The sequence below is a fragment of the Hippoglossus stenolepis genome, chromosome 16, assembly GCF_022539355.2.
Source record: "Hippoglossus stenolepis isolate QCI-W04-F060 chromosome 16, HSTE1.2, whole genome shotgun sequence".
NCBI classification, from domain to species: Eukaryota; Metazoa; Chordata; class Actinopteri; order Pleuronectiformes; family Pleuronectidae; genus Hippoglossus; species Hippoglossus stenolepis.
In genome coordinates, this window is record NC_061498.1 from 14,681,840 (window position 1) to 14,790,808 (window position 108,969).

At 43.5% G+C, this 108,969-nt stretch overlaps 6 protein-coding genes and 2 long non-coding RNA genes across 14 annotated transcripts; 4 read left to right on the plus strand and 4 right to left on the minus strand.

Moving 5' to 3' along the window:
* Window positions 1-26,776: 26,776 nt before the first annotated feature.
* On the minus strand, window positions 26,777-31,642 carry LOC118123561 (neurogenic differentiation factor 2). Of its 2 annotated transcripts, none has more exons than XM_035181029.2 (2): window positions 31,286-31,642; window positions 26,777-28,821 (listed from the first exon to the last, which is right to left on the minus strand). In XM_035181029.2, the coding sequence occupies exon 2, from the start codon at window positions 28,812-28,814 to the stop codon at window positions 27,732-27,734; it is 1,083 nt and encodes a 360-aa protein (XP_035036920.1). In that variant the 5' UTR covers window positions 28,815-28,821; window positions 31,286-31,642; the 3' UTR covers window positions 26,777-27,731. The 2 variants fall into 2 exon arrangements, with proteins under 2 accessions (XP_035036920.1, XP_035036922.1); XM_035181031.2 differs by lacking the exon at window positions 31,286-31,642 and adding an exon at window positions 29,809-29,925.
* A 4,852-nt stretch (window positions 31,643-36,494) lies between these two features.
* On the minus strand, window positions 36,495-56,459 carry ppp1r1b (protein phosphatase 1, regulatory (inhibitor) subunit 1B). Of its 3 annotated transcripts, none has more exons than XM_035181231.2 (5): window positions 56,022-56,459; window positions 43,225-43,308; window positions 42,651-42,726; window positions 40,820-40,948; window positions 36,495-38,708 (listed from the first exon to the last, which is right to left on the minus strand). In XM_035181231.2, the coding sequence occupies exons 1-5, from the start codon at window positions 56,124-56,126 to the stop codon at window positions 38,530-38,532; spliced, it is 573 nt and encodes a 190-aa protein (XP_035037122.1). In that variant the 5' UTR covers window positions 56,127-56,459; the 3' UTR covers window positions 36,495-38,529. The 3 variants fall into 3 exon arrangements, with proteins under 3 accessions (XP_035037122.1, XP_035037121.1, XP_035037123.1); XM_035181230.2 differs by having other exon boundaries at window positions 43,219-43,308; XM_035181232.2 differs by lacking the exon at window positions 40,820-40,948 and having other exon boundaries at window positions 56,022-56,458.
* Window positions 56,460-59,092: 2,633 nt separating this feature from the next.
* LOC118123666 lies at window positions 59,093-62,991 on the plus strand. Its single transcript, XR_004698617.2, has 3 exons — window positions 59,093-59,177; window positions 60,626-60,727; window positions 62,468-62,991. It is a non-coding gene; the product is annotated as an uncharacterized LOC118123666 (long non-coding RNA).
* A 690-nt stretch (window positions 62,992-63,681) lies between these two features.
* Window positions 63,682-75,540, plus strand: stard3 (StAR-related lipid transfer (START) domain containing 3). 3 transcript variants are annotated; one of them, XM_035180825.2, is made up of 15 exons: window positions 63,682-63,828; window positions 67,008-67,246; window positions 67,329-67,406; window positions 67,717-67,794; window positions 67,899-67,952; window positions 68,376-68,493; window positions 68,590-68,691; window positions 68,804-68,859; window positions 68,946-69,038; window positions 70,120-70,182; window positions 72,225-72,320; window positions 72,404-72,483; window positions 72,555-72,659; window positions 72,780-72,873; window positions 73,211-75,540. In XM_035180825.2, the coding sequence occupies exons 2-15, from the start codon at window positions 67,034-67,036 to the stop codon at window positions 73,331-73,333; spliced, it is 1,353 nt and encodes a 450-aa protein (XP_035036716.2). In that variant the 5' UTR covers window positions 63,682-63,828; window positions 67,008-67,033; the 3' UTR covers window positions 73,334-75,540. The 3 variants fall into 3 exon arrangements, with proteins under 3 accessions (XP_035036716.2, XP_035036717.2, XP_035036720.2); XM_035180826.2 differs by lacking the exon at window positions 63,682-63,828 and adding an exon at window positions 63,835-64,156; XM_035180829.2 differs by lacking the exon at window positions 63,682-63,828 and adding an exon at window positions 66,620-66,873.
* A 998-nt stretch (window positions 75,541-76,538) lies between these two features.
* LOC118123327 lies at window positions 76,539-81,001 on the minus strand. 2 transcript variants are annotated; one of them, XR_004698571.2, is made up of 5 exons: window positions 80,645-81,001; window positions 80,159-80,570; window positions 77,298-78,135; window positions 76,815-77,065; window positions 76,539-76,678 (listed from the first exon to the last, which is right to left on the minus strand). It is a non-coding gene; the product is annotated as an uncharacterized LOC118123327 (long non-coding RNA). The 2 variants fall into 2 exon arrangements; XR_004698569.2 differs by having other exon boundaries at window positions 76,815-78,135; window positions 80,645-81,000.
* Window positions 76,978-79,924, plus strand: mreg (melanoregulin). The gene is made up of 5 exons (XM_035180670.2): window positions 76,978-77,116; window positions 77,328-77,490; window positions 77,796-77,886; window positions 77,975-78,138; window positions 79,035-79,924. Exons 1-5 carry the CDS (start codon window positions 77,034-77,036, stop codon window positions 79,227-79,229), a joined length of 696 nt encoding a protein of 231 aa, XP_035036561.1. The 5' UTR covers window positions 76,978-77,033; the 3' UTR covers window positions 79,230-79,924.
* A 1,582-nt stretch (window positions 81,002-82,583) lies between the features above and the next one.
* On the plus strand, window positions 82,584-84,339 carry LOC118123326 (titin-cap (telethonin)). The gene is made up of 2 exons (XM_035180671.2): window positions 82,584-82,890; window positions 83,020-84,339. Exons 1-2 carry the CDS (start codon window positions 82,742-82,744, stop codon window positions 83,408-83,410), a joined length of 540 nt encoding a protein of 179 aa, XP_035036562.1. The 5' UTR covers window positions 82,584-82,741; the 3' UTR covers window positions 83,411-84,339.
* Window positions 84,340-105,303: 20,964 nt separating this feature from the next.
* rprml (reprimo-like) lies at window positions 105,304-106,652 on the minus strand. Its single transcript, XM_035181123.2, has one exon. It carries the CDS (start codon window positions 106,257-106,259, stop codon window positions 105,924-105,926), a length of 336 nt encoding a protein of 111 aa, XP_035037014.1. The 5' UTR covers window positions 106,260-106,652; the 3' UTR covers window positions 105,304-105,923.
* Window positions 106,653-108,969: the final 2,317 nt, after the last annotated feature.

Sequence of the window (108,969 nt, forward strand, 5' to 3'; positions counted from 1 at the left end):
TGCCTGGTATTTGAAGTATATTTCTGCAAGATGGATGGATGGATGGATAGATAGATAAACTGCTCCCGAAGGAAATTTAGTGATATAGCTTGAGCCAGACAGTAACACAAAGTGCTTCCTGTGCGTCTGTCTCATTTGTGTCCATTCCTCCACCAAGCAGGTTGATCTCTTTATGAAAAATCCTGACAGGCAGACAAGGATCATAAACTTCAGATTGGCAAAGGCAGACTGGCTGTGTGTGTATGTGTGTGCATGCTTTTGTGTGTGTCTGCACGCTTGCACATGTGCGTTTTGTGTGCTAGGATTGGCCACATGCACGCCCAGGCCCGTTCCTCACTTGGCAGCCTTACAGAGCCGCTTACCCCTCTGGCCCACCAAGCAGCTGAGCCCTCTGGGTGAGAGATCCTTTCAGAGTGGAGGCGGTGGGAGGCTCACCTGCCCTCTAGCACGGGCTCAGTGTGAATGAGATGAGATGCTGCAGTTTGTGCGTGTGTGTGCGTGTGTGTGTGTGTGTGTGTGTGTGTGTACATGTATGTTTCTGTCTGATGCTTGTGCCTGTCGGGACTCCAAATAATAGTGAATGTGCCCGGAGGGAATTTCCAAACGAGAAGTAGTGGGCAATGCCAGTGCCAAGTCACAGAGACTAGACGAATAAATCAGGACTGAGGAGTGAAGGGAGGGAGGTGCACGAGGCTGTGCCATCAATCAGAAAGGCACCTTATGGGGAATGCCCATAAATGTGCCACGCTGCCAGTGTGAAGCACGTCCTCGCCATGGCAGGGACTGCATGTCGACGGCGGCATTCAAAGACGGAGCCTCCATTTTGGATGCCGTCGCCTGACTGTCGGCTACAGCGATTTCTGGTAGACGTCCAGACAAAGAGGGAATTGATTGACAGTCGGTTTCAGTCAGTTTATGCCAAATTTTATTCATGAAAGTGTATTTTTATATCGCCGCTTGGTCCAATTATCTCAGTCTGTGTGCAAGCTGAAATTTTGGAATCTGCAATATACGTTACCATGATCTCAACAGTTGGATACCTTTTCTCTTCCGTGTGAAATCTGGCAGCCCTGGAACAAATAGCAGCTCCGTTTAAAGATTGTGTAAAATGACGAACCCAGCTCTCGCATCACACAAAGGGGCGAACAGGTTTGTGTATCCTTATGGTGAAAAACACAACCACCCACTTGACAAAAATGCTGATAAATTAAGAGCAAAGGAAATCTGTCTCAACTGTTGCCAGCAGTTGGTTATATTTCATTTTCTCCTCCGTCTAGGGACCTTAAGGATGCTCCTCTCAGGCTCAAACTTTCGAAGCTGCAGTTTTCATTGTCGTTTTAATGCGTCTGCGCCGGCGACCGACATAGCCGGAGGCATTTTGTTTTTCCCATACATCCATCTGTCCGTCCGTCATGAGGGAATCCCTTCAAATTTGGCGGGGACGTTGGCTCGGACTGAAGTGGTTAGATCTTGGCGGGTCAAGGGTGAAGGTCACTGCACAACACATGTTTTTGCCCATGACGTCACAAAACACAAAATACTCAGGCTTTGTCATCGGGGCGCCATGTTTCCATTTGCAAACTCACTCAGGATGGAGAGAGACAAAGACGATCACGTGCAGACTGGGCCGATGAGGGTGATGGACAAGCGGGCAAACACCGAGTGGCTGTGAGAGATGTGATCCTACACTTTTAATTTCCAGTGTGAGGAAACATTTGAGTCAGTCAAACATTTACACACAAACAGTATTTTTAGATAAAGATAGTGATTTAGATTTATTAACTCATCACAGCATTAACATTCCACAGTTTGAGTACGAGATGTGACTGATGCAGACTTCGGCAGACGAAAAACATTAACTACAGGTTCGGCAGCTGAGGCACTCCATAAATTCCATCATTCACTTTTATGGTTCTTACAAGTTGCTGCGATAAATTTCTTTATTTGATTTGAATGTAAAACAAAAACAGGATCCGTGCGAGTCTCTTAGTTAGTGAACTCTTTAAAACAAGTTGTATTTCTTGCTCTAAATGCCCAGGTAATGTATGTGTGTGTGTGCTTTGTGTGTGCTTTGTGTGTGTGTGTGGTAGCTCCTTTGTGCGGTGTAAATCTGGGCCGCTGCTGTCTCTCGGAGCCGTGCTACGGTTTGATGTTGAGTTTGATGACTGAGGCTGTTTGATCAGTGACTATGTGTAAACTCAGTGAAGGGAGACTGGGACTCCCACAGTCCCACATCTAAGACAGACACACACACAGTGATCATTTAAAGCATGATTTGATAAATGAACATGTCCAACATCACATTAACAGTTGAAAATGTGTGTTTTTGTCCTCATAGTTTCTGCATTTCACCCTTCTAGTTGAGCCACTTATCACAGGAAAAAAACGATTTAATTATGAATGCATCTTGGGTCGTGCGGCAAATTGTGCTGTCTTCATCAGATCCCTCCTTTGTCTTCTATCAAACAAAATTTAATGCCAGTCATTTCGTTTATGGCTACATCTTTATTTATGAAATATCTGAAAATTGATTGACTTTAGCCCAGCAGCTGATGTATGCTTTACTGCTGCAACAGCATGCTTTATTGATGCCATAACACCATCTCCATTTCTTCCCATTTTATAGTTTTGTGAGAAACTGCTGTCACACACACTCGTTATTTCTTGATTGCTCAACAGCAGTGAGACCAACCCAAGAGTTTTTTTTATTTATTTTTTAGGAGTCGGCCTGACGACACAGATGTGTGTTGGTTTTTATGTAAAGCCAGTGGTGTCAGGTCATGAAATGAGAATAATGAGTGTGTTGGTGCAAACTCCACCTGCGCTGAGGAGTTTGGTTTGATCTGCTCCGTCGATAATCAATAGTAGTGTAGAGAGAGCTCAAAACGAAGGATGTGCTGACTTCTAAAGAAAAATCTCTCTCTGACCTTTTCGCAGCCACAGACACGTCACCCTCTCTGCATGATGCTGCACTTGTGTGAACCCAAGCACTTTTGCGAGGTCTCATCTCATCGCTGATTCAATTCGACGAGCAAGGCAAGATTATTGTCTCTCTCTCTCCCTCTCTCTCTCTTTCTCTGTCTGTGTGTGTGTTGACGTTGCCGCTTTAAGGGCAGAGGGGCTGCTGGGAAAGCAGTCAGTGAGGGTGGTGGAAGAGGAGGAGGAGTGTGGGGATGGGGGGTTGGCGGGAGAGGGTGGGTGGTGAGGTTGTGGGGGTGGACGGGCCCTGCAGGACCATTTGTGCTGAAGCTCATTTGCGCAGCGACACTTAATTGGCTACAACAATTAATTAATGTGTTGGAAAGTTGGCACAAAAAGTTCATTTAAGAGGGTTTTAATAAGCAATTAGAGGAAAAGCAGCGAAGAGGGGGAATTGCTGGAGAGGAAAGAGAAAAGCAGGGAACGGAGCGAGCGTCTGGCCACTATGGGAGCACGTGCTCGTCCCGCGCCGCGGCCGCATTGGACGCGTCGCTTTGTCTCTCCCACTGACCCTTCACGTTTGAGGCGCTGATGAATGATTAGGCGTCATTACACCGCCATTACATCTCTTTCTGAGGCTCTTACTGCTGTTCATAAGTGGACTTGAAAGCCGTGATGCCCTTATATTGTATACGTATCAACCCCGGTGGCCCCCGCTGCCCCCCCCTCCTCTCCGCTCCTTCCTTCCCCTACCTCTTGTCCCAGCGCCCAGTGTAAAATATCGCATGACTAATGAGCGGAGCAGGTTGGAATCCTGGGGAAGATGTCCTTGGAAGACGAATGCATTTTCAGCAGAATAATTAACTTAATTAACAAATTCACATGCATATTCATCAGCCTATTAATGTCTGCTCCGCGCTGCTTGATGAGCAATGCAATAATAACCGTTTCATTTGCATATTTGCGTTCACACTCACACCCTTCTCCAAATAATTACAAAAAAGACAGTGTAGGAAACTTAGAAGACGAGCGAGTCACTCGGCCTCATGCTGCGTCTTTCAGCCACTTTGCACCTGCAGCACAAATTGTACAGAGATATGTGTCTGTGGAGTAGGGCTGCAACAATTCATCAATCAGTAATCGACTACTACTCTTAAATCTTATATTTCCTGTATTCTTTCCTCCTCTAATGAAAGTGAACATCTTTGGTTTGTGGACAAAACGAGACATTTGAGGAGGCCATCTTGGGTTTTGGGGAACACCAATCAACATTGTTTTGCCATTTTCTAACTTTAATTGACTGAACAGCTAATCGATTAATCAAGATAATAATCGACAGATTTATCGACCATGAAAATAATCATTGGAGTGTTTTTCCGTCTTTGCCGTTGAGCTCAGTTGAACTTAAACAAGACTGGAGATGTGTGTGACACACACACACTCTCTCTCTCCTGCACCTCCAGCCTCCTTCCAGAAATCACTTCCTCTCCGTCTCTCCTTCCTGTTTGCCTCTCTCTCTCTCTTGCTCTCTCTCTCTCCTCGTGTTATTTATTCATCCCTATCAGACTCGTCTTTAATTTATTTATTTCTTGCTTTTGAAGTCGGGCTCGCCTGCCTGTCAGTGTATGTGTGTTTTGCTGGGGAACTTGTATCCGTGCGGCTGCTTGTGTGAGCACTTGCTGACAGTTATGTTGTTATTATGGCGGGTTGGAAACTGGAGGAGCAGCTAGCAGGGCCTGAAATAAACAAATACGTGTGAGATGTTCATGTCCTTTTTACTTCCTTTATTTCTGTTTAGGGCTCATAGTTTGCATTTTCCTTTCACACCGGATTTGTATTCTGAGTAGAGGGGTTGCTGCCTCTGTGTCTCTCAGCTACTGTCACTGATGAAATGTGTGTGCGAGTGTGTGTGACTGTGGGAGTGAGGGTGTGTTTCCTGGGAGGCTGCGAGCATCTCAGTCTTTCATCACTGTGTGTATTTGTGTTTATCTCTTTGAATTCCACTTGTACTGTGTCACTGATGTCCCTTGTATATGTTTGTGAGCTCCCTTCCAATATTTCAGATGACAGTGACGTGAAAGAGGAACGTGTGTGTGTGTGTGTGTGTGTGTGTGTGTGTGTGTGTGTGTGTGTGTGTGTGTGTGTGTGTGTGTGTGTGTGTGTGTGTGTGTGTGTGTGTGTGTGTGTGTGTGTGTGTTGCATTTCAACCGGATGAGGGGCGACTGTGTGGGTGTCTTTCATTGCTTGTTTGGGCTGGGGTAGGAGGGGGGGCACTTGGTGCATTTGTGAAACCAAGAATGTGTGTGTGTGTGTGTGCGTGCGCGCCGCCAGCTTGTGTTCAGACAGCAGCAGTTTGCGGAGCGAGAATTAAAAGTAGGGAGAGATGCCAAGTGAGTCCCTGGAGACAGATACAGGGGACAGAGAGAGAAGAAAGAGGAAATAAAAAGGATTTTTACACACATGCACACACATACACACTTTCACACAAAGAAACCTAGCCTATTGTGGTTGTCCGATAAAAAGCAACACACACATTTAAAGAGGATTTTCATTGAGGTTTCGTGTAGTAAAATGATAGTGTCTGTTTTCTTATCACTTCTGATATCTCATTAAATTCATCTCCATCATGATAACATGTTTCCCTGATTTCATAAACCTAATCTTAATACTCCAACAGGTATACGAAGAAGTAAAGACAGACCGAAACATCCTCAAGGTCTAAAACTCAGATGTACACACACACACACACGCACGCACACATTGAGTTTGATCTCTCACCTTTTTTCTCTGACTCCCTGTCCACTTTCTCACCCGCTCCATCTCCCTCGCTCTCTCTCTCCCTCTCCCAGCCTGGTGAGGTGACACCCTGTGTGCTAGTGTGACACTGAGCTGTCACCTCCCACTCCCTGCATCACACCTCTGCCCCCTGCTGGGCCAACCCCATCACGGCACCCAGACACCCCGGACACCCATCCGGCCTCTCCTCCTCCTCCTCTTCCTCCTCCTCCTCTTCCTCCTCCTCCTCCTCCTCCTCCTCCTCTTTCGCTGGCATGAAAACCTGGCAGCACTTTAAATTCTCTCACTCACTCACTTGAACTTTTCTATATGTAACTGTGTTATTCTGTCTTTCCTGTCTCAGAAGAGGCTCTTGTGAGAGAGAGTTCCTCCTCTTCCCGTCTCTTTAGTTTAAAATACATCAATGTCACATTTTTGCTTAGATATACATATTTTCCCAAACAGTGATTTCCTCTTTCTACACCTTTTCATTTAAATATGCAAAGTTATATAATATTCTTAAAGGTTGAGGCTAAAATTATTGATTTAATAGGCTACCACAGCAGCATCACACTTACTAGATCGCTGTCCTGGCAACACACAGCATGGAGGGAATTGAACACATTATTTTGTCTTTCACATGCTCTGATGTAACATAAGTTTGACAGCTTCGTTGTGAACTTCTTGATCTCTTTATTTCAGCTTTTTCATTTTCATGGTTTTTAATCATTATCATAATTATGACCAAACACAAAAGATAAAGCTGAAACTGTCAGAAAGCAAAAAAAAAGAAAAAAGATTCATCCATCCATCCACCCATCCATTATCTGTACTGCTTATTCTGTTAGGGTCAGGGATGAGGGATGCAACCAATATAATATAATGATAAATACACTTTTAAACGGAATGAAAAGTGGAAATTTAAATAACAGTAATTAAAAGCAAAATATAAATAATCGGTTCATCAAACAGAGGAGAATAACTAAAATAGATACTAAGGACGTTGCCTGCATGTCTCATCCATGACTGTTCCACGGTTTGGCGGCTCTGACGGCAGAGACCTGGTCACCCTCAGTCACGAGACGGGATCTGGGAATAACTAGATATGAAAACACCACAAGAGGGGAAAAATAATCAACTCGTGTTTGAACTGTTCACAGCCTGTAGACATATGCAACATATGTGATGTGGCTCCTGTGCCGACGCAGCTTAATTCCAAGCCAAAAAGTGCGGCAACCACAGCTCTGAGGGAACATTTCCAGTCATGGGTTCGTTTTATGAGCCATTCAGGAGAAAAATCCAGTGGATGAATCAACTGTTCAGTGGCACATTGTTTTACATACCAGGACAAATTTGGTACCTCCAGGCTGCCGTCCACGAAGCAGCACACTTAGCTGAGTTACAGACTGAGTAGAAGAACAATCCAGTCTCACATCTGAATGTCTGAGCGTGATGTGTCGAGGTGACTCCAAATGAACGCCCCCTCATCTCTCTACTCACGCTCAGGTGCTTGATTTGTGTGCACCTATATGTGCGCTTTTCTTGCGTGTCTCTTGGCCCTCTGAGTCACTAGGGTGTGTGTGTGTGCGCTTGTCCGGCCAGGCAGGCCAGTGGCGAGCAGGGATGGAGCAATTGAGATATAGAGCATTAGTTGGTGTCAGGAGTAAATTAGAGGCCAGATCTGTTTTCTAATCAGAGCACAAGCACCGTGTTAGAGGAATTAGGGCGACAGCTGCTGGGAGCTTTTTATTCCTCTCTCTCTCTCAGCCAGAGACAGGCAGACCCCAGCTCAGGGACCACCTCTTTACCACAGCCACCTGTCAACACCGGAGTGTGTGTGTGTGTGTGTGTGTGTGTGTGTGTGTGTGTGTGTGTGTGTGTGGCCGCACGTGCATGTTTCCCTCCCCCCCATGACATGCACACTCACATACATACATGCATACATGTGAGCACATCTACTGCCATACGAGCCTGCACACATGCTTGCACACAGACACACAAACACCGTCTGCTACACTGACCTCCCTCCATCTTTGAAATTAATGACAGTGCAGGTTCTGTGTACACGCAGCCGCGTACGTGGTGTGTTTATGTTTTCCGGCAAGTGTGAAAGGCCCTTATGAGATATCAAATTTAGATAAGGTGGAGCGGTGGGCGGCCTTGCATATGTCTGTTTACTATGAATCCCACTGAGGGCCTTAACGCCACATCAACACACCAGATCTGCAAGTGAACACAATATTTTAAGACTTTGATCGAGAGATCGGTGGCAAAACAAATGAAGACGATCCCTATTTGTTGGCTACACTTTAGAGACGATCACAGAAGATAAACTTTAAAAGTGTAAAAGCAATATGAGCAAAGGATAAATATGACAAGGTCAAGGACGAGTAAATCCTAGTTCTCATTCTTTTGGGTTGCAAACCAAAAAATTGGCCTCAGGAAATGCACTTTTTTCTTCTTGATAATGTAAGTGATGTTTAAAAAAAGTATGACTGCTGATTCTGAGGAAGATTGATGACACCAGGGATGAATACATGACAAGACGTCGTGAGCTGCTGGCTCGCTGCTGGTTTTTACCCAGTAGAGATCTCTCTCTTGTGGGCAGGATGGTAGGAGGGTGAGAGGTGTGGGAGGTGACATCGAGATTCACACCGTGTCACACACTTGCTTCGGAAATGTCACCTCGTTTTCTTTTTTCAGATCTGCTGAATCCGGAGAGTGTAGAGTGAGTTCAGGTTAACGTAGAGAGAACAGATCTGGGGGATGAAGGAAGAACAAAGTCTTTCATATCATTCAACAAAAATCTTTAAACTGTTCTGCACTGTAAAAACCACCAACACCACCATCCTTTGTGTATAGAAATACTTGATTTTGCATGTTCATGGGGGAAGTTGGGGCACAAAGCTCCTTCTCTGCTCTTCTTAAAACGGGGCATTTTATTTCATTGAGGAGTCAGGAGAACGTCTCTTTGTTTTCCTTCCATGTCTCTGGAGTGTGGACTTTTGGACATTATAGTTACTGTAGCTTCAAATCTTAAGACTTGTCCTTCTCTCCTCCTCTTCCTCCTGATCCGACACGTCCTCATTTCATAGATTTATCCTTTACTTTTCCCGCTCTCTATCTCCCTCCTTGATCCTCGATAGCGGGTTTCTGTGTCATTCGTCTCTCTGGATGTCTTTTAAACAGGGGAGTGTAAAAATAAGAATATGATGAGCATCACGTTTTCGCATCACCACAGACTCATTTGGATTGTGAAACAACAACAGGTTTGTTAGCCGTATTATTTAAAGAAAAAGGTATTACATCATAAGTTAAACTAGCTATTAACACAATATCCTTTCTTGTGATTGGCTGTCATCGATGTGTCCCACACACTAACCACACTGTGTGAATAGTAACTTAAATAATCACGTCTTTGGAGGAAGAATTGGGCCTCGTCTTTCTTACTAACTTCAATCTAGGCGACAGTCTTGTGGCTTTGGAGGCTAATTTGCCATTGGCTGAAGACTAATAGGGAATCACATGCATGTCCTCACCCACACACACACATAGTCCTCCTCTCACTCTTGCACATCCCACACATGTGCGCCGCCACACAGTGTCATAAATAGACAGACAGTGCCAATCTGAGCTCTGGACGGGAGCCAGCTCTGCAGCAGCTCAGTAGTTAAATTATTAACATCAACTGGGAGAGAGACAAAGAGAGGAGCGGATCAGGCAGCTCAGTGGAGAGGAGATCTGGAGAGGGGAAAAAGAGGAGGTGAATTGAGACAAGCCCAGACATCAGAGGGGCTGAGGAGGTTAGATTCTGGGGTGGCGGAGGTATGGAGAGATGAGGGGAAACTCAGCGACCGTGCAAATGTTTAAAAATATCTTTGATTTCAACGGGGTCCTGTGTGTGAGAGAGAGAGAGAGAGAGGAAGGTAGAGAGGTGGATGTTGAGGTTTTTCATGGATGGCAGTGGAATACTAAGTGAGTGTGTTGGTGTGTGTATTTAGCAGAGCGAGGGGAGGGGAAGAGAGATGGAGAGAGATCTGGGGATGTTGGTTCTGATCCAGAGAGTTAATGTTGCGCTCATTGATGGATAGAGTGCCAGCCATGAGACTCCATACCCACACAAGATGGATGGAGCACCGCTCTCTCTCTCTCTCTCTCTCTCTCTCTCTCTCTCTCTCTCTCTCCCTGTCTCTCTCTCATGACATCCTGCAATAGTTTGATGTCCCTCTTCCTGTGTCTCTCTCTTTTTCAAAGCTAAACGGTGATCAGAGAACTCCGACACAAAGATGCCGTCTCATCCTGAACGGCATCGGCGTGTGCATTTGTATCTACGGAAGTTTTTTTTATGATTTCACCGTCATGTCAGCTGCTCCTTCGGCATGGCGCCTCATTTCTGTTCAGCAAAAATATAGCAAAGTGTCGTTTTAATTGTTTGTTCCAGGCACAATCTGTGATCTAAATATAGATGAAGATGTCACAGAAACATGAAAATTCAACATACAAGACAGGAACCTTGCGTCATTCCAAAATTCATGGGCCATGTCAATCCATGAAACCATGGCACATATTTGAAATTACAAAATAGATTCTAAATCATGTTACTGATGGTGCAGACGAAGCTCTTTCAAAATAGGCCATGGATATGCACAGGATTCAAACCAGATACTGGTTGCATGTAAATGATACGGTCCAAAACTAACAGATTGGCCCTTTAACTTTAACTAATGTGTGACCAAGAGCAAAAGGGATGTGTGTGAGCATATATGTTAACTAAAAACCTAGATAAAAGGATGTTTTACCCAGTGCTTGTGTGTGTGTCTGTGTGTGTGTGAGACAGAGAAAGCCACAGCCGATAACTTCTGAATGCAAATTCAGCAAGAAACCCAAAAAGGAATTTGAGCGCTTTTGAGTATGCGTATGTGTGTTGTTTTTTTATTTACACACAGAACCAAAAGCCTGACTACTTTGTCTATAAGGCCCCCCGTCGCCTCCACCATGCACACACACACACACACACACACACACACACACACACACACACACACACACACACACACACACACATATACACAAACACACACACAAACGCACCCTTTCCTCAGCTTCCTCCTTTCTGGCGGGGGCATCAGGGGATGAAGTGATCTGTGCGAAAGCCTCCTGTTCTGTGCGCCGCGCGGCCGAGGCAGAGGGGGATTGTGGGTAGCTGCTGTCTGCAGGGGTGGGGGTGGGCGAGGGTAGGCTAGAGTTAGCGAGGAGGGTGGGGTGGATGGGTTGCCGGGGCGGGCGGCAGCAGATGGCGTGCCACACTGTGAGGGCCGTCGGCTGGCATCCAGAGGAGGAGGAGGAGGGAGGGAGAGGAGAGGAGGATGGGAGGTGGTGGTGGGGGGTTAGAGTTAGGGAAGTGGAGTAGGGTGGTGGAGGGGGGTACAGGGATTGGAGGGGCACTGCTCCCAAAGTGCCAGCAGGCATCAGGAGAGAGAGATGGTGAGTGAGGGAGAGACAGAGGTGAGGGGCTTTGGTGCGGGGGACAGGCTGGTAGACAGGCAGACTGGAGGGAACCCACAGACTCTGAGATTAGAGCTTAAGCGGAGCTCGGGAGCAGGATTTTCGCTGCTAATTGCATCCACTGAAGAAGAAAACAAAACAACAGCTTTGCCTTTGAACCCGCAATTCACGAGCCACTTATGACCTCTTCCACTTCCAGTGGGCAGCGTCGCCGTCGTGGGATTCACAAGGCCGGGCCAAGCAGAGGTCCCTCTGTTTGGCATATTGTTGTCTGAGAATTGCCACCGATGTAGCGTGAGGCTGGCGTGCGGAGGGCATCGGGTTGGCATATGTACTGTGAGGAGTTGACACGGGGTCTGCTCCGATGTGACATAAGTTTGGCAGGCTTGGCGTCAAGGTGGCATAAGACTGGCACCAGGGTTACTGAGGGGTGCTGAATGGATGGTGTCTGTCAAAGAGGTCGTGGACGAGTGTGTGTGTGTGTGTGTGTGTGTGTGTGTGTGTGTGTGTGTGTGTGTGTGTGTGTGTGTGTGTGTGTGTGTGTGTGTGTGTGTGTGTGTGTGTGTGTGTGTGTGTGTGTGTGTGTGTGTGTGTGTGTGTGTATATAATATCAGTCCCCTAAATGTGCCTGATCTTTTTAACTGAGAAATAAACTAAAATGTTGAAAACGCCCTACTTTGCACTGTTATAGAAAGTGAAAAATATACCTGGACCTGCCCCCTGATCCAGATCTGCACCAAAATGTAATGTGTCCCATCCTTCCATCAAGATTTGTGTAAACCTGTTCAGTTGTTTTTGTGTATTCTTGCTTGACAAACTAACAAACAAACACATTTGTTTTATACACAAAATCCTACGAAATCTGAAAATAAATGATTTGGTGCAGTGTCAAATTAACGTGGTGTAATAAAAAGTTCAGTTTTTAGTGGAGTAGTAGTTTAAAGTGACATTAAATGGAAGTTATAAGCATCAGTAACATTCGACGGACTCCAGAACGATATAGCTTATGTACGTTTGGGCGTTGATACTGTTGTCGCTCTCGCTCGGGAGGTGCCGCACAGGACCTAAATATTTCATCTCAAAAATCTTTGTCATTCCACATTCATATGTACACATGGCATGCTAATGCTAACCCACATCTCTGAGTGACTTCTTCAAATCTGTGCTAGAAGACTGCTGAATGCGCTCGGGCGGACACACTCTTGGGCCATTCACTTTGACCTAGTTGGTTCATCTGTTGCCCGGCTTCAGCCACACTCCTCAAACGATTCCCAATTGAATGTGATGGAAGAGTACGCATTAGTTTCATTGTGTCACTGGCTTGCGAACTATGGTTTTGATCAGAGGTATTGAACTCGAGATGTAATTTGGGTCACGGCCCTGGGAGCAGAGGCGTCGCCGCCGCTTTCAGAGATGAATGGGTCCTCGTTTGTATTCGGTGCGAGCGCTCCACATTACCTGCAAGTGTTGTCGAAAATGAGTCTCTGTCTCCTTCTAATTAAGGTGCGGGTAACAACCAGCACCTTCAGCAGAGCATGTACATATGCAGACAGACACACACGCGTACACACGACACATATGCACCCATACAAACACACACAAACACGCATGCACGCGTAACGCACACACATCACAACCCGCTGCTGCTACCACAGAGAAGGGTTGAACAGATGTTGAGGAATTTAAGATGCAAAAGGGAACTGGGACTCCCCCGCCGCCCCCCCACTCACACACACCCTGTGCCCCACCTTTCTGTACCCCTCCCTTATACACACACACACACACACACACACACACACCAGTTTTTCACTCTAACACACACATCAATCTACATATTTTCCATCTAAAACTTGAAGACGCATCGTTCTTGTCTCTGCACCTTTTATATATTTAGGGATGGTCATGCATACACATGTACGCACACGTGCATGCACAAAAGCAGGCACACGCGCGCACATGCATTGTGGCCCATCACAACCCCCTCCAGGCTGGCCCTGCTCATAAGGGGCACCATGTGGCACTCTATTCCCTCTGGCACACGGCACCGGCTCTGCCAGCTCTGCATTGTCCTCTGCCCGCTGGAGAGCACGCGCCCAAACCGTGGCCCCTCTCTTCCTCCGTCTTTATCCCAGTCTGTTTCGTTCTCTCTCTCTTTCACCGCCGTTCCTCTTGTTTACCGTACACGAGCGGAGATGGATGCCATTTGCTTGCTTTAGGTCTCCAAAGTGCACGCAAACTTAAGATGAATGGGTGTGACGGAACACTGCAGGGAAACCATATTCCCGAGCCTCATTGTGTGCCTTTGTGTCCGGCCAATCCTCCAACCTTTGTTCCACCAAAGTAGTGAATATTGTAGGTGTTGTAGATGGTGGACAGGCTGGGGCTGGATCTCCTTCAAATAAAAGCCAAATAATTCTACCACCACTAGTAACCAGCAAACTCTCTTCATGGCCAAATACACGATGCTCCATTTATTGCTTTAGTCCTCTAGATAGTCCTTGCATGTGAGTTAGATGAAAAGAGATAGAAAACACAAGATCAGTCATTTTAAAAGATAAAATCATGAACTTCAATACAGTGCTTTGTCATTATAAAAAAGAAGTAGGAAAGTTCAGTTCCACTAATACACAGTCGTGAAGGTGGGGATAGTTTACCCTGACGCTATGATAGCAGTGGGACATAGCTGTGTTTGGCAAATCAGCGTGACCTGTCATTTGATGGATCCTAATCAGTGTAACTGCAAAGATCACATTATCACCAAGGACCCCGATTGAGTGGAGCCATTGTGGTGTGTTCTGTCTTGTTTCCTGGTTTGATTGTATTTGGTGCAATAAAACTTCATTTCCCTGAGATAATTATACTAATAAGCTTTATTTGTAAAGCCCTTTTTTTCACCAAGTTACAAAGTGCTTCACAAAAGGATAAAACAACAACACAATTAACTAAATAAACAATAAAATCAATGCAAAGACAAACAGGAATGCTATACAGATGCTATATTGGCTCCAGAGCTAAGGCTCCTGGTGGAAATTCAACAAAAACCAAGTTGTCTGTTGAGTTTTATTCATTTTATTTATTAAGATTTTGCAAATGGGTCAACCATTCAGCAGGTGTCTGAGCAGAAAAGACACAGAACCAGATCAAACTGGCCGAGGTGATTCAAGTTGTTCTCCCAGTTCCACTGTGCAGAGGTCAATCTGAGCTCAGTAGCTTCTTCTGTTTGATACAAAGCAGAAACAGTGGATGAGCAGATAAGTTTCAGATCACATGATCACAGAGGTTTCTCATTTAAATGAAGACATTATAGAACAAACATACATGACAATATGAAATTTTCCACAGTAACACGCACCATGGAATCATGTTTGTTGATGTCGTCTGGCCATTGACATTTGCCTTTTGTCTCTCACCTTATTCTGTCTCCCCTTATTTCCATCTCTCTACTGTCAGCTGTTGAATAAAGACAAACCACCAAAAATATATACATTTGTAATGCACTGAAACTTAAAGGATTAAGACAAAGATAAAAATCTGCATGATGCAAATGTTCTGACATACACAAACTCACTTTATGGACTAAAGAGCAAAACAAAAAAGAAAAGAAAAACACGAGATTGGCAGATTGGTCTACGCAGAGTGTAAAGAAGTTTGACTGTGTGTGTGAACTATAAGCAGTTTGTACTAATTAACAGAAAAATCATCAGCACCATGGAGAGAAAGCCGTTTGAGTGATGCTTTGATTTCTATCTCTTCTCCTCTTGGTTCCTCAGAGGGGGGGGGGCCTCCATCCCTCCCTCCACCACACAGCTGCTCTGAGGAGAGCGAGGCTCCGCGGGGCTCTGGGTAGCCTGAGCGCTCTGTGCTTGGGTGAGAATTAGCCAGCTTTAGTGCTCGCCTTGCCTGGTAATCCCTTAATCTGGCGAGGCTGAGGAGGAAGGCTTTGGAGGAGAGATGGTGTGTCAATCCATGTCTTCACATCTCTCTTGGCACACGCCGGGAAAGAGTTTTCGGGCCGAGGAGTTGTGGCGCGCCTCAGTGAATCGGACGTGTGATTCTGTGTGAGGCGCTTCATCTGCATTTTTTTAAAGCATCAATTTAATGATGCCAAATTCACGGTGACACCTCAGTGCAACTATAAAAGGAGGGGAGGATTCGTAGCCTGTGTTTCACACTGTGGTTCTTGTAGCATTTCTTGAATTTAACACATTTTCAATATGCCCTGTTGCTTCTTAAACCTGAAATTACTTCTTTGGCTATTTCTGCAGAAATGTGAGCACGGTATTTTGTCACTTTTTAATATGACAAACCTGTGAACAAACAATACGCGTCCAGCAGTCACAGATCATTCATTTGTTTCTGGCTTCAGAAAGTTTTTTGCACACTTTATTGTGATCTCATTTCAGACCCTTTATTCAGTGCTTTGTAGGAGATAGAAGATCTTTTGACTGCAACTACAGCTCTGACTCTTTTGCACAGCTAAATTCAAACAGTTTATCCCATTTATCCAGGACGATCCTGCCGAGCTCCGTCAGATTGGATGGGAAGCGTCTTCAGTGTCTCTCCACAGATGTTCTCTGAAGGTTTTATGTCTGGGCTTTGACTCGGTCACTCAAGGACGGACAGAGACTTGTCCCGAAGCCGCTCCAGAGTCGTCTTGGACATATGCTTAGGCATATGTTGGCAAAAATGTGAATTTCATCTATTTAAAAATACTACTACAGCAGAATTAAGGATGCAAAAGGTGAAGCAGTTATAGTGAGTCGTTTCGGAGGAAGATCTGTGGCTCTGGCTGGCCGGGCCGTGGTGGCACTGCGGGTGGTTGAAGTGATGGGGAAGGGGGTGAGTGCAGGGGGCCTGTTGATGTAAGGTTTGTCTGGAACGGAGGGTTTTGCCCTGAACACAATATCTGGCTCTTTAGCTGCTAAAGGCCTCGATGTGTTCGCCAGTCGCTGTGTGTGTTGAGCAGTATAGTGCACAGTGGATTTGTTTAACTTACTTAAACCATCTGCCTCCTGTACAGAGCGATGAGGATGAACCGAGCTGCAGATTCAGATGATGATTCTGCAGAGGGGTTCTTTAATCGGCATGACCCTTGATACACTGCCATTATGAAAATATTGATTGTGTTTTGCTTTTCCTTTTTCCTTTTCTTTTACCTCGGCTTCACAGGAGGGGAACTGTTTAAAGATTTGTTTTTGTTTAGTTTCAAAATGTCTGAGTCCCTCCAGGAGGAGCTCAGTGAAAACACACACATTACAGCGCTGTGAGCCTTTGCACATCCAATTCCTCACAGAGCCACTCTCTCATTTCCACTCCGCTCTTTTTTTTTGGCTTGCTGTATTTTTAATTGGCAACTTTAAATGGTGACTTGTTCCATTCCAGTGTCCGTGTGTGCGATGACAAATATTGGCCCAAACAAGCTTCAAACCACAATACAGACACCGAATTTTTTTTTATTGGCTCTGCTGTGTTGTCTCTGAGAAATTTCTACCTCGGAGAAATAACTTTTTGTAGCCGGCTAAAGGTTGCCCTCTCTCCTCCAGACACAACCTCACACTGACCGACCTGTTGTTTGGATTAGGATGCGTTAATTATCGCAGAGCAATCCTGTTTTCTGACATGCTGGCGAGGAGATTTCAGCGCAGTGGAGAGGCCAGCTGTGGCTCAGCAGCATTTTGGCTTCGACCGTGTTTGTTGTCAGCAGTTGAATACACTCACGTTTTATATGACGGTGCTGAACCAATAAAAAAAATCTCAATACAACATGTAGCATTCTTTATTTTAGTTCCTGGAAATATTTTAGAAATAAAAGACGTGCGACAAATGTCTGCTAATAAGTGATATTTAGCAAACAAAGCATCCTACCATGTTAACATTGTCATGAATGCAATAACACAGAGGGGAATAAGGGGCGGCCTGGTACTGATTGTGCAACCACACGGTAATGAATGGCTAATGTGCTGGTGCAGAGGAGCAGTTAATGCCATCCTAATTCCCTTTTGCTCAGAGCAGGGCACTGTGTCCTGAGCCTGTTAATCTGAACCCTTTAAATCTTTAATCTGGGAATCTGTCACTCACACACATACAAACGCACACACACATGCACGCACGCATGCACACATACACACCCACACACACACACACACACACACACACACACACACACACACACACCAATGTCTCTATGACTTTAAAGGACATTACATTGAATATCACTGATTTCCTGGTGACCTATCTAAATCTAAACATAAACTTTACCCTAATCTAAATCTAACCTTAACATAAACTTCAACTTCAACATAAACCCTAACCTATTCTTAATACATGTCGTCACCTTAAAATTTTATGATTTACATTATGGGAACTTGCTTTTTGTCCCCATAACGTGACTGTGTAAACAGATTTATGTCGACCATCCCAAATAAATGATTAACCCTAACCCAAGCTAAATTGTACTAAGTCTAAATTGACCTACGTCTTAACCCTCAAACAGGAAGCTGTGAGGCCCGAAATGTCCTTGCTTTCCCAAAATGTCCTTGATTCCTAACGTGTAACAGTCTGGTCCTCAGGATGATAGAAGTACACACACACACACACACACACACACACACACACACACCCAGGATAGATGCAGACGCAGACAACCTGTCACATCCTTGTATAAAGCACTACACTGTACCTGCCACACCTCTCTCAGTCTCCCCCGCTCTCCGTCTCTGGGACACATGTGACATATTGAGCGCCTGCAGCGAGATTCTTCCCCATGAGCGGCATTCCAGAGCAGGCTGTCCCAGGGGAGCGGAGGGAGTGGGGCCGGGCAGCGGTGGGTCTGGGGGCGGTGGAAGGGGAGGGAGCGGTGGGGGCGTTGGAGGGGGGCTTGTTGATGCAAAGGACTGGTTTGAATGATTGTAAGAGAAGTGCTGTGCTGCTTCTACTGTTCACCTTCTTGGTCAGGAGTTGTGGCTACTCTGGTTATCCATGCATAGGGGAACCGAAGCAGGATTAACTAGAAGGGCACCGCACCAAGGCCCAACAGTCCCAGTAGTTTCAATCAATTGGTTTGGTAGTTTTTGCAAAAACCTACAACTTGACTTTTTTGCAGGTCATTAGGAGCCACACAGGAAAGACAAAATAAACACTATAATAATTTATTGACAAACTGATGAACAGACAATTACACGTGATGCTGCAATAAAACAAGCAATGCACGTGAGACAAAACAGAAAAAAAAACATAGAAAATCAAAACAACTATTGTTGGGAGGTCTCACAGCTGTAGACGCAAAAGCATTAGAGCATTTTAACACTTTCAACACTCAATGCTGCGCTGGCCGAGATGTCAAACACAAGTGCATTAGCGGAAAAAGGCAACTGCAAAGACACGACACGAATGCAAAAGAAACAACATAGAAAAATGTTGCATTGGTGTTGTGGGTTGTGCGTTTGTGTTTTCCGGTAACGACTTGTGTGAGACGTCTCTGCCTCTGTACAACACTTTCTAAACACAGTAAATGCACCAAACAAGCACTGACCTTGGTACAGAAGTGTGGTTTTAAGCTCTGCTCTCTGTAACAAATTCTGAATGTTGTCTGCTGCTTGAAGTGTCCTCTCTAGCATGAACTGATTTTTTAATTTTCACCATATGTTGTACATTCGGAGTATGAGGCTCTGAATTCCGTTTGATGAGGACGAGCACGGAAACCTCCTTGTGTGCGTGGCAACCTGTTTCCACGAAGCATCACCTGTCCTGAACCATTTCCACGTCCCTATTCTTTCTCGCAGCGACTCATGCAGAGTGAAGTTTTCTAGGCCTCTGCGCTGGTTGTGTCTCTCTCTTTAATGAGATCAGAATGGAGACTTTGTGTGCGTGAGTGAAGACACTGTGCGCGTGCATTTTTTGTCACATATTATCTGATCATTTTCCCTCTTTCTCTGCCTTTGTCCTCGCTCCTCTCCTCATTCTCTCTGTCTGCCGGTTTAATATTTCATTTGCCTCCCCGTCGTAGCGGGCTGGTACATTAACCAGCGGTGCCAGTCGAGCTCTCTGCTTGTGGCTGGCTGTATAAAAATAAACACACTCTAGTTGTAATGAACAGATGTCACAGAATTTAAACGTGCACACACACACACACACCCCTCCTCCACACAAACACACACACACACACACACAAACACACTTCACCCTCCTCTCCCCCTCTTCCTCCTCCTCCACCTCCTCATTCTTGCTCACGCATAAAGGCGCACATGCATGCATGCACACACAGCATGCAGTTCAGACTCCTGCATTTGCATGTGTTCAGCACAGAGAGTGAAGGAGCTGCAGGAGCAAAACACTTGTCCACACGAGTGTATATTGAACACACACAGAAACTCTTATACATGTACTCCCATGTGAGCGTACCCTGGCAGAGGGGGCAGCCATGGCAGACATGGTGCTGCTCTGCCAACCTCTTCCTCTCTTTCTCCATCTCTATTTTCCTCTCTCCCCTCCCTGCTTCCCTCCCTCTCTCTGTCTGTCTGCTAGTCTGACAGCAGGCTAACACTGTGGTCATTTTTACAGACTATTTTCATGAGGTCCTCCCATCCACTTCGCAGAACCAGCCTGTCATCCCACAACCCCCGGCGGCATCCTCAGAACCCATTTTTTTCTGCTGCGAGGACGGGATGAGTGTGTGCGAGTGTATGTATGTGTGTGTTTCCACCCCCCCCACCACCCCACCTTGTCACTCCCGCTCTTTTCCCACTGAGCGTGTGCCAGCTCTCTGTGTTTGCTGGCTGACAGGACCGAAGGAGAGACGATTGTTCCCTACTTACCCAGAGACCCTCCCCTGCCAAGTCTGGGATGAAATCCTTTCTATAGCGCTAACTCCTCACAGTCGGGCATCTCGCAGCAAAACACACACCATTACTGCTCCGGGTGGGACGGTGATACCACGCTAGAAGTCAGTCAGATACTCAGAGGTCTGTTTTACACCATAACACTGTAAAAAAAAAAAGAGGAAAATATCTCATGAGTCTGAGTCCTGTGGTGGACTTAAAATATTTGTTTACCTTTAAATAAGTGTACCAGTCAGGTGAGCTAATTGAAAGCGAATTTTTGCAGAAGAATCATCCTGAAATGAATCCACAGTTTGTTGATAGACTTGCATGATCTGGTCAAATTTCCTAATGGTCAAGATGATTTTTGATAGTGTATCGTAGCCCACTGAATAAATCAAATGCTTCTATTTTCTGCCAGTTTGAGAATTGATTGAAATTGAGTATTTGCCTCCTTTTGGATGTATTTTATATACCATACCTGCCTGAATCCTTATTATAGTCTACATATGCATATATATGTATATGTGTATTTGAATATCTCCTTACACATAATGCACAAATACAGTTTACATCCTCGTGCAATCATCCTGTGCCACTGCACTTGACCCGTTACCCTACATTTCTCTACAAACAATGTTTCAGTCGTGAAAGGTGTATATATTATGTACATATTCTGTGTATTTTTTATTCTATTGCCTTTTTTTATTGTCTCACCTCATTCTTCCTTAAATATACCTTTCCATTAATGCCTGCATTATTGGTGAAATACATTTTGAATGTTGAATCTTACAATGTTCAGATTTGGTTCAAGGTTCAATATTCCATTTATTTGTTGGTAAACATTCCTGCGTTCCCATCTTAACCAACGCTGATTAAGAACAACAGAACAACAGGAAGATGTTTATCGGTTAATACTGTGAAGAGTTTTCCCTTTACGTTCGGACAAGCAGTGAAGAGAGGACGTGATGGACGGAGCGGGTCGTCCCTGTGATGGCTAGAGGAGGCGGGCAACATGAGATTAAAGGTGATGGAGAGGAGGCAAGATGAAGGGTTGAGGAAGAAGAAGGGCGAAGATGAAAGGGAAAATGGGGGAGAGGTGCGGAGGTCGTCCGGGGGGTGATCAGTGAGGTGGATGCGATGCCATCTGACAGGTCCAGCTGGGAGACTGCCCGCCCCCCAGCACTGCAAACTGGTCAATATGGAGGCCAATTACTGCTGCCCATGTGACCAGGGCATCATCCAACCCTATCATAACACACGCGCACGCATGCACGCATGCACACACGCCATCTGTGCAGACCAGCCATGACCCCCCACCACCCCATGCACGCCACCCACCCCCCAACTGCAAAGACCCCCCTCTGATCCAGTTGCGTCCCTGTGCACACTCCTACTTAACCTCCTAAACAGGGGCCAGCCACACCCCACTGCCGGACCCTCCGGAGCATGCAGCAACTGGGGGTGAGGATGATGAAGAGTTGTCGGGCAGGTCAAGAAGACTTTCTGCTCACACTCTGTAGTCTCTGAACAAATACCCCTCCACACACACACACACACACACCACGTCAACATCTGGCACCACCCAAACCCCCATGCAAAGCCTGAATCTGGCCACCCGCCAAAGGCCTGAAACCTACCTGGCGCTCAACCGGATCTCCACCTCTGTCTTCTCAGTCCACTCCTTTATCCGGTGCTCTCCTGCCCCTTTACCCCCTTCCAACCTCCTGCCCCTCCCCCCCCACTTCCTCCTCTTCCTCCTCCTCCTGGAGCCCCCTCGTTTCTCCCTTGGCAGGACCTCCAGCAGTATAGCACACTCTCAGTTTAGGCTCCTGCCTCGTCTTCTGCCCCACTGCCTGTGCTGCACCGTGCCCCATTGTGTGATAACAAACAGATGTTGTGGAATTTCCTCTGAACGGCCTGCCAGTGACAGGCCTGCTCCCTTGTCTGCCAGTGTGTGTGTGTGTGTGTGTGTGTGTGGGTGGGGTGCACTGGCATATACAGTCTGGCAGAGAGGTTGGCCGAAGTGTGCACGATTGTTTCCTCTGTGCACATGTGGAAAATGTGTGTTTTCAAGTTCACCAAGTATGTGACCTCTGTTTGTCGTGGTCTTTACTCAACTTAACTTATTCAAATGTGTGTTTTTTAAGTAAGAGTTGTGTCCATTTCAACGGCATCGCCTCATGGTTTGTTTTTTAATCACCGACAGATTGCAAATGCTCACAAGCTCCTGACCAGATTATTTTTCCCCCCCACTCTGCCTCGAATCCAAAAACACTTTAATTCCTAACATGTTTTTCATCCATACTTTCATCTGATAGCTGCGTTTTGCACACAAAAAAACCCAACAAAAAAAATATATAAACACTAGGTTATTATTTTAGCTAGACGTTAATTGGAATTCACACCATAGTGCTTGTGACATTTTGATAATCGCACTATTGACTGTTATGTCGGACAAACACTCTACCAAGTTGAGTGAGAAAAAGAGTGGGCATGAACATGATAATTTAAACAGCGAGATTCATTCACTCACTTTTCATCCTGAGCACAGAGTGTCACTGGAAGTTTTTTTTTCTCTCTCCCTTTCATAAGCAAGACTGGCAAAGACAGACTGCAAATGCAAGTTAAGACTCATTTGCAAAAATAACTGCAAAGTATTAAAGGATTAATTCGCATAAAAAGGGGTTGGGGGGGGTGTAGAAATGTATTAAAAAGATGATTATTTGATTGGGAATGATGTGATTTAAAGAAACAACTGAGAACTACTTTATATTTTTAAACACTATTTGAAATAAGTATAAGTCGTCTGAGTTACTTATGTGACACCTTTCAAAATTACAGTTTAATGACACACACACACACACACACACACACACACACACACACACACACACAGAGAACATAGAAAAACAGCTTATTCAGGAATGAGTTTGCCATTGATTCATTTGATAACATGTCACACACACACACACACACAGAGAGAGAGACTGAGCAAAACACACTGCTTTTGTTTAGTTTTTTAACAACAGAATCTGAATTGTTCTCAGGGAGCTGACTTTTTTTTCTTTTAAAATGGCGCATGTGTATCTGTGTGTGTGTATAACAAGGTTACTACATCCAATGCTTGTCAACAACCAGTTTAATTCTGATGGTGCAACACAGCCTCCTTCTTTCAATGCATGAGCTCGTGTACGACATAACGTTAAGCGGGGAAATATGCATATTCATTGGCCAACTCTCTCTCCTCACAGAAAAATGCCTGACTGCCGTGCGTGCGCATGTGTCTGTGGGTGTGCGTGTGAGGGGTTACTCGGGATGAGCGCTCTCGTTTTTAAACGTCCTGGATAATGAACAGATGCTGCAAAAATTAGGAAAGAAACATCGACTCCTCCCAGCAGTGCCACTTTGGCCCGGTGAACTGGCACACTGGCGCACGCACTGGGTTGTCCTCTCCGGAGCTCCTGGTGCTGCTGCTGGGGAACATTAAGGGACTTGGCACGGCTCTCCTCCGCCAGCCTGCCAGCCTCCATCTCCATCTTCCTCTCCCTGGACTGTGGAGGGAAGAGGAAGAGGAGGTGGTGTGGGAGGGTCGGGGAGTATTTTGATCGATGCCCTCTCCCACTGCTGCCTGGCTTCACTTTGGCAAATGCAATGCAACTTTCCTTTTTTTTCTACTTTGCTGACGAGGCCAAAAAGAAAATAGAGGCCTAAAAAAGATAAAAGTGTAACAGAGCAGCAGAGAGGGCCTCCGGGTTTCTATTCGGCGGTTTTCCACAACCCGAGCCAGCACTACAGGGCCGCAGGTTCGATTCCCACCAGGTGCTCAGACTTAACGAGTGCACTCACAGGTGTAGAAGTGTAGGCCCGCACCTGCCAAACGGAACATGTTGTGTAAGGTGGTATTTTTATATTGACCCTTTAAGACTGGACAGTGAAATGCATGAAACTAAAACATGCACCACATCAACGAAATACTGAAATTGAATCATAATTTATTGCCTGATTAAGAATTATTTTAAAATAATATTTCACGCACTAAACCGTCATCCGTTCCTCCATTACCTAAAATAATATATTTTGCACCATAGTCTTACAACGAGAAACTAATACAGCTACAAGTGATAAACTAAAATCAAATTTCTACATTTAAATTTAAGATGTTTTCGAAGATACAGCATCTTAATTCAGATTATTATTATTTTTCCTAATTTTCCAGCATATAAACGCATTTTTCCGTTGAAAAATCATATTTAAAGACTGTAATTAATTGTATAATTTAACAGTATTTCAAATATTACCAATATTTAATGCGTTATTGTTCTGCAAAATCACCCTGTTATAGTTTAATTTGCAGTTGTTTTTTATAAAAAGTTAAATTAATAGTTGAAAAACTCATGTTTTGTATTGAGTAAGGTCTTACGCACGAAAATGACTTGTTCCTCTATTAACCAAACTTTCAAAGCTGGTTTTATTGGGAAACTTGATTCTTATTAAACAAGCTGGAAGAATTATTACGGGGAAATTATAAGCAGTTTTGTCATTTGCTCCAAAAATGAAATGAATGATCCTCGTGTTTTTCCCCCTGTTGTTTAAAATAGCATTTTAATTGATAATCTCTGACGATCAATATTTAACCCACACACAGGCCGTAAATCCTAGCTGATTCCCACAAAAGTTTTTTTTTTTAATAAATACGTTGGAAAATAATCTTGAATTAATCTGTTACAAGTATTGGTATTGGTGTAATATATTGGTCACCATCGCTCGCCACCCAAAGTGTGTGTGTGTGTGTGTGTGTGTGTGTGTGTGTGTGTGTGTGTGTGTGTGTGTGTGTGTGTGTGTGTGTGTGTGTGTGTGTGCGCTGTGTGTGTGTGCGCGTGCCTGTCTGTCCGCATGCAGCAGAGAGCACCAGGGAATTTTTGGGGAACATATGGGTCCCGGGGCAGCGCTCCAAACCCAGCCGGGGTGGCAACGGCTGCCCCTTGCACTGTGTCACGTGTGTGTGTGTGTGTGTTTGTTTGTTTGTGTGTGTGCGTGCGTGTGTGTGTGTGCGCGCACGCGTGTGTATGTATCATTTGATCATTGTATGTTAAAGAAAGATTATTATGTAGACTAACCTTTCATATGTGGTCATTTAACGTGTGTGTGCGCGCACCACGCGTGCGTGCTGTTTACAATACATCAATAAACATACAGATTTAATTGATTTAAACAGATAAACCCATGTATTTATAATGCCATATAAATCCATTTTTAACTGTATGACATAAATATGAGATTCAAAGTTAAGAAGTGAAACTGTAAAAGGGGGGTCGACTCCATAATTTATATCTAATGTTTAATGCATTGTCAAAGCATGGAAATCAAAAATGCCATTTATACATATACATGTTTAAACCTTTTTGTTAGTGGTGTTGAAGATGTGTTGTTGTTTTATTCACAGGATTAGAAGAGAAATAAACTTACACTTGCAAACTTTTTCAACAAGTAGGGCTACAACTTAATCAGCACTCGTTCCAGGAATCTATTATGTATCTAAAAATACGTATTAAAAAACTGAAGGTGTGTTTCCTTTATTATGTCTTCGTGCCTTTTTCTTTAAGGGGTCAAGGCTCCAATGACGAATTCTGGCGTGAAACCAATAGATCTGCAGAACGTCTGTGTTCCAGAGATGTTGGTGTAAAATGTAAAATGTGTTTTCCGTCTTCTGAAGCATTGTGATAAAGTGAGTTATAAAGTATTGCAGTATTATCATGTTTACTACAGTATATGTCCGGATTATTGGGGTTTTTACCAAATGTTTTATCTCAGGACTGAGGAGCAGCTGCAGGAGCTCTCCGCGGTGCTGAAACACTTTTCTGCCTCACATCGTGTCTTAATGGTCAAGACAACATGAAGAGGACAATATATGTATTATAAATATGACCCTGATCACCTTGTGAGTACAGTGTTTGGTTTGATATTTTGTATTTCTTTACCAGCTCGTCCAGAGTCTGACCAGTCTGTACACTGGGTCAATATTTGCAGCAAATCTGTTTTTCCTCCTTTAAAACCTGTAGTGAAAATCTTTCCATATATTTTTAAACACTGTTTTGTAAGTTTGATGTGTCTGTCGAGCTTTAAAGAAATATGCATTGATACCATTTTAATTCATGGGGAGGAATGGCAGCACTGCCCTCTCCCTCCTGTCCCAGTTTATTAGAGGCCCCGAGGCTCTGGGAGGAACTCCTGCAGGTTGTGGCACCAGGCCCGGTCCGCCTTGGATTATCCAATAACAACAATGATGTAGGGTGCAGGGTTATTATGTGCAACAAAAAAAACCTGTTTATTTTTTAATAATTGTAATGTCCTACAAAGACACGTGACTGAAATATTCGCAGAAAATTCGATATAAAGAAGTGTTGTCGATTTCCAATTTATATTTGGAAATAGTAACAGGATGTGTTCGATAGGTGTAAAAAGAAAAATCAAGTTTCACAGTCTCATTTATTGTCATTTTTATTTTACCACACAGTTGGTTGAATACAAAGTTGAAAGACTTGAATTTCATGAAAAAAAAAAGATCAGCCACACATGGGATTCCTTCGTTTTCACAGACTATTAACATTAATTACAAAAACAACACAATAAATACGTGCAATAATAATAATAATAATAATAATAATAATAATAATGATAATAATAATAACTTACTCAACAGAAGATAAAATTCAAATAAAAATTTAAATATTGAATCAACTTTTTTAAATGATATACAGTGCAATGGCTCAAGTAGCAGAATACGAGTAAATAAGTAAAAAACGAAAATGAGAAAAAAAAATTGATTTCATTTCATGTATATGATTTTTTTTAGAAGTTAAAACATTTTGGCGAACACAGCCAGATTCGTTGGGTGTTAATTCAATTGTGCAAGCCTGTGTGTGTCCGTGTGTGTGTGTGTGCGTGTGTGCGTGTGTGCGTGCGCGCACCCGTGCGTGCAACAGCAGTGCTGATGAAACACATCCAGTGTCTTCCTGGGCCTTGCTGCCTCGCTCTCTGGTCTCGTTGGGTTTTGCATAGATGTAAAACAATTGGATTGATTCGCTGGAGAACAGATTCTTCTAAAACTACCCAACTAGCACATTTATCTGGGTGCAGCATTCCCCACTGCAACTTCTTTACATTTCACAATTTCAACTAAACACACCCTCCACTCAAAATATCACACGTACAGACGAGTAAATGTGATTTGCATTAGCTTGTTAATTGATTTATTCCTATTTCTTAGAAAATCGCCGCCAGTGTCAGGGTGCAGCTGCAGCCAGTGATGTCGTGGTCAATAAATAAGTGGCTAAACTTTGACTGCCAGTCTTCAAAAACGCAAACAACCATCAACACAAACACAGTTCACATTTTAAAAAACATTGATGATTTGAGATTCCCTCATTCAGGGGTCTTGTGATTTGTTAATCAAATTTCCTCTTGGATAATTGTGTCAGCCTTTTAAAAGCTGGATAAATTGTGTTGCGCAGAATGAGACTGGATCAGATGGATTGTCCTCCACTACACCCCTGACTATAGCAAACCAATGGTTCAATATTGAATAAATTAAAGGAGAACACCAATGATAACATCTCTCCAGAATCTCTATGTCCTGGTGCGTACGCTTGTCAAAAAAGTGTGCCGTGGATAGATTGTTGATTGCAATGTTTACGCTCAATAGGCTTCTCGTTTCTAATTGTGAAAAAACGCGTTCAGTTCGTCGTACACGGGGGCCCGTTCGTGGTGTAAGTGCATGTCGTGGTAAGGCAGGACGTTTTCAGAGTGAATGCCACTGCGGGCCCCCGAGGAGCCAAACACCAGGTTGTGGGCCCCGCTGGGCCTGGAGCCTGGCAGGCCGGAGTAATGCATAGAGTAGTGGTACCCCTTCTCGTTTTCGGGGGACGCGGGGCCTTGGTGCTTCGCAGAAAAGTTGCCATTGACGCACAGAGGAGGGCTGTGGGGCCCCTCATAGTCGGGGCTGTTATACTCCGGGGATCCGCCCCCAGGGTACGCAGAATCGTAAGTGGAGCCGTAGCCGTGCGTCCTGAGCGGGAGCGAGTTCGAGCCCGGCTGGCAGTGGGGGCTGGACAGACGCGCGCACTGGTAAGGGTAGGAATGCATGGAGAAGGAGCCGGATCCGTACCTGCTCCCGTCCTGACACTGCTGCTCGGTCAGGAAGTTGCGGGAGTTCAGCTGCAGGCACCCCGCCACTAGGTTGGTCGTGGGCTGCGAGAGTCCCTTGCACAGCGTCTGGACGTAGGACACGAGGTCGGGCCTTTTCCCAGCGCGCAATATCTCCGACAGGGCCCAGATATAGTTCTTAGCCAACCGCAGCGTCTCGATTTTGGACAGTTTTTGCGTTTTGGAGTAGCAGGGCACAACTTTACGCAGATTGTCGAGCGCAGAGTTCAGGTCGTGCATGCGGGTCCTCTCCCGCGCGTTGGCCTTTGTCCGTCGCACTTTGGAGCGCTCGATCCGGGCCGGGGTCATTTTGCGCTTCTTGGGGCCCCTCTTCTTGGGTCTGTCCCCCTCTGTGTCCTCTGCGTCGTCCTCTTCGTCTATTTCGTCGTCGTCGTCGTCGTCGTCGTCGTCTTCCCCATTGTGCTCGGACTGTGTCAGGCTGCCTCCTCTTAGGTCGGAGCCGTCCATGTCCTCGTGAGTGTCCTGATCGTCATCCTTGAGCTTGGGATCGTCTCCGTCGCTGTCGTCCGCCCAGCCGGAGTATTTCTGCACGTCGGGAAGCAGCGAGGGGTCACTGAAAAGCCTCGTCAACATTGTGGCTCTGCAAGAAAGGAAAATACATATTAAAAAAAGAGACATCACAAGCTCCGGGCATGGACACTATCTATGAGTATTTATAATGAAATTAAGAAAACCATCATTATGACTCCACGGTCGATTGAGGTTAAACTCACTATTGCGCAGACTTTATGGTGATAAAGACCCGAATATTGTCCCTGTAGAAAAACCATTAAGCTCCACTGAGGAAGTATTAACTTCACCACGAAAGGTCAATAAATCTCGTTATTAACGTGGTCACTATTGCTCCTGTTTTTCTTAAATTACAGCCTGTTTGAATAATTTTTTTCCTCAAGTACAAAAAAGGTGTAAACTTTGGAAAAATTTAAAAGAGAGACCATAAAAAAAATCATCCCCTTAAAGCTTTACGCTGGTTTACAGCCAGACGCATCCCCATTTAATTCCCTGCTGTCATCCGTGTGCCCTGTCGCGTCCTCCCGCAGCGGGTCCCAGCGGCAGGGGCCACATTACAGGTCCCATGGGGGCCCCCACTTTCACTCCTCCTGACGCCCATATATATATACACTCCTGGCTGCATTCCAGCACTATTCATCCACACCCGTGCACCTCTCCTCGGAGGAGGCGAAAGAGGACTTTATTTAATTGATAGGCCGTGTCGAGCTCCGTTTAAAGTCAGGGCGGATTATTAAAATAAGGCTTATGCTCAAATCCCGACTCAACCTGTAAAATAACTTTGAGGGCAATTGTAATATTATGGCCTGTAAGTTACACTGCTGAGAGGAAAGAAGGCGTACAACGAATAATAATAATAACGATAATTATAATAATAATGATAATAATAATGATTATGGTAAAATATTTCGGGGGGAGAAAATCACTATCGGCTCAGCTGTAACGAACCACAATGAAACCATTATTCGCCCATTAACTGCCAACAGTTAATTTAATTCATATGCAAACATGCTTTTTAATACGTCTGAAAATGAATAAACTAAATCGATGAGCCTACCACTCGATCAGTAAATGCAGTGCACCCCCCACAAAAGCAGACGAGTTGATCTCTGACAGCTTCAAAAAGCCTCCATTGGCTTCCCCCTTAACACCTTCCACTTCCCATCTATTATTATAGTGCAGCAGATACAGACCTGCAGCCCATGCTAAGGTAGGCTGTGATGCTTGGTTAATTATCTCGGGGGGTGTGCCAGGGGCAAAATCTAGTTTTTAAATCTCAGGCTCAGGAGGTTTGCTCAATTAGGAGAGTGAGAGAGAGAAAAAAAACACAACAACGTTTAATTAACAGAGCGTGCAGCTTACACGAAATAGATTTCACACATAATTCAGTATGCACGAGTGCATGATTTCAAAGCACTTTTTCCCCTTAACCCTTTACAAATGGAAATCGCGTGTACCCCTTTAGCCCTCGTTAAATATAAAAAAGCACAACTCGTTTACGCAAAGAAATCCAAAGCGCGCAGCAGCTCCGCGCATTTACTCCACTGCAACAACAACAACGAGTGTGGCTTTTATTTAGAAAAGACAATGTTATGACGGGGAAAGATTGCCGGGAGATAAAACTGCACAAACAGAGATTAATCACACCGCCTGTCAACTTCAATGGCGCCGTCCCACCCTTTCATTTTGCTCCGAGGTTGAACATGCAAATCATCGACAGAACCTTCAATAAATCTCTCGTTAGGAGCGAGGACGTCCTTCGGTGCGGAACTGGTGTAACAATCCTCCACGGGGACTCTTATCTTGCATCGTCTCTATTGTATTGTTATTCGAGGTCCAGACGCAGGAATCTGTGAAATCAAATCAGTGTCCGGTGAGATCTATATTCTCAGCCTGCGGTGGCGACTCCACCGTCCTCAGGACTTGCTCCCGGTAAATGATCCCCGGAGGAGTGAGCAGGACCCGAGCGCTGGATTTGATTTTAGCTTTTTTTTATAATCCAGGTAGATTTGGATGTCAAAAGTTGAAGGGCACGCGGAGAGGGAGAGAGAGGGTGAGAGAGAGAGAGAGAGAGAGAGAGAGAGAGAGGAGCTGTTCGTGCATGAAGCGCGCCCATACGGAGATCCAATAAACTGACAAACATGGGCATGCATGTGTGTGTGGATCCAGGTTTTTTGGATCAGAAAAACGTGCCATCGCCTAAATAGACACTGCAAAGAGTCACTGATAACAGAGCAAAGTCACTGACATAAGGTGCATAGATATATAAAATCTATCTACATATGGATCCATGCCCATTGATTAGCCCTTTACCCTGCAGATCATACGCACTAAAGGTGATTTAATCCACAAACGCACGCTATTAAAAGTATATTAGAACTATTTGCATAATAAAACACAACCTTGAATGATTATACATCTCATTATTAGATTAAATTTCTCCTCCATTTTGGACCACCGTGCACTTCTGCATCCACATGTATTTATTGTTATCACTCTAATATTATCTAAGTGTTGTTTGTGTTCCAACTTACCTCGTCTCGAGCTCGTCGCAGGGGACTGGAGGGTAAATAATAATAATAATAATAATAATTAAAAAAAAAACACGCGCTGGAGTTTCAGACCATCTTCAGGGACCTCCCGAGCGAAGCAACGCTCCTTGTCAATGTGTGTAGGTGCAGGCAGCGCGCGCCTCTCTTCCACCGACGCTGCTGATGGTGCCTCTCTCTCCCCCAGTGCGCGCACTCCAATCACCCGAGCTCGTGTGCGTCCTGGCGCGTCTGTGTGTAGTATATGTGTGAGTATGCATGCATGTACGTGTGTATGACTGTGTGTGAGGGTGTGTGTGGCAACTGTGAGCTACCGGGGACGGGGGTTACATACCAGCTAAGGCTGCGATGCCAGCGCCCATATGGCTGGCACGTCACCGGCAAGAGCCATCACATGAGAGCCCGGTGATTGACATGCGCCCGCATTTGCCCTCCCGGGGGATAGAGAGACACAGGGAGAGAGAGAGAGAGAGATGGTGGTGGAGGAGGAGGAGATGGAGGAGGTGGAGGAGGAGGAGGAGGAGGGCCCCGCCATCTGTCACCGCGCTAGCGCTCACACAGCCAGAAAAAAAGGAGGAAAAACAGAAGAGAGAGAGAGAGAGAGAGCGAGGGAGAAAATAAAATGGTGGAACAACAAAACTCATCATTGCTGACCCGTGCTGCTGCTTCCGTGGATGTAGGCAATTTGTTTCAGTCAAACCTGTGAATTTTCACCCCATTCACCTGCCAGAACTCACCATGCAATGCAATGTGGAGCACATAATGGGAGTTAAATATACGTCTGAGTGTGATCAGGTCGATGCAGATCTTATAGACTCGCTATAAATCCCTATATGAGTGTTGCACCCCTCAGGGTCATGCATGAAGTGCCTATGTAAGCTATAAAATCGCCTCTATATGCATTAAGCCACAGCACAGCAGATAAACTGTGACCTCCAGCCCCAACAAGAGCTGCTATAAAACCACATCTACAAAAAACAATCACTCAATAATCTCCTGTCAAAGGCTCTTTTCTCTTATACAAGTTATCAGCCATAAGAGGATCATGTGATCGCACTCGATGAAGTCAATTATGACATTACATCAATTCACTCTTCTGCAAATGGAAGGTGGGTTGCGAGGCTCAGCCTCCGCCACAGCCCTGGCTCAGAGGCAGCATGGGGGGCGAGGGGGGATGGGGTTGCATTATAAGTGCATTAAGGCCGTGGAACAGAAGGCATATTGTTTATTTATTTACCTAATCAGATTATGCTTCGATGTATTCGGTGGAACGACAACCAAAACCAATTGTGATTTGTTGTGGGCACAGCAGCGGGCGCAGATGACCCCTTTGCCAAAGACAGGCAACATATAATATTACATATGCTCTGCTGCATGCATGCACGGTGTGGGTGTGTGTGTTTGTGTGTGTTTGCGTGCATGTCTGTTTAAGCGTGGCGATCAAATGTTTGCTGGTAGCCGTGTCCGAACGCGTGAGCTTTGCCAGAGCTGATAGTGCTGGTGATCACAACCTGCAGTGCTGAGGGAGGGGTGCCCATTAGAGAGAGAGAAAGAGGGAAAGAGACACAGAGATTGACTGGAAATAAGGGGGGGAGAGAGAGAGAAAGTGAGACCCAGGTGTGCAGGCCCACTAGGGATGTATGACAAATGAGGAGAGGGGGGGAGTGTAGCTGTAGATGACAGGGATGCTGGTGCTGGTAGGAGCTGGCAGAGGTGCCCAAAACATCAGTGGCTTAAATGCAAGAGTTCCTCGCCACCAGCGTCCTCGTCCCCCACAGTGGTCTACGTCATGCATTGTGTCCATCCCAGCTATGAAATGTCTCTATTTAGCAGACATTAGTGGAGTTAATGTGGGAGAAATGAGCTCAATGACCACCAAGTCCAACTTGGCACAAAGACACCCGTCGGGCTGTGGGGAGCAGGGACCTGGAGGCTGAGAAATAGCTGATAGAAGCTCATCATGTCCTTGGGCCTGGATCACCCCCACATCTCCTCCGCAGCCGCAAACCGAGGGGGCGTTTGGCGGCCTGCGGGGGTCATCCCTGGGGTCACCAGTGGTGTGGCAGCTGTGGCTAGGGAGCCGTGATGCTGCACATTCACTAATGTGTCTCATCCCTTATGGGATGAGGGGAGGGTAACCTGGCACAACCCCAAACCGTGGTGGGGTGATTGTGTCGGTGTGTGTTTGTGTGTGTGGAGGGACGGTAGAGGGGCTTCACGGCCACGCAGCCAAATCAGTGCCCTCTCTTAACTCAGCTGCACTGGCAATTGGGGGAGATGCGAGCACGGCGGCCATGGGGGGGTTGATGCTCCTCAACAAGTTCCAAACAACCTTCAGGTCACCTTGCCAAAATAAATGCTGAATGTCAACAGTGTGGCTTTAGCCAGCAGTGAGCTCAAGGCGACTCCAATCAGGAAGGCTTTGATTTGATATTGAAACGCTGAAGGAGAGCTTGTTTGGAATTACGATATTTTAGAACGACTTTGCATCCTGTTTGTTTGCGGATTAATCTTAACCAAGGGCCACCTGCTGTGCTTTTTCATTGAGGCTGCGTGCTCGAAATCCAAATGCAGAATTGAGGCCCTTCCTTTTTATGATATCAAAATCCCCATCACTCTTTTTTCCCTCTGTGGTCAAATGGCTTTTCAAAGTCATCAAGCCACACCTTCGTATACCTTTGTCATCTCCCCCCCTCCCCCTCCTCCTCCCCTTCCTCCCTTTCTCACTGTCAGACATGTGAGGTGATGACCTGCACTTCACTTGTCTTTCTGGAAGAAGTGCAAACTTCTGCTGGCACAAATATGAAATACAGCACACCCACACACACACACACACACACTCACGCACACACACACACACACACACACACACACACACAGTCCCACCCACCCCCACCAGACTCCCGGACCCCATCTGCACTCTCCTCTCTCCAGCCCCCTAATTGCATATGCACAAATGCAAATGCCTATTAATTAATTACTTGACTAATTAGTGCAGTGGTATTTTAGAGCGATAAATCAAGTGGAGATGGGGCCGAGGATGGCGGGGCAGGAGGAGGGCCGCGCGGAGCATCGACAATGAACCCACACCAGAGGGAGTGCTCCCACTGTTCGGGTCCTGTGTGTGGGTGTGTGCAGTGGAGGGGACGTGCACGCTGGAGCCCAGGAAGTGAAGCACGGCTTAAAGGGTCCTGAAGAGGTGAGTGGGTGAGGGGAGTACAGGCCTTCTGTCCTTCCAGAGAGAGAGGAGGGAAGGAATCGGGTTGCACATGAGATGTGACCTCTGCTCCGCCAATTGTGTTGGTACCTGGCGTGTGGCCAAACCTGAACGCTCGTTGCACCTACTCTCACAAAGGAGAACCAACATGGCTGCTCCTAAACACTGATCATGTAAAGCCGGTACAATAGTTCAGTGAGCATAACAGTTGGCATCGTTTACACAGTGATACTGATGTGATAATTGTGGCATCTGTGATTGGGAGGTGAATGATCCTGGCAGCCTTGAGGAAAGCATGGGTATCCTTCCATCTTTGTGCGTGTGAGTGTTTGTGTGGGTGTCTGTAGGTGTGCCAGCCCCCCGCCATAGGTGCCCATGGAGATCTCCGGACTGAAATATTCATTCTTGTTTGCTCGCCCAGACTGCGTGGTCCTAATTGCAGCTCCACCTCTCCCTCACGCCTGGCTTTGGCTGCAGCAGCGGAGACGAACCTCATCTGGGAGCAGGATGCCTGTGTCAGAATGTGTGTGCGTGTAGGTGTGTGTAGGTGTGTGCATCCGTCCTCCTTCTTCCGGCGGATGGTGGATTTGTGCTTGGCTCCCTCATCCCTCACTTTCCCGCTCATTCACAAACACCTGCACATCTCCAAGGAGTGGGTCTTGTCATTGCTCTGTCAAATCCATTCATGTCATTCTCCTGCATGTGTGTGTGTGTGTGTGTGTCACAGTCTCGGTGTGTTACAGCTCGTCCTCAAGCCTCCTTCTTTCTGCTTGTGTTGGGAGACGACTATTGATCTGTCATTCGATCTGTCCGTCCACAGGGTGTGAGTGTGTGTGAGGCTCTGGAGTTTTTCATCAGTTCCCGTGCCAACCCAACCCGTGCCCGGCCAAGCTGAACCATCTTGTGGGATTTTTGGCTTTTAATTATAGTAAGAGAGGATTAATTATGGCAGTGGAAACAAGGGGCCATGCATTATTGATGCTATGAGTGAAGGGCTGGAGGGGGTAGAGGGTGCTAATTAAATCACTGCCCTACTGCCACATCCTCCTCTGTCTCTGCCTCCACCATGTCTTCCACCTGCTACATCTCCAGCACCCCACCCTACTTTTTCCCCTTGCACCCACCCACTCATATATACTGTAAACACCCACATGGTCAATCAAAGAAACACATTTATCTTTGTTTTTCTGTCTTCACGCTCCGACTTAAATTCCCCATATTTAAGAGTAAGAATATCTTTTGCTGCCTTACCTTGTCACCACTCCCACTTCAGTTTCACTTTCAGTATTTCCTTCACCTACATGGGTCCTAGCCATGGGCCATTTGGCTTCTCTCTCCACAGTATCTCGGTTTTCACGCTGCCACATCCCCATTTAGAGTGATCTATCCATTTATCCATCTCGTTATTGTCTCTCGAAAGTGACAGGTTTTAAATTTGCTTTCATCCCAAATGAACAACTCAGTTTCAATTCCAACCCCATTAAGGAAGCTCCCACCAGTCTGAGCCTTATGCTACAAGCGCCAAATGTGACAGAAGGCTGCCATCTACTGGAATTTAAGCAGAACTGCCATGTTTGTCGCTTTTGTGCACCCTCTGTCTGACAATAATTGTTATCTGCTGTTTGGCTTTATCCAAACTTTAACATAATTATAAACATTATTTACCTGGCACACATGAAAACACAGTTACAAGGTATATGTTGTGAATGAAGAAATGGAGGCAAACAAAAAGAAACTAGAGTGTCAATCAGTAGAGTTCATACCTGCAGTCCCCTTAACTTTCAACGTATATAGTTTACTTTCAATATTTTATTTAATGTTAATATTTGTGTCGCTGTATATTGTATTGAATTGTTCAACGAGAGTGATAAAGTTTTATTATTATTATGACACAATATATCAATGAATGAATATCAACTCAGATTTCTCTCTCTCTCACTCACACACATGCACACAACAAAATAAGCTCAGAAAATGTTAAAGGAGAAAAGGAAAAAATTGGTTTATTTTTGATATCATATTGCTGCTCACTTTAAAACAATCACATCACATTGAGAAAAGAGAGAGTGGAAAAGTAAAAGAACAAAAAAAAGACAGAAAAAGAATTAAGAGTTCATACAACGTCTTTCCACGGTCGTTTACTTCTGACCCGGGGGGGAGGAGATAGAGGAGGTGGAGGAGGACAGCGTCGGCTGCGTCAGAGCCTCAGCACACACACACACACACACACACACATGCTCGTCCCACAGTTTTTGCAGGTCAGAGGTTAAAAAAGTGTCACACTGTTTTTTTTTATATACAAACACTCGCCCAGATGATACAAACAGCAAGATTTATTCATCCTGGGACATGACAGGAAACCTTCATATATATACGGAGCCTTTTTACTTCAGATCATTTCAAATTAAATTAGACGGATACTAAATAAAACCATTTATGATTATCATTGACTCCAAAACATGAGCGAGAAAGAGAAAGACCAAGTTAGAATCAGTGGTACAAAGAGAAGCAGAAGGTTTGTGCAGTGTGAGACAGTGCAGTGTCTGGTTTGAGGCTCTTCTACAGACAGTAGAGAAACAGGACAGAGCTGAGCAACGTCAGATTAGAAAAATAGCTCTTACAACACTCTCATGACACAAAGCATGAGCAAGGTGATGATAGAAAAGTGTTAACATGCAAAAAAGGTTTCAAATGACATTTTTTGGATTAATTATCAGGGCGTCAGTTCAGTTGAGGCGTGGAGGAAACGACAGGAAACCATATTTTAAACAAACTGGAGGTAGCTTTGCCCTTTAAATCGCCTCTTGGTTCTAAGTGTAGCTTCAAAATGAAAAGTGTGGTACGACATGACAACACTCATTCACTTGCTCATAGTTTTACAATTATAGACATACATATTTGTGTTGGGTCATTTATAAAGCGATTCTCCACCCCTAATATTTTTAATGTCTATCTTTTTATTATTAAGATGGAAGAATAGAACACACTGAAAAAAAAGGAAATTATAAAAAACTTCAATTGGTAACACCCAAATGAATTGAGTTTGTTCAAAGTGAAGTTAACAAGCCACTCTAACTCAACTGATGATTTTAATTTTTTAATTTAATTTTAATATGACAAAACTTAATTCATTTGTGTGTTACCAATTCAAGTAATCACTTATAAATTGGTAAAATATTTTCTTTTTTCAGTGCAGAAATAGATCATGAGAAATGGCTTGAGGCCTTTTATACTTTTTTAGGCTTTAATGAATAAAACTTCCAGCGGCCAAACATTAAAGTCTATAATCTGTAATATCTCATTCCTCACTGATTCGGTGTCTCTGATATAATGTTAGGAGCGTGAGAAGACAGTGAAGATGATATTGATGAGAAAAACAGCTGGATTACAAACTGCGTCATTTCCTGTGTAGCAGTTGTGGACAAATAGACAATTTTATTGCAAGAACGAGGTGAAAACACAAAGGATTAAAACTTTAAGTAGTTTTGTGAACGTTGTTTTTGGCTCGATCTCCACTTTAAGGTTGCCAGTCCTGCTTCCTACCACAGGGTGGCAGTGCAGGCACATTGTAATCAAAGGGTTATTGGGAATGTTTAAAATGAAGTGGTAGTTCATTTAAAGACCTTCAAGAGCTTTTGAATTGGTCAGACAGCCTTTGTTTATCCTATTTATTATTATTATTGAGCTCGGAGCCTTGAGGAGGAGACAGGTCTGGTTCTAGGGAAGGTTTGGTCGACCTTGGCCCCTCTACTCTCATTCTAAACAAAAGGACGTTGGGCCGACGTGGCGTCTGTGGTCTGCTCTGTCAGAAGATCATTCCTCACCTGCTCATATGTGACACCTGCTCTCTCTGTGCTCCCTTTAATCCATCTGACCCTGTGCCAGTGGAGAACATACAGAAATCTTTGTTTGCCCACGTCCTCAATTTTCAGACGCCACATGTTCAAACAGACAACAACCACTTCTTTCTCTCCCCAAATCTCCACTTCCCTCCTTTTTCTCTTTCTCGCTCTCAGTTACTCCCTCGACTTTTCTCCACTGTTGTCGCCTCAGTTTGGTCGCCCTCCTTCTCTTCCTCCTCCTCCTCCTCCTCCTCTTCTTCCTCCTCCTGTGCTGCTTGGATCTGCTTGGCCGTCTCTCTCACACTGAAGAACTTGTCTGACTGCCCGGTGGTCGCCGTCTCTTGGTGATCTGAGGAAGCAGAAATTGACGTGAGAAGATGCAACAAAAACATCACAACAACTTTTTTATTGCTTTTAATAATTGTAACCATTGACCTTGTTTCAAACTGGACGAAACTGAAATGAGACTTTATTTTTTGTTCCTTAAAAGTTCACACGTTTTAGACACTGGGTTTTCACCAGATGTCACATGGAGATTAGATAACACCTCATATCTAATTCAATGTTTTTTGTTGTTGTCTGTCTGCGATATCGCGGATCGGGCTCGAACTGTGTCACTTGACTGAAGGAGCAGATGAGGTGTAATCAAAGAAGCCGCAGTCGGGATCACTGCTCATCCTGCTTGGATGATTGGTTTTTCAGCAGAACCTCCACAAAGGGATCAATAAATCCCTTTGTGGAGGCCTCATCAACTGGGCCTCTGTATGAAATGCCACTGTGCTCCTGTGATATAATGGAAAAACTTAATAAGAAAGCGATTATATCAAAATGTTCACTTCATCTAAAGATTGGTATGGTTTGTATTTTAGTTTTGCTTGGTTGGGGATCAAGTTTGCACAGATTGTCAGAGGGTTTTATATTCTGCACGAGAACATGAGTTCTCAGTATTCTCCTCCATTTGAACAAATGGAGGAGAATACTGAAGGATCACAGACTATATAACAGAATGCTGTGTGTTGTGCTTACTAATCCTGTCTGGCTTCTCTGACTGGCAGAGGTGTCGGGCCTCCAGTCAGCAGGCAGTGTACCCTCTGACAGATTTGGGGCGAGAGCTGATATGACCCCGTCTCTCAGTGCACAGAGCTTCACCTGTGCCGCTGGTCGACGCTCACAGGAGCTCACGTCAGCCTGAAAACCCGTCCTCTGAGAACAGCAGTGTAGCTGTGTTATGTGTCATTTCTTGCATGTGTGTGTGTTTGTGTGTTTGTGCGGTGTTCTGTCTCAGGCATTGTTCCACCCAAGCGGATTATGACCCCCTTACACAAACGTTTGAAAGGTATGCACCAAACTAAAAAAGAAAGGATGAGGGAACGAGGGAAAAATCAAATCTGGATAACAAAGACTGTTTTGAACGCCACCTCAAGTGTCACTAGTGTGAAACAGTTTACATAAACTGTGTTGTGATTATGCCAACAATGAAATTAACATGAATTGAACTATATTGTTTTATGTTACAGCTCTCCTCGCTGCCACAAGATATGGTAGATACAGCTAATGTTGTCACCCCGTCCTGTTTGTTTGTGGTTGTTTTGTTTGTTTGTGAACAAAATTACAAAAAAAACTACTCGTCAGATTTCCTCAAAACTTGGTTGAAAACATGAGGTATGTGTCAAGGAAGAATCTATCACATTTTGGTGAGGATCCTGAATTTGTTTTTCTAAATTGTCGCTGACTGAAGGTATGTTCAGAGGACTGATATCTATGAGAATGTGAAATTTGGTGGAGCTCGATTGAATTTAAGGCAACTAACCCTAACCCAAATATGACGTCAAGTGAGATATAATGTAATTATTTGAAAATATAACACTCACCTTGGACAGAGAGAGACGTCAATAAGACATAAACTTTGATTAAACATAATTAGGCCAGTGCTTTATGTTGAAAACAGAGTATTTTTTTCACACTGTCCAAGGCTGAAAGGCTGAAAGGCATTGACGGCGTCTGGTGACAGGAAGAAAAAGAGCCTGAAATCTTTATGAGAAATGTGGGCAAGTGAAGAAAAAATACTCCTTTAGCTGTTCCTACAATGCGTAAAATATCAGTCTCGGATGTTCACAGTGTTATTTCTGATAAAAGATTATCTATTAATGCATTTTGAATGGTTATTTTGCCCTGATTTGCCCTGACTCCGATAACATTTAGTATCTAATTAGTAAATAATTAGCAAATATCACACATTTTATCTTATCTTTGGTTTTTCCTAAATAGATAAGAAAAAAAACCACCAAACCAAACCAAACCAAACCTGTCCTAGAGAATCAAGGCACAATGTCACGGTTCTGTTTTCATCCCTGTTAAAGTGCCGTGGGGTGTATTTCTCCTTTAGAGAATAAACACAACAGTGTTATTATCCCTGCCGCCGCTGTGTGCAGTGTTGTCGACCGGGAGCCTCCCTCTCACCAGCAGCTTTGGTGGGAGACGTGTCCTCTCTCTCCCAGTGGTCGTCATCCTCCTCCCCTTCACAAGGGTCTTCCAAAGGAGGGTAGACACCTAGTTTCTGCATTTGTGCCTCAGCCATCTTCTGCACAGCTACACACAGGTAAACACACACAGACAGGGAGACGACCACACAAACACATGGACACAGATACAAGGATTGAGGGATAGGTTGTTTTGGTTTTACCACGCTTCCACACTGTCAGTTTTTTTTCTCTTATCGAGCCTCATGGGGGTTATTGAACATGTGCCATGCAGGCAGGACGCCAGTGAAACACATGCACAGACAGACAGGCAGGTCTCCCACACTGATTTTTTACAGTAGAGCGTTCACTGTTGTTTTCTATCCTTTCTCTCACCCTGGTCCTCCATCTGTTTGTTTGTGCTCCTGTCTTCAGTCGACTGCCCGCCCTCCTCAGCGCTCTCTCTCCTGGCAGTGCTGCTGACTCACACTCTTCTCTCCCTCCCTCCTTATTCACTCTCCTCTCCTCTGTGATATCACCTCAACACGCTTCCTCCGGGTCACCTTGGCCTCCTCCTCTTTCTCTCTTTCCCACAGATTTACAGTGAGGCTGCAGGTCACTTTTTCTAGCTTAAGGTCGAATATATGATTATAAATCATTGAGGTATCTTGAGTATATATATATAAAGTTGAATATGACAGCTCTGTAAAAATGAAGCCAAAGCATCCTGATCGTCCCCTGGTGGCTGGCTACACTACAGAGCATAAACCGTGCCTCCATGTTAACAAATGGGACCAAACTGAAAAGTCAAGTCAAATCAAAATAGTAATTTTAGTCTCATCACACTGTATCGGCGGGACCTTGCTACCACAGCTTCGTCACACCCACAGATTTACAGTGTGACATCGAGGCTGCAGGTCACCTTTTCTAGCTGAAGGTGGTTTATGTGACTATAAATCATCGAGGTAGCCCTTCTCTCTGTCACTCTCCACATCTGTGCCGATGATGGACGGTTGTCCGATGCAGGAACGATTTTTCCTTTCTCATTATATCATCACTTGACGTGCAACACACACCAGCTCTGCCGAAAGGCTCAAATATCTACTTTTTACATTTTTTTGACAACCACATGCGACAAGCAAAGAGCCACGTACACATGCAAGGGCATGTTTGTGTTCATGTATGATTTTCTGACGTGTGTGTGTGTGTGTGTGTGTGTGTGTGTGTCACAGCTGTATACACAACTGACTGTAATCCTGGATGATCCAGACTTTCCTAGACTCACACTCAGTGTCTCACAGCTGTCGTACTATAATCTCTCTTTCTCCCTTTCCCTCTCTGTCACAAACAAATATAAAGAACCTGCTGTTGTGTGAACAATAAGACCAGAAACACATCTTTGCATATCACACATGCACATGCACCGAATAAAAACAGTAACGAAAGCTTTTAATGCAAAACTACAGAGCTCCTAAAGTCCCAAAGGGGGATATCTTGTTAATTCTGTGCACACAAGTTAGCATCTTATGGGTACGAGATAATTATGTTTTTGTGAGTACAAGTTATTAAAAGATCATTTGTTATTTTCTGCGAATTAGATGATAACTTGTGCACACAAGTTATTATCTTGTGCACATAAAAATACTGCCTTTCAGGACTTCAAGGGCCCTGTACGTATCTACCCATCTGTCGCATGCATTGTTTTCTTTGTCCACTATGAAGGAAGCAAGGACGAGTTTAACTGCAGCGAAGCAAGGTAAAACGAAAAGGACGTAAACACCAGGATGAATCACAAAACACACAACGACCGTATCAGTGCTGCTTTTACTGACCTTTGAGTGATGGAGGCTGATACACGTTTGGATTTACTCGTTTTGGTTTGAGCACTCCGTTCTCTCCTACAACCCACTGCAAACAGAGAGAAACAACTTTAATTCAACCTTAAAACCTCCTTAAAGAGCCCCCTGAGCAAACAGATAATGATATAAATACTTAGAATAATAACTGTTGTCTGAGTCTGATATGATCCAAAAAAAAAGGTTTGTTTAAAATGTAATATTCACTTTCTGCCTAATAGAATTAATAAGCCCATTATCAAGAATTTTCTGTGAAGCTGTTGAATTCTAATGTCTAATAATGAAACTTTAAGGTTTGAATTAAAACTTAGTGAGTTTGAAAAATGTTTGACACAACATAAATTCACGATGATGAACATATGGCAGGATCCAACAGGGTTTATTCCCATTTACAGGGTAATGACCAGTGGGTCAGTGATATGGTAGATGATGCAAAAACCACAGAATTCAACATATCAAAACACCAAAATGATCATGTTGAAGGTTTATGGTGAGGGTGGAGGAAGCACGGACACCTAGTATAAAAGACAACTTTTTACTTCACCTTTACCTGATGAGTGGACTGATCGTCCTCGGGAGACGATTGGTCGGCTACTCTAAACAGCGTGGCGGGTGTGGGCCTCCTGCGCCGGATCTGTGGACAAACACACAAACCAACCAACGCCGCATTACTGCCAATGCTCAGCACAAAGTTGCATCAGTCAAATGGAAAATGTTGACAGTACATTGCCGGTGAAGGGCGCGCTGTGCTGCACTGACTTCATTGATGCTGCTGCCCAGTTGGCTCGTGGGTCAGCAGCCAAAAGCAAGTTTCAGCGGTCAATGCTGCTCGGGTCAGAGTGAATGCCACGGTCAGTAGAGCAGAGGAAGACTCGTTATGTAACGGTACAGTACACAGTGAAATTAATGTAGTGCGGAACACAAACAAACTTGACCTGCGTTAAATTAGTTTTAAATCTTTTGATACTGGATTTATTTGGAATGAATGAGCCTCTCACATGACACATAATGTGCCGAGTGTGCCTGATTAGACGAGTGCACCTCATACGGTCGTACACACCCTCACAAACACAGAGGCACCATGGAAACAGGTTTTTGGGACTAAATGATCTGCAGCTCTCAGCCCAGACACTCCCCTCCACTGTTCTGTGTCCTTCTGCACCCCCTCACGCTGTTCCCCGGAGGCAAGGGCCAGGTTGCTGATGGTCTGAGAGCTAAACCAGGGCTGGGCTGACTACAGGTCTGTTGCACTTCATCTCCGGCACAAGGCACTGGACACAGTGAGCCCTTTGTCCTGTGCCCATACATCCGGCTGCCAATATTGCGCCCAATGAATGCACATTGTGTGCTCCACATGTGCTCCATGGATTTTAAACTGCAAATTACACAAGAACTGCTACTCACTGGACTTTAATGTAACATTCCACTCAAAATGTATACTGTGAGTGTCAAGCACTAAACCTTGAAGACTTGAATGTTTATAACCTGTTAACATGCTGAGCAGAGCTGTGCATGACGACTGGTGCAACAATCCATCAATTAGCTTTTCCGTTGAACAGGTTTAGGGTCGTGGGGGGGTGGAGCCAATCCAATCTTTGCTGCCATTGGGTGTAAGGCGGGGTGTACCCTGGACAGATCGACAACTGGCACAGAAGTTGTTGCTTTAGCTGTAAGTCTGAGTAAGTGTTTGGATCTGCAATCTGCAACTATCATGATAATCGATTCATTCTTTTTTATGCTTAATATTATTCGAAATGTCAATATCTTTGGATTTTGGACAATTGATAGGGAATCCATAGCATCTTGATCGCCCCCTGGTGGCGGGCTACACTAAGAATCATAAACACTGCCTCCATGTTAACAGATGGGACATGGACCAAATTAAAAAGTCATGCCAGATGAAGTTTGTCATTTTATGTAGTTCTCAACACACTGATGTTTGATCAAGTGTCATTTTATTTTGGCTTCATTTCTTGATAGTGGGAGAAAGTGAAGCTGCGTCGTTCATCTTTTTATACAGTCGTACATTTTATGGAACTTTGAAACTTGTGTTGGGAATTCCGATAAACATTTAATGATTATTTTCGGACAATTTATAGCTTAAACATCTCCAGATTAACTGGTGATGAAGATAAGCATTAGTTGCAGCCCTGCACAGGTTTGCAGCAGAGAAGTTGATGGTGGTGCCGGAGCGGTTTTAAAGTTTCTGTAGATGATTTGCTACATGAAATGTGTCCTCAGTTGGAGTTGATAACAAGAGACACCTGTTTGTTTTAGAGCCTCCAGAGTAAACTGCAGTGCAAACTCTTTTTACAAGGTGCCTTTGAAGCAAACGGGAAGTGAACGTTTGATACACAAAATCATTTTTGGGGAACCACTTCAATAACCATATGCTACTGAAATGCCCTGAGAAAAATATCCCTTTGCCTCATAAAGACAGATTTCATGCGCTGAGCTCAATCCTTTGACTCACTTTCAAAACAAATTTTAAAGGATTTATAGCTGACATCTGCAAAATTACCTTCAGGGAAATTGTAGCACAGAGAATAGAAAACGTGCAGCTGAGCGGACTCAGCAGGTCCGACAAACAAGTGTCCTTTCTGGAGCGATCCAACCTTGACATGAACCTTGTTGCCGCTGTTTACAGCACCACATGACATCGGCTAAGTCGCCTGGCTCTATTTGGTGTAAAACTGCTCTGGACAGCGAGAAGTGTTTGTGGTCAGTTCCCCTCCATCTTATTGAGCGAGTTGTGCATCACCACAGTGAGACGCGTGTTGCCAAAGCAGAGGCTCACTGGGCCGCGTTGTGGAAAGCTGCCGCCGTCAAAGGACAACAACACAGTTTAATCAGGCATAGATTTCACCCTTATTTATGACTCCGGACTCTAGTGATGCAACTTCCAGCTTTCCTGCCTTGTCCGCACCTCTCACACTTTCTGTCTCTCTCTCATTTCCCTCTCACTTGATCCTCCGCTGCGTCTATATCCTGTTTGCTTCCACGTCCATTCCTCGTTCCTTGACAGTGGCAATACCCTCATGTCACATCCTCTTCGTCTCTCCTCTCCATCACCACACTGAAATAATCATCATAATCCTTTTCTTTGCTGTCCCTTTCCTTCTCTCTGTCTTTATTGGAAGGGACAATCCACAGATTCTGACCCTCCCCCTTCTACCTCCCATATCTCTCCCCCCTGGCAAGGTGGAGGCCTGGGGCTCCATGCCGCTGTGAACCCTGCTGCCGCCGCCTGCCTGACACCTGCTAACAGCCTTGCAGGGCAGCCCGAGGTGGCTCACAACCAGACCCACGAACCCAGAGAGTAAAGCAGACTCCAGATGTTGCCATGACCATGTCCTGTGGCATTAAAGCCATTAAATAATGTTGATTATTTCATTGGTTATCAGGTAGGTTTCTAAATTGTGGATAATTTATTCTTTTCTCTGTTTTATATCATTGTAGATAAAATAAGATTGTAGAAAATATAACCTTGGATTCTGAAAAGCACTGATGGACATTTTCTACTATTTTGGGACATTAAAAGATCAAACAATAATCGCTTAACTATCACAATAATCTGTAGACAAATCAAGAACTACCTTTTCAGTATTTATATACATAATTTACAAAATGTCAGTTTCCCAATTAAGAATGTACTCGAGTACAAATGTCCTCACACTTTTTAAGACATTGTTAGGTTTCATTATTCTGGTTAAACTGGTTTCGGTTTTGTTAATCTGGTTGAAGGCTACTACTGCGGTGGCCGTTCTAAACCAGATTTAGGAACGAGCTGTTTGTTTGGCCTGTGGTGATGCCGGTTGCAACTTTCTTTCTGAAACTGTAAAAATGACCTGCAGTCATTGAGCCACGGCAGTCGGCTACTAAAGCCTGACTGCAGGAAGCTGAAGCTGCACCACTGCTGCTGCACAAAGAGCTGTTCGCAGAGAATTGTCGCTGCTGCTACAGAGCGCTGGTCATGGTTTATTCTAAGTTTATTAATATTGAAGGTATCACGTGTCTAAATTGCACCAAAATACAACGCTGCACTTCCTTGGGCCCCTAACAATACACAAGTCTAGTGCGGAGCCGATAAGATGAAGAGTTCTCAAAATATGTGAGCCACAGACAGACAGAGCTAACTGGACTTACATCTTAAGAAAAAACATTTATTAGCAATGCATTGAGTGCAAATTTCCAAAGGGATGTATGTAATGTCCCACGCTTCAATCTTTATCTTTTTGTCTCTGTTGTGAAATTTATGAAACAAAAAAGAAAAGAAATCCTATTACTCTCCTGTCTGAAGTCCATTTCATGACCTCCAATGTGGCCAAAGATTTTTTTCCCCCATCTTATGAGGTGACATTGAAAGAGACAGTTGCACAACGAAAGCTGGGAAAGATTTACAAGACCTGGGTCGAGGTCCATTGAGACGGAGATAAAAATAGGAATGGTGAAACCAATGGAAGGTAAAATGACTAGGTGGGATAATTGAGGTCATGAAGAGGCATCCTCTGATGACCTACCTGTGTGTGTTTGCATACGTGTGTGAGCACAGTGGCTGTCATCTAGGTTATTGTCCTGGTAGTCCTGTGAAATACCAAGTCTTGACCTCCTAACCCAGGAAAAGGACAACAGTCCACTTCTCAGATCAGTTGTAAAAAAGGTTGTAAATTGCATCAAAAGACACAAGAATATGAATGGAGTCAGGAAACACTAATGCATGTGTTTCAAGCAAATTCATCTGTCGCTGTGTCTCTTTTGTGCACATCTGAAAAGAGAGTGTGATGGTGGTGGCTGTGGTTGTGACGTGCACTGCTGCTGCATGACATTGGCAATGCCACATGACATAAACACACACAGTGACTCTAGTAATTTTCCAGCCTTAAAACCAGCCCACTCTGCCCAACTTACATAATATCGTGTGCGACTTCCTCATTTACGCCAACACTGGGGCACAGTATGTGAGATTAGTGGTGCTGTGCTTCATCCCTCCCCTCTCCCTCCTCTAACCCCCCTCCGCCCGCCTGCCTGCATCCAATCTCCCAAATCTTCTCCTCCTCCTCCTCCTCCTCCTCCTCCGTGGGCAGCTATTGTTTCTTTAAAATCAGTTGAGCTGCTGCGGACATGAGGGGGCTCTGAGCAAGCTGCTGAGGTGGCCTTTCAGCAGCTCCACAGGTGCACGCCTGCAGGCTTCGCCCCCGAGAGGCAACAGAGCTGTGGCCCTTAATAAAAACATTGACTCATGGATCACAGCGCAGACGGGAGACAATTCAGTTCCTCTCAAGCTCAGGAGTGAATTTGAAAAATGTGCTGACTCCGCATTGAGGAGGTGGAGAGAGAAACCTCTACTCAGTTATAGGATAAGGATTTTCATGTAATCCCCTTTTTACGATTTCCTTTAAATTGTGTTTTGAAATGTATATGAGAGTTGTACTTTATGTCAATCAAATTTAATTGAAGGCAAAGAGGTTAAGTTGCCTTGAATGACTCCAATATGTTACTCCAAAATCTCACTCAGTGCTGTGTGTGTACATGAGTCATTGGTAAATGTTGACTTTGCACATGTGTGTGTGTGCACAGGTATGCGTGTGTTGGCTCAGCACGCTCTTGCGTAGCAGCCCGGCAGCAGATCAGCCGATGTGGGTCTGCTCCCCGGAGGCCTTCACCTAAGCTGGTGCTGTCACGGCCCTGGCCTATAAAAAGCAGCAGGAGTAGGACAGTGTAAACTAGATCGGAGTCGTCTCTGGTGGCTCGGTGGGATGAGATCCAAAGGCTCAGAAGCTCCTGCCCTGCACCAGCGTTAACAGTCGAGCATCTCTAGGGGAGTCAGCTGAGCATCACAGATCCCCCTTTCCCTGTCAGATCCATCCCCTGTGTCCAACAGCACTCTATTATATCCCACCAGGCTCTGTGTGTGAGAGGTGGGAGCGTCACCATATGAAGCCTGCTCTCTCTCTTCATATCACCCAGCTCCGGATGGATAGATATGGATTTGTAGGAGATTGATTTGTGGTATCTGACCACCGGGGCGTGTACATCACCAATCGGGACACACAAAAGAAGCAATTACAGCAATCCAAATCAATCTCAAACCCATGTTACTGACTTGACTTTTTCCCCAGAGTCCTTGTGCTTTATTGTTGCAGATCCAGGATTGCTGGTGCGGACACATCGTGGACCGTGATGACACCTGATTGTGGATTATGATTACAGCTAGATTGCTTAGACATACAACAGGCCTGCTCACATATACCACCATTACTGGCAATACTAACCCTAACCCTACTGGCAATACCTCTATCAATTTCACCTAACCCCTGACTTTTTCCTTTGTATAAATACTTTAAACATTGATACACCTATCAATTTACAGTACACACTGTCTTTTCTCATGAACGTGGTAAATATTGGGATTCTGCTGATGTGCTCACCGTGTTCAGCGTTAAGGGCAGAGGACGTTGCATCTCACTAAGCCCTATGAGACAAATGTTGATCAGTGAATATTGGCTAAACAAATACATCTTGATTGATTAATTGATTGAATTGATTGGCATCCAAAGTTAGTGTCTAATCGCTCGTGTTTTGGTCTGAACTTCTGAGTTTGCTCTTTGTTTTCATTGTTCAGGGATTCTGTGTGACTCAGCTTCCAGCAGAGGCGGGATGACCATTTGAATTGTTTTGTGAACTCATGTATTTTGTTTCTTTAGCTGCTTAAAATTAACTAACGTTGACTGGACTGAGAATTTCTTCAGCCCCTTGCTTTCTGTCTTGAAACGCCTCCTCCTCACAACCTCTGGTGCTTCCACCGAATAGACATTTCCCTGCCTCTCCCTCCGAGGTTTTTCATCTCATATCCGTCCATTTCTACTACATTTTCATTCCCTGTCTCTGTTTTATTCTCCGTTATCTGAGCAACTCAATTAAACAGAGTTGTTGCCCTTTTTATCCGGTTCGTGCCATGCCCCCCCACAGGCAGAACCCCTCGTGGTGCTCCCGAGTGCAATCCAGCTATGAGTTCAATAACACAATGAGCGGAAAAAACATCCTTCTTAGTGTGAGCGTTGTTCTTTTCTCTCACTGTGTTTTCTAGTGCAGACAAATATGTTTTGTAAGTCCAGATATAAACAGCAGGATGTTGTATTGTCTGTGGGATACATTCCAAACACGTTTACAGTCTAAAACACTCATGTGTTTTAAAAATGCAAGAGTGCAATAAGTGGTAGCTCACTCGAGGTTTCATTTAGCAAATTAAAAGTACACAACTTCATAAACACAATGCTTTGTGCGCAGCCATGTGTGTGTATGTATGCTACCTATTTATATACTTATTGCAGTGTTAGTCGACATCTGCATCTCTGCTTGCTGTTTTGTGTGAGAGCATGTTCTCCCTGGAAACTTGGGAAAAATGCACCCACTGTGAATGTCTGCCGAATACGCATCATTTAGCTGATTCCTTTTCAAATGAGCAGCATGGCTGAATTCCCATAAGTGTGAGATGCTTCTGCACGTTGCTTCTCTGCATTCACATACCACTTTTGTGGCAACCTTCGGCCCCACCACTGGCTAACTGAGTAAACAGATGGCTGCAGCTAGCATCTGGAGGGGCGCGCTGATGACCCCAGATAGAAAATGTAATTATGCTGCAGCCCACTGGCAGAATGATATTGCACTCAGACAACCACCCCCTCTTCTTATTGTCCTTCTCCCTCACAGTACCTCCTCCAGCATTTATGGAATAAGCTGCTAGTAGTTTTTCTGCCTGTTGCTCAAGAGGCCGCTGAAAGAAGGGGTTCACCATCTCAACGTGTCTGAGATAATGTGCGAATGGGCTGATGACTGACAGGAAGCCACCTGCCAGGCCACGGCGCATGGTGGAGCGGCTCACGGGGCGAGGTGACAACAGGGGAGGTGCCAATCAAAGCTTTCACAGTGACACAGTGGCACGACTAAAAGTGATTATTCTGTTCCTCTCGTTCGTGCACTTAAATTCAGGGGCGTCACATTGTGCAGCTCACAATGAGCAGTTCCGGAGGTCAACAGGCTGGCACAAACAAAGAGCAGAGTAGCTATAGTTACTCATCTTTCTGCGTCATATGTACCGACAGGTGATGAATGCAAAAAAGGTCACAGTCGATGGTTGCTGTGCAGCTTGCAGCTCAGTGCTAGGATGCAAATGGCATGTATAAACTCAAGTGGCACACTTAATCTATCACTTGAGATTATTTTATTGTTTTATTCGATTATAACCATGATTTATTCTCACTAGGTTGAATAGGTTCAAAACGAACAAAAACACCTTTTATTCCCCCCACCCAGGAGGTTATGTCTTCATCCCTGTCACCAGTTTGTCTGGGATGTGGTGTTGGTCTTGAAAAAATTATTTTGTGAACAGATATATGAATGTGTGTTGTGTGGTGCAGTTTATGATTGAATTTACTGTTGGGCCTTGGCAGAGGTTTACCCTCTACTGAATGCCATTCTATTGAGTGAATAAAAATTAAATAGTTTCTTGTCCCAGTCAGGCAAACTATTTATTACTGTGGTATTTCTGCTTTGAGCCATTCCCTCCCAAACATATTGAAGATGACCCGGCGCGCCCTCGTGCAAGCTCATTAAGTTGCCGCCAGATAAACATGATATAAAAGTCTCAACGACTGCGGCAAAAATCAGAGATTATAACAGGCGTTGAGGCAATAACATAATGCCATGTCTTTTTCTGTGTTGATGAAACACGGCTCGGGAGCAATCCCATTTGTTTTGTGTCATGCCTCAGTGATCTTCTCATTATGCCGACAGTGGTGTGACCACCCTGAGGAGGGAAGCAGGACACCGGCGTCGGCCCCAGACCCTGACAGTGAAATCACCAGGGAGGGGTGGGGCAGCTCGGTGTCCAGACCCTGACACGGTTGCAACAGAACACGGTGACGTCGGTAAAAAAATCGGCTCCATATCCTGTCCAGCTCTCACCCCCCCTCCCACCCACCCCCATTTCTCTCCCTGCTGTGGCCGTGCTGCCCTTCTAATCCGCTGCCTCTCCTCTCATCACAGATATGGCTCCTGCTGTTGTTGCCGCGGCCCGGGTTAAGATGCGCTCAGATTTCTCTGCACGATTCACAGATAGAATTGTGCACATAGAGATGAATGGCCACACATTAGGGGTGATGTCTCTCCTCATTCCCAGACTGACTCTGTTTGATTAACGAAGATCCCTGAATCGACAAGTGAATTTCTGAGTGGGATAGTGACAACAACAAAGAGGATTTGTTGACAATGACGCTAAAGGTTATGGGGGTGTGCTGCTGCAGGGTTACAGGCCTCCGTCAGGGTTTTTGTAGCGTGCTCCGATGTGCCTGAGGTGCAGGGGCATTACGATGCATTTTCACCTCACTGTGTACAGTGTCATCATGTGAAGAATCACTCCGCCCGTGCTCAATATTTATGTTTTTAAACTGTTTACACATGACACACATCAATGCACCCACAAGCACAGAAGCTGCGCTGCAAAAATAAAGTGGTCAGAAAGAAAACTTTGTGCTTAAGTGTTGTGGACGGATAGAGGCCATGAACATGTTGCTCCGGAGACTTTAACTAGTCAAAAGGCCTGGACTGTCAAAAACTGGGAGGAACAGACTCATACGCAACCGACAGCAGACAGAGACCCATTGATTGTGTCCAAAGTGCAGTTCGAATCTGTGGTTTCCAGCGAGGCAACTCATCTTCATAAAATAATGTTTCTCTCAATTTGGTCTTTGCCACTAAAAAACATCAACAAACTGCTCTGGGCCAGCAACTTTCAGACGAGCATGAAAACACAAACATACAAATAAAGGTTTTCATAAAACTGACAGATCACGTCACCGGGCGAACTGCGTCAGCCGGTGACATTCCCGTCCGTCCACATGCAGGGAAAGATCACTGCACCCTCTTGCCCAGTCCCAGCATGCTTTGTGCCACCCGACAAGATGTTCTTTCAGGGACTGCATGTTGACAGTCCCCCAGTCTGCTGATGTTTACCCACTAACACACGCCACATCAAAGGTCGCTGTTTGATGTTTAACCCAGGGACTGGACGGGGGATGGTTGGGGCGGGGGGTGGGGGGAGGATGAAGGATTGGGTGGGGAATGTTAATCATGTCCTCCATAACCCTGTTTGGTTTAAAATGGATTAATGTGAAAAGTGTTGCCATTGGAAAGCATTGGACGGATTCGCTTTTGTTCTTTGATATTCTCTTTGAATCTCTGGTTTGCCTGAAGGTTCAGAGGTCGCGTTGAGTCGAGAGGGGAGAAACACGGAGAGACGGCTGCATGGCGCATCCACGTCTGCACCATGACCCTAATCTCCGTACATTGCGCACATCACCCTACGTCACTCGAAAAGAACGCAGGATTGGTGTGAGGGTATAAAGTGGGGGGTGGGGATAATAAATACAACCATGTGCTGTATCTGTGGCGTCGCAGACAACAACAACTCTCAATGTGAAGATTACAAAAGAATGATTATCCTAAAAAACATTCATTTGGTATAGGAGGATTTCAAAAAGCAACTCAGATGACTGATGAACACAGTCACGGGCATCAAACATGCCAACAATGGCAGTGGAAACAAAATAAAAGAAAGATGATGATGACAAATTACTTTTTGGAGGATAGACAATAAAGTTTTGAGAAAATTCAATCAATCAGCCCATCCATCCATCCATCTATCCATCCATCCATCCATCCATTTTCCTTTAAAGGTCGTGGGGGGAGATGGAACAAATCCCAGCTGACATTGGGTGAGAGGTGGGTTACACCCTGGACAAGTCGACAGCCAATCACAGGGTCGATAGAGAAAACCTCTAATCTGAAATTAAACTATGTAGTAAAAGACAAAAACAAATGTCTAAATACTTGGATATATAACATTAAGACCATCAAGATAATCCAATAGTAACCTCCACCAAGGAGGTTATGTTTTTGTCATCAAGATTATGCAAAGACTACAGGACGGATTACAACAGAACGTGGTGGAAGGATGTGGTATGGGTTTTTCTTTAACATTGCGAAAGATGTGCTTTTTTCAACATTTTTGCTGATTTCTCAGAGAATAATTCATGGATTTTGACGAAAAGAAATCAGTCTTTGTTTAGGAGAATGACATTTATGAATGGGTTTGATTTGGTGCAAATCCAAATCTAGATCTAGAGAATTTAAACGTGGTTTCATAAGTGGACTGTATGTCCTATTTCCCTGAGTGGGTGGTAGAGACGCTCCTCTGGCATTAACACCAAAGAGCATTCAAACATACATATCTGCAAACATGCAACAGCACCAATGTAAACAGCTTGTCCAGTCAGACAGAGCTGTCCATTAAAGTTGACCTTCTAGACGCCGACTGCGGGGGAGCTCTGGGCGACATAGCTGTGCAGCTCATCTCCATAGTAACAAGCCCCGGCAGTTCAGTCGATAGGAGTTTTGGGGGTTTAAATGCCATCGGAAACAAACACAGTGAGGAGTTATGGTGTCGTACAATGGTATAGTCATTAGGAACTCGTTAGAAACCACAGACTCGTGGGCGACAGTAATTGCCGTGGGAGGACACGGCAACAAAATTAGTGACATTAACTGTTGCCTGCCGCCAAACCCACGCGTCCCTGGAGACTCCCATCAGCCCCTGGTTGTTGTTATATGCTTTTAAACACACATAAACACATCCTGTCCTGGACGCACATTCAGAATCCCATATCCCCCATTTGTTGCTTTGTCGTAACGATCAACATTCATCCGCCTGCATGCGTTCTCACGTACAAACAAATATTTAAATAGTTTTTATGCTCCTGAGACACGTCCTGATGTTTGCATGAGATGACAGTAGCACCGAGCGGACACAGCTCATATGCAACCTATCCGAAGGTGAAGCCTGCTGGAGCCCAGCCAGCAGAAAAGAGCCTAAATATAGCTGATCACTGTTTGACCATTGAGCAACGAGGTCCTCCCCAAACCAGTGGGAAGTGAAAGTTTTTTTTCTAATTGCAGGAGCAGCTCACATATGGTGGATCAATATCCTGTAGTTTCCTGGAAGAGAAAACAGGCATCAGAGCTGCGGAGGGGGAGAAGATAAGCAAGGGTTTGTAAATGTGAGCGTGAGTCGTGTGAAGCACAACATTGTTTAATTTACTCTACAAGTCAGTATAAGTGTCTCCAAAGAGGTGAAGAGATAGGGCGACTTGTTCTGGGACAATTTACTTAAAAATTGATGGAATAAAGCGACAAAAAAACCCCATGATTCCTGATGATTTGCTTGGAGTAAATCGCAACTATCACACTATCGTCGCTACCACGGAGAAGCGATTTCTTCGGCGTTATCTACAAACAAACTTGTGCTGAGGTGATGATTCTGGAGCATGATTGCAGGCGACTGTAGTTCATTAGAACTGCTTTTTACGCAAGCTATGAATCAGGGACAGACACGGAGGGAGCTGGCCCCACAGACAGGTGAACCCAGAGATCAGGCTGTGAATCTTCCTCTCTTTCTCTCAGCTTTCACGTGGGCCACTTTAGCTTAATTTCTCTCTCTCTCTCTCTCTCTCTCTCTCTCTCTCTCTCTCTCTCTCTCTCTCTCTCTCTCTTGCATTCCCTGTTCCATCTCTCCTTAAGCTCTCAGGAGGGACGAGCCATTGGCCTGGATCTGCCTCGGCACCAAACGGTTCCTACTTTGGCCCACTTTTCCCCCTGTTCTAAAATAAGAGCCAACCACACAACAGAGCCGACAACGATCAGAGTTGTCTCTATGAAGAATGAATATTTCACAGAATGACACTTACAATGCGGAGTCAGTTAACAGACAAAGGCAAAGATTGTTTCTAACAAAATATATGACGAATAAAGTATTAGCAGATGCAGACATATGACACAGAAAAGTTCACCGGGTTGATGCTGCTGCTGCTGCTCATACAACAGAGTGATCTGGCGCTAACCACGAGATAGTGAGTGACTTTAGTGTCAGTGTCAGTTTGTCAAACCAGTCAAGATGAGACAGCGAGGCTATAATCTCATGAGGTAACAGAGAGCGGGGGAAATGTCATCATCATTTCTCAACTGTGCGGCAGATCGAGCCAGACAATCCAAGACTGCTTGAGAAACTTGTCAAAGATTAAACAACGCAATGAGGTGGTGGAGGAAAATAGAGGAAAGTACTTCATGTAGCAAATGGATTTTCCTTGAATGACTGGTGGGAGTCAATGTGTATAAAAGACAATAAGAAATACAGATGGAAGACACTTCAACACAAGAACAAGTCAGAGCTGAGAACTGAAACTAAATCCTCTCCTCATGGGTCAAACAGCGACGTGACCCCCCCAGTCTGCTCACCATCTCCACTTGCCGAGGGTCCAGGTTGGTGGGCGCAGAGGATGGCACGGCAAAGTGGATCTTCTTCCTCTCCTTGTGCTCCCCGTCGATCTCGGTCGGCTCCATGGCTCTGGATCCCTGGGGGTCTGACTCCCAGTGGAGACAAGGGGGTCGCTGCTGAAGATCACACTACAAACCTCCCTGGAGAAAGCTCCCACTGCTGGGTATTCCCACTCCTGAAAACTTCTTGTTCTTCTCCTGCCTCACTCCTTCACACCCTGACTACTTCCTCTTCTCTTGGAGAATACATGAAAGTTAGCAGATCTTCTCTTTTCTTTCACCACCTGTCTTCTATCTATCTTTCTACCTATCCCTCTCTCTTGCAGTTGCCTCTCCTGCTCTCTCTCCTCCCTCACAACCTGTGCAGCAGGAGTTGAATGAGGCACATAGTTGGATGTGTCAGTGAGGGAGAGAAGTGGGAGGGGAGGTGACGGAGGGGAGGGGCCGAGGGGCCGAAAGAAGGCGGGGATGTGAGGGGAGGAGAGGAGGGGCCAGAGTGAATATAGTGGAGGAGAGGAGAAGAGGATGTCGCATGAGGTATGGGGAGGGATGTGTTTTTCTGTCTCTCTAAGCTGAGGTTGATTTGTTATCAGAAAAAAAAAATAATAATCTCATCACATCAGCTGAGCCTCTTTTGGCCTCTATTTGTGAATGAGAGATTTGTGCTGGGAGAGGGAGGGAGCGGGGAGAGCAAGGAGGGGATAAACAAGAGGAGGGATGCGAGGAGGATGCAAGGGAGGGATGTACACTGGCGTCCAGCAGCTCAGCTCACGCTCCTGACATCACTGGATTTATTTGGAGTTTAATATGTGATGCTAAACGGCCAGTGGTTTTCAATAAAAGCCCCAGAAATCCATTAAATGCTAACAGAGACAATATGCCATTAAAATGTTTTTTTTTTATCCTGCAAAACAGCTTGACTTAAACTTAGGGACACAGAATGATAAAAGTGGTGTTGGATGTGGAGAGAGAGAGGAGGCAGGTTGTTGATGGGGATGTTAAAGTGAGAGAGAGGGGCAGCTCCAGCTGTATTTTCAGGGCCTCGCTGTTATTTTCGCCCTGCACATGGCAGAGGGATTTGGACGGCGGAGAGCATGTGGATTTGGCCTCGGGGCAGAGTTGAGCTTTGGCACGGGCTGGAATGAAGGAGATATCTGCGGTGGATGTAGAGGAGGAGGAGGTGGAAGGGGAAGAGTGTAGGTGGCTGGAGGGGCTTCGTGGGCAGAAAAAGAGAAGAAGGTCAAGGTTGAGCACAACCGCGTGAGTCCAGAAACACATTCAACAACAGTGTGTTTATCCCGCCAGACGGAGCGAGCTGAACATGCCAACGTGTTATTTATTCACCCTTTCCATTGCGGGGGTGGACGAGGGTTAGTCTGGGTGTTTGACTCTGCTACAAAGCCACTTCTGTCCAAAGCAAGGCGAAGTGAAGTGCCGCCCCCACATGCCTGCAGGTGGGGGCTTATTATTGCGCCTGTCAGAAAACATGAGCCCTGAAAGGTTGTGGTTTTGGTTTTATGACAAAACAAAACACAGAGTGCTTAGTCTGGAGAAATTAAACCGTTTTCACTCACTCGCTGCCATTTGATCTCGATCCAGTGAGGTTGTGTAAGGTGAAGTGTGTTCGGGCCGGAGTTGTGCAACGTTTCAGGAGGAATGTGTAATAGGCTCTGTTCAAGAGGGCGACTCACTACACTTCTATCCTTTTATGAAACATGGCTGAGAACGTTTTGTCCTGTGATCTTTTATTTAAGCCTTTTGTTAAGAATCAGAGAAGCCTCATTTAGCATTGAAGGCACCGTGTCTGAGCAGGATATAATTAACATAGGTGCACCCCAGGGCTTTTGTTCTCCATCTAAACAAATATATTGCATATTCACAACCTGATCTCTGTACAAACACACTTGTTTGGTTTGTGGTCACTCTGTGTACTAACGCCATGACAAAGAGCTGATCGGCTGGTGTCAGGTCAGCACCAGGAAGACACACACAGAGCAAAATTGCTTTGGCCCAGATTTGGCCCACACGGTCACACTGCCATCCGGCCCACATGCCGCGTGGCATGATGGTGCTGTAGTCTGGTCCACTCCTGTTTGCCAGATCTGGGCCACAAGTAAGCCTTAGCAATACCGCATGTCAACCAAAGGTGGCCCAAATTTGTTTTGTGCTATTTGGGCCACTTTAGGTTCACATCCAGATTACACTTTGCCTGGAGCACAATTGTTTTGGGGATATTTGCAATTTTACAAGTGGGCAACTTCAGTTTCCCTTCCATTTTGTCTGGGCCACAATACGACCAGAAGTGCCGCATCATGGAGTGGATCCCATCTATGCTTCTTGTATGCTACCTGAAGTCCCATCTTCTTTCATCTACCGGCAGTCAAACAGGACAGGCAAGTGGAAAAGATTTTTAATGTTTCAGTCAGAAACTTAGTTTTAAATTTGTGACAGAGGTAAAACCATTAAACACTGGAACACTGGTGGGAAATATTTTGGGTTTTTCACATATGCTAAAGCACTAAGGCAAGAAACCCAATGACAGTGAGTTGATATAATATCCATGAGGATAAAAAGACACCTGTCCCTCAACGCCAGTCATTTTGGGAACTTTAAGTCCAGATTATGCCAATAAATACTTCAATGATATTTTGCTGCCCTCTCTGATTGAAAGTCAGTTCCATATTATGGCCTGTCTCTGAGACCACAGCAAATAAATGAAGACACGCGATGGTTAAAACAAAGAGATTTTATTTAACAAAGTAGTAATTCTCCTTTAACTTAAACAACAAAAATTGCTAATTCAACTAATAGGGCAGGCAGGAGCTAAATGCCAGTCCAACAAAAAGAGAGAATAAATTAATAATACAAGAATTAAAACTCAGAGGAGGGAGCTCATCCAAATGCCAGGATGAGCAGTGGCCAGCTGCCTCCACTTCACTGATGGCCTCCAGCTCCACCCAAACAGGAAACTGCATCACAACACAAGACAGGACACACACACACACACACACACACAACAATAACAACGCACACAGGCCCTGGCAGAGGCCCTGAGGCCGTCATGTCTGCTTCTGACTTGCGTCACCTCTGAGCATCATGTCAGGTTGTTGTGAAAAGGTGAGCTCTGTTTTGCCACACCTCACACTGACGTCAGATTGCCCTGCAGTACACTTACACAACATTTCAGCCGCACAAGCAGACATCAAACATCATTTCCTGCGGGTCTTGCGTTTCTCTTTGAGGAAATATGTGCTGCCACTTGGCATTTTCTCAGAATTTCCAAACTATGTCGCTTTTGTATCGTCATGTGCTGACCAGGGCCCGGCGTCTGTTTGCAATTTCCAGGTTTGGATGTTAAAGTTTCTTCTATTGTCGATTCAACTTGTCCTTGTATAACTTATTGTAATAAACCAAAAAGAGTTCGTTCCACAATCCCGATGAACAAATCTTCGAGGACAAGCCAAGATAAAACTAGAGAGAACATTAAAATAGTCAAACGCAGGCTGAAGTGCAAAGTCTGGCATGGTAAACAGAAACAGGAGGATCAGCTGAGATCGGAGAAGAAGAGGCATTTAATCTCCAAGAATAATCACAATTCTCTGGCAGAATAAAATGCGTCTTTCAGGCTCAGTTTGAGAATTTACTGGGCAAAGTAAACGCAGATAACTACAAAGAAAAAATAATAAAAAGAAAAGAAAAAATCTGGGGCTTAATCACATTTATTCATGAAAGGTCCTCAGACGTTGCTGGAACAGAAAACACAGAGACAAACGAAACCTGTATCAATTAAATTTGGTTTGCTGCACATTAGAATAATTATAATAATTTGCAGTAAAAGATTTTAGCATGTGTATTACTAATACAAGAGACTGGAATCATCAATTGTATTTCACCGAAAGTTCAGTAAAAACAGAAAGACCGCACTGAATATGCATAGCCGCTGGATTAGAGCACCAGAAAATCTGATTTAGGGCATCAGCAAATCCGATTGTTTAAAATTCAGACAACAAATTCGGTTCTCTGGGAAATCCAACAATATTTACTCCCTGGGGGGGCCGACATGTCCCGTCTGCTCATCATCTTTAGCTATACCAGAGCAGTCAGGGTCAGATTAGAGTCAAATGTGAAACTGCGGGTCGTCCTGAAATCTGGATATGCTGGTAACTGTGAAAATTTGTTTTTTAATCTTTTTATTTATCCTTTATCTAACCATGACGTTCCAATTGAGGTACGGAGTCTGTTTCCTGTTCAAGATGGAGCGCAAATGAAATATAAAAGTTTAATAATTTTTCAAGCAGAGACCAACACATAAAAAACAGACTTAAAAACAAAGAATAGATTAAAGCACAAAATAGACACAGAAAACATGTGGGATCAACGGCAAAAATGCATTATGGGAAATAAAACAGCACACGTTCAGACAAGCTACCTCAGCATCATCTTTTAAATCATCTTTTTTGAGTTGTATTGCTTTATTTCATCAACTGTCTTGCTTTGTTTAAATTTGTCATCACACTGCATGTTTTTTCTGTTTTTACGTGTCTTCCTCTACCTGCGATCACCAGAGACGTCAGCTGTCAAATCTACAAACTCTGATGCGTCATTGTAAAACTTCCCAGGACAGTTTGTCTTATCAACAAAGTGACCTGTTGCAGAGCCACTCACAGGTACAATAAATCGCTTTAGCTGGAAAATAAATGTCTTCAGTATATTAAACGGATAAATGAAGTAAATTACTTGAATAGAAAGACGCTTGTGTGCACCTCAGTGTGATGTTTCCAATGCCCCTTATTAACTTCATTAATAGTTAATATCTTGTAATGTTATGTAGGAGCCACTCTACAAAATGTTTGTGGGTTTGAATCCCCCTGGGACCGTGTCTGTGTTTGTTTGTTCCTCCAATTACCTCTAATATGTCACTTGCTCTACTCGTGTTGCTGCTTTGTGTATTTACAGATATGGCTGGAACCCATCTATTTGTAGTTCCACGTGCTTCTGCTGCTATTTTCATCGGGCTTCGCTGTGTTTGTATGTGCTTGTTCCAGCACGTCATTAAATCGTTGAACAAAGAGAACACAGAGTTTGATAATAACTTTATCTGCAAGTGCAGGGGACATGCTGTACAAAATATGTGACATGGGCATTGTACAGACCACACAAACACACACACACACACACACACACAGATACACTGTAGACACTGAACCAGCCCCAGAAACAGATTGGGAAGAAGTGTGTAATTCTATCTGCTCAGAAAGGGGGCCATCTTGTACCATGTGACAGTGGCTATGTCAGGCCCCTCAGACCACCCCTCAGTTTAAACTATAAAAACCAAACGCAACCTGAGTGTGCATCCTGAATTAAGTATGGCTAAAAACAGGAAATGAAAAAATCTAATCAAACAAATATCCCCGTTAGAGTCCACTCCAGAAACCCCTCTCTCTTTCACTGCACCTAATTCTCTCCACCTGCCGGGAGCTGCGGCAGGTAATAAGCTGATACCTTCACAGGGGATTTCAGGGACAACCATCACTGTAAGAGGTGAAACTGTCCATTAATCTGGATCACAGAGAGGCTTTGTGCCGTTGGAGCAGGTGTCCTGATAATTCTGTTGAGGGGCACGAATGAGGGAGGGGAGATGGGCACGTCCCTCAGCACCTCCCTCGACTCCTCGCTCCTCTCCTCCTCGGATCCAGTTATGTAACATGCCATCACACAATAGGCTCTGTTGGTATGAACAGGGAGCTGCACCTGGGAGAGCTGCACTAGTATCATCCATACTGAGGTTGCATTGTGTTGTGTTGGTGATAAAAGAGACAAATCCACCATCTGCTGTGCTGATGGTGCAATTACAATTTAGGATGGGCTGTCATGGACGCCAATAATTTAATAATTTAATAATTGATCATCCGCATTTGTTTGTTAGCTGACTACACAAAGATTCTCCATGAAATCTATCTTTATAGATATAAAGGGTCTTTTTAACATTTTAAACAATTTCTCAGAGAGTAATCAATGAATCTTGATGAGAAAAAGCAAGCACATTCAGGGGACTGATATTAATATGTGTGCTAAATTTGGTGCAGATACAAATAAAAATCTGAATCTAGTGAATTTAAATGTGTTTTCGTAAGGAGACTGTTGGGCCTTGTCAAACACAGCTATAAGAAATTGTGTGACTTCCTTTTCTTTACCATGATTTCTTTTTATTGACATTTTTCTCATATTTATTGTTTATTGATTTATGCCCCTTAAACAAGTCCCCTGGATGTGCTTTTATCAATTGATTTTGAATTGTAACGAACTTTGCAAAGCAGAGTTACTTAAATGAAACCCTGCTAATGTTTCAGCAGCGTGGCTGTGTGACTAACCCGTTGTATCTGATTGAAAGAGTTTTTCTTCAACAGGTCGTGTCTGCTGCTTCACTACACACAAGACGTGTCCCGAAAGGTCCTGAAAAATGTGACGGAAAAAAGCAGACGAACGGGAAGAGGATCAACTCCTCGGCCGCACTGTTGTCATTGCACCATCAGACACCCAGGAACCAAAATCTGTCTGGAATGTGTTAGGACAGCACAGTGAATGAGGGGATTGTCAGACAGAAGAGAAGAAATATGAGGAAAAGAAAACGAGAAGGGACAGAAGGGAAAATAAGATTCATGAGACAATAGTTATATAGGCATCAGTGTGGCTCCTATCTGGAGATCAGCTAAGAGTTGCATCCTGTATAATAAAGTGTGAACGTGTTCAACTTTCCTGTTTCAAGGTTTCAGTATCTCAGAACAATTACACATGTGGAACCAGAATGAATCCTTAAGGTACGAACGGGGTCCTGTGCTCTTGTCTTGTTCGCTGGTCTCGAGAGCTGAAGATTATTTTATAGCCCGTCATGGTTTGTACGCTTTATGTGCATGAGATACAGTATATCAGACAGCATATAGGGAAAATGTCATCAAAATAAACCCATCACAATAATGTTTCTGCTTTTCTTTGTAAATATTTATTGCAAAACATTCCGGCAATGAATTGTATAATCGGATTTTTAAATTTATTTTCATCAGCAGCCAGACTGACTCACCAAAACCACTTAAAGAGCATATTACAAAGATTTCAGCTTCTCTTCATCGGTTCCCAGTCAAGTTTAGAATTGATTTTAAGATTTTATGGTTGACCGCTCTAAACTTGCACCTAATGAATTTCAGATTAGTTCGTAACCGGAGGTCCTCAGTGAAGGCCTCATTCCACAGCTGAGGACCGAGACCCTTTTCCTTTAGGACCCCGACTCATTGGAACAGTCTCCCTAATGAGATCCGTCTGGTGGACTCCTTATCCTCTTTGGAATCTCTCTGTAAGACATATTTTGAATAAATAAAACGTCACCTAAGTAAAACATTTCTAACCTTTTACTATAACAAGTTTTTTAATTGTATTTATCCTGGCCCTTATTTTACTCACTATTTTACTCATTTTAGAAGAATGGTTTTGTTCTTGGTTTAATTGTTATAGTTGGCATCCTACCCCATGCATTTTTTTAAACGGTGACTGATTCCCTCCTCTGTTTTTGCTTTTCTTTCTCCGTCCTCCACCTAACCCACACTTACATGAACACGAAAGGGGATGTAGGTACCCACTGGGGCCACTGGGAGCGAGGTGATGTCGTTTTCGCCCTGTTGAAGAGCGGCAGTGATTCATCTTGTTGAGATTCTTCGTCTTTGACAGCGCAGACCCGGAAGACTTGCTGAGCGAGGATGATGATCCGGTAACTCGTGTGAGTTTTAATGTCTGAAATGTAGCTTTTTATTAGATATTCTGTAACGCGGAGTTAAGTTAACTACACGTCCTGCTTCTCGCCGTCATTTTCGAGCGTGACCAGCAGATGTCAGTTTCTAAAATACTGTCCGTGTTCCCTTGTTTTCACGGGGCAGCCTCACAGTTAGCGAGTGAAACTAACTTGCACAGAAAGGGAAGATGAGTTAGCCGGTGGAAGCTAACCGAGGCAGCTAGCTACCCTGGCCCTGTCAGTTCGTCGTTTTCTGCTTTCGTCTCGCCCGCGTCTGTTGACAGGAGATACAAACAAGAGTGTGGCAGCGACTTCGGTGAATATTTCCTGTTTGTCTTCCGTGTGTGTCTCCATTAGCCGACGTGAATTAGCCCGTTAGCTGAGAGGCGAGCAGCGTCACTTAGTTTGTTTACCAGACGAAGTGAAGGGAGAAGAGTGTAGTGGGGGGGTCTGAAACTACATTTACCAATATTTGATTCTTCTGTTTTTAACATGAATTATAAACGTTTCTACAATGTCACACGGGGGGTGTAGTTTTTTTTGCGAGGTAAATAAATAATCTGGAGATGAACCATGATGCCATATGCCATTAAGTTTATTGTGAAGAAACACAGCGACTGGTCTGGATTCACTGGGTCAACAACAGTCAGGCTTGTTATTGTGCCAGGAATCTGATGTTATGGAGCAAGTATCCTTCAACTGAAATATACTGAAGAGTTCTATCAGGCTGAAAGAAAACAGTGTTTCTAGTTAGATCCAGTCCTGCACCGTAGGTCGAACCCCTTGACAGCCATAGATGTGTATTTGCTATGTATTTATTTGCTCAGAGGATACAAGATATTCTGTATAACAGAGTAGAAGTATCGCTTGTGATCTGTTAGGGTGCAAGGTTCATTTGATTTAACTTGAAAAGTTTCTGCCGCTTGTCACTTTTCTTGGACGTAATGAGTGAAGCAGCTGCTGTGTTTCTGTTGTTTCTGTTAATGAGCGCCGTAAAAACGTACAAGGGATATTCTCCATCTTGTCCTATGTTCTAAAATGGGACAGCGTTTAGTTTAAAAAGTCATAGAGGCAATGATGTCTGATCTACTGAGCCACATGGCTTTCATAGTGCTGCCAGACAAGCCAGTAGCCAGTCAGATTTACCTTCAGACTCAGCTTACCCTCAAGTTCAGCCTGTATCATTGATTACAAGGCCAAAACACTTGAAGGGATAGTTCACTGACAACTGAAAGTTCATTCATTATCTACTCCCCACTATGCCGATGGAGGGGTGAAGTGTTTGAGTCCACAAAACACTTCTGGAGTCTCAGAAGTAAACTTTGCAGCAGCCGAATTCAATACAATTGAAGTCAATGGTGACCTAGACTTCAGACGTAATAAGACAACAGAAAAAACATAACATGCCTCAATACTGCTCCTGTGGTGTCATACATGTGTCCGCAAGCCCCGACATTTATATTCGACTCGAAACAAGGTCATTTATCCCAAGTTTTTAGCCTAAATGATATCTTCCTACAGGTGCATTCATGGACCTGAACACACCATTGTGTAGCTAAGTCCGCTACCTTAGCCACTTCCGGTTGACTTTTAGGCCAAAAACACAGTGTAAATGGCCTTGTTTTGACACCACACAAGCAGTATGGAGGCATGTTATGTTTTTTCTGTTGTTTTATTACGTCTGAAGAAGAGGACACCATTGACTTCAATTGTATTGGATCCTGCTCTAACAAAGTTTATCCCTGAGACTCCAGAAGTGTTTTGTGGAATCAAACACTTCACCCCTCCATCGGCATCGTGGTGAGTAGATGAGTGAATTCTCATTTTTCAGTGAACTATCCCTTTAAGAACGCTAAGGTGCACAACTGAAGTTATGTCCCTAACACCTGCTAACATCTACTGGTAGTTGGTAACCTAAATTGTGCAGAAGACCTCCAAACGTACAAGAGATATTAATCTCATTCAATTTTTTCTTAACTTGATATTGATCCCATCCATCCGATTGATTTGAATAAAATAAAAATGGTAGGGTGATCAAATGACAGGGTTTCTGCAAGTTTAAAATATCATCATCTGATCTTTAAGCCTTAAAAAGTCCTAATTATGTCAAATTATTATGTGCTACTTTAAAAAAACTAATAGGCAGGTCTTAATTATGTTAATGTTCGTTAAACACTTCTTTAAGAGAAATGTTTTGGTGGCGTAGTTTGTAACATCTTGATATTCCTTCATATTTTTCATACTTGATGTAGGTCTTGGATTTTATTCACTAAAAAGTCTTAAGTTCTACTTGTTTAAACCTGCAGAAACCCTGAATGAAAACTCCGACATAAATAAGAAGATATCAGTGAATCAATAAAAGCATAGAATATCTGGATAAAGTAAAAAATGGTAGCATTGCACAGAGAACAAAGTGTGATCAGGCACGATGGGTCTTTAGAAATAAATGGATTGAGGAGGGAAGATCTAAAGTAATGTTGCAAATCAAAAGTGATGTTGTGGTAAAAAAATGGAAAACGTGTTTTACAGAATTCAAAATGTTAAAAAAAGAAGAATTCTGGAAAACGTGTTTTACAGAATTATTATCAAAATGTTAAAAAAAGAAGAATTGTGTGTATTTCTGGATATTAAGCCTGGTGAAAATGGCCTGTGGTGAGGTGTGGATGTCATGAGACTGCAGCGAGAGAAGTGTTCGCTGCTCTTATCTGTTTCTAACTTTGAAAACACACACACACACACAGGGAGAAGCAGAAGCAGAAGCGTGTGAGTAGTGCAAGTTCATCAAAATAAACGGAAAGACAGTGATGCATTATTGCATAATCACGGAATAGTTTAATTGTCCTAATATCTGAGCTTCAGTCCATCTTTTTGGCTCTTATTTTTTATCTAGAAAATGTTTTGATGATCAGAAAATATGCCTTAATATTCAGAACATAAATGTTATCAGTCAAGAAACCTATGATATGTTTTCTATTGTTCAGGCTCCACTGTAGCACAGCACACTGGAAGGGAGGGAGTTCCTTTCAACTTTCAGTGGGTTTATTATGATTTAAGCTGTTTTTTAGCCACGTTTTTACATGTTCTCCTAATTTTTGGTTTGTACAGAAGGACAGTGTTGCTAAATATATCCAACACAGCCCACCGATTTTATCTGTCGCTCGTTGCAGGGGGAGTTTCCTGTCTCACCGCAGGAATGCCGGGTGGCGAGTACGGGGAGCTCGGGGCCAGTCTCCCAGCCATCGCCTCCCTGAACGCCTCCTACTCTACATCCATGTCCATCCCGTCCCCGTACCTGTTTGTACCACCTGCTGAGCGCAAGGTCATCTCTGACGTCCGCCGCACCTTCTGTCTCTTTGTGACGTTCGACCTGCTCTTCATATCGCTTCTCTGGATTATTGAGTTGAACGTAAGCCCTGACTTTGGTGGCCACCATGGTTAAGACTCGGTTTGACTCTGATTTGGATTCTCCTCCCTCTATTCTTCCGCAGATCACCAACAACATCTGGACCAGTTTAGGAAATGAAGTTATCCGCTATAACTTCCGGTCTTCCTTCTTCGACATCTTTGTAAGTGGGCCAGTGCACGTCTGTGTACACATAACTGGACTTCAGTTTACAATACTGGCATTGTTATTGATACTCATTTGTGTGTAGAGCTGATCAGGTTCTCAAAGCGGTCTCCCCTGAATGACCAGTTGTAGCGAACAGATGCTTATATTATCATGTAGCCCGAGGGGTTAGTATCTGCATGAGATGACAAGCTTGGTCACATGTCTGCATTCACACACACAAGAGGAGAAAATGTTGATAAAGTCAACATTTCTGCAACATGTGATTGTCCCTTTTTATCTTTTCCTCTTCCTCCTGCTTGTCTCAGCTTCTCGCCATCTTTCGTTTCCTGTGTCTACAAGTGGGTTACGCTGCATTTCGGTTAAAGCACTGGTGGGTAATTGCGGTAAGTGAGCTTAGTCACGCACAGAGAAGAAATACTGTAAAATCCCATTTTCTCACCGCTCGACATAAATCACACTTCACAGTCATCTCTTTCTTCCTCCACAGATTACCACTTTAGTGACCACCGTCTTCCTCGTCGTAAAGGTCATCGTATCTAATGTGAGTGTGACACTTCTACGTGTGTGTGTGTGTGTGTGTGTGTGTGTGTGTGTGTGTGTGTGTGTGTGTGTGTGTGTGTGTGTGTGTGTGTGTGTGTGTGTGTGTGTGTGTGTGTGTGTGTGTGTGTGTGTGTGTGTGTGTGTGTGTGTGTGTGTGTGTGTGTGTGGTGCAATGACAACTTCAACGTTTTCACTTCTGCTTTATGCCAGTAATGTTTTCTCTCGTGATCTTGGGATAACTGTTGTTCTATTGTGTTCCATCTTTTCTGTGAAATATAGTTTTATAGCTCTATGTACTATTTATTTGCAAGTAAACTAACACAAAGAAGCAACTCCCCGTTCCGCTATGGAAGTCATCATAGCACTTCTTGTCCTTTCTAATGCTGTGCAGCCTCGGGATGACATAGTTTCTGTCTCTACACAGCTGCTGTCCCAGAATGCCTTTGGCTACGTTTTGCCCATCACCTCTTTTGTGGTGGCCTGGCTGGAGACCTGGTTTCTTGACTTCAAAGTGCTCACGCAGGAGGCAGACGACGAAAGAGGTGGGAGCCGGACAAGTTCGAGCACAACTCAACAAAAATCTATTTCTCCTATTTAACTGTTTTCACTCTTATTCTTCTTTTTTTTTTAAACCTCAGCCTACCTAGCAGCGGTGAACGCGGCCTGTGAACGGGCTCCCATGATCTACCCCCGTGCCGTTTCAGACGGACAGTTCTACTCCCCACCTGAATCCGTCGCAGGTGACTTGAGCTTGTATATGAGTTACTCTTACATCAGCCTCAAGAACAGTCTGCTTTATTCCAGCTTGTATGTTTCCCGTTTTGAGTTGTGACCCTGAACTCGTGTCTGCAGGCTCTGAAGAGGATCTGGATGAGGAGGGTCTTGGGCGTAGAGCTGTCACCACTCAGGTACTTGTGTCAGTGTGAGAACTTTTTATACTCTCGCTTTTCTTTACCTGATGATGACGGTCATTCTCTCTTTCTTCACCTTGCAGGAGAAGGAGTACGTCAGACAGGGTCGCGAGGCCTTGTCGGTGGTCGAACAGATCCTAGCCCAGGAGGATGGCTGGAAATTTGAAAAAAACAATGTGTGTGTTTAAATTTGCTTCGTCATATTTGATTTATCCAAAAGATACACGTCTTCTCTCCTCCTATGAATATTGACATGCCATCTGCCAGTCTTTACATTGATGAGCTGATCAAGATCCAACCATAATGCAGGATTGAACAACCCCCAAATGTGGTCTGATCCAATCGCATTCTTTTACACCTAGCATTAACATATGGTTTTAATACCAGGGGCTGTGAGGTGTAAAGTCCAGTTTCTTATCTCTTATGCTGGCTTCACACTAGAGGATAATTGGGCAGACAGACAGTTGTGGGGGAATTTCTGATTTATGGCTGGTTTGAACAGATTAAGACGTAATCTTAATTTTACTGACTGGTAAGGAGTCTCCAGTATTATTTTTGAATCCTGTAGCGTGAAAGGAACAGTGATAGAATATTGAGCAGAAGCCACCAATAGCCAAGGGGATATGGACAACAGAGCATAGTAACATTAATATTTATCGACATCACCATGGAAGTGGAAAGTCTGAGAATTTTAAAAATGACTTGGTTTGATATAGTTTGACAACCAGAAAGCTTTCACTACTGTGAATTCTCCAGATTATTATGCATCTTTGTTATGGTTCTTAAAATAACAAATCTACAGGATCCAAATTAAGATTTATGTTGAAAATATTATTAGATTTTATATTCTCAATCTGTATTGACCTCAAATATCTAGAATCAATCAGTATGGAACATTAATGGTTTTTTTCCACATCCTGTTCTGTAGCTTGTTTCAGGAGAAGCAATAAGAGTGAAAAATGGACGAATCCAAAACTAGAACTTTCTGCCAGAAATATGCAGTTGTTAGCATATTTTTTCAGGCAAACTAGATATGTTAGCAACCAGATCTATTCCCAAATTTACTGTAAAACATTGTTCACCACAGAAATGTTGTTCCTCTAAATGTAGTAATCATAAGAATGCCAAACCCGTGATTTTTAAGTCCTCACCAAAGATATAGTTCTGTATTTTGAGGGAGTGAGTTGTCCTTTAACTTCATTCTCCTTGAAACGAAAGCAAAAGCCTTATGACACTAACTGTCTTTCCTCGTGTCAGGACATGGGAGACTCTGTCTACACCCTGGAGATTCCCTTCCATGGAAAGACTTTCATTCTCAAGGTACGGCAGTTCTTTGTGTCTTCATTGTGAAACTTTGTCCCATGAGAACCTCAACTCCAGCAGTCAGAGGGGACCCACAGAGCTGTGCATATTCATCCTGTTAAGACATGCCATAAATATACGTTGTGCCTCCATAACGTTTTTCTGTTTTACTACTGCCACATTAATGAGCGGATCAGGCTGTCACATTCCTCTATAACACTCAGAACTAAATATGTACACTGTGCAGGCATGGACATGCATGTACATGGCCAACCTCTAGAGGGCACCGTGGTGGAGTGATCAAGACAAATGGGTGTTAAATCAGATTTTACCAAAGGAACCCGTTACAAAGGAGTTCATTTAGCATGTGTGATTTCTCATAGAGGAATTCACAATGTTACACGATGCTCCATAACTAAAGGCTGTTTGAAGTCAGTGCTCCGGTTTGACACTGGACACGTATAACTTCATTCAGAGAAATATCATCAACAAGCGCGGGCTGGTGGCTGGCAGGAAAAGTTCAGGAAAATGTCTGGAGCAAATGACTCAAACAAATGCGTTCTCAGATACAGCCCCTCCAGAAAATAAGTTCTCAGAAAAAGAAAATCGGAAAATCTCTTTTGGTTATTCAAAAACATATCTGCAACAGATACTAGAGTAGTTGGTAGTTACTTACTAGTTTTTGACTTACTGTAGTGCCCCTGTTGCCAATAAAAATAAGCCACCATGGTTGCTGATTGATTGTTTGTTTAGATGCGTGTGGTAATGGCTGTGAAATGAATGTTCTTTTGTCTAGGTTTTTGGAAAATAGACTTTTGACAGAGAAACTTTTTTTTGTGGAAACCCTGTCGATTGTAGGTAATAAATCGCCTTTGTTTTGGAAACCGGACATTTCGTAATTTTTGCACGCATCTAAACAATCAATCAGCAACCGTGGGGATTTATTTTGAGTGGCAACGGGGTCACTCAACTGACTAACCTATAATAAAGCCACATTCATTATTGCAAGAGCAATGATATGACGCTTGAAGTTGCAGTATTTAAGGTCAAGAATGTTCGACTCTAATGCCTCGGCCACACTGAGTGTGTGTGTACAGCACGTGACGCTGCGTCGCTGATCTGCTGCGTCTCGCGTGCCCCTGTAGTTCACAGGCAGCGTGTCTGCTGCGGAGCTGTTAAATGAGGTTCCTGTTGTGACTTTTTTTATTTCCTCGAATTAAAGTAGCTTATGTTCCCAACTAAATACCACGACTGAACACCACGAAGCCGTGGATCTTCCAGTCCTGCAATTATTTCATACTAAAAACCTTTTTATAACAAATACATGGATTCAGTCAACAGAAATGCTAGAGTGTTCTCACTTTGGAACAGGAACTTTTGGAAATATTGATTTTGAATATATTTATTTATACTATAATATATATTTTTGTAATCTATTTTGTATGTTTATATTTATGTGATATATTCAACTGATAGACTATGAGATAGATATTTTTTTTACTTTGTATTTTGCTGTGAACCACATACGGAGAAAATGGCCAGGACTCAGACTCTCTAGAAAAGCATGCGTGGCTCACGCGGACAGTGTGGCTGCTTTAGACGTTCTGCAACACGCATACATTCTGTTTGGAATGGGCTCCGGTGGTTTTCTGTTTCTCTGTCCCTGAGTTCATCTCACCAAACAGTTGTCCACGAGTGCAGTTTGTCTTGGGACAATATGATTTTCCACCAGGATACTGATCATGAACACACATGAGAGGTGGTTTAAAAATGGCCTTCACAGGCTAAAATTTGATTTTAGAAATCCATAGTGATAACCTCATCCTCTGGGGATCAACAAAGAGGAGACTTCGCCAGAAAACCAGCGTCAGTGGCTGGATTTATTTGAGTTCTGACAGAAATATTGAAAACTGGGCTGGAGGACAATTGATGTTATCACTTGTAGTTTTTATCACATGATTTCCACTGTATTTTCTTTTCTTTTTTTTTAAAGCGTGACCAACATTTCCTTATTGATGTTGACATGCTGTCTTTTGATCTGTTTTGTTGTCATTGTCCAGGCTTTCATGCAGTGTCCTGCTGAGCTGGTGTATCAGGAGGTGATTCTTCAGCCAGAGAAGATGGTCCAGTGGAACAAAACAGTTTCCGCCTGCCAGGTGACCTGTTTTTAAATCGTCTTTGTGTCTATTTGAGTATTTTTCATCATCATTTTTAACACTGCTTCCTTCCTTCTCCTCAGATCCTCCAGAGGGTTGACGACAACACACTTATATCATATGACGTCTCTGCTGGAGCAGCGGGGGGAGTTGTGTCTGCCAGGTATGTCAGCTCAGCATACAGCCGGATACAATACGTCCCTTGTGTCCACTGACTGATTCTTCTTCGCTTAGGGACTTTGTTAACGTTCGACGGGTGGAACGCAAACGAGACTGCTACCTGTCTGCGGGTATGGCAACTGACCACGACGCCAAGCCCCCATGTGGTCGCTACGTCAGGTCAGAACATGCCTCTGTCCAGGCAACTTGTCACCGATGCAGTAGATCAATTTAATAAAACTCCAGTTGCGTTTGGTTATTTTTCTTTAACATCTCTTGTCTTCTTATTGCTGGCCTCAGGGGGGAGAACGGTCCTGGAGGATTTGTGGTCCTCAAATCCAGCAGTAACCCGTCAGTCTGCACCTTCATCTGGGTCCTCAACACGGACTTGAAGGTGAAAATGTGCACCCTGCAAAAACTGTAGCATTTCTTCATGTTTATGTCGAGTGCGAGTCGTCCGTCTGATTAAAGAGAAGTCAAATTGGATTTGTCTGTTTTAAGAAAATGGGTTGCTGAAGCTGCAAATAGTGGATGCAGAAAAACAACTTAATCATATAACTGCTTATACTAGATTTACAGAAATAAATAAATTATAAGTATATAAATTCCACAAAACGAGGAGCCAAAGAAAAATTAAAGATTTGAGAAATAAACCGAATGCATTCATGAATGTAATGTGAGTGGGGAGAACAATTGAAACGTACTTTTTTGGGCTTGTTTTGTCTCCTCAGGGTCGTCTGCCCCGCTACCTCATCCACCAGAGTTTGGCCGCCACCATGTTTGAATTCATGTCCCATTTACGCCAACGTATCGCTGACCTGCGGCCCTCTCTCCGCTCCCACCACCACACTTAAAACAGGAGAGACACCGGACTGTGCCACAGCTGGTTGGGAGGTATCACTACTGGGCTTTTGTATACGTATATTAAAATCAGCGGAACACGTACAATGGGCATAGCGGTGCTCTTGTGACGCATTTGAGCTGAAGGGATGTGCCATAGTAACTGGAAAGACTGCAGCTGGAAGCATAGGAGATGTGAGACATGTGACCACGCATTCACCACATTTCAGTCACATGAGAAGAGGAGTAATTTGGTTTTCAAAGACGATGTTCTTCTTTATCGAAGCTCAACAATGTTGTTGTTTTTTCTAGTGTGATCACGTACATATTTTTGAGAAGACCTGATGTTATTTGGCCCCTCGCTGTACGAGGAGAGCCGTTTTCTGAAAGCATCACTCACACAAGAAGACCTGGATGGAGATGGGTGTGATTCTCACCGTCTGACGTGTTTCAAAATGAAACTGATGCAATGGCGTGACTGAGCCTTATCTTCCTGCGCACACTGTTAGCCATTGATTTGCTGCTTTTTTTTTTGTGTGTTTTCACTGCAATGTTATAAATGTTTCTCTGGTGCGCCAGTCCTAAAACGAACACACACTTCAGTCACACCTTCAAGAAACGTGTCATTTGAAGAAACACTGTGATATATGTTTAAGAGAGCACCACTAGAAGAAGACGCCACTTACCCACCCAGTGAAAGCCTCTAAGGCCGTTTTCAGATATGAAATTTGAGTTGGGACGTTTTCCAGAGTTTGCCTTTTACATATGAAGAATGTAGCAGGAGACTGTCAGGCACTTTCTCAAAACCAGAAAACTCTGGAGCGTTCAGGCGAGGGGGGGGCGCCTGGGTAGAGAATGCAGCTGGCAGGACGTGATGTGTATATTCCGCTGTGGAAATTACGTGTTTTTGTTTACAGCACATTGACACCAAATCACTTAACAGCTCTCAAATCTTGTTTGTTACATTTTTGTCGGCGTTCTCTGTGAATGGCACCTCTTTTTCATGCTGAGATATTTGGGTTATTTGTCTTTTCTTTATTTCAGTTTTGCATTCGTGGCGTGTTAAAAACATCTTCAACACGCCCTATCGCTCGACATGCATTGTCACACGGGCTCGCTCTGACATTTTGCTTTGTGGCTTTTAGGAAAAGTTGTAGAAATGTCTGCCACAACTGGCTCAGGCAGTCGCCTTCTCACATGCAGCCCCTCCAGAAGATTTCTGGAAAATGTCAGAGGTCCAGTGCATGTCTGAAAGCAGCTTTAGTTTGACAGCTACCTTTCTTCAAGTGCAAAGACTTGTTATCTAATCAACTTAAATCTAATCAGCTATTACTGAGGGTTTCTCAATACTGCTTTTGTGATGCACTTTGTCATTTGAAGTCAAACCAGGAGGCTGTTAGTATGTGATGCAAATGCATTATCAAGCTCGATTAATACTAGATGATGGTGCTCACACATCGTGATGCTGTACACGCTCTCAAGCTGTACTTTTGTCCCATTAACCTCAAGTGGCCTTGTGGTAAAAAAAAAAGCTGAGTTCATTTATGTCATCAAAAGTTCTGAATGTGCTGACATTAGTACTGGTCTCCCCTCAGGCACAGTTTTTCTATCACTTCTTACATTATGATTATTGCATGTTAGTTTTGCTTCAAACATCTGTATCTCAGTGTTATGATGGACCTCAGAAAATCTTTTTATAATTTCAGAAAACCTGGTCATAGGTCCAAATCACTGCGGAGTTGAACCAGAGTGAGCAGAGCAGGAAACTTCCTTTTGAAGGAGCATATTTTATGGGTGTTAACGAACCGTGATGAGCACAACACGGTCACCTTCTGACTCGGAAGCTGTGTCCACCATCTGAAACGAGTCCTTGTCCAAAGCGTGTGGTAATTGAGATTTTTCAGTTTTAGCTATTTATCACATGGAAGGAATGTTAAATGAAATGCTTTAACGATATCAGTGTTCTGGTGCCTTTTTATCACTCTCCCCTCACGTCCTTCACGCTTTTTCTTTTGCTTTACTCTGTCATGTCGATGTATGCCATATTCACATGAAACATGCTTACATTACTCAAGTTTGTGTCTTTCTTTTTAATAGTTTTTGAATGTAATTTATCATAGATCATTCATCCAACATGTTAATTTAAACCGACAGTCCAACAGTTTTTATTGAGTCTTAACCAGTGTCTGATGTTTAATAAAATACACAAAGTCATGATTAAGTTCTGCCTCCTTTAACTTACACATATAACCTGTGGATCATTAAAAAACATCTCGCTGCATTGATTTTCTGCTGTAAGCTAAGCTGTTGTCTGTTCGTCTTGTAAACGCAATATGACAGGAAATTTAAACCAAACAAACATCCACTTTGACTCAAAAAGAAATATGTTGCTTGAAAGGTCAAGCAACATATGCTAAGTATGTTTACCATATTTGTTATAGTTAAATGATGACATGTATTTAGTGGGTCAAAGGTCAACTTCACTGTGGCAAAATGTTCCACAGAGACTCTTTCCTGGCCATTGTTCAACATTATGACTCAGGAACAGAAGCAGAGATCAACCATAGTTTCTGCAGCTTGACTGGTTGGCGGTAGCCCACAACCACAAAGCCGTAATTCTAGTTTCAACTACCACACACACACACACACACACACACATTGTGAGAAGGTCATAGTGTCATGAGTCCTTTTTTAACAAGTAGAAACTGTGATATCTCCACCCACATTTCCCAGCACTGGGCCCCGGGTTGTTTGTGTCATAAACAATTGGACCGTGTGACTTGAGCCTATGTCACATGCGTGACTTACCTTTGCAAAATGGCCACAACAACCCGTCACATCTAGTCCCAATGTTCGCTCAGATTCCTTCACCAGAAACCTGCGTTTTCTCTCTGACATTTTAAAATTAAATAAAGTGTATAAAATGTTCAGCCCGCAAAGAACTCTATAAAAAGACTATTTTTCAACCACTTGTAAATGGATTCTCGGTTACCACATACAATGAAATTAAATAATCCTTGAATCAATACAGCCATGGTAGATTAAATACAGAGCAAGTCATTGGGCCTATTGAAGAGGAGATGGTTTGCCCTCAGGGCAAAACACAATGCTAAGTAGAAGAGATGCAGCCGCTCACATGATTGTGCTGTGACTGTCTTCTGAGGCTATTGGTGTGTGAATATGTTTTTGAATCGATGAGAGAGTGAGCGCCTCACTGCTCTCATTGTCCTCCATGTAAGGCTGATGAGAAGCACCAGTCCCTGGGCTGCCTTCTGCCTGAGCGTCACTACCCGGACAGGCTCTGGCCGATGATCTGGAGGACCAACCTCGACTGAATGTGGAGAACGCGGGCGGGGTCCCTGAAAATGGGAAACTGAAAATTAGGTAGGGTTGGGGGATCACTGACCTTTTGTAACTTTTTTATTACTTTCTGATAATTTGTCTTCTGTGATTCATAAGATTAGTTCTAGTGGATGACATGACATATTTTCTTACATTGCCATTTTTTTCATCATCCAGGCTGTGAATACGCTCCCCTTTCTACGGAATCTCTTCAGAGCAGCATTTCTTCAGATCGTCTTCGGGGACGGCAGCATTGTGGAGCTCCGCTCAGACACATCAGACCAGACTCAACACGGGAAACTCCCTTGTGAAACAACTTCCCTCTGGATTATCTGACACTGTGAACACCTGCTACTCACTTACTCTGTTCCGATGGGTTCTACCTTTAAGAAGTTCTGCTGCTGCTGTTGTGCCGGCGATGAAGATGATGAGGATGAGAAGCAGCCATTAGTACCGTAAGAGCCATTAGACAGACCAGCATAGGACTTGTATTACTTGTATGCACTTGTTTTGTCATTGTTTTCATTTCACCTTCATTTATAGAAGGTTGCCTCCTGGTGTGTGTGTGTGTGTGTGTGTGTCTCTCTCATTTCATTCTGTGTGCGTCTCTCTCATTTCATTCTGTGTGTGTAATACCTGTAACCTTGTGCGTTCGATCCCACACAGTCAGGACCCACTGGAGTATTTTAACCGTGAGGTCCAGAAGCGTCGTGAAGAGGAGACCAACCTGTGGAGTGAGCCAGGAGACCCCAGCCACTCAGAGAGGGATGACGACCGGGTCCTTTACGGCCTGCTGCAGGCCAGGACCAAGACCCGCATGGGATCCACGGTACGTGAGGGAGGCCTTTCTGGACAAGAGTCTGTAAAGGCTTTATTCACACTCATTGACCTAAGGGCGGGTAAAAAGAAACACAGCAGTGGAAAACAGCCTCGGGCGATGCTGTGTGCTGGAAAACACAGGCTGAATTTGTTCACACTAGGTCCAAAGACAGAAACATTTTCATGATGAATCATCACACATGTGAGTCAGGAGAATAATGCTCCATTTATGAAACCACAAGGAAGTGGACTAGAAATGACATAAGAATCCAGCAACCTAGTTTTTAAAAGCCTTGTCCTTTCTACATTTTGTAGGGCTACCGTCGTCTGAGCTGCGACATTGAGGCCATGAGAGACACCCGGCGAGAGGTCAGAGACAAGTGGAGGACAATTCTGGAGGATCTAGGTAAGATTGGACAGGTGAGCGGTGAGGTGCAGCGCCACCCACAGGCAGAGTCCTCAAAATAAAAATGGATGGTATCTTCCCGACCTAGGTTTCATGGCGGAGGCAGACTCGCTGCTGACGGTGTCCGCCGGCACGTCCAGTGACCGCATGCGCAATGCTCCGGCAGCACGTGCCCTCCTCCACTCGCTCAACACCGAGACGGCCCTCTTCGACACCAAAGGCCCGCCCCCAGAGAGATATCTCTTTATCCTGGTGAGAGAAGGAACCACATTAACATTTCATGCATGTCTTTCCAACACATTTGCATTTCACACATGAGTGACCCTTCTCTGGAGCTGGAGCATATATGGTAAAAAAAAAAAGCACCCTTGGGTGTTTGTGGGTTACACCACTCATGTTAAAGAAGCCCACTGTTTACTTAAAGCAACACTGTTGTCAATTTCTGATGAGGAACAGCGACCTCTGCAGCCATAAGTGGTTATTAAAGTCTTAGCCAAACACCATTAGGAAATATTAATATTTTAAGTGTCCTCACTAATTATCAGAGATGAATGCTATTTCTTCAATGATTTCTGAGTCTTATTCTGAGATCTTCAGTTCGGCATTACTCTTCAACTGGCTGGACCTTATTCCAGCTGTTAAATCTGCCCATTATCATTCAGTTATAGGCCCTCCACAAACTCACCATATCACAAGTCAGTTTCCTCAAAGTTATTTTTGAAGCTCTTATTTTTAATTTAAAATACTTGCAAATGTTGCTTCATGTAAAACTTTTGGGAAAAGTTAGGAAAAATAGAAAAACACACAATTACAGTTAATATTTAAGTACAAAATAATTGCCAGCAAAATGTATCGAAGGAAAAACTTCTGGTTTCACACAAAGAATGTTCATCTGATTAATGTTTTATTATATATTTCAGTATTAGCTATACCTTTGCTTTTTTTACACTTCGTAGTTTCCCGAACTGGGGGTCGTGCCCCTGTGTAAAAAAATAAATAAATATGAGAATTGGATATAATGAGGAAGGAAAAAGGAAACTGCTAAAAACTGCTAAAAGTGCAGAATATTCGTCTCGACTGGATATGCTTTATCGAACCCAACCAACTAAATACTGACATTCACGGTTCCCTTGTTTCCTCGTTCACAGGATCGTCTCCTGTATCTAGATATAGGCGAAGATTTCCTGGCAAAGGCAAAGCAATTCTATCCGCCCAGGGATAGCTCCGACGAGGACGAGACAGGCCTTGGCATAAACCTGCCGCTGCTGCTGGCCAGGGTGGAGGCCATGAACGGGGCAGCCGACGATGACAGCGATAGAGAAGGTGGAAGTGACAGATCCTAAGATCTACTGGCTGCAATAATAACAGACACAAGGCAGGGGGCAGTAGTCATCAACCCTTGAGACCCTGGATGAATTGCATAGCTCCTTTCTTCAAGTGCCTCATACAGTGTTACTGCTGCTCTTTGGAAGTTTTAGGCTGAAGAATTTCTCGTTTTCTCCCCCAACTGCACAGCTTGAGTTTTATTATGTGTTCTCTGGTCAAAATCTAAAAGGGTTTCAGCAGATTTCCAGGTGAATGTTACAGACATGTTTACTGCGAGTGTGTTTTTTTCTTCCTCTGTCGACCAAAAAGTTCCCAGCCTGTTTATTGTTCAGCTGTTGTGAAGCTTCAGGGTAGCGACGTTCCTTTGAGCAGAACCTCTTTATATTTTGTCCTATGATTATCAGCACTCATTTCATTCAATCACATGATTGGTAGCAACACAAAACAAAAACAAATAGCTCGGTATAAGTAATACTTTTAACAAATTAAAGTCTGCAGAGTTGACTTTAGAGAAAGACCAGATGGAAGTACAATGAAGGAAGTACCGTATGTTGAACTTTTAAAATGTGTGTGTGACATTCAGGTGATGTGAGGGTGTTTTTGTTTCCCTCCAGCAAGTTGCTGAAAATGTGAAACGTTTCTAAACTGGTGGCACTTTGCGTGTGTGTTATAGTGTCCAGTTCATGATGAAATAAAGTTGCAGTCTAAAGCCTGATGTGTGTACAATGTCGCATGTTGGTGTGTCGTCCTCCCTGTGAGTTTCCAGTAACTCAACACAAATGAAAAAAGAATAACAGACGACTTTGTGTGGCTCGTAACAAGTCTGAAGCATCAATTAGGATTTGCTAAGTAAAATCATAATAAATAATTCAATAGGAACTGTGGCTGTGGCATTCCTTTCAAGAGGAAAACAAGGGTCTTCTTCAGTCTGTTACTATGCACTCACGTGGCCTGCCGCCTGCGTAACCCATGGCTGGCTCACACGCTGATCCACAGACATAGCACAATTCCTGGCCTGGTGCAGCCTGTCCGGCATCTGACCGTCCCATCGGGACCGGAACGGGATCCACGATGGAAGGTGATTATGGTGTTTGGTGGTCAGATCCATGTTGTTGTTGTTGTGCAAGAGAGAGACTCTGCTGAGCAACTTGTTTTAACACTGCACGCAGACACAGTACCAGTGCTGCGTTGTGGAGCCAGAGTAAAACGCCAGAGTCAAGCTAAGGATTGTGCAAGAATCCATACAGGACTCGATAGAAAGTTAACTTTCCCTCAGTTTCTACTGAACTGCTAAGCAAGCACTTTGTGTCAGTCGACCTGTGTAGGAGGCTCCTCTGTGTCCTCCCAAATTCACCCATCTGTCACAAAACAAGACAAAAACTGACTTAGTCAAACTTGCACTCTCACTATATATTTTTTTAGCTTTATTTACCATTTCCTGACAGGCCAGGGGCTTTATCCTGCAATCGACCCTCTCTCCCTTCCTCCCACTCCATGTGTCTTTCCTGATGACAGCTTATTTAAATGTCACTTCCCAGCAGTTGTTACGCAACACAAAGTTCTTTTTCCGGGCCCGGGCGGTGGTTTGGTGCAAGTGGGGGGGATGAGGGGCGGAGGAGAGGGTGTTGATCGTTGTGAAAGGGCTGATCCATGACCCGTCCACATTCCTGTCTTCAGTAGCAGAGAGTAACTGGCCCCAAAAAACAGCAAAGAGGTGATATATAGGTGAAGTAATATGATATATGTCGTCTTGCAGTTGTAGCAAGTGAATTCCTAAGTTATCAACAAAGAAAATAGAATTAAAGGCACCGGCCTGTCTACTGTTTTCAAACTTTATTGCTCTGTGTCATGTTGGTTCGAAAAAGAAGTGATCTCAACAGTGAAGGACCCTGCATGGTGACTTACTAGGTTTCTGAAATGGCATTTATGATTACCATGGTGTCATAACAAAGCTGAACACATGACCCCAGAGAGGCCTCTCTCTCTCTCTCTCTCTCTCTCTCTCTCTCTCTCTCTCTCTCTCTCTCTCTCTGACGTTCTAGTTTACATATGCGATGTCGGGAAACTGCAGAAAGAAAGCTGGAATACAGCCACACTTGACAAGCAGAGGGAAATTAGCTCTTAACTGTTGAATGACATAGAGGAAATAGTCAAGAACTAGTGGAAAGTACCATTTTTTTAATTTCCTACTTTAATGTAACATTTAATAAATGGTTTCAAACCCACTATAATGTAGCTGTATGCACATAATAGTGTAACAAGTATTTATTAATGTTTCTGTTTATAATCAATCGCTCCTCTGGGCACCGTTCAGTGGAGGCTGGTGTATAAACAGCTGTTTTACTAAATCAGAATTTATTAAAAAAAACACTTAAATGATGATTTATTGTTATAATTTGGCCCAGATTCAGCAGATTGCAACATTTATTCACCACCAGTACTCAGGCCAATGTCATACACTTTTAAAGACGGTGTGATTGATCAAACTTGTCATACTTCTGGTTCTGGTACATCTGATATGTGCTGTCTTATGATATCAGTACCTGATGTGGATGAATGAGTCAGGCACAGGGACTGGTTGTAACATCACACCGGCAGACAACTGTCAGAGGTGACTGTTTGTGTGTGAGTGTGTGAGCGCGCTTCACAGCCTGTAACCTGAGTTGATTATGGCTTGCGTGGCACTCCTGTCGCCGAGGTAATGAATCACCGGGGACGGAGTTCTCGCAGCTACTGTGAGGCAGCTCACTGTATTGGCATTTAATGAGGGGGTTTGATGTTGTCACAGAGCACAGCTGTCGTAAAATGAACCGTATAATAGGTATAAAAAGTCAGCAGGGTGTGGTGAAGCCAGCACATTAAGTTCTCCTTTCAGATTTTACCTCCAAGTGAGGGACATTCCTGATCCGTCACCTACAGATTCGATCCAAAGGCCTGAAATATCTTTTTGTATATGAGCAGCTGCATCACTGTTTGCTTTCAAAATTATCGAGGTGTTACCCGCTGCCTCATATACATCAAGCCGGAGACCTTATCAAAATTCCTCTCGGACTAAAGACCAAACCTGTTGTCTGTGTCTGTCCACATTTGTATATAATCCTGTTTAATCTGGGGGTCTCTGTGATGCTCGCCCCTTCCGACACACTGGGATCACAGCTGAAGTGGAAAATGTTGGGCTGAGTCATCACAGAGGTGACTGGGTGTACAATCTGGGAATCAAGGGATTTTAAGTCCAATTACCTTTAACCCCATCTGAGGGTGGCTTCCAGCTCACAGGGATAGAGACGCGGAGCACTCGGTGTCGCATGTCAGTGCACGCTGATTGTAGAGTGACAACACGGATCAGGAATAGCAGCAGAACATTTATAAAAGCCGTCGTCTGACCCGAGCCAAGGCAGACGACACAAAGAGAGGCAGCGGGAGCCAGGACATACAGCCAGCTGAAGCATCCCTTTTCTCAGACACAAGGCCAGAGCTTGGGACTGATCAACAACGACCTACTGGGAAAGGTACATCTGAGACAGAGAAGATGCCGATCTGTTCCATCCTGGAGAAGCGTAATGGTGTGGTGGTGGGAGCCGAGCTGACCTGCAGCGTACGGGAGGATAACAAGGCTCAGAGGGAGACCTACAGCGCTGACTGGAACAGCATCAGTAAAAAAACTCAACCTCAGGAAAGGTGAGACCCTCAGACAAAACCAAAGGTCCCTATGATTTGGTATGATTGTAGTCTTGGTAAAACTATTCTCATATGAGCAGGCAATTAGTCTGATTGAGTCTAACTTCAACTGTTCTCTGATTCCTTCAGGCAGACAATGGACATGAACGACAAATCTCGCAGGGAGACTCTGTCCCGGCAGTGGCAGGCCCGTTCCCTGACACAGATTTGCCCCTCGGGTGTCTTCAGAGTGGGCACCGTGGAAATAGGGGTGAGGGAGCACCAGCTGCTGCCTAAGAGAAACACCCTCCCCTTGCCCATTTTCACCCCGGCAGAGCTGGGCGTCAGGCTCGGACGCGGAGCCCCGCACACCGAGGAGGACCTGCTGCCCCTCCCCAAACCAGACGGAGCCTGTCCCGGCAAGAGGACTGTGGACGAAATCACAAGAGATCTGCCCCCAGTCAAGCCGACCCTCATGGAGTTCTCCAAAGCGCCCAAAGCCCTGGGTCGCTCCATGTCCGTGGAGACCCAGAGAGGGTGAAAAAACAACAAGGGACAAAACAGAGAACGAGATGATGATAGGGAGAAGTGTGACAAATGGAGGAGGATAGTCTTTGAGCAGAGCGAGTCAGGAAGGACTAGATGTATATAGATTTATCTCTAGTGACATTCATCATAAACCCTTCATACTGTAGATTGTGTTTTAGCTCAGTCTGTGTCTCATGGTGAGCACAGCACCAGATAAATGTCACGCTTTGTCAATGATGGCATTTGGTGGTGAGTGGTAATAGGAATGGTTATGTGAAGGTATTGGCTTTGTGAGGGAGAGTCAGGGCGTGTGTTCTCAGCTGTGCCACGGGCTATTGTGTGGCCGTGCTGGCCGGCTGGGCACACACACTGACCTCTCACTGGAATCACTGTGACCCAACTGTTGCATGCACCGTGCACCTTTAATCATGCTGCATGCACTTTCTTTAGGATTGAAACGTGCATATATCCTGACAAGGTAAATGAAGGTGCTCTTGTGGTCACTTGACTAATGGATTATTCCTGTAATAGGCGGTGAAGTCATGCAACGATGCAGAAAGTGACAGATGCAAAAGGCAGAGGCAGGTAAATAACTGTAAAAAGAGGGATGGAAAAGAGGAAGAGAAAACCGGAGGGACGAGGGCTCGGAGAACATGCCACCGTCAGGCCTCCAGAAGCTCTCGACAGTCTCTGAGAGATCACACACTGTGGCTGTACATATGTGTGTGAGCGTCCTTGTGTGTGTGTGTGTGTGTGTGTGAGACACCTCTCACTCTGCTCTTCACTGTGTATTAACTGATCTGCTTTGTTAGCTGAGTGGCAGCACTTTCGTATCCAATAGGAACCGACACTGTAGTGAATGAATTTGAAATGTGTGTGATGATGTTGAATTGTTTGTCCTAGTTTTTTATTATTTTTACAAATAAAAGTTATGTTGCTCAACACTTTGTTTTTTCTGTCTAAGATGCAACTTTGATTAAATGTTAGTGTGAATCGGAGAGAAGCTTTGTGTGGAAGGTTTGATTAACAAAGAAACAAAAAACGATGACTCCCTCATATAGAGAGTTGTGGGCACAGGAAAATGGGAATCAACAAAGAGATATGATACGATATGATACAGTACAATAAAACACTATGGTGAGCTGCAGTATGATACAATACAATAGCCTACAATACAATACAATACAATATGATTCAATAAAATACAATATGATAGCCTACAATATGACACAATATGATATGGTAGCTTACGATACGATACAGTTGCCTATAATACAATACGATAGCCTACAATATGATATTATACAATATGATGCTATAAAATACAATACGATAAGATGCGATGCGATTAGGATACAACACAATATATTAGAATACATAAAGAATTAAATAATACGATACAATACGATGTGATTCGATAGGCTACAATACAATATATCAGAATTATAAATCATTTCTATAGTAATCATAAACAAGGCTACAATGTGCTTTGCAAAATACTTGAATTAAACAACACAGAACAAAACAAAATAAGAAAGATAATACATAAGCAAATATTAAAAACAAACAACATCCGTTAAAGCTAATAAATCAGGCATTAAAGGCTTTCCTATAAAATTATGTTTTAAGCAATGATTTAAAAACAGGTTAAGTACTGGCAGCTCTAATCTCATCAGGTATGAGTTCCAGAGCCTCAGGATCCTGATGTCAACAGCCTGCTCACTCTTAGTTACCAGCCTTAACTTAGGAAATACTAGCAAGCAGTAAGATACTGATTAAAATATTGTAAGAAATACTTATCAATAAAGAAAATATTGCTTTTTATGTGGGAAAGCAATGGGAAAAATGCCAGATATGCTGATATAGATAGCTGGGGATCTGTCTCCTGTAATTTGGATCCTGTCACAGCGTCCTCCACATGCTGCACAAATCCCTCATCAACACTTTCCATCCCTCATTTAGCTTTCATGTTCCCCCGTGTTTGTCTTCAACACAGAGCACACTGTTCCATTAGCAGTGTGCAGAGCTTTACATCATCACACTCTCTAAATCTCAATTTACTCAAGCCTAAATGATCACTTATTACTTCTGCCATCAGCTGCCCGTCTCTCGTCCATCTTCACAATCACGTTTGTCTCTTAAACCCATCCTGACCTATTGTGCCTCTGCCTCTCCTCTCAGAGGCAGCGCGTGTTGGTTTGATATTAATAGCTGGGTAAACACTGGCATTGCCCCGGAGATAGAGGAGGGCCCGCCGCATTGGCACGTTCTTCTCGTTTGAACTCTTAATCCTGGTGTTTTATCAGAGATTTGGCTGTGCTGCCCTCCCTCCCTATCTCTAAAGTTACCCTCCCACGCTGCTGCTGGAGTAATGTGCCCGTCGCCCCGCACTGTCACGTTATAATCCACTTCTCAAACTCCAAATAACACTTCAAACCCTGAAACTATTTTCAGTGGAGGCCAAGGGAATGTGGGTATTGAGCTGTTGACTGTTGTCGAAGACAAATCTACGTAAATGACATTGAAATTCTTTCCTAGGGCTCAGCTGTCGCAGCTGCATCCTGCTCACTGTTTTGTCCCATTTGGAAATTCCCACCCACCAATCTGATACTGCAAGTTAATGCAATCCTTATGACAGGAGGTCGCAAATTGTACATTAGGCACAAGAAAAACAAAAAAATATATACTCAACTGTTTTTCTTACTTGAAAATATTCAATTTAATTCATGCATTGCAACTTTTCCATGCACGTTTCCACATTTTCTTGCTTCTACTGCCATCACCTGCAGGGATCGGGTGGTGTGCCGCCTCTTATTATTTAAAGTACTTGTCACAGTGCATTTAATGTTAAGGTCGTACAGTGTGACACAAAAATAGATCTTAATGTGTTGTCATATGCTTGCTATGTTGCTCACAGTGGTATGTGCTTGCCCACATCAGCACTATAGCATACAGAGTCACTGTGAGTGCTCGACTATACAGCTTGAGGTCTTTTTGCCAATTAAAATCTGTTGCTGCTCCCTGCTGGATAATTCAGGAAATGCATTTTGAGTAATATATATTTTCATGTTTTATTTTTTTTTAATCTACTTAAAGGTTCAGTGTGTAAGATTTAGGTGAAAGGGATCTATTGGCAGAAATCGAATATAAAATAATCCTACGCATGTTTTCACAAGTGTGTAATTATTGTGCGAATGTTGTTTTATTTGCCCTAGAATGAGCCCTTTCTATTTAAATACTTTCTATTTTAAATCTGTAGCGGGTCCTCTCTGTGGAGGCCGCCATGTTTTTCTTTACAGTCGTCCAAACTGGACAAACTAAACCTTTTGAGTTTTTATGACAACTGAAGGCCACCACAGGTTCTCTTTCCTGTTTGGAAGGGGATGGTGAGGTGAGAGGTATTCAGCTGCAACATATAACTTCACCACTAGATGTCACTAAATTCTACACAAAATTTAGAAACATGTAATTTGAATTAGCATTAATGCTCATTATAAACATTTTTGATGAGTGGATGAATAATCACGCTCTCCTCTTCTCTGCTTCTGCCTCAGCAGCACTGTTGCTCTCTATGAAAATATACAGAAAAATGAAATATTATATAGTCTTGAGGAATCTGATGAAGTCATCTCTTCAGCCAATAGGTGCCCCTGCTGCAGTAATGATTGACACCACGTTAGTTAGTTGTTGTGTGCATGTTGCCCTGCATTTACCTGTTGCAGGAGGTACGTTGACTCCCACAGTCCCACTGGTGCTGGGTGGGGGAGTAGGAGGACGAACAGTCCGCCCGATAACACAACATTCACAAATATTACTACTGTAGTGATTTTATATCGTTGAAATCCTTTTCGCAGTGAAGGAACACAAAGTCCTTCTCTGAATCCAGGTCTCATACTTTGTGAGAAAAGAGCTCAGTTGCAGAGATTTTCGGGGCTGCATGTTCTTTCCCAAAAAAGGTGAGAACAGGTCCTTCAAGCAGTAGCAGTGAAGCATCCCCTCCTTTGCCTCCATGAATGTACCTAAATATCTCTTACAAACAGTTTCAGGTGAACTGTGCTGACAGTGGATGTGGTATTATGAAAGTATTATGGAGGCGTGTGCTTCCTTACATAAGTTGTAACTTCAAGTACGGAAAGAATAATACTTTTCCATTAAATCATCACATCGATAAGTACATAGAAGCGGACCTGCTAACAATGATCCCAGAGCCTCATCTGACAAACATTGTCACAACATATATCAATACGTTTTACATAAGCTTTACAATAATACGATTCAATCAACAACATTTCACACAGCTTCACTTTAAATAAAGTCCTGTCACTCCTGCAGTAATGTACAGACTAATTGTAATTAAAAGTAAGTTGAATCTATTTTCTGGACGATTGTCATGGGTGAATCCACAGATTGAATCTGCTTCACACAGTGGATTCTACAGTAGGTATATGAAATGCTTCTTCCCCTTTAATTGAAATCTTTGCTCTGCACTGTCTGTCTGAATTAAATTCTAGGGTCTGCTCTAAAAAGTTATTAGACTGCCACCAAGCAGGTGATAAATTTAAAGGTTCAGTGAGTAGAATTTAGTGACATCTGAATACCCCTCAACTCACCTTCCCCGTCCAAACCTTTAATACTTGGATTACTCTTTTAGGATTATCAATTCTGTTTCTGTGTTGAACGTGAATTTTTGGACATTTTCCTTCCTTTGCATTGTTTTCCTGTTTGGATTCGTGTTCTGTTTGGTTGTTCAACTCTTTTCTTGTTTGGATACCACAACTTTTAGGTAAATTACCACCACCTTTTGAACTGGAGTATGGAAAATTCGATTTGATTAAACGTGACTTCAGAGGACAGTCAAACATGGAGGAGGATCGACGTTGTCTGTTCTCATGGCTGAGAAGGCGGAACTGGCTTATACATTGTAGTCGCTGCTGTAAAACTACGCAACATCTGTTAAGTGACACTCTCAGCTCACTCTCATTGGTTTCTGTCAGAGCTGATTATTGTAAAACTCAAACATGATATTGATATTTGCGATTGGAGATCGTGAAGCCTCCGTCTCGATCAGTAGCATTAAGATTATTTTGTAAACCCCCCACAATCGGCACCGACAGGCCTCCAGTCGGGAACCCCCCCATGATTGTCGAAAAGGGGCGAATCGGGTCAAAAATCTGCCTGATGATCCTCTAGTGTGCAGCAACTTCATTATTTCAAAAGGGATGACACACTCAAACTTGTTTTTTACTTTCACATCATGACAACTTTTATCTTTTGTTTTTCCTCTTTTATTCTAAGTAAAATTCCAAACCTATTCTAATCAAAATTGATGACATTTATTAACTAAACTGACCCTGACCCTTGTTCGGTATCCACTCATCTCAGGGCCCGGCAGAGGGTCGGTGTATCCCAATGACCTGAGAGCCGACATGGTCGTATTGTTCATGATGACCTGGTGCATCCGGGCGTTCTGGATCAACATCAGCTCCACAAGGTTTGTATGTGAGAAAATCAAACACAGCAATATCCTCCTAATTGTCTTAGCTCCTCCATCAGCCTGCTATTCAGTCCTCTTCCCCGTGGGGCGACGAGGTGATTAACTTGCATTGTGTCAAAATGAGGGGGTGAATTAGGTGCCAAGATTCATTTTCGCATCTTCTTGTCACTCAGTGTTTTTTCCCCTCATTTGGCAATGACTCATCTGGCTAAACTATTAAACTCCTTCCCAGCAATATCCTGTAAATATGCCTCCTGATAAAGGTTTAAGAGTCTATTAAATCCCACTGTCATTTTAAAGCTTATTTCAATCATGACTTTATATTCGTCACCCTGAAAATGCATTAAATGCTTTCCAGACGACATGAACGACACCTCTGGGAGCCAGTTGTTTGTCAGCCGGGTGATGCAACAATAAGTAAGTTGGCAAACTTTCTGATATTTCACCATCTTGCAGAGGTTAAGTAAGTCTCATGAATGATATAGCGATAATGTCTGTGAACTATTCATGTGAAGAGCATGTGGCTCGGTGACACGTGTGATGGCTGGTTGGGCCGGATTAGCTGGGCCAAATTCACACGTGTCAATTTTATGTGGATCTGCACCAAATTGCACACACTCGTAAAACATGCTTTATCAAGATCTATGAATTATTCTAAGAAATCACAGAAAATGTTGAAAAATGCCACGCACGCTTTCTCACAGAGTTTCTTGGTAATCCGTCTAATTCTGCTGACTAACAGACAGACAAGCAAATACAGATGAAAACATGATCTCCTTGGCAGAGGTAACAATGTGCCAATTACTATATTTTGTTTTCAAACCCAAGAGATGTTTGGATTTCTTGGTAAAGCTGTTTTTAGTGCACACAAACATACATAGACTTCAGGAAAGTGAACCATCAGGGAGAAAATTGTTAAAACACCATTCACCTGTTCCAGCCACAGTAACTTATGCAATCATCAAATTACCAGATCTTAGTGTCATGACTTGAGTCTGACTTTGTCAAAAATTTGCAACTCAAATGTAAAGTTGCTTCAGGCAGTTGAGAGCATGTGCAAAAACCACAAGATAGAGTGAAATTCAGTTTGAGTTAGAGCACTGGATTGTGACACAATCGCTGGGCTCAGGCAGTCATTATAACTGCTTCCTAAAATCCGGACGGACGGTAACATTTTTTTGACACTTTGGGAACACTATGTACATGTAGCTGAAGTAAATGGTGGCTGGTCACAAATAGAGGCTGCTTTGAATCTCTGAACTCAGACTCACTGAACCTCATTCTAAGTAATTGAATGATGACTTTAGAAGCAATAAACAGGTCTGACTAAAACCCGCTGCAGCACACGGGCATTAATCAACTCACAAACGCATGTCCAAGCTCCAGAGTAAGCCATAAATAATATATCTGAGTGCTTCCTAGCGAGCTGGTAATGTGACAGGCAGTCGTGAACAGCTGTGAGTGGGGAAAAAATCTTGAGATGTAGTTTGTGTGTGGTGACAGTCTGCCATACCTTCCTTGACGTGACCGCCAGGCCTAATGGAGGGAGCCAAGCCAGGAGGCATCATGGTCACCGGGAGCTGCTGCAGGATGGTGGTGGGCTGCTGAGGAGACTGGGAGAGATGGGACCATAATTAGACACCATGCCCAGAGGCACAGGGACTGAGAATAGAATGTAGCATCTACCTATACAGGAGGTGAAGCTCTACTCAACGGGAATGGGGGACACAATCAGAGAACTAGAGGGGCACTAAGAGAGAGCATAACAGTTCCATTATTAAACCACATTTAAATTAAGTAGATAAACAAAGTCCCCTAAATATGATATTTATTCCCCCTCAAGATCCATGAATAGTTTTCTGAGAAATCACAGAAAATGTTGCTTAACGCACCATCTCACAATGTTACAGAAAGTGGAAAAAATCCTGGATCTGCAAATTCGGATCAGCACCAAATTTTGTGGTACCCTGACCTGTAGTTTTTTATGTAATCCTGATAACACACAGACAAAATCACAGACATAAACTTAACCACCTTCGTGGTGGTAATGATGCAAACAATATTAAAGCCATCACTCCTTCTAATAGCAGAGATTATAGTGTTATGATGTAACACTCGAGAATAGATTTTGTGTTTGAGCTGCACAACGAGCGGTGGATTAATCGTCGGGTTAAGAGTTTTTGGAAAAACCTGCCACAGTCAGAGAATTAGAACATCGCACACTTACAGGAAATAACTGAAAAGTGTTTGGATCACAGGGCTCAAAGTGTGAATAAATATCTTCTGTCCACGCCATACGTGAGAGCTTCAGCTGATACTCGGTAAGTAATTATATCCTGATTGCTGAAGTGCGCACAATAGCAGGTTGCCAAGGTGCCAAAACACAAGCGGTAGTCTGCACACGCACACGCCCACACAACACACACACACTTTCTTCGTCTGTGCTCGCTACATTGACCCACAGAACGCAGTTTGTGTGATAAATACCACTTTCGCAGCCGAGCAGCTCGTAACTCAGACAACTAAAACTACGATACTATAAAAAGTAATCACCCACTTTGGACTTCTGTAGGTTTTACTGCTTCTACAACAGTGAATCAATGTGTGTGTATGTTTTCCTGAAAAAAAACCCCTTAAAGGTCAAATTGAATGAATACATCTACAGTTTAAATTAAAACACAGGCAGGTGTTGTGGATATAAATAGTTTAAAATGAGGTAAGACTGTATTCACTCAAGTATATGATTCAGCAGCTAATTAACAACCAATTAAAAATAACCAATTATTGTGCTAATGAGATTTTCCTCCAGAACAAGACTGAATAAGATCAAACAAATCACTTTCATTTAACAACCTAGCATCTTAGAGTGTAAAGAAATATACACTTCTATTGATGTATGATGCATTACATGTGTCCGTATTCCCTCAATGTTCTCAGTGCTATTCAAGTCGTGGTGGGTAAAAAAGAACCACTGATGTTTTTTCAAATCGAACAAAGGCTTTAAAAACATCAAAGATCTATTAATCATTCAGTCAAAAAACAATAAGCTAGGACTGCTACAGGAGTGTGAGACGTAATGCTCCTCTGGTGCTCTTCAGTTTAGGGATCCAAAAACCTTTTGGAGAATTTGATGGAATCTGGGGTGTAACGGTTCCTGGTTTGAATCCCAGCTCGGCCGGGGGGGCATTCTGTGTGGGGCTTGCATGTTCTCCCCATGTCTGCGTGGGTTCTCTCCGGGTACTCCGCTCCTCCTACAGTCCAAAGACATGCAAAGCAGGTGTTAGTTTAATTGGAGACTAATGAATAAATTATTTTTTTTGTCTTTCTATCTTGGCCCTTTGTTACGCTGGCGACTTGACCAGGGTGTACCCCCGCTTTTCGCCGGGCTAGCTAGGTTTGGCTCCCCTGCGATCCTCAAGGACGTGGTATAGACAGGGGCGCCTCTAGAAACGTTCTGGTCTGTGAAAGAATACAATACCGGACCCCCAATGAGCTACATAAGTATTCTTCAACAGCCCCAAATGAGGTAGATAACCACTCTATACATTTTCTCTCTCTCTCTCTCTCTCTCTCTCTCTCTCTCTCTCTCTCTCTCTCTCTCTCACTCCCGACTTGCAACAGGTAAGAACCTCTACCCATTTCGGAACACTCGTCAAGGATCGGTGACACAAAACTTATTTTGGAGACTGAAAAACACCCAGAGCTCTATGACCCAAGCTGCCAGTGTGTCCAGAGTGTGACAGTTCACCTTCTGTTCTGCTTGGAGCGCACCTACTGGAAAGTAAGCAACACTGAGCCATGCAGTGAACAGAGAGAGGGTTGAAATATAAAAGGCTGCCCTTATAATTTTGCCGAAGATTTCATTGGTAACTTTTATTCATCTTTGGTGCATTCTTCTTTTTTAAAGGTCCAGTGTGTGCGATTTAGGTGAAAGGGATCTATTGGCAGAAATTTAATATAAAATAATCCTTGTGATGTTTTCAATCATCTAAATTGTACGATTGCTTTTTATCTTTTGGGCCCTTTATATTTGAATTAAATTAATATTTATATTTATTGCTCCTCCAGAGAGAGGAAGAGGATTGGACTATGCAGAGAGGAGGCAAGGCCACGTCGTGAGCCCATCCACAGGCTGCGCTCGAGAGGCATTAAAAGGCCCTTCAGTGAGATCACTGAGGACATTGAAAGATGCCCTCCAAGAGGGTTGAGGATGACCACGGATGAAGAGGTGAAAAACACTGAGGCGCTGAGACCGTGACCTGTGGGCACGGTCAAAAGGAGCAAATGGAATATATATATATCCTATTGTGTTCATCAGCATCTATTAGGTATCATATGCAGATTCTGTTCATTCAAGACAAAACATAAGAATGTTCCATCTTGGTAAGTGAACACACACAAAGAGGAGGTGCTGCTTACATTTTGCAATGTGGCTCGGTTACATAATAAAATATTTATGTGCTGGCTAATGGCTGCACTATTACAACGGGTGATTATATAGACTACAGCCTTAATCGGCAGCCTGGAAATAAACACAGATGTTCAGATTAACACCTTATTCAGTATTCAGTTAATCAGTATTTAAACAGTCAATGCAAGGTTCATAGCATGACATTGTAATTACAAACAGATGTAAATTGTGGTTGTTTTATATATACGTGTGTTGTGAAGTATACAGGTACGAGTATTAAACACTACTGTCAATAAATCCATATATAGGTACACATAGTAAAACTCTGAATGTGTTGTGATAAGTCTTCAGTATGTTTAACTTCTAGACTGTGTATGTAGATGGAAGACATGACAGCTCCCCATAATCATTTTGATCGCCCCCCTGTGGCTGGCTGCAAGTCAGGCCATATACCCTGCTTCATCCATGTTAATGGATTGGACATGGACACAATTAAAAAGTCAAAGATAAATATTTTTCAAAGATGGCCTCTATCATTTTAGGTTCTTCTTATCACACTGGGGTTTGTTCAAGTGTTTTTCCTGTAAGTTTAGCTAAAGTAAGTTATTTGATGCTGTAAAAAAGAAGTGAAATGCCCTGATTGGCAGCCGAGACTTGGTTGAGCCTGTGCGTTGACCTCGCTCTATCGCTCTATTTCCTGTCGCTATACTGCACAGACTCAGGCTACAAATGCGCAAGAAGGCAGCGTTCGTATCTGGGATGATTTTCTTAATTTCTGGATAGTGGGAGGAGGTGGAGACGTGTCGTCCATTTAATTTATAAAAAGATGAAAGGCCATGCGCACACATGAAATGCATACTTTATAAGCACACTGTAAACCTCGCAGATGAAATGTAATCATCAGAAATGTATTTTATAGAATTAACCATATCAGGAACATTATCATTAGAAACCAAACAAACCAAACAATTCACATCACCCAACACAGCAGCCACTGTATAGTGCTTTACTGGTTTTATTGTGTTTACCATTAATTAACTGATTATACTGTTTGAAACCGTAGAACTATTCAAGTGGATTAATAGAAGATATTACTGAAACTTTCATACGTCTAAATCCATATTTCTATTTCTTCTTCCCGATGTTGACAGGAAACAGTCTTGAGCTCCAGTTCTTTCCTCAGTGTGATTCAGAATCCTGGTATCAAACTCTCCCCACAGGTCATTTTAAAAAAAGCATTAATATTTAAAACGTGATTTGTGGCCACAGGTGTGCGTTGGAGGAGCACTCGGAATGAGACATTGCCAACGATGCTTGTATAATAGACGGTTGCAGCCTGAGAGCTCCACCACGGCAGACAACACTAATTAGCACGCGGTTTACATTCACTGTGCCTTCCAACTCTCCTCCCCTCCTCCCCCCCACCACCACTCCCTGTCAGTGGAGAGGGGCCCCTCCACACCCCCATCGCGTCTCCAGCTCTGTAATTAAAACGCTGTAATCTGGGTGGATCGTCTCTATTTTTAAAAAAGCCCCCTGTCGTCGAGTGGGCAAAGTGACACAAAGGGAGGCATCAAGCAGAGAGAGAGGAGGCGGAGAAGGAGGAAGGTTGGGGGGGTAGGAACAACCACAGCAGCAGGTGATGACCAACTCTGTGAGAGATGAGGGAACTAATAAGATGTGTTTAATTAGCAACGCGGCCCAAACATAATTCTCATCCGGTTGTCCAGCGCAGCCCACACACCTCACATCATCTCATTTAGAGAAACACATAGTTTTATTTATAGAAGCAAAAAGAAAACGAGAGAAAAGTACTGTGCAAATAGCAGTGAAGAAAATGAATTCACGTCCCAAAGTGAAGCGTTTAATGAAGCAATCAAAGACACCGTGGAATGATTTATCGTCTTTACTGATGTGATATTGTTTTGATGATCTAATCTGGATTTCATTTTTCAACACTAGAATGTCACACAGATGAGATTGTACCTCTGCCAAGCCCTAACTGACCCTTTATGAAACCACATTCAAATGAACTTGATCCAGATTTTGATCTGCGCCAAATTGAAGTCCCCTAAACATGTCTGATATTTTAACATCAATATCCACAAATAATTTTTCTGAGAAATCAGTGAAAATGTTCAAATATGTCTCACGTCACAATGTTAAGGAAAGTGGAAAAAACCCTGATCCAGATTTGCAAACAAATTATATAGGTTCTTCCATGGGCCATGTCACACCCCTCCACCATATTTAATGGAAATTGAAAGTATAGTTTGTGAGCAATCACCACTAATCAACAAACAAACAGACAAAAACATAACAATGACTCGAAGAAGAAAACTGAATGGGTTAAGTGTTTTGTGTCATGTAAGGCATGGCAGTGAAACACAGTTGAATTAGGCACAAGTTTAATGATAACCCCCACTGTGTTACTCGCTGTATAATGGAAGAGTAATAAGGCCACGCATAGGAAAAAAATTTGACGAGGAAGAAATTTACTCAGCTATGTTCATCACCTTATGGCCACAGTTTATTCTTCTTCTAATGGCTCCTTCCATCATGATAATGCTCCACATCAAGAAGAAAAAGTCGCCTCAAACTGGTGACGATGAGTTCAGTGAACTTGGCCTCACTCCCCAGGGCTGAATCAATCAATCCAGTAGTTTCTGCGTAATCTTGCAAACTATAAAGTTGGGGACATAACCTCCCTGGCGAAGATAATAAATCCTTTAGATTACCAGACCACTTCCTATTAGATTTTTTGAACTAGACAATCATATGTAGGATTGCTCAGCCCTGGCAGAGTTATTCTCTGTACTCAGTGCCCTCATGGTTATGGTGTTTCCTATGAAGTGTATGTCAGTACAGGAGAAAATACTGATTCTGAATCTCATAGGCCAGTGATCATGATGTCGATGTCACACAGTGAGGTCACACAGCATCATGATGCACACTCCGGCTTCTGGGGAATATTATTAGCACATTTCAGGAGGCACGTATGCATCACTGATATATGTCAAATTTAAATGTGACACTGGAACTTCCTGACACTTAAATAACTCTCTATAGGGACCGGGCTGCTGAGGTTTGATTAAATTATTTGCACTACTCAGTAATATTTAATCATGCACATGCACACACACACGTGCACATACACACACAGAGGTGGTCATCATTGGTGTTGGTTGAAGGGTCAGCTCCTTGCATTAGGAATCATTTATTCATACCCCGGGGGTGGTGAGGGACGGCTGTGCATCAAGACGCCCAGCAGCTCCCTCTGCATCAAAGCTGAAAGCATTAACCACATTAGCTGGGTGCGTTAAAAGCAAATAGCATGTCTTCGCTGTTGCCTAAAACTCATTGCCTTTTTTAAAAAATGTTATCCTATTAGTACGCTGGTGTTGTCTGGAATTGTTGGCGCCATCATTTGGCGGATGGTGACAAAAAGATTGAAAATTTGAACTTAAAACTCTTGTCATTAGTTCACAAGTGTGACTCACTTACCGCCCTTTACACACACACACACACGCACGCACCTCTTTTGCCCCTCACCCCCTGCGGCATCAGCTAGAGAACATGGCCATTACCTTTCCCCGTTCCTATGGCAACACCACCCTGCAGCCCTTATGTGGTGGTAGCAGTGTGTGTGTAAATGAGTGTGTGTGTGTGTGTTGTGTGTGTGTGTGTGTGTGTGTGTTCATAATCACATGTGGATGTGTGTTCATGGTGAGCTGAGATTTGTTTAGATGACGTCTGCAATCATCCTCTTCCTCTCTGAGCTCTAAACTTAGAGCTTTAAAGTTGTTGTAAATGAGCGCTCGCGTGTTGTAGTTCTCGTATCTGTATGTGTGTTGACTGTATTAAGTTCCTGGTGTTGCTGTGACTCTTCCAGGTTGAACCCCTTCGGCAGGTGATTAGCACGCCTCCGATCAGGACGACTGGACACTCTTCAGGGAGGCAGAGGTTTGGAGGAATTCTCATTCGCAATCTTCTGTCATCATGAATGAAAAAAAAGAAGAGATGATATCTACAGATAGATCAAAACCAAACAGTGACATGACAGTGCCGACTATTTGAAATAAAGTGAAGGACATAGGGAGAGGGGTGAATGTTATTCCCTCACTGGCCGAACACGCTCTGGTGTGTTGGGATGAAGTATAAAGGCAGCCAGAGAAGCGATGTCTTTGAAAATATCTCCTCTTCTTTTTTTCCCCCTCCTCCCTGAGGAGCAGCGCTGACTGACAGGCACTCCCCACCACCTCCACCTCCCCCTCCGGCTGTGGGCAAGCTTCGTATAGTGCCTACCACCATCTTAAGCCAATCAACACATCTCCCCGCACATTTTATAAATACATAACAAAGTAAGCTATAGCCACAGACACCAATTATCTCGCATTTGCCATTTCAATGCAAGTGGAAGGGGAGGTGTGTCGTAGGCGATGAGACTGCAGAACGCTGCACCAGCCAGTGGTCAATACAAGTGATTTTCAGCAGAAATCAATGGGACGAGACACCTACTGTCTTCTTAAGAGGATGCAGCCAATAAGAGACGAGCATATTAATTACCATTTGCCTTCGACAGAGTGAGCTCCCGTTCTGTTTGCTTTGTGTTTATTGGGGCCTTGATTAGTCCCACGGTGACTGTCTCTGTCGAAAGGCAGCCGAGCTGGTGTCATTGTGTCTCAGCTCCCGCTCTCGCCGAAAAGCCAACTTAATCAGACCCAACCTGTGCCAAGCTCCCTCCTTCTGCTTGCCTCTGAAATCCCCCAGTGTCGAGCTGTCTCCTCGCCCTGACCGGATCTGTGCATGTGTGTGTGTGTGTGTGTGTGTGTGTGTGTATCCAGATGCAGCGTTGACCCAGATGTGATCTCCGTTTAACTACACAAACGGAGATGAAAGATTTGCAACCTACGACTCTCCATCCCTCATGAGAATTAGTCATAACCTCGCAGCCGAAGGCCTGCGCAGACAACGAGCCTCAGCATCGTTATTCTCCATCTAAGAACTTCCCTTCAGGTTGGAGGCTCATCAGATAACTTAATTGAGAATAGTTTATGATTTCCTCAATGAGAGTTCGGGGCACTTGAGGAAGAGCATGTCGTTCTCAGTGGCAGTGACGCACAGTCTACCTGACAAAACTGCCACGGGCTTTCTCTCTGTTTGTCTTATTTTATTGCAGACATCTGCTCCCGCTGAATATGATTAAGCTTTTTACACAAAATGGCACACGTGAGAGTCGACCCTGTGAATACTAAGCGTTCATTTCCACGTTGTTTGTAATGACTCATAGGGCGAGGACTGGGGGGGTTTGGATTTATGAGACCCACCTTTTTAAAAGTTTAAACCACAACTTCCTTTAAGATTAAAGTGGCTATTAATATTGTTCTTTTCAAAGTGCACAAATAAAGGAGCCTAATTAATTTCTTTTTAACTTCAAGCCTTTTTTGGGGGGTTTCCTGACAGTTCTTTTTTCTTTTATGTTCCAGAGCCATATTTCCACTGAACTTATTTTTAAAACAAACGTTGGGCTATTATCACAGTCAGCTTCTGGTTTTTCTAAATTTCTTCCCAGTTTAATCCTTTACTCCTTTATGTGCATTCAGTAGCCTTGCTAGTCTGTGGTGTCCTAGAAAGAGACAGATTTTTGAGAGCGCAGACAGAGAAAAAGCTTCAGGAGAGAAAACGGAACAGAGCTGGTGGAGTGGGAACACACTGACACACTGACAGCCCAAGTTCAGGACCGGGCAGGTATAAAGAAAAAAACCACAGCGACACATCACGTCGCCCCAACAACGGAAGAAAGCCTCAGGGTTAAGGCTGACAGCATTTCTTATTATGAAATCAACTGCAGTCACATTGGAAAATGAGGCTCGCGTTCACGCTGAGAATATGTGCAGCATAGAGCCACATTTGAGAGTGTGAAATGATGTAGGTGTATCATTTTGTGGATGCTCTGAAATGCGTTAATTGAGTTAAGAGATTGCGTGTGTGTGTGTGTGCGTGTGTGTGTGTGTGTGTGTGTGGGTGTGTGAGTGCCTAATCGCCAGCTTCTCAACTTCTCAGTGTTGTGGGTAATAGGAAGAATGAGGCAATTTTGTTGTTTGTTGTTCATTTGTCTGCACGTAATAGATTTATTTAAAATTTCATGAGCTTAAATGCAAGGACTATTGGTTCCCTGCTGAATTGGATGTGGCACAATTTGCCTCTGTGATACGGAGAATAGATGTGCGAATGTTTCTCTGTATGTGTGTGTGCATTTGAGCATGGATGCGTGTGTGTTTAGAGTGTTAAAACTCCCACTAGCTTTAATGGATCGAAACCACTGGGGGGGGGGGACAAGGACGATAAAACCAATATAAAATTGCATCAAGAAAATAATTCATTTTAGAAAACATTGTGCTCTAGTGGCAACATTAGTGGAAGAACTTTAAAGCAACACTTGGTAGTATTTATACCTTGAAATAGCAGCTGTGACCACTGTGATGCTACACAAACCTAAACTATGGAGAATGGCATGTCTGTCATTGCTACAGCGCCCCCTGGATGCCTGCAACTGCACTCTGTAACTCTGGTGTACCATACTGGAACAGTACAGCCTGTTTTATGGCATATGACAAAAACCAACAACCAGTGCGAGAGCTAGCAGATAGCTATGAGAGATAACTAACTCGCCATTCTCAGAGTGGACATCATGGCAGAGCCACCGAAGAAATCAAAAGGGAAACGAGGAAGAGGAAAAGAGAAAGTGCCCGAGTAAGAAACCCAACAAAACTTAATATCAGAGCATTTTTGACCCGTTGGCGAGAGCTCAAAGAGGCCAAACGATGCAGGACACATGCCGAACCTGGAGCTGTGGATGCCGGACAACTTTTGGTTGTTTGGTATATCTTGTGCTGTTCTACATGCTTGACGTTGGACTTTGTAAGTGAAGTTGTCGACACACTATAGTTTATCATTAGATAAAACTAGTCTGTTACAAATCTACCTGTCGTTAAACATGATTATTTGGCTTCAGAGGCTGAAGGTTTCTCCTCCGTCAGCTTGTCAACAAATGCACGTGTGTGCGGCTGTGTGCACGGGGAGGCTCAGACCGTAACTCGTATTTCCGACAGAGAAGTATGCATCCCACCTGTAGGAGGGAGCCCGACAGCAACTCTTGCAATGTGTCGCTTAAAGAAAGAAAAATTAAAGCGAAATATGCTGTAATGTGTCAGCTTTTGATATTCACTTACAGTGTGTGTATGTGTGTGTGTGTGTGTGTGTGTGTGTGTGTTTGTCCTAAAGGAAGAGAGAGAAAAGAGAGTGTTTACATCCACTCCCCTGTGTGAGATACAGTTTCCATTCTTTAACTGCATTGCGTCCACTGTTATTGCTTCCTCCATTGAATAGAGCACACCCCATTCGAAACAAATTGAATGGGACTGAGAAAGGCCACTTCAACCTTGTGGGACCCGTGTCAGCATTGCAGACAGATCTTTTGTGCATCTCGCCCTCTCAAAAACACTGGGGGGATAACAAATGCACCATAGTGTCGCCCACGCTGACAAATCTCTGCTGTGTTAAACTTTTCCGGCGGAAAAGCAAAGCACAACAATAGACCTTCACCGTGAGGTATTAGGTATTTTCACTTTAAGCCGAGTCTCGTGGGAGAGCTGTCTTCCTCACAGTTAAATGCTAAATGCCACCGCTGGTTTAATCACCATTATTTCTCTCATGATTTCATGGCCGGCGCACGGTTCATTATTTTCTGTGAGGTCTCTGTTGTAAAAGGTCAGTGGTGTCACTTCCTGACAAGCAAGCGTACAGCAGCATTATGGAGAGAGAGAGCCTGAAACACACACAAACCTGCACAACTGCATACATGTTGATTGGGGCGAGGGGTTAACATGTTAACGCGCTGTTCCTGCGCTTCCACTGAAATATGAGCTTATTAATATTTTTCTTCATGCACTTATTATAATTAACTGCATCTTACCCTTCGATGGCGCAGTCATACACTTCATAACAATGTCTCTTTGTCAAGCTATTGACCCAAAACACTGTACAAACACTATCTTCCTTCTCGAAATAGTACAGTGTGGTTATTGCAAATGATTCGGTTTGTGATGAAGAAGCACCAAAAAGGATGCATGTGTACCCAACAGATTGCGGACACATGGACGGTTTGATCCATGCTTACTCTTCAGCATATGCTCAGTGGCAGTGGGCGACTTGTAGTGCCTCCGAAATGTGAGAAAATTGGACCATTGAGTGGATCTTAAGCAAGATGGTGAGTAATTTAATCGTCATCCAGCCAAGTCAAGAGAGGAGTGTAAAAAAGAGACTCGCGCAGAAGAACCAGAGAAAAACAATGTATGTTTGCATGAATGCCTCCCGATAACTGAATCAGCTCATAAAGAAACTGAAACCTATTAGCAATAATGTGGTCATAATATCTCATTTTTTGTTTATTTTTCAGAACCTGCAGTCTCTTGATTCATGTGCTGCAATTTGTCACTCGCAATGAATGTTCAACTGAATGTTCCGGTGCGATTGCAAATATTAGCTATGTGGTATTCCTTTGGTGCAGTATAAAGTACACATTAGTGGTTTTGCATTTTCTGTGATAGATTTATTTAATGCAAAAATGTGTAATTTGATTGTTTCACATGTAGACCATCTGTACAAGCTAACACTATAATTGCAATCTTTTGATTTGACTTATGTATTGACATCTGGTGCTGAAGTTGCATGTTGCAGCTGAATACCCCTCACCTCACCCTCCCCTTCCAAACATCTCAATCATGAGAACATGTGGTAGCCTTCAGTTGTCATGAAAACTCAAAAGGTGTTTAATCTGTCCAGTCTGGGCTACTGTAAAGAACATGGCGGCCCCGTAGAGAGGACCCTCTCCTGATGTAAGTTTAAAATATTTAAATATAAATGGCCCATTCCAGGGTAAAGAAAACAACAATTTGTACAATTTAGATAATTACACACTAGTGAAAACATTACTAGGATTATTTTATATACAACTTCTGCTGATAGATCCCTTTCAACCTAAATCTTACACACTGGACCTTTGATAAATACTCTCTCTTCTAGATTGTATTGTTTTTGTTCTCTTTTATACATCTTTATATTTATTTCTCTTTTGTTTTTCAATTTTTTTGTTTTGCCATTTAGTCAATTTTTTTAGTCTGCCTCCGGTATTTGCTCATTGGTATCTCCTGGTATTATGCAGGTTTGCTTTGGCGACTGGGCTTGCTTGTATTTCCTAATGACATTTCAAGTTGGGCGTCATTGAGGGATGTGGCAGCTTCAGTACACTTGTACAAGTCCTGACGACGGGTGAGAGAGTTTCCTCGGTTCCTTTTTTCCATCTATCCATCCATCATCTATACCGGTATCCTTTGAGGGTCGCAGGAGGATGGGCTGGAGTCCAACCAGCTGACACTGGGCGAGAGGTGGGGTACTACTGGGCTAGCTAGTCTTAGTGAACTACCAGTGAGGGACTAGCCCATCCACTCTGTGTCAACTTCAGTTTATATCAAGTGGGAAACCCCCGTGATGGTATGAGCTGCCGTTTAGAAGCCTTAAGTTTGGCATTTTGTCAAGCGCCATCTTGTTTTTTTTTAAACCAGAAGTGACCATATTTGGGGGAGTGGACAGTGCAGCTTGACTGAGAGCTTGAGGACACTGTATGTCCACCTACACCTGCGACCTGGACCCATTGGATGGTAATAGCTGTCAATCACGTGATATTCATGTCTCAATGCATACTGAGCATATTTTAGTTATATTTATCAAATGAACACTGTGCTGTATTGAAGAAGACTTGAAACTCCTTTGTTTACTGTTGTTATAAATCAAGTGAGAAGACTCGTTTTCTCGTAGATTTCAGTAGAAACATTGTTCTTCTTGCAACCAGTGGAGTCGCCTTTTGCACTCAAGGGAAATAAAGGTTTCAGGCACTCCTGCATTTTTTGTCCCTTGTCCATTTAGTCTACGGTTGATACAAATGTGAGTGGTAGCAGCTGCAATTAGCACTTTATATGTGTTTACCCCCTTTTACCCTTGATGCCATTTTTCTGTTGCTACCTTTCTGGCTCTGGACAAAGTGAGACATCGCTCAAGCTCTGGTCCTCTGCCACCCAACAGTCCCGACTGAATCGAATGAGTCACTTACAACACACTATCTTTTTAAACTGAGTTTCAATGTGGCAAGTTAAGAACAGAACAGTTAACTATCTTGTCTCTAAAAATAGAATGCATGCCTCCTTGTTTCCAGCAAGCATTCACTGGTGCATGGCAACAATACCAGAACGATTTTGCTTGTTTTCTTTCCCCGGAGGATGAGATTACAGGCTCAGGAAGAAAGGATGAGGTTTATTAAGAACTGTAATAAATTATTTTAATAGCAGCTCTCTCTTTGACCTCCTCTTGATATAAAATCTGATAGTTTATCTACCAATGTGTGAAATCATAAGCCGACTAATAAACAAATGCTTTATGATGTCCCGTTTCAAAGGAAAATATGACACACAACCTAGAAATGTTGCGCTTTGTAACAATGAATAATCATCTCTGCTTTCATCTTAATTACTCTTTGCTGTGCTCCAAAAAATGTGTTTTCAGCGGTCACCATGTCAACAGGTTTTTACTTTGACATGTTTGCTATGCATTGTGTCTATATATTGTCGAGACGTTTTATGCTGTTCAAGTCTATTTATCTCATGGGTTTTATTTATCGATGCTGTTTTCTAAAGTACTTTTGGTCAATGTCTAAATTTGCTGGTCTGTCGGTCATCAGTGTCCGATGTTTTGCACGGTGAACGGTCACACGTGTGAATGCATGGCTGTGTTTGTAAGGATTCATCTGCCCCATCTCTCCTAACAAGTACTGAAATAATAATGAGAACATTGGTTGCTTCTGAGTGGGGCACGTAGGAGAGATGGGATGAGTGCAGATAGAAAGAGAGAAGAAACTGGAGAGAAATTGGATCAAAATGCTGAATCGAAACCTAATATCTGCCAGAATGGAACTTTTTATGAGAATCTTTTGTCTGACATAAATAGAATCAGTTGGCAAAGTTTTGTTCTCAGGGAAGAGAAGGTGCGCCTGCTATCTGCTGACAGATCTGCAGGAAGGGTAATGACATCATTAAGTGCGATGACAGTTCATGAATGTTCTTATTTGTCCTCTCCTCTGTGAAACCCTGCATCAAAGCTGCACTGAGGTATTCAATATTCTCTCACCGCTGTCTTGTTCCGACGGAACAAAAGAAAAAGTTGAACGTGGACTTCTCTGGATTCCTTAAATTCCTTTAGTTGCAGTGGGGACTGCTGGGAAATGAGGTGGTGAGGGTGAGCATGAAGGTGTGTGGAATTCAGCTGGTCACTCTCCAGAGCCAGCAGATTAAATGCTGTGAAGCCAATATGAGCTCGACTTGTTGTCCTCAAGATGGATAACTCGGCCTGGCCTCACATCGCCTCTCTGGAGCTAAAATATATGATGCTCATTCTGTGCTTAAGTGTGATTGTGCCATTTTTGTCTTCATTGCACTGTGTAAAATAATATTTTCATATAATTTATTTAACATTAATAAGGTATCTAATCATTTCGAAATGCAACACTGGATTCACTGCTTTCATCTTGTGCAAAAGAAATCACATCTGACTTGATGAGATGGTCAGAGAAAAGTCTACTTTCATTAGTTTTGAATCAAATTTATAGTTTGAAAATAAGTAATACTTAAGTTAATTGATTAACTTTAAACACAATATTTGAAGAAAAAATACATTGCGGACAAAATTGTCTCAAAAAAGACGTCACAGAAAATATCTGCACACATGGTAATGTTGAGGTGATGTGTATCATGTTCATTAACAGATGACAGAGATACGATTGATATGGTCATTTCAGTGATTTAATTGCATGCTGCAATTTCAAGTTAAAGTTTTTTTTTGGTACAAAATAATTCATGCAGCATCAATGATTTCAAAAGTGCAAAACAGGTCCAAAAATCACTACAGATCAATTAGCGAGCATGCCAAGAAGGACCAGAATCACTCCATAAAGCTGAGATGGAGTCTGTTGGAAAACGTGCAAGATTTCAGTAGTTACCAAACGAGACCGAGAAAAATACTTTGTATAGAGATTACCCATATATCCATCAAGTCCACGGAGAACACTGGCAGATGCGTGGAACTATAAGAATTCACAATCATGCTTTTTGACAGTTTAAAAACATTCATTAACAATCATTTCAAATTTACAAAACCAAAGGGAACTAACTTCACAAAAAAATGAGGTAACAGCTTGTAAACATTTCGTCACTTTGTTCAAGTTGGCAATATTAAATTCACTCCAAAGATTCAACAGACCGGCCCACGTGTAAACAATTGGCTGTCTTTTACGCACAAACTTTACGCACGGACATTTGTCGCTGGACCCGTTTCCTGTGGTCATTTTCGGAAGCAAAAGTGAAGGTTTTGCATATTTGTCCTCACCGGGGCTCAGAGGGAACGTCTCTGAAGTACATGCAGATGCAGATCTTGAGCTGCGGTTGGAAATGCGCACCTGATCTTCATCCCGAATCCCCGCTCCATCACTTCCCCGCTGCACCTGCTCTTCCTGTTCTAGCTGAGGCCGATCATGACCGTCTCCACGTCTTTGGAGGGTCTGCGGTCCTTCACCAGGAAGTTAATCATGCTCTCCGATTTGATCATCAGGTTGCACCCGAGGAAGAATATACCGAACATGACGGTGAGCGACAGCACGCACAGCACCGCGATCTGCACCACCCGCATGACAAATAGTTTGCGCTCCTCTTGCAGCAGCACGAGCGACCCTCCGCCGTCGCCGGTCACTACGTTGCTGGTGCCGTTGCCGTAGTATGTGGCCAGAGTTCCGGCGAGGGTCTGACTCCCGTTAAACAGTGCGCCCTGGGTCACGTCGAAGAAGGAGACGTTCATGTTTCCTTGCGAGTGATCAGCAAATAGACTCCACTTGGCAGGCGCACGGTCTCACCAACCTGGACTCCAAGCAAAACTTTGCGTCATGTGACTGTTCAGACAATAAATAAGAGGGAAATTAACGAAAAACAAAACGCCTTTAAATTCCCGATTCACAGTCAAGCATCGAGGTTTGCACAGCTCCGCAGCGTAATGACCGCATCCGCATCACTGGACCGTTCTCCGCAGTTACAGGTGCAACTAAAAGTAAGTTTCTACAACTCAAATTCCATGTGTTCCCGACTCTTGGTGAGTCTTCTTACACGGCGCGCAAGGTGCAAAACGTGTCCCCCCCCTGATGTAATAAGAGACAGACAGTCCCTGTGCTCGCCTGCGAGCGCTTCTTTTGTGCCAAGTCTCTGGTGCGTTTTAAAGTGATGATGAGCTCCCTGTGGACCACACCACTATATCACTGGAGGAGGCAGTCAGCTGGCCAGAGAGAATGCGCTCCTCCTCAGATGTACAAAAGATAAAGAAATAAAATGAAATATATATATTTGAATTTGAAGTAGTAATCTGGCATTATTATCCTTCACCTATTCTTTCTTTCAGGAGGCAAAGTGTTTCCTAAAAAACCTTCAAAAAGTGAATGAATTTCAAACAAGTGCTACTCCCTGTCAATGTTTTTTTAATTAAAAATATTAGCTTTCAATGAGGAATGAGGCCAAATGGTTCATGAACATGGATATTTTGAAGTGTGTTCTTCACAGATATAGGTTCATTTATGCACATCAATAATGCCTGGAATCAATATTGACTCAACCATACATTAACTTCAAAGGCTTCTCATGAAAGTGTTAAAAAAAACGTTCAGTTCAGTTAGAATAACAATGAGAAGCAGATTTCTATCTGCTCTGAAAGACAATTAAAACTTTGACAGGCGAGTTTACTGCAGGTTGCTGAGGAAACTGTCCCTGTGACTTATATATAGGAGCCTTGAGAGGTAGACCAAACACAGCACCTTTAAATGAAGACATGAATTAATAAACTATGATTGAACCATGGCAAATATTTATCTGAAATATTGGCTCCACCATGCCTGCTGCTTCCTTTCCTCGGCAGCGGCTGAAATGAAACTCCTGAGAAGCACTGAAGCTCTATTTTTATTAGACAACGTTATCACTTGGTCTTTCAGGTGCTTTGTACCTATATACAGTAGATATATATATATATATATATATATAGACAGATTGTTGTTCCATCTAAATGATGCAATTTATTCTTCATGCACTCACTTGCCACCTTATGCATTGTTAGGTTTCATTTTATGTTGTCAGTGTTTTAATGACGGAAATAGCAGTGATGATTTACTCATCCAACAGTTGCTCCTCTATAATATAATAGCAGCTAATTTGTCACAATCAGTCCTACTTGTAATTTTAAAATAACTCCAGTTTTTTTATTACCTCTAAGTTGATTTGCCTTCATTTACAACCCTCGTTGAAAAATACTGAGTTCTCTTGGTGCGTCTATTTCACACAATTAGACATCGAGACAGTTTTGCACTTGATGGATGGAAACTTGCCCGCTGGGTTTGAAAATTACCCAAGAGACAATTTAGTGGTGCATGAAAACAAAGTGACAGATGTGATTTCCATTTGTGCTTTGAGATTTCAAACAATTCCAATTTATGAGGCTGTCGGCGCATATTTTTATGAAGTTGTAAATGCAGCAAGAAAGGAGGAAGAAAGGGAAAAAAAGGTTGTATGAGGAAATTAAAAACTAAAAGCAAATTTGGGCTGACTGGGAACCAATTTAATATGTATTATCTAATTACACCACCAAAGGATTACGTATGTTGTCCCCCAGACTGTAAATATCATGTAATTATAACACTGAATTTGTCCTAATCCCTTCACTCGCACATACAGTATATGGATACAATTTTAACCGTTGGGATGAACTCTGACAAGTTGATTTTGAAATGACTCCTCAAGCTTTGACAGCGGAGGCCGTCACATTAATCTGCTGTTTGTCTAAAAACAAAGGCCATGAGACTCAATTTGGTAGACAGTATGTCTGGGTAAGCAGCTTTCAGCCGGCAACTGACAAGCATGTGTACAAACAATGATTAGCTCCGGCCACAAATACCTTCCATAAAACCCGGAGGAAAGAAACAACAAGGAGTGTTGCACTGTGTGCTCTTTTGTGTGTGGAATAAAATCAAATAATCTCCTCCGCTGATGGATTTGCCGTAAATTAATTGGCAGCATGTGAATCGATGCTGTGAAATGGGATTTGGCTCTATTATTCACTGCAGGGCGATTATGGAAAATAGTTTGCACTTACACTTCATCTCTCTGTCAATATGTAAATCCTCGGCTACAGCAAAAACAACGAACAATGCATCTGGGGCTTAAACTTCAGAGAATTCACAAATGAGGAAAAAATTGACTGCAAATTGGAAACCTCAAAGAACACGTTACTCTTCAGAACTAATTATCAATATCTTTTTTCAGTGAAATGTTTTTCCCTTTTAAAAAGCTGAATACTGAAGAACCTGTTGCTGAACCTGTAGGTTCCGTCTCAGTGGAACATCACACGCTCTGAACTGGTTGCGAGTGCCGCACATTTCATTGATGTAGTGGCCACTGGCAGAGGTGCATCTCTAACAAGTGGTTATTGTCAATATATAGCGGAATATGAAGATATATTCATTTGTGGATGCATA

Bases quoted from the DNA above. Each gene is read 5' to 3' on its own strand.
- LOC118123561 (XM_035181029.2), bottom strand. From the start codon at position 28,814: ATGTTGACGAGGCTTTTCAGTGACCCCTCGCTGCTTCCCGACGTGCAG.
- ppp1r1b (XM_035181230.2), bottom strand. From the start codon at position 56,126: ATGGAGCCGACCGAGATCGACGGGGAGCACAAGGAGAGGAAGAAGATC. The intron at 43,309-56,021 runs GTGAGCAGACTG...GTTTGTCCACAG, and splicing joins ACCCTCGGCAAGTGGAGATG to ATCCGGCGCAGGAGGCCCAC. The intron at 38,709-40,819 runs GTGAGAGGGAGG...CTGCTTCCTCAG, and splicing joins GTCTCCCACCAAAGCTGCTG to ATCACCAAGAGACGGCGACC.
- stard3 (XM_035180825.2), top strand. From the start codon at position 67,034: ATGCCGGGTGGCGAGTACGGGGAGCTCGGGGCCAGTCTCCCAGCCATC. The intron at 67,795-67,898 runs GTAAGTGAGCTT...CTTCCTCCACAG, and splicing joins AGCACTGGTGGGTAATTGCG to ATTACCACTTTAGTGACCAC. The intron at 67,953-68,375 runs GTGAGTGTGACA...GTCTCTACACAG, and splicing joins TAAAGGTCATCGTATCTAAT to CTGCTGTCCCAGAATGCCTT.
- mreg (XM_035180670.2), top strand. From the start codon at position 77,034: ATGGGTTCTACCTTTAAGAAGTTCTGCTGCTGCTGTTGTGCCGGCGAT. The intron at 77,491-77,795 runs GTACGTGAGGGA...TACATTTTGTAG, and splicing joins AGACCCGCATGGGATCCACG to GGCTACCGTCGTCTGAGCTG. The intron at 78,139-79,034 runs GTGAGAGAAGGA...CCTCGTTCACAG, and splicing joins AGAGATATCTCTTTATCCTG to GATCGTCTCCTGTATCTAGA.
- LOC118123326 (XM_035180671.2), top strand. From the start codon at position 82,742: ATGCCGATCTGTTCCATCCTGGAGAAGCGTAATGGTGTGGTGGTGGGA. The intron at 82,891-83,019 runs GTGAGACCCTCA...TGATTCCTTCAG, and splicing joins AAAACTCAACCTCAGGAAAG to GCAGACAATGGACATGAACG.
- rprml (XM_035181123.2), bottom strand. From the start codon at position 106,259: ATGAACGTCTCCTTCTTCGACGTGACCCAGGGCGCACTGTTTAACGGG.